The 108583-nt window shown below is 34.7% G+C and overlaps 5 protein-coding genes across 5 annotated transcripts; 4 read left to right on the top strand and 1 right to left on the bottom strand.

Moving 5' to 3' along the window:
* Positions 1-9711: 9711 nt before the first annotated feature.
* Positions 9712-38119, top strand: LOC136803797 (solute carrier family 53 member 1-like). Its single transcript, XM_067060522.1, is given in 19 exon segments — positions 9712-9799; positions 11008-11063; positions 13355-13457; positions 14061-14112; positions 14683-14784; positions 15132-15310; positions 15313-15372; positions 15586-15633; positions 15904-16005; positions 16353-16433; positions 16826-16910; positions 17399-17584; positions 18207-18508; positions 32536-32715; positions 33513-33651; positions 34366-34560; positions 34890-35041; positions 35738-35871; positions 37702-38119. Coding segments are annotated over 17 exon segments (2382 nt in total). The 5' UTR covers positions 9712-9799; positions 11008-11063; positions 13355-13388; the 3' UTR covers positions 38018-38119.
* Positions 38120-41370: 3251 nt separating this feature from the next.
* Positions 41371-43870, top strand: LOC136803781 (properdin-like). The gene is made up of 5 exons (XM_067060507.1): positions 41371-41417; positions 41590-41726; positions 42121-42420; positions 42682-42828; positions 43801-43870. Exons 1-5 carry the CDS (start codon positions 41371-41373, stop codon positions 43821-43823), a joined length of 654 nt encoding a protein of 217 aa, XP_066916608.1. The 3' UTR covers positions 43824-43870.
* A 3746-nt stretch (positions 43871-47616) lies between these two features.
* On the top strand, positions 47617-102687 carry LOC136803796 (ATP-dependent DNA/RNA helicase DHX36-like). Its single transcript, XM_067060521.1, has 31 exons — positions 47617-47766; positions 58689-58852; positions 59518-59599; positions 61723-61887; positions 62191-62369; positions 63685-63723; positions 63842-63916; positions 64244-64339; positions 64532-64605; positions 64797-64871; positions 65291-65392; positions 65525-65589; positions 65926-66007; positions 67141-67257; positions 67712-67814; positions 68402-68489; positions 70690-70745; positions 87504-87568; positions 88220-88274; positions 88738-88826; positions 89332-89449; positions 89924-90022; positions 90434-90607; positions 91730-91816; positions 92191-92268; positions 95894-95993; positions 96654-96747; positions 97112-97247; positions 97787-97939; positions 98413-98556; positions 102110-102687. The coding sequence occupies exons 1-31, from the start codon at positions 47754-47756 to the stop codon at positions 102134-102136; spliced, it is 2994 nt and encodes a 997-aa protein (XP_066916622.1). The 5' UTR covers positions 47617-47753; the 3' UTR covers positions 102137-102687.
* On the top strand, positions 76708-78452 carry LOC136803794 (beta-1,3-galactosyltransferase 1-like). The gene has a single exon (XM_067060519.1). It carries the CDS (start codon positions 77162-77164, stop codon positions 78191-78193), a length of 1032 nt encoding a protein of 343 aa, XP_066916620.1. The 5' UTR covers positions 76708-77161; the 3' UTR covers positions 78194-78452.
* LOC136803809 (beta-1,3-galactosyltransferase 5-like) lies at positions 84681-85786 on the bottom strand. Its single transcript, XM_067060535.1, has one exon. The coding sequence runs from the start codon at positions 85707-85709 to the stop codon at positions 84684-84686; it is 1026 nt and encodes a 341-aa protein (XP_066916636.1). The 5' UTR covers positions 85710-85786; the 3' UTR covers positions 84681-84683.
* Positions 102688-108583: the final 5896 nt, after the last annotated feature.

Raw genomic sequence — 108583 nt, 5'->3', positions numbered from 1 at the left:
TCACAAACAAAAGAAGATGACGAATCTTCTTATTCCATCCATGGTGTCCAACTTGAGAATGTTGACCAAGCAAAGTACCTCGGCGTAACCATAACGAAAAATCTAAATGGAAAAAAAACACATAGCAACATCATATCAAAAGCAACTAATGTTCGTCTTATCTCCAAAGAATCTTCACCACTTTGACAAAGAATCTAAACTCCTATGTTACAAAGTATTTTGTGCGACCAATCTTGGAATATGCTAGCTCTGTTTGGAGTCCAAAATAGTACACAGCTACTCATCAACAACTTAGAAATGGTACAAAGAAAGGCGGCTCGTTGGGTGGAAAAAGTGGCAATATTCTTCAGTCCAACCGAATGATCAAATCACTTAAACTGGAGTCATTGGAAACTAGAAGACAAATAGCATGTCTGACGTTACTATTTGAATCAACAAATTCAAAATTTGTGGCGATCATTAAACCAGACGTCAACGCTGTGTAAATATTAGATACAAGCGACAACATGCCCGACTGAAAGTTTATGAGAAACTCGTACTTTCCCTTCACCATTGACTTATGGAACAAATTACCATCAAAGATATCAATATATTAGATAGAAAAAAATTTATAGCAGAAGTAGAAAAATCATATGAAACCTAATTTATTATGACTAAGAACACCTATACTTCTAGATTCTTAAGTTCCCGCCTTTCTGTTATCCTTACCTTCAGGTTTGAGCATTTACACTCCTCAATACCCTCGTTTCTTTTTTCCCCATAAATTTTCTTTGTTAAGTTTTGGTATTTTGATGATCACCAACTTTCGAATTGCGCCTTTTTAATTTTTTTTAGAATTTTAAACTAATAAAACTATTTATTCAATATTTTTAAAATTTTTATTATTTTTACTGTCTTACTATTTATTACTATTCTATTTTACTATTATTATTGTATAATATCTTCTTCCTTTTTATACTTTTTTATTTTTATAAACAAGTTTTTGTTAAATATTTGCGATGTTAGCTTTTTTAGGCTTATGCAAATAAATGGATAGAAATAGAAATAGAAATAGACTCAATTGAAATACTAGCTCGTCGATAATGGATCAACGAAGGATCGATACTCGAGACTTTTTAATGGCTGAATCTTCCATCGATCTCCTATCCGGATCGTTAAGTAATCCATCGATCACATATCGATCCGTCATCGAGCCGTTCCGATGATCGATCCTATCGAGCGCGGACGTCTGGATACGTACCGTAAATTGGTCTAATGTCGACACCCCTCCTCTAATTCCGACACCCTTTTTATCAGCTGAAATTTATAGAAAGGTTGAAACTATTTTTCTTTGCTTAGTGGTCAGAGAGGAATAATCCTTTTTCAATCATTGATTCAAGCTTTCATATTATTCCTTTCTCTAAAGGAGGGTGTCGGAATTAGACGAGGGATGTCGATATTAGACCAACTTACGGTAGACGGTGTACATAAAATTTTCGGACTATAAAAAAGCTTGTCACAGGAGTCAGCAAAGATGAAAAAACGCGAAAAACACCCAAAAAATAAGGATCTTACATTTCATAAAAAACCTTATTTGAAACGTTAATGCAGATGTGCACGGGGCTTTATAAAGCCCGGTTCCTATGAAAATGTTTTGTTCGCGGAGAAACTAGGCTACGTCATATCTCCTTTGTTCCACTTGAGCTTCTCTTTGAAGAGAAGAAGTTTTACGTCCGGAGCGCATGAGATATGACCGTAGCCAGACAAAGATTCGAATGAATGTTTTTTTTTGAATTCGATCAGCTTGTCCTATCTGTCACCTCGAAACTTTGGGGTAGGCTGGAGTCTACAAAAATGGTCTAATTGTCGGCTGAAATTTTACTCGTATGTTCTTGTTCCTTGGGTGAATCCCTGGTGTGTTTCTTTTATTTAATGATTTATTATAGCTCAAAGGGCTAGATTTGCAGCTTTAACCTTTATTCAGCAAAAATAATGAAGCATGATTTTGTGACTTGATTGAATTTCGAGGTGATGGATAGGATCTAGCATTTTCATTGTTCTCGGAGTGCATTTTTCGTCTGGGATGAGGTATATAATTCTTATAAAAAACAACGGTATTTCGGTAAAAGCCCAACAAGGATGAGACAAACAAGAATGAGCTTCACTTTTTGATCCAGGCCGCAGATCTAGCCCTTCCTTCCTTCTGTGGTTTTTTTCATTTTTTCAAACTTTTGATTTCTTTGGGCGTGGTCACAAGTTTTAGCCTCAAAACGAGGCTAAACTTTGGGGCAGACTAGAAACTTCTAAAATTGTCTGATTAGGCTGAAATTTTGCAATCGAAACAAAATACAAAAATAGTGATCGACCTCATACACATCCTATTCCATTTTGCCAAATTTTTGACTTCTAGTCCTTAGAATTTTATGGGAAAAACAGCGGACCCGGTTTTTTCGAAAAATTTGGACGGGATAACGGTGATTTTCAAAAAAATGGTCGGGATGGCGGTAATTCAAAACCTTGTACGCCCCCACAGGAGAGGAGAACTCTGACACTTGTAAAAAAAACTCTCTAGTCTAGTTAAATAGTATAGCATATAGTGAAGTGGGTGGATGGTTGGGCCTTGTAAAAATTGACCCTGCCAACACCAGACTTACATGCCAACACCAGACTTACAAAAGCGCGGGATTTGAAATGTCTGGTGTTAAAATGGTTAGACAGGCAGCTGACGACATCTAAAATCTGGACGACCGTCCCATAAAGATTTTAAAACACGCCGAGTAAATTTTTCTGACTCTCTAAACTATAAAGATTTCAAAATAAGTACTCTATATTTGTCCCTCGATTTTTCACTTATTGACTTTTTTTGATGTCGTCAGCTGCCTGTCTAGGTATATGAGGAAACTTTTTTCCACCAGACAGTCCCAGAAGGTGTCAATTAAACAAATCGAACGCCGAATAACAATTGAACGAATCGAACGCCGAATAACAATTGAACGCTGAATATCAATTGAACGCAATTGAACACAATCGAATAATTGCAATTCGATTGTCGAACGCAATCGAATCGCAATGGAATATTCCAGTATGGATTCCACGAAATCTCGCGCCGAAGATATTTTTCCATACTACAGCAAGCCTCACGCCAAGCAAAATTTCTTTGTAAGTACCCTTACGCCAATGCGTCAAAAACGTTTCAGTTGTACGCCGAAGATCTTCGGCGTTAGTTACATGAGGATTTGCCGTTCGATTGTATTCCACGTGCGTTTGGTTCGGGAACGCGAAAAACGAACGCGAACTACCCATGTCTAAACTTTTCAATATATCTCCAGAATTAACAGATCTTTTGAAATTCTGTAAAATGGTAGATGTTCTGTGAAAAAATCATAACCATCAGTCAAATACTCGTTTCTATTTAAGTAGGGAGGTAGAGGCTCACGCCTACGACAGTAACAGAAGCAGGACTTTTGAAAAAAAATCTTCAAACTTACATAAATCCAGGAAGGAAAAGTTTTCTAGCACAAATTCTTTTTCCAACTTCAAGAGAATTTATGCAGCCTTCTTTTGCAAAAGAAATTATCAAGATATGTCTTTTGTTTCTTTCAAAATTTGAAAATGAGTACTCGCGGGTGCGCTTTTTCAAACTTCTTGTTCACGGCACAGGAAATTTTTTTACCAGGGGTTACTAAAATCAAAAGCGCTGCCCATCGGAGACAGCTATCGGCTTGAATTATTTTGCATTTTCCCCCGTAATAGTTTAGTTTAGCTTTTGAAACATACCACGTTGGCTGACTAGAGCATTTTACTTTTTTCAGAAAGTTAAAATAAGCACTTCAACTGCAAATATTTCCTTTAAATTTACAATATTAATTTTCAACCAACGTTATTATTTTAACAAGATAAATGTTTTTTCTTTCCAAATCTGAAAAAATCTTTAATGAAATAGATTTCGGATGGAAAGCGCTAAGGGAAAGTTAATGGTATGGTGACCCCGTCTGTAGCTTGCGCTACAGAAAAACCCACTCGCCTCAAACTTTTTTTTGTGAAACACTTTTGATTTCAGTGCCGTGAAGAGGTTACAAGATGGCGGGAAGTTTTTGCACACAAATCTTCAAAAAATGGAACTTCAAAATGAAATATCTGGAAAACTACTAAAGGTTTGAAGATGAGTGACCCCTCATTTTTTTTTCTGAGGATAAGGGCTTTTCATTAAACTTGGTTTGGCAGTTTGCATATGAGTTTGAAATTTCGACTGACCACCCTAATTTAAGGTTGAAGACAAAAATTTGCGAAGAAAAATAAACCTTGAGCACAAAAAATGCTTTTTTAAACACTTTTTTCCACCGAAAAACAAATAACTTTTATAGACTTCTTTTTATTAAGAAAACCAAACAAGTGAGAACGAGTCATTAAAACTGAAAGTCAGCACTCCGTACGTGGTTGTGACATAGGTTTTGTAATCGATTTTCACAGTTTCTTGTTTCTACGTCATTTTTTAAACCTCTTAGTCAGTATAGACCTTACTCTTTGTACCAAAATTACAGGAAATGCATATTTGGACTTTGTACCCTATGCTGCATGCAAGCACTTAAAAGCAGGACAAAAATCAGTTTTTTGCAATTTGCAAAAAAACGCCACATGGACAATCTTTCAAATTCAGTATGTGAATAGAGCAGTAGAAAATACAACTTTTCTATTTTTTCTTTTTTTTTGCAAAAGTTCTAGGAATGAAAATAAAAGGATAATGATAATTGAAATACTGTCCACTGATAATCTGCGGCATCATCGTAAAGCTAGAATTGACCGGTTAAATTTTTCACTTGCGCGGGTGTTCTGCAAGCATTCTCGGCTTAATCCTCGGACCGTGTTAAAAATAGTAGACTCAGTTCACAGTAGTTGTGACAGATCATTTCGATGGAAGTTGTTGGAATGTTTACAAGACTCTTGACACAAAATCCTTTGTTTTATTGTCAATGATGACAGTGCCCTTACTAATTTTGTTAGATCTGATATACTGTAACTTGGTCTAATTTTGACACTCCTCCTCTAATTCTGACACCCTTTTTATCAGCTGAAGTTTATAGAAAGGATCAAAATGTTTTTCTTTGTTTATTGGTCAGAGAGGAATAATCCTTTTTCAATCAGTGATTCAAGCTTTCATATTATTCCTTTCTCTAAAGAAGGGTGTCAGAATTAGACACAAGGGATGTCGATATTAGACCAACTTATGGTATTGATATTTGTAAGTGCACTTTATAGTTTTGATTCCCATTGAAGAATCATATTCTGGTTTTCATGTTATTAGATGCTGTTTTAGAGCTTTAGAGCTAGCCTGTTAGTAGGAGAACATGTCATTCAATAAGGAATTTATTTTAACACTTCTTGGCAGATTAAAAAGACAATTAGAAATCAAAAGTTTCTTCATTTTTCATTTTCGCATTTATCTGTAGGAAAGAATGAGATTTTCAGAAGATGCATTATTTGATATGAGGATTCCTATTTCATTCCGTAAAATTGCGTAGCTATGGTAGCTATGGGTAATTTCTTTGTTTTTTTGCTACCGGGTGCGTCAGAAAAAACTTTGGACGTTTGGTGAGCCACTGGGACCGAGCAAAGTCTTTTTGAAACTCAAAACCACTTTTATTAGAAAGAGGATAGTCTAACTTAAATTTTGAGGTATCATTCATTAAATTTGAAACAAAACTTTTTGAGATATTGCTATTTGAAGCTCAAAATTACTTATCAAAAAGAGCAAAAATGCATCAAAAACAGGTAATTAAATTTGTTTTCTTTTTTTCTATCTCTCTCTTTCTCTTTTGTTCTGATGTGCACGTTTTTAACGATGTCATTAATGTTTCCACTGGGTAATAAAACATACCAGAGCGGGAATTTGTAAAACAACAATTAAAAATTTTATTTTGGTGAATTTTTGAGAGAATCTATCTGTGAAGAGTGTGATGTATGGAAAAAAATCTCTCTTTCTCAAAATGCCGCGACAACACTGTCTATTGTCACAACATTTTAATTACCCATTTTTGACGTTTTTTTACACTTTTCGAAAAGTGAATTTTAACTTCAAAAGCTTATAACTTGAGAAATACTTTACCCAACTTAAAAACCTATACCTCAAAATTTAAGTTAGACTATCCTCTTTCTAATAAAAGTGGTTTTGAGTTTCAAAAAGACTTTGCTCGGTCCCAGTGGCTCACCAAACGTCCAAAGTTTTTTCTGACGCACCCGGTATTTTCTTTTGTTCTGTGTGACGTGAAGACGCTTCGCAAATCAAAGTACTTCCACTAGCTGACTGGACAGCTTGAATCAGTCTCATGGTGTGTGGTCCAGTGTGTGCTAAAATGCCAAAGAAATGAGTCTGGTGTTAGTCCGGTGTCAAGAATTTGTGTTATGTTTTGTCCAACGTAATATAATAATACTTTTGGGTACTGAACACCTGTAGCTGTTTTTAATAATGTTGCATTGTTGACTGGGTGGTTGGATGAAGTGTTCATGTATAGGAGTCTGTAGTTTGGTTTTTTGTATATGGTCGGAATTGCAGTGACATAAATAGATTTATATTCACTAATTATAAAGGACAAAGACTTAAACAATTTCCTAACTGTTTTCTTTTTGTATTATGCTACATGTCTTTTTTAACAAGGTGCTGACTCCTTCGTACAGGTGAAAGTAGACTTTTTGTTATTCGATCCGTATGGGTGAAAATTGTTTATATCAGTTAGGGTCAGGATCGGTTAGGGTCAGGATTGGAGTTCAAGAGTCAAAATAGGGTTGGGAGTAGCATTGGTAGGTAAATATAGAGCTGTAGGCCCTGGTAATGATACCCCTAGGGTTGGGGCTAACGCTGGTGATGTCAATATATAGGTCTGTAAAATACACACTATTAGTAGATTGTGAATTCGAATTTTATGCCGTGGTCTAGTGGTAGCGTATGGAGCTTCTGAATTGAAGGTACTTTTCATATGTGGGTTCGAATCCCACCCGGAACTCAATTTTGGCAAATTTCAAAATATCAAAGTTGAACTCTAAAATTGACTAATATTGTCCAACTTAGAAACATCCTAAAGGTTTAAAAACTTCAGAAAACTCCAGATCAAAGATAGAAAAATACAAAATCTACTTTCACCCGTATGAAGAAGCCACAACCTTTTTACAACATTCATATTCCCAGTTATTAATTATACCTAACTTTTCGTAATTTATATTTAAAAGGAATTTTGTTCATCTAGTCTTGTACGGGTACTGTGAAGCAAATTGTGTATTTTTTTCTGAAAATTGTACTATGCTCCTTCACTTTGTAGAGCACTCTTGAAGCATTGCTTAACCTTTTATCGATTATATATCGATTATTTATCAATTACTTTACCTATGGATTAGGAAGTATTGATTATCAAATTGTATCTGACAAATTCAGATTCCAAAAATCAACTAGTGGAACTTAGACCACGTTCACACGCTACATTCCGTTTTGCTCCAAAACGAATCGATTTTATTGATTACAACCCCCTGGTGGACACTGGCACTTGACTAGCTCAATCAGTCTAGACTCCTATACCAGGATTAGAAACTAGGTTAGTCTTACCTATTTCATCTTTCCCAAAAAAATTTAGGTCTATGTTTATTGGTTGCCTGAGAAATGACTCTTAGCAGGGATTCCATTTCCATAATGGCAGACATGGTTATCTGTTCAATTTTATCAATCCATCTTTGATCTGGCTACTTGATTTTTTTTGGGGGATTTTGCAAAGCAGCTGAAACTTCTATTCAGTGGGAGGTTTACTGTCAGTCTAAATGTTTATTCCTTTGACTAAAAGTAAAAAGATGGCTTTGACTCCAATTCAAAATGTAGAATGTATATAAAAAAATCAAGATAGAGATCCTTGTAGTCAAACTGACAAAACATCCAGTGATCGAAATAGCGGTGGATCATCATATAAAACCGACCAGAAATGAAAAATTAATGAATATTTGAGTGATCTATATTAATCCTATACTGTTTTGTTAATGTTGGTCCAGCTATCTTTTGGAACAATCATTTTGAGTGCCGCTAAACTGTATCTAGTTCAATAGGTCCAGGTCCATTGCTATTTTCGTGAAGTGAAATTTGAATTTGTAGAATTTTATCCGAAACAGGAGTATAGTGACTTTTTTTTAGAGTGCCCCGGCCAAAGCAGGTTTTAAAAAGGATAGCCACCTAACTTTTTCCAAATAAAATGTTTGCCCCTTCACTTTTTTCAAACAAAAGTGTTTTTAGGGGAGTCCATTTAATGAATGTTAATGACATTCAAATACAATTACTTGTCAATTGAATCCTAGTGGCACAGTGGGTACCTAGGCCCCTTTGGGAGAAGGCAAAGGTGATAACCATCATACAATACACCTTGGTAATTGATATTCCAACTTAGTTCCTGTGAAAAAGTGCCTGTATTGAATAATGCAATGTGATATATTTCCATACTGAGTATTTTTGAATCACAATTCATTTATCATTGAAATGCCTTTTATCAAAACATAGCTAGTTTGATTGTGAATTATTAAAATATTTTTATTGCACCTTGTATATGGCATGCCATCTGGAAATTCTCAAAAGAAGAAAGAAATAGAAGATTTTGAAATATCTCATTTTGAGCTTTTGATTTCAGATTATTGTATTGATATGAAATATATGATTTCATTTTTTAATCTTAGAATTACAAGAAGAAGAAAAAAATTAAAAACAGCATTGGTAACCAGAGAGTTGGAGAAGTTACCATATTATATAGAAAAATAGGATAAATTGAACTTTTTGTTGAAAATTGAAAAAAAATGGAGATTCTTTCCAGCCTGCTATATTTTGTTTTATTTACTATTGCTTTAATCGCTGATCCTGTAGAAGCTTTTGATGGCGGAGATGCAGCAGCCCTTATTATTGGTTTGATGATTGGAATCCTAGGTATCTGTGCCTGTATTGGTGCCTATGCTCGTAAAAGATCTGGACAATAAAATTCTGCGACCGTTGCTTGAAAAATTTCTTCTGGGTTCTTTTTTTTTTTTTTTTTTTTTTTTTTTTTTTCATTTTTTTCTACAGTTTAGACACCTTATACAGAATTGTATTTTTATAAAACATTTTTTTAGGATAATAAAAGAAAATATATTTAATTTTTTCATTATGGTATGATTGATTTTAAAGATTGTCATTGCTGGATTTGGAATCAGATAATAAAAAAGCTTTTGATGGGAAGAAACAGTGATTTCTTTACATGATTTCTTATGTTTCTTCAACAAATACTCAATTTTGATTATAATATTGGATTTTATGTACTTTCTATTTTTCTTTTTTCAAGTATTATAGATCTATGTTGATTAAATAATTTGGATTGGATTTTGTATAATTTGGCTAGTTGTCTATTTTGATTTTTTTCGTATTGGGTAAAGAATTTCATAGTATTTTAATTTTCAGATGCACTTTATAATTATTAGCAAGTCAATAAGTTAATTTAATGATACATGTATGGTATACAGCTAAATTTCTTTGTTTTGTTTTGTTTTGTTTTTGTCTGTATATTTCTTTACTTTCTCTTTGTTTTTGTCATCATTTTGTAATTTCTTGTTTTTTAATAATTTAGTTAAATTCTACCAAATACAATATCCAAGAAAAGTTTTCATAAATATTGGTTTTTAACCTAAATTGAGATTTTGAAACAGAGGTAAAAAATTGGTATATTTTTCTCTTACATTTTCAGCAAAAAATAAAAAGATATGTAGTGCTATTAAAAAGATTCCAATACCTTATCGAGTATGGCAGGTGGTGTTGATAACAACATTGTTGGAGGTAAGAAAACTACAGATTTTTATACGATTTCTTGTCCAAAATAACATTCTTAGAGAAATTTTTGTGTTTTGAAATTATCTGAGTCGTTATTGGCAAATGCTGGATGTTGGTGTAACGGGTCTCTGTAAAAAGGAATTGAAAACATTCTTGCTGAAGAAAATGATTGATACAATCTGTATTGCGAGATATTAGTTAACTTACAGGCCTGACAGACAAAATAAAAATGCAATTGATTTCGGAGGTCCTTTTTTTATTTTGATGTTTATCTCTGTTATAACTGATGCATGGTTATGTCCTTGGAGCGATTTTTCTTGAGAATGGGTTTTATAAGAACAGCTGAGACTCAAAGCAACAATAGTCTTATAAAAATTGAGCATTTTCCCTTTCGTAGAATACCAATAAAGTCCAATTATTAAATCTGGTGGTATCATAATCCACATTTAATCTTATTTCAAAATCGATTTCAGATGCTAATCAAAAATAGTGTGACATTGTAAAAAATGCTCAAAATCAACTTTTTGGAATAACTCTTCATATGTTTTGAGTCAGCCATAGAGATTTCACAGGGTAATAGACCTCAACGTGGAGATATGATTAAAAAAAAAAATTTTTGTTATTTGAGTCAAAATTGTGGCTGCTGTTTAAAAATTCTAGTTTTTTTTTAAGTGTAAGCCACACGATATTGAAAAGTGATCTCTGAATGAGACCTTCTAGACTTGAAAGAAGAAAGGCTGAATTTTCCAAAAAGTGTTAAATGTACATACTTTTGCGTTGTTAAATGTATTTTTTTGTGGCTTTTTTGTCAGCCACATATTTTACTCACACTTCATGCTTTAATATATTTAAGTAGAGGAAGCCACAAAATTTTGTAGGTAGATAAATTATTCAGCTTAACCATGGATGTATTTTGACATGTAAGCCACATGATGGCCTCATTCTATGAGCAAAATAGTGGAGGACATAAAAAATGTCACAAAACGGGGGTTAATTTTTGATTAGCATCTTCAACTTTCTTTTTAAATGCAATAATCCATCTATCAAAACTCTTAATCTTCTCACATTTTACAGATCATCAGTCAAAAGGATTTTCAAAACAAATGTTAACGATATCTTGTTAGTACATTATTACCCTTCCAACGGTCTGTTACACAATATTTGATATATTTTGTAGTAATGAAATTAATTTTCCATGCTTTTTATATTGAAAGGCACTGCAAGGTATTGGTGGAAGTTGACACACATGACTTGGAATTTGTAAAAGCAGGTAAGATTGTTTAAGCTTTTAGTGTTTTGGTGGATGTTCGACCGAAGTAGAAATTGTTTATCAGACTATCGAGTTTCGTCTACAGTTTGCGTCTCTTGGGAGTAGTGTGTAGTGACCCGAAAAAGTTTAAGTAATATATTTGATCGTTCCTTCATGTTACTTGGTCGTTAGATACCATAGATACCAGAATAAAACTTCAGACAGTTTCATGCACTTCATTTAATATGGATACTTTTTACTAGAGAGAAAGTAGAGCTTGAAGGAAAAACTACACGTTTTTTTTTATAAGAACGTCAAAAATTTTCGAAGCCTTCGGATGTTCTTAGTTTTTTGGATTTGAAGCCTAAAAATGTTCTTAAAATGTTCTTATTTTCAGCATTTTTTGAGCATTTTGATGTAATTTCTTAAGAAATTGCATGTTTTTAAGTCTCCAAAGCCTTAGTATGTTCTTAGAATGTTCTTAAATTTTTGGGCCTCGAAGCCTTATGTTCTTATATAGTTTGTTCTTATAAAAAAAAACGTGTACTGCAATATACTGTATCATTTTTTTAACACTTGCTGCTATTATTGTGTTGACATTTCCAATTAAGCTAAAAAATATAGTTTATAGATACTTTTCTGTAGTGATTGTATTTCTGTTATCAAATGTTGACGTCTTTTTGTTATTTTGATGGGTTTCTAGTTACAAGTGGCAAAAGTACTACTTCAATATTTTTATTTACACAACTCTTTTTGTTGATTTCGCTTTTTCCTCTTTCCAGCAGACGTGAATTATGACCACAAAAGTTTGACAAAGAAAACTTTGAAGGCCAGCAGCTAGCAATAGTTTGGTCTTTTTGTGTATTTTCTGATTGTTACCGGTTTTTAACAAGTTTCTTCATAATCTTCTCTTAAATTCTTCCGTGTGGCAATTATAAAATTAACGAAGCGCACTTTCAATAAAGCACACTATACTATCATATCAATTTCGTAACACATGTGTTTTATCATAAGTTTCATCAGTAAATGTCACACGTGTGTCTTTGAATATTTTGATTGTTGATTACAGTTTTAATTGTTGATTATTATATCAGATTTTTATAGATTCATATTCAGAGAAAGAACCTTGACTAACTAAGATTGATTGAGTTAGTAAAAAATTATTTTGATAGTCTAAATAAACTGTTACGTAGATTATCCTTGCGTTGGTAATCAATTAGCCAGAGACTGAAAGGCGTGATGCCTAACCTCCATTCAACAAGTTTCCACCGTACATTTATACAGACGTCTGATCGCAAACAAGTCTATATGCGGCTCGTTTTACCGCATTCAAATTAGATTTGAGTATTTTGCCTGTTAACGAAAGTGACAGTTTTTCGTTTCTGATTGTTTTGATAAAACAATACACTGCAAAAAAAGAAAAAAGTTTACCATTTTTTATTACTCTTGGGAATAACGTAGATGTGATTGTGTGGGCCTTCGATAGCAAAATAGTTTTATCTTGATAATATGAAAGATCTCTCGACAAAGACGAGCTTGTCTTTACCCTATAACGGCTAATATATGTAATATATAAAGCTAGTAATGTATAAAGCTAATAGTATGCATCTTTTTTAATTATACTTTTAGCTTAGAACATTGGCTAGTAATCAATAGCAGATAAAAAAAGAAATAAGTATAAGATATTATTAGAAAACATTCTCAGTGTGACTGAACCATTTTGAGATAGCATGGTTAATCCTTTTTCCTCTTTACATTTCCTTGTTTAAAAATGATAAGGATGTTACATCATTATAGTATGCAGGAAATTAATGATAATAACCAGTTATGGTTTGATGTGTTTATGAATATCATTATACTTGTTAGAGTTTTGTATTCTGTTGTAATAGCTAATTTGTACAGTAAATGGATTTTTCTTAAAAAATGTAATGTAGTTTTATGTCAATTTGTTTGGATAAAGGTAAAGAACCTTAACTGACTCTTTTCTTTGTTTATTGCCACCACAGAGCTATATATATTTCAATCAGCGAGTCGACCCATCAACCCTAGAAGAATTAGATAATTGAGCTTGGTTAGGGTCTGTGTATCTGAACATGACCATGCATGTCAGACACTCCTAAGTCTTAAATCCAATCATCAAGCAACTTAATGTTCAGCTTTCGATACCATGGTTTATAATCGTTTTCTATACAATTTTCATAAGTCACCTTCCATAATCAGCAAAAAATCGAAAAATGTTGGAGAATCGCTGTTCCAAATAGAGTTGAAATGAAAATTTCCCCTTTGACGAGTTTCTTAACATTCATTTATAGAGCAGTAAGAGGATCAAAGATCACCACTTGAAGTATGAAATTCGGTGAACATTTGGGTTCACAACTCACACCGGAATGGAAGTGTCAATATGTAAATTACGATGTAAGGATATCTTAAAAACATTTTACGACGAGAACACTTTTGAAATATCCTTTAAGGCCGACGCAAAATACACATCTAACATTTGGTCCAACATTTCAAAAGCATTGTTTGAAAACATGTTGAACGAAAAGTCACGTGAATGAATTTGAACAGTTCCATGTCAAGTCGTTCCCGCAAAAACTTTGTTGAATCCATTGTAGGATGCGTTTGCGCTCTTCTAAACGTTTTCTTATAAAAACAAGGTTCCCCTTCGGTTGTCTAATTATTCTTAGTGAAATTCGTGTTTATAAGCCTCAATCTTACGTTAATGCGCCGGTTAATAAAGAGACGTAATAAGTAATAAAAGCAAAGGTCTGATAACAGGTTTATCGGTGACCCAAAAAATGCACTTTTTGTGTTGGAAAAAAGCGCAGGGCACTTTTGTAGAAAAGTGACGTTAGATTGCTGCTACCGTTACAATGCAACAACATCTTTTCGTCAATTTATATTTTTACATGTAAAAACACAAGATATATTGTACTCTCTCTTTTTAACCAATCAGATTGCAGATATTTTTTGGATCGCCGATAATATTTTAGTATTATATTTCCACTTTCTTTAAAGGAGCTGAAAAAGTTTTTATATGAAGTTGAAGAAAATGCACCGTCCGCTGAAGGTATGAAGATAAATGGAATGAACAAATCAAAAAGAAAACTTTTGATTCTTTTTTCATTATGATATGCACCATTGCATTGTCTTCTGATATTATTTCACGGACGCCATAGCTGATGGGTTATGAGTGACGTAAAATCAGTCAATACGTCACTTGTAATCAGCTGTTGGGTCCGTAGAAGACATTGCAATGGTGCATATTATAAATAGAAGACTTCCATTGCAAAAACATGAAGAACAAGTTTTTGACATTTGAAACACCCAATCTTTTGGGAAAATAGTGCCAAAATACTCACAAAATAATGAAAATAAGAAAACTTAAAAAACTATTTAAGGGACCCTCCGGCCTTGTTTAAAGTCCCTCTCATTATCACTGCTAACATAAAAAACATCTACGAAAACATGTCTCTTAAAACTCAAAAAGTAAAGAACATCCGAAGGATTAAAAGATTTTGGACATTGTTATGAAAAAGTGAATGCTGAACTAACCACATCATGAATTATTGTTCAATGAAACTGTTCAAAATTCACTGCTATCTATCGCATAATTTTACTCATTTTCCTTCTCTCTCAGAATCAAACGAAGAAGTTCTACGAAGGCATTTCATGAAACACGATGAAGAATTTTTCGTATTTTGCGATAATGAACTTCGAAAGATCAACACGTTTTATGCAGGTAACTGAAAGTTTACGATGCTTATTATTTTTGACGAGAGCCGATCTTCTGTATTTCTCTCTCATTGGTACAATTAGTTCTGGAAATACCCTGGCAACATCCCAGAAAAGGCATGTATAAATTAAAGGGTTTGATTGATCGAGACCATTTTGAGAAAGTATTTACAATGAGTAGTTACACCTTGCCAAATGTTGGAAAAATCTTTGTACTCGATTTTAAAAGGTTCTTTTATGGGAGGGTTTTAAACGCCATATGATCTGACCTGACTGTCCATCTGAATAAATGGAAAAATATACGGATTTTTATGACCTCGAGAATGGAATTTTTTTCTTGGTTCATTATAACAGAAAAATTGGCAGAAGCTTTAAGACGCTTCGGAGAAATCGAACTTGAAGTTGCAAACGCAGGAGTTGAGCGTCTACAAAAAGTGGCGAGGTCAACTTCCCTTTTTCCTGACGAACAAGAGAATTACAAACAGAACGTCAAGCTGATTCAAAAGAGAATGAAAAAAGACAAAAAGAAATTGAGGAACTGAAAGCCGTCGTCGGAGAATATTATTTGAGCCTCGTTTTGATTCAGAACTACCAAGTAAGCCATTTTAATATCATGATTAAGTAATAGTTTTAATTTTAGATTGAAATAAAATCTACAATACACCTGCAATGCCTGAAGATTGCGCCAGCATGAACACCGTGTAGCAATTGTAAGCTAGTTCTCAACAACCTTTAAAAGACTTCTTTGAAAGATCTTTCATCGCTGGAAATGTTCTAGCGTTTATATTATAGTCTCTCTCTTTTACAGCAATTGAATTTCACTGGTTTTCGGAAGATCTTGAAGAAACATGATAAGGTAGGAAATATATTGATAACATAAAATTATTCTGTTGCATTTTCTAAAAGAGAAGTGACGATCTGACCTGGTTGTAAAGCCCAAAATATCAAACATGCGTTTGCTTTTGCTTGAAAACGAAAATGAAAGTGGCTGTGTTTTAATGTTTCCGCGTTTTCTTTTCGCTTTAGAACGATTTTGATGATGCGTGCACGTAGATGCTTCATTCTTTTGTCTTATTTCATAGTTTTGTATTATTTCATACTTTGTCTGATTTTGATTCTCCCATAGATGTGGAAAACAACCTCAGGTGTCGAGTATCGCCAAAAGAAAGTGGAAAATTCCGGATTTTATGTCAATAAACAAATTGATGATCTCATTAACGATACAGAGGTAAATAACTGAAGAAAATGGCTTATAAGTGCGCAACGTGTCAAAATTTCCACTCACATTAAATGATACCTTCAAGTTGGTGAAACTGTAAAATCTTTTGTCAATGTATACCAAATCTTCCCTCATAAATTCGATTCAATGAATTTTTGTGAAACCCTGGGGAGAAAAGAAATCTATAAGAAATCTTTTCACATTTAGTCAACCTCGTTCCCTGCGTATTACCAGCTTTTTGATGCTTACTGATAGCGCAAGATAATACTCTCTGGCGTCAATCAGTAACGTAAATAAAGCCTGAGATACACGGGGACGAAGGTTGATCATTGGTTTTTAAACTTTTTTTTTATTAGACGATAGCTATCGAAGACTTGGAGAATGGTGATCGAAGCAAAGCGATGGATCGATTGCGTGTCCCTCCTCTTCATGAACAGGTCCGTTACAAACTCGTTGCCAGTTCCCTTGACTCTCTTTTTGGTGACTTTGATTGTGGATTGAGAAGGTCGCTCAATATCACGAACTCGTTCACAGCTCATTTCACGATTTTGAATTAACTAACGATTTTTGTTCAAAAATGACAACCAAAAGCTGCATGTTTTCTAATCATCGGGAGATTTGTGTCCATCAATTAACTTTGATTAGTATAAACTTGATTGACCATCTCAACAGTTTTTTGGCTTACTTTGATATAAGTATGCATTTTGGTAGCGTGTTCTCTAACATCTATAGTGATTTTTTTACCGGGAAAACAATAGTTTTCAACAGAAAATATTGTGTTTTGATTATTCAGTCATCGCCATTGAATTTTCTACTCTATTTCTTATAGAAAAGAAGTGATACAAATTCATCATTCCTGTGGGGTTTCTTCTTCGGTCTATTGGTGGTTCTCATGTTTATTGTTGGCATATCAGGTAATGTTATTAAAAGGGATGAATTTATGATTTATTTTGTCATCGCAAGCGACTTCAAATAAAAATAAAATGTAACATTCCAGTAAAACAAACGTAAAACATTCTTGAACGTTCCCGATCATTATTAGTTCAGGTTAGGAGTTTCTTACAACATTTTACAACGTTCCTTAATGTTCCTACCGAGCTGTACTGAGCTTAATATTAACCTTTGAACACAATGGATCGTTCGCCAGCGCGCTGAAACGTTCCTAACATTCTGGAAGTTTCATTTCATTTGTATTTCGAATCACTTGTGATGACAATATTTGTACCCTGAACATTCACTAAATTTTTCACAGTTGTACCCATTGTTATGCTCAAGCTTTTCATTGGTATACGTGGAATGAAATAGACTGATTCAGCTCCTTCGATTGATCGTTATTGTTTATTGTGCTGTCATAAAAGATATTATAAAGATCAAGTCATCAAATTCCTACCTTTTCTCTTAGGCTATTACAAAGGTTATACACAGACTGCGTATTATCATCAAAACATAATGACGTCCACCATAACAACAACTACACCGACGACAACAGTAGCTACATTACCATGGCAACAACAGAAACATTTGATGACTAACTCAACGATACGAAAAGACGATGATGATAGCGATAATGACAATGACGATGACGATGGTAGGTCTAGGTCCAGTCCCCATCTATAAGATTCCTAATTTCTTTATGTGAAAAATTAAACCAACAATGAAAGTTCTTTTGAATCGGTTAATACATATGAAAAATAGAAATGAAAAAGTAATTTTATTTCAGTGTAGCAATCTTATCATCGTATATCTTAATTCTTATCCTACAACTCCATCAGACAATCTGAAGAACCTGCTAAAACCCTTTTGTTTTAACCCTGATAATAGGAAAACTATACACGGTATATATAACAAACACAGCTTGAAAACAAAGTGAGGGACTTTAATTTTTCAATTCCAATATCTCTCTCATCTTCAGTAGTTAAGACTCTTTTGCTTCTTCTAGGCTGAATTTTCTCTTTTACCACATACACTTTAGTCCTATAGTCTTTCTTAATCCTAATTTTTTCAAAACCATGTAGTCAAAAAGCTGTTTTTATTAAATTAAATAGTGTTTAAAATCGTTTATGGTGTTTAGAAGATGTAAAAAGAGAAAATAATTTCTTCGTCATCCAACCATGGTGGGCGACAATTTTTTACCAGAGTTTTGGTCCCTTACTTCAAACAGCTTGCCGGGGCCCATTCTCTGTTTCTTAGACGATATTTTCTCTATTAAGATGATTCAGATGGTGAGGATGACGACGATGATGACGAAAATGATAAAATACCATCCAATAAAAACAAGAACCCTTCGAAAAACAAACAATCAATGACCGGTAGCAACCCTCACCAAGACAAACAAACCTTTCACCTTCGTTGGCAACCAGCAGTGCGCATGTACCGTGGTATGTTTTTAATCATCCTGATGATTGGTTTGCTTGGTGTCAATGTTCATGGATGGGGAAACGCCGGTGTTAATCATGTCCTCATTTTCGAGTTGGATCCAAGACATCATTTGAATTATGTCGAACTACTTATGGTAAGACCTTTTTAAACATAATGAATGTCAATACATCTCTTTTCCATAAATCTTGGTAAAATTCATTGGTCCATTGAGTGATTAAGAAGTAAGAAACATAATTTACTATTTTGAGTTATACTAGTAGTCTACTGGGGTTCCTTTTATCAAGCTGAATCCTTCTCCACTGGAAAATGAGGAAGATAAACTTAAATTTTGGTTTATTGGATCAAAAGTCATGATATAATTGATCAATAACGTCAAATATCGACATATCGAATCTTTGTCTTAAAATGACAATACCAATTACACTGGCCTACACGTTTTTTTTTTATAAGAACGTCAAAAATTTTCGAAGCCTTCGGATGTTCTTAGTTTTTTGGATTTGAAGCCTAAAAATGTTCTTAAAATGTTCTTATTTTCAGCATTTTTTGAGCATTTTGATGTAATTTCTTAAGAAAATGCATGTTTTTAAGTCTCCAAAGCCTTAGAATGTTCTTAGAATGTTCTTAAATTTTTGGGCCTCGAAGCGTTATGTTCTTATATAGTTTGTTCTTATAAAAAAAAAAACGTGTAACTCAATATAACGCGGAATCTCAAAACCCGTCCTTGATTAGTCTAGCAAGCTAGACGACTAATTTATACATATTAGAAAGTAATGAATGGAACAATTTTAGTCGTCTAGAAACCTTTGTGCACTAACTCCAAACAAAAGAAAAGTGTCAATATTGTATGACGTGCCGTATGTTGCAAAAACAATTTTTCCGTTTGCTGGTAAAAACATGGATTTTATTACAAAAAAAAACACTGTTTAGCATTGTAAGAGTTCATTTTTTAGCATTCAAAAAGTTGACATTTTAGCATTGTAACTTTTTGCATGTAAACTTAATTTTAGTATTCAAAAAGTTCATTTTATTCAAAAAGTGACCTTTTAGCATTGTAAAAGTTCATTTTTTAGTATTGTAAAGTTTTTTTTTAGCATTCAAAATTTCTTTCCTTTTTAGCATTGAAAAAAAAAAAATTGCTTTTGATTCGAAAAATTGACATTTTAGCATTGTAAAAGTGAACTTTTTAGCACTGTAAAAGTGAACTTTTTAGCATTGTAAAAAGTTCATTTTTTAGTATTGTAGAAAGTTCACATTTTAGCATTCAAAAAGTTCACTTTTTAGCATTGAAAAATTTCTCTTTTTAGCATTGAAAAATCTCGCTTTTTAGCATTCGAAAAGTTGACATTTTAGCATTGTAAAAGTGAACTTTTTAGCATTGTAAAAGTGAACTTTTTAGCATTGTAAAAAGTTCAATTTTTAGCATTGTAAAAAGTTCATTTTTTAGTATTCAAAAAGTTGATTTTTTAGCATTCAAAAAGTTTACTTTTTAGCATTGTAGAAAGTTCACTTTTTAGCATTGAAAAACCTCGCTTTTTAGCATTCAGAAATCTCGATTTTTAGCATTCCAAATAAGTCACTTCACAAAAATGTCAGGCGGAATCGGAAAAAGGTACCCGATACGGTGGGCGAACTCACTAAACTTAATTTGCACTTTACACGCTCGTATAACCACGGACGATTTTGGTGGGTTTTCTTTGGATTACGTCATACATATTTGTGTCTTTAGCTTCACAATTTTGATTTTTTCTTTATTTTCTTATAAGCATTTACTTTTTAAGAATCGAATCAATAACTCTTGATAGACGGTAATATGACTTTCGGTAATTAGTTCTTGCAAAGTAACAAGGGATGGCGCACAATGTGAGCATATTTATTTTTCTTATAGGCATATACTTTATAAGAATTAAATTAATAACTCTTGATAGATGGTGATATACTCTTTGGAAATTAGCTTTTACAAAGTGAACAAGGCAAGGGATGGGCACAATGTGAGCTAATCTCCAAGCAGATCCTCCGCTCCACTCACGGGACGCTGCGCTGTTTATTTTTTCTAATAAGCTTATATTTTATAACAATCAAATTAATAGCTCTTGTTAGACGGTGATATACCCTTCGGTTATTAGTTCTTAAAAATTAAACAACCATTGTTCTTAAATTAGTTAAATTTTTAGCAATTTTGAGCCTCGTTCTTCTTATGAAATTCTTTCATCAAGGCTCGATGTAAAGTAGATTTCAGATTAGCTTCCATCTCTTACTTTTTGTTTTTCCCATGTAATTTAAACTTTAGGAGAAATTTTCGACTTCAAGTCGTCTTGTTTAGCATTACGAAAATGTTACTTTTTAGCATTGAAGAAAATGTACTTTTTTAACATTGAAGAAAATGTACTTTTCAACATTGGAAAAATATACTTTTAGCATTCATGGCAACCATAATATGGACCCATGATAATGAAACCATTAACCTATCCAAACATCAACACATCAACTTATTCATACATCAATGCGTTAAACTGATATCATTGAGGCCCCCAGTCGACCCTTAATTCACGTTCGATCGCTAATTTGGCTTTTAATTCTTTGGTTAAACTTTTGAGACCTTATATTGGGATTTGGGAAAGTGCGCAAAAATACCTGGGAAAGACTTTTTTCATAAAATCAGGCCAAAAATTAGCCCGGAAAGCTAGAGCGATGAAAACCCGCTTGCTGAATCCTATCTTTTTTATAAATTTGTTATTTGTTAATCATATATTGACCTGTGACGACAAGTAGCGATTCTATTTAGTGCGAATTCAACGCAAAGAAAAGTAACCATAGCGACGGTCTAAGATCCTAGACCAAGTCAAAGTTGATATTTTAATTCGCGTCGTTGAAAACACAACTCAAAAATGTCCACGACGCTTTTACAAAAGAGTCAGTTATAGAGAGCTATGTATAACAGAAAAATTTCTATAGCAAGATAGTTCTTGTGTGTATTTCACTAACTTTGTACGGTGGTTTGTTAGAGCCATGTACAAAACAGATATAATTAGCTAACTAACTGGGTTATCACTACCGTGAAAAGCACAGCTCAAAATCATATATTTACGCTGTGCCGACGAATCGAGATTCTATTCATCGCGCAATCAGCGAAGACAAAAGTAACCATGACGACCATCCAAGATCTTGGATGAGCGTCATAGTCGATATTTTTATTCCCGTCGTTGAAAACACAACTTACAAAAAGTCATCAATGCTTTGTAAAAAGAGTCAGTGATAGAGAATCATAACATAAAGTCTGTCTATTAATTCGATTCAATTAAAGTGACATTTCCATAATTAAAAGCTAAGTAATTACTGTTATACATTTGGGGATCATGTAAAAGATTTCTTTCGAAATAAACTCATTTCAACTATACTTGGAGGTTTCTGGGGAATTCGTAAATAGTAAACTACATACTGATACAGTCTGCTAGACATTAATATGGTTATATTTGCTCTTCATCTTTGATTTTTTCTACAGTGATTAGATTGACACATGCGCGATAAAATTTATATTATTTGTCTTCAGAGGTTACTATTTTCTTTGAAAACTTAACCTCTGATACTCAGGGTAGGTTATCACAGAAAATGTATTTGACGTACCCACATCCAGCGGGTACCACATTTTCTAAAAACCTTGGTCAAATACGGCGAGTATAACTCAGTCCAGGGTTTTAAATACAGGGGAGTGACTGAAACAGTATCACAATGACTTCAAAAAGAAAAGTGACGTCAATCTTCCCACGCGATTTTAGGTGGGACGAAAAGTAAAAAGTTACCGTCGGAACGGTGTAGAGAAAAGGCCATGTACGTCTGATACAGGCTACTTTCTATCTTGCCTTTGTTCGATGTGAGAGAGGATCGACGGAAAGTCGGCAGCTCAAATATTTGTTTGAATTAGATTGAAAGAAGTCATGGCATTGATGTCAAAAGAAGGCATCGCATGTATTGCATTCATTCAAGAATTTATTATAGACACTGGATAACCAACGAGCTATATTTTCATTGATTTCTCATGTTCTAGCCTTGTCCGCAGTAATGACATTACTGTCTGTTCACTCTCCTTCCTTCATTAAACGATTTTTCGTAAAATTTTAATCATTTTTTTCATCTTAACACAGTCATTTCAATTCCCAAATGAAAATTAAGTTTTCCTTAGAGAGGCAAACGCATCAAATTAATTGCTAATTACGTGTCGTTATGACGTTTCAAGTTGCAAGAAAGATACGAAAAACATGCTATGTATGAAAAATTGAATGTTGACACCAGAAATTTTCAAAAATTTAACCTCAATAAAACCACCGATCCACCACGAGCCTCCAAAATATTTTCATACCACGGTGAAGCCAAGACACTCAAGTCTCATATATGTCGATCTTAGCTCTTCTCAGAAAGATGTTAGAGAGATATTGCCAACTTAAAATTCTGTGTCATTTTAGGCCTTTTGTTTGATTTTTCTTGTCTGATGATATTTTTGTCACAACAGATTTAATACATGTATCCGTTAAGTATTTTAACCTTTATTTCCAAATTTTTGGCGAGTAAAAGTACAAAAAGATAAAGATAGAGGACTTTTTAGAAAATAGATTATTAATCATTTTTCAGAATCAGAGCCGCCATGACAGTTGTCCTTTGCGGACCAAGCTAGATCCTCGATTGTTTTCTTAAACAAAAGAAAGACAATGCTTCGCTCTCCACCATTTTATACGTTGGTTTTCCAGTGTCTATAATAAATTCATGATTCATTTAACCCTTTAGCTACCACGGCTTCCCAGAAATACACCACGCAAAATTTAGGTGATAAAGATTTTGGTTTGGTCATCTCAGGGCCCGTAAATTAAAAATAGGTCATTATTTTTCTAAGTTAAATTATGAATAACCACGCAGTATTTTATAGTTATACATACGAGTTTTAATTGGTAAGTATAGTTCCCATTGGAGTCAAAGGCCAAAATTCCTTTTGGTAATTATTCTATTTGGTATTTTCGCGATATTTCGGAAATGGTAAGTATATTTACGACATATTGTCAAAATTTTCAAAAACTAAAAAGTGACATTTAAAAAAAATAATATGCCAATACGTAGGGGACCTGGGATTTGGTGGCACTTCCCTGGAACTGAAACTCACGCTGACGTCAGCTTGGGTTTCGGTCGGTTGAAAAACATTCGAAGAAGATAGCGAAAGTTCTTTTGGCTTATGAAAACAATTTTCGAATGCTTTTGTAGCCAAATACAGAATCATTTTCTAAATACTTTTGGTCCCAGGCTGTCGTCACAGACGAGTTATCACTAATTCATTAGCTACAGGGCGATTAAAAATAAACCGCACCCCTAGAATTTTTGACGTAACTTTTTTTCTGTCTACCTTATCGCTATGAAATCTTCAACACTCATACCCTAGTAGATTTGGAGTCTGCATGTGAGATTTGAGGTTCAGATATATCTTAAAATATAACAGTTTGGAGAAAAAGTACAGTTTTCATAAACGAACAATCAAACCCTTTCTTTTCTGACGTCAAAAATGAAAATACTATTATTGCGATCAGAGCATAAGAGTGCGTTTATACAGTCCCCAGGGATGCCCTAAAAGAATCCACAATGACAGAGAGGTATTGTAAGCCTATATATTTAAATAAGTCCAGGAAGAATCAAAATTCTGGGTCAAAAAGACCAAATTTTGTACTCTAGCAGAGGTGGGTAGAAACACCTTAACGGCGATTTTTACTGACAATGTACCGATCTGGAAGGAGGCGATGTTCGAAGCCAATTTTTGGCTTCACATGACTTTTGTTAGCAAACCTAGACCCCAGATGAAAGTAAAAGAGGAATGGAATGAATTCCTTTATTTGATCTTGGATAATGCAATTGATTGGTTTAGAGAAAAGATTTACGTGACGTCGTGGAAAAATGAATGTCGATGCATTGCAGATGTTACAAGACGCTACATGTGAGAAAAACCGTTAAAAAAGACCAAATCTACTTTAGCTTTTTGATTTGATGTTATGGCTCACTTTGATTCATTTTCCTTTCACTTGTTGGTTTAAAAAAAACATGTTTAACGGTATTTGACATTCTCAATTGAAAAACTTGTACTTCTTCATTTTTGACGTCAAAATAAAATTCCTTGTTCACTTGTGAAACTGTTATCTGATATTCCGATGGCGGATTGGCGGCCGCCCACGCTAAAGCTCTAAAAGGAGCGGGCCAATTTCCCATCGGAGAGGAATGATAGTCGGCCTTTGATGTGCCGTATCCTCAGTCGGGTTGGGTTCAACAGCCTTTGCCCGTAAACCTAAAATATTTCGGTTGGACTCGTCAATCCTTAAAAACAAGGGCTGGGTTACCAGACCTCCCGCTTCAAAATTCAAAAAACCTTCCAGATGTTGAAAAATTTCCCGACCTTCAGAGCTTTAGCGTGTCGGATGAAAATTTCACCATCTGGGTGCCAGATAAGTGAGACTGGTACTTTTTCTTCAAACTTCTTATTCTTATTCATAAATATATAAGCTATAACATTCACATTTCACACATAAACTTTAAATTTACTAAGGAAAAGGGTGTGAAACTTCAAAGCGATAGGATAAAAAAAAAGAAAAAAGTTACGTCAAAAATTCTAGGGGTGCAGTTTTGTTTAATCACCCTGTACATCAAAGAGATAAAACTATATTTAAATAGATGAATAAAACGTAACTATATATTAAAAAAATTTAAGTTAAAAAAGATGACCTTGCAGTGCTAATTTTCACCACAGATAAATTTCCTCCACAAAGCTTCAAAATGAAAAAAGGATTCCTTATTGCATAGGCAGCCGTCGGAGAGATTTCTTAGAAATATGTCTTCTCTTTTATACAAATGATGTGTTCTGATTTCTAGGAAACCTTTATCACAATCTTTGTCTTCCTAAACTTATCTATTTAAACTGTATGTGCTCTAAAATCTTGCTAAAAAAAAGTTTGCTAAGTAAGATAAAGTTGTAAGATATTTCTTTTTCTCCACGAAAGATGTGTTCTGAAAATTTAAGTCTGCTAAAAATGACGTTCCCTACGTGCCCACGTGCCCTCCTTTTTTTGACGTGCCCTACGTGCTTACGTGCTCGCGTGCTTACGTGCCTTCCAAAATTTGACGTGCCCGACGTGCACGTGCACAGACACGTGCAAGGAGGGCACGTTAAATACGAAGGCACATCAAAATTTGAGGGCACGTCGTAATTTGAGGGCACGTCTAAATTCAAGGCACGTCTAAATTCGAGGGCATGTCGAAATTCGAGGGCACGTCGAAATTCGAGGGTGCGTCGAAATTCGAGGGCACGTTAAAATTTGAGGGCACGTTAAAATTTGAGGGCACGTCAAAATTTGAGGGCACGTCAAAATTTTGGGCACGTCAAATTTCGGAGTGCATGTAGGCACGTTACGTTAGCACGTTGGGCTCGTAAAGCACGTTGCGTTGCGTTACGTTAGCACTTAAGGCACGCAAGGACGAAGGCACGTCAAAAAATGTGGGGACGTGGGCACGTATGGTACGTCATTTAGCAGACTATCTGAAAATTTCTAGGGTCACTAAGCTAAGTGACAAGATTACATCATTACTCCTTACCCTGAGTATCAGAGGCCAAGTTTTCAAAGAGAAAATATTAATATATTCGAGCTGTGATACTCACGGTATACTTTAAGGGCAGAAACTTTCGCGGGCAGAAACTTTCGCGTTTTTCGCGTTTTTGGCATATTTTTGCAAAAGTTTCTGCCAGGAAATTAACCAAGAAATTCGCGAAAGTTAATTTCGAAAAAAAATGAAATTTTCCTAAAAATCGAGAAAGTTTTTTCCAAGTGTTAAAAGCCGAGGAGAGTCGACATTATCGATGTTATTGCAGTGACTAGGATTCAGAATGGGAGGAAGAAGTGCAAATAGTTTATTTTTCATTTATTAGCATATCACTCATTCGATCTAAGAAAAAAAATGAGATTTGAAGTAACTTTCCCAGCCACTCGCGAAAGTCATTGCTGCTAAAATTGAACATTCACAAAAAACCGCGAAAGTTTCCTCTGCAAATTTTCTTCAAAAAGTAAAAATCGCGAAACTTAAATCCGCGAAATTTCGCGACTTTTCGGTCTCGCGAAAGTTTCTGCCCTTAAAGTATACCCCTGTCTCCTTAAAAGTCATTAAAATATGTCTTCTGAAGCTTTTTAGGGTTACCTAGACAACAAGAACACGTTAAATGACCTTGATTATACCCCTGTCTCGTCAGAACACATCATTATTTCTAGCTGATTAATTTTCGAAGATCTGATCAGAACAGATCAAAACTTCTAGCTGGAAATATGCTCTCAGAACACATCGGAAAAAAAGATCGCCTCGCCGGCTGCTTTAAAGTGCTTTACAGTACGGCTGGAAAGTAGAGTTTTCGGTCTCGCGAAAGTTTCTGCCCGCGAAAGTTTCTGCCCTTAAAGTTTGTTTTTTTTTTTTGTTTTTTTTTTTTTTTTTTTTTTTTTTTTTTGTTTTTTTTTTTTTTTTTTTTTTTTTTTTTTTTTTTTTTGTTTTTTTTTTTTTTTTTTTTTTTTTTTTTTTTTTTTTTTTTTTTTTATACCCCTGTCTCCTTAAAAGTCATTAAAAGATGTCTTCTGAAGCTTTTTAGGGTTACCTAGACAACAAGAACACGTTAAATGACCTTGATTATACCCCTGTCTCGTCAGAACACATCATTATTTCTAGCTGATTAATTTTCGAAGATCTGATCAGAACAGATCAAAACTTCTAGCTGGAAATATGCTCTCAGAACACATCGGAAAAAAAGATCGCCTCGCCGGCTGCTTTAAAGTGCTTTACAGTACGGTTGGAAAGTAGAGTTTTAACTCTGAGTTTTAACATGAGACTTAAAATTTTGAGCCTTAGGATCTCAGGATCTAAAAGCTCAAAAATGTTCCAATAAGGTTGCGAATATAGTGTGGTAGTCACTTAACCCCTCCCAATTCAAAAAATCCAATGAAACAAAGTGGAAGTACTGAAACTGCAATTCTCGCCCGATCTTTGAATTTTGAAAAACGTTAAATATACCCAATATATTTCAGGGTCGATTGTACATACAAAGTTTTGGCGATATTTCAAACTTTATCAAAGTAATATTGGCTTTATTTGTTCAGGTTTAATTTTTTGATTGAATTGATCTCAAAATTTATGAACGTCGATAAGAACATTCGAGAATGAAACATGGAATTTGCTGAAAAGAAGCACATCCAGACTCAACCCAAATTTTGGTGCTCTAATAAACTAGTCATAGCTTTCACTAAATGCCCCCACATAAAGATCATGTCATGCACTTATAAAGCTTTAATGCTTTAAAGACATAAAGATTAAACATTAAAGAATGATCAGGAATAATTGATTGATTTAATTATTGATTGATTGGTTGATTGATTGATTGATTGATTGATTTATTTATTGATTGATTGAGGCGTTTGCTTGAAAAAAAAAATATATTCCATTATAAAAAAATACATACTTGAAAAATTCATGCAGCTTGATAACTTATAAAATTTTAAGGAAAGCTGGAAAGCCGCTCAAAAAATATTTAAAAGTTTAATGGTTACCATATCTTACTGATTTTACATCTCCTGTTTGTTTGGTTTTTTCTCCTAGTTTTCTTTCTTATAACGATATATGGTCATGATTACTATTCAACTAAATAGACCTTTTTCTCCTTTTCTAATAATGTCGCAGACATCTTAGATTGTAGGAAAAATATATGGACATACGCAGTGAATAAATCCACAGTAACCAATCAGAAATAGCTTGTTTTTTTCATTGGCTGCTATATTTCAACATTTGTCTGTTTGCTACTTTGCCTAATAAACATAGTCAAGAGGATACGGCGTAAAATTTTATCAAAAAGTTCTAACGGCCATCTTTAGTGGGTGAAATAAACTCACTTATCCTAGTTAAGGCCCGGGGTCCACTAGCGTACGCTGTGATTGCACTTCAAAAGCAAAATCGTCTATGTGTTTGGTCAAAAGAAAAGTAAAGGAATGCCATTGTGGTTTCATTCAGACGTACAGTCGAGAAAATTAAAATGCGCCTAAATTTCTTTTCAAGTGCATAGTCCTTTTCATGATGCAATCTTTTCTCCAAGCTGATCGCAGCGCAGACAATGAAGAGACGCGCCTTCAGGAAGCTAGACTTTTTGGTTTATAGCTAGCGATAACTTTCCCTTTATGGTTTTTCCTGTATGACGGTCTGGTACTAGTCTAACCAACCACTGTTAAATGCATTCGGGAAGGTCTCTCCTAACTTAGAAAGCCAGAATTTGGAGCTTATTATTCACCAAACCACTGGAGTGTAAGTTATTTAGGCTATCACAACTGCATGAAAAAGTTTAACGTGCGCATGTAAATATAACGAGTAAACAAACTTTTTTCAGGTTTGAAAAAGATTTACCACACTGAATGAATAAAAACACTCTAAGTGAGGTAATTATTTTTGAAGACCAAAAGAAAAATCAACCACGTTTGGATTCAACTTTACATCATATGCGTACATTCATCTTTTTTGTACTTTGCCGGTTGTTTTACTAAGTTTAAGAAGGACTTTCTCGAGTTACAACAATATGATGGTATTTAAAGCTCAAGAAGCCCTATAAACAATAAAGGTAGTTATCAATAAAAATGACGACAAAAAAAATTAGAGTTTGAACAAAAATATCAAATGTACAATTGAAAACTTAAGCAAATTCGTTAAAGATTCTGGAAAAATAATTGAAATCAATGCTGAAGTGAACTTTTGACTAAATTACAGTAGTTAGAATTCAGTTTCAAAGACAAGAAACTAGATTTGACATACAAAACACTTTTTCTAGTCAATGAATCAGCTCATCATCATCATAACCAGTCTGCCATTTTTTTTGTTTTGATTTGCACAAGTAATATTGTAATCCGTGTTATATCATACACTGTTTTGATTTGCATTTATAATACTCGCTTCAGCTTTTCAAAGCTAAATCAAAACTAAAATTGTAATATGTAATAATGATAATACCATATAACGTAATATGAAAACCGAGCTTTTACGGAAGAGACTAACTACGGGGATGCTTGGGCGACAAAACAAACAAATACAACAAAATTTCGAGATTCCAGTCCAATATCTATGCGTGAAACTATGAGTGCCTCCTCGTCGCTACGCTCCTGCGGGGGCAAAAAAAAGTGATACTTTTATGGACCTACCTGGTTATCAAACTAATCAATGAACATTGAAACAATGAAACACACAGGACATAACTGGTCAAAATATAAAAAAATAAAGAACAAGAACAACTCGAGAAATTAATTAAATCCGGCGATTCTCAGCTGTTCTGGCGATTTTTAGAAAGTTCCTGTACCAAAATCAGTTTTATTGAAAATTGAACCATGCTTAATCGTGGACATTCTTGTAAATGATGTTAGACATAAAACGAAAAAAATCCAACGAAAATCTGCAAAAACGGAAATTTCCGGCTCGGTCATTTTTTGAGCATTGCGAATACGCATCATCGAGATAGAAAATCATTCGAATTAGAGAGAGTGGTAGATGTAGAGGACAAATCGAATTAGAGAGAGTGATGAAAATAGAGAATCATTCGAAAATCAGAGAAAGTAATCGATAATGAGAATCAATCGAATTAGGTAGAGTGATCGGAATAGAGAATCATCCGAAAATCAGAGAAAGTAATCGATATAGTATCGTTCGAATTAGAGAGATTGATCAATACAGAGAATTATTCGAATTAGAGAAAGCAATCAATATAGAGAATCAATCGAATTAGAGAGAGTGGTAGATATAAAGGACAAATCGAATTAAAGAGAGTGATCAAAATAGAGAATCATCCAAAAATCAGAGAAAGTAATCGATATAGTATCGTTCTAATTAGAGAGATTGATCAATATAGAGAATTATTCGAATTAGAGAGAATTATCGAATTAGAGAAAGAAATCAATATAGAGAAACATTCGAATTAGAAAAAGCAATCAATATAGAGAAACATTCGAATTAGAGAGAGTTATCGAAATAGAGAATCATTCGAATTAGAGAAAGTGGAAGATATAGAGGAGCCGCCCCCCCGCTAATTAATTTTTCGAAAATTTTCCACCCAGGACATTCTTATTCCAAACCCCCCTCCCCCGCTTATCAATTTTTGGGAAAATGTTTTTGAAAGTTCCCTCTTTTGTCCTAATTCTGCTGTATTAACCTCCTTTTCAAAAATTTTCCACCCAGGACATTTTTATTCCAACGCCCCCCCCTCCGCTTATTAAGTTTTGAGATTTTTTCCAAACCCCCCCCCCCCCCGCTTATTCCAAACCCCCCGGCTATTAGGTACCCGAGAGTAATCGATATAGTATCGTTCGAATTAGAGAGATTGATCAATACAGAGAAATATTCGAATTAGAGAAAGCAATCGATATAGAGAATCATTCGAATTAGGGAGAGTGATCGAAATAGAGAATCATTCGAATTAGAGAGAGAGAGTGGTAGATATAGAGGACAAATCGAATTAGAGAGATTGATCGAAATAGAGAATCATCCGAAAATCAAAGAAAGTAATCGATCGATATAATATCGTTCGAATTAGAGAGATTGATCAATACAGAGAATTATTCGAATTAGAGAAAGCAATCAATATAGAGAATCAATCAAATTAGGGAGAGTGATCGAAATAGAGAATCATTCGAATTAAAGAGATTGATCAATACAGAGAATTATTTGAATTAGAGACTGTAGAGAGAACGATCGATATACAGAATCATTCGAATTAGAGAGAGTGATCAAAATAGAGAATCATTCGAATTAGAGAGAGAGGGATCGAAATAGAGAATCATTCAAATTAGGGAGAGAATGATCGATATCGATATAGAGGATAATTCGAATTAGAGAATAGAGATGCAGCTAAAAGTGACATTTTTAGATTGCTAAAAAGTGAAAATTTTCAATGCTAAAACGTGACTTTTTGAATGCTAAAAAGCGAGATTTTTCGATGCTAAAAAGTGACATTTTTAAATACTAAAAAGTGACATTTTTGAATACTAAAAAGTGATATTTATGAATGCTAAAAAGTGAACTTTTACAATGCTAAAAAGTGAATTTTTTTAATGCTAAAAAGTGAACTTTTTGAATGCTAAAAAGTAAACTTTTTGAATGCTAAAAAGTGAACTTTTTGAATGCTAAAAAGTAAACTTTTTGAATGCTAAAAATTTAACTTTTTGAATACTAAAAAATGAACTTTTTACAATGCTAAAAAGTTCACTTTTACAATGCTAAGATGTTAACTTTTTGAGTGCTAAAAAATGAACTCTTACAATGCTAAAAAGTGTATTTTTGTAATAAAATCCATGTTTTTACCAGCAAACGGAAAAATGATTTTTGCAACATACGGCACGTCATAATATTGCAATTATAATTTTTTCCTGCTCAAAATAATTCTTGAGAAAAAAAATATGTGTGGATTTGTGTATTGAAAGTTTTTCATTTGAGTTGATTTCGTTTTGAGAGTTTGTTGTTGCTTGATAAATTGTCTTCTCGCTACGCAAGTTTCTGCGTAGCTAGCCCCTGTATCTATAAGGCTGGAACACCGGATTCTTCCAGTCGTTTATACAAACTAAATCCCGTATTATTATTATTATTAGTATTGGTATTATTAGTATTACACGCATTAGAAACGACTCCAGTCTAGTCCTTGATGTATTTTCACGAAGTTCAAGCTATGTAATTGGGTTCGAGAAATTAAGTTCAAAGAGAGAAAATTGTTTTTAGCGCACCCCACTCTGTATCATTTATTTTTTATTAACTGGTTGTGACGTGTCGGTCCAAATACAGGTGAAATGGGTAACTCTAATTCGTAACTCTAATTGGTTCTCTAAGAGCAGTCTATATTTTCCCATAAAGAAGACTCACAAGCTCAGTCTGTACTCTGGCTGCGGTCAATTTTTCCCGTATTGACCTCCGAAACAGTTTGTTTAATATTATATAAATAATGGTACTCGTGGGCTACAGTATACTATATACTATATTCAATTATTAATATTTTGAAAACGAGGTGACAATTTAAAAGTAATGTAAATGCGTGTTACCTTTTTTATTACAAGTTCTCATGTTCCATATTCATCAATCATTTTTATTTTTCAGCTTTCATCTTTCTTGGGAGTTGTGTGGTGTATAAGCTGCATCGCGTTTCTGTTCAGCAATGATTTCAACATCCCTGTATTCTCCAACCCATTAGCCTGCGGTGTCTTTTATCTCATCTTTTTCCTGAATCCGACCAAGACATTTCATTATCGTGCTCGAAGATGGCTGCTCAGAATTTTAGTAAGTAAAATCCAAAAAATTGACTTTATATGCCCCGGTTTTTTTGGGTCTGGTGATATGCCCCCCCCCTACTAATTTTTCGCCAAAACGCCACAAGCACCACTTTTCTTGCTTTCAGATAAATGCTAATAACAATCTTCACCCGGCGAATTCATTTCATTTAAAAGTGTACACGCTTTTGTTTTTATAAGAATATCTTCTATAAGAACATCAGGGTGAAAATTGGCCAAATCGTAAGAATTCCCTAAGAAAACCCTCTAGGGTGGGTTTCACAGAATTTGATAAGAATACAGTCATTTTGTATTTGCTTCCTTTAATGGACTTGAATTAACTTTGAGTCAGAAATGTAATTTTAGCTCCAAATGTTCATTCAAAAGTCAAAAACTCTCAAATTGATCATTTCTCATGTTTGTAAAAAAAGTCAAGTCTAAAAAAGTAAGAATACGTTAAGAATATTTCACCCTCAATTTTGGCAATTTCCTAAGAATACTTCACCCTCATCCAAAGTACATTATTCCTATATAAAAAAAGCGTGTATTTTATTAAGTTAAGTATATCATTAACAATCACTAGTTCAATAATGTATTCTATTTGAAGCAAATTACATATTCATTTCCTGTGTCTGTCAAACATTCCAATGGGAAAATTGAAGGCCCAAATCCCTTAGGACTTTTCCGTCCCAGTTTTAAGCCGAATTTATTGAAATTTGTTGTCTTACTTTGGAATTTCTGTCCCGTGTTACCAAAAGTTGTTACAACACTGAAACAGTTACTTTGTTGTTTTTGTTTTCTTTACAGCTTCGTATATTGCGCGCTCCGTTTTGTGCTGTACGCTTCGCTGATTTCTGGCTGGCAGATCAACTGAACAGTTTGGTGGTGGCACTACGTGATTTCCAATATTTCTTTTGTTTCTATTGTTATGATTGGTATAATGAAGGTCAGTATTTAACCGAACGTGGATAGCCCAATAATCTAGGATTTGTTTTTAAAACAGTTTTCACAGTTTTTCCGTCTTACACGGATGTCCGTTTGAATGGAGTATAAAAAGAGTGCTTTCTGCCTTAGAATTTAGCTAAATTCAGCAAAATAATCAAACCCTTGGCTCTTATGTATCGTATTGAATCCATTTCCCGTCTAAGATAACCAACATTACTTTGACCACTGGTTTTTCACGGGGTTCGCTGCCAGACAATGACGTCGTTAACCATGAACTGGGCGGAACCTCTGTAGGAGCGGGGATTCGAAATTAGTTTGTGGTGTTGACGCCTTGGATCATTGGCTATTATCGTTAGTGATAGTTCATCTACAGACAGGAAGTCTCAACTTTTTGCACCAACATCGAAGTTAAAATGAACCACTTCATCTCTCAACTATTCTGTCATGAATGGCTTTAATGCATTTTATAGCTTCTACTATTTTCTCATACAAAATTTTAAAGAAGAAAAAAATAATTTCTGCCGTTTCGATGCCACACAAGCATAAATTTTGAGAAATTCTTTGTTTTTTTTTGCTTTGCCATCATATAGGCACGACTCTTTTCTATATCATAATCAAGAATGTTCTTTTAAACTCATTCTATAATAAGTTTTTGACCTAAAAACACATAAATTCATTCACTTTCATTCAATTACTGTTAATTTTCATTCTTCAGGTAACGAGATGTGCCGTGACCCGCGTAATATTGTCCGACCTTTTGTGGCTTTTCTCCCCGCCTGGTTCCGTTTTGCGCAATGCTTACGTCGTTATTACGACACACGTAAAGGATTTCCTCATCTCGTCAACGCCGGCAAATATTCGACGTCCATGACTATTACTTTGATATCCACCATCTATTCCGTTTACCCAGGTATGTTTTTATTTTACCTATTTCGGGGTTGGAACCATGAATTTCTTTATTCCTATGTGATTCTGAACTGAAATTTATGTTATAACTCTTGCTAAGAGCAAAATCTATTTTGTATAGTTTGATACGGGTCGATTTTATCAAGGGGCGCAAAAGCTTTGTTTTCAATTCAAAAACATAGGCAAAACGGCCCTTAAAATAGGCGTTGCTTCTATAGTCTTACTATAGGCATCAGAGAGTGCGTTAACCCAAGGGCGATAATGGACCCCCCTGCTACTATTCAATTGATGTGTAAAGCCAGGATTAATTAATTAGTTTTTCTTTTTTTTCAGAATCGGATGGTTTATTTACTGTTTGGGTGATTTCGTTGATCGTAGGGACGTGTTACACCTTATTCTGGGACCTCAAGATGGATTGGGGTCTGTTTTCACCAGAGGCTGGAGAAAATACCTTTCTAAGAGAACAAATCGTTTATGAATACAGGGTAACTGTTTTGCTATTATAGTTTCAAGTCGAACATCTTAAATAATGCAGTATTTGTGCTTATAAAGCTCGATCTAGAACTTATTTTAATCATTAATCATCAATCATCATTAATTATTATCCTCGTTTGAAATTTGTTTGTTTATTTCTGAAAACTACCTAAACATCAAGTAGGAATTATAATCAGCAATTAAGAGTGGTTTCATAATAAAGACCAAGAAGCTCGACATTTTTCATTTGAATTAGAAAGTCGTTTTTTTTTTAACCAGGCATAGTTTTATCTACATCTATAACACCCCTGTCTCACAGCCACACTGGAACTTTTTTCCTCAGTGGGGATAAAAATTCCTATATAAATTCTATTGATCCAAGATTAAAAAATCTGGTGGGGATGGTTTTGGAGTACAATTTTTAAACATTGAATTTCGAATGCGGATGAAATCAAAGTCACTTTCCTAGTGGGGCTGACATTCCAGGGTATTTTCCTACCAGGGACGAATTTTCAAGTGTGGCTATAGGGTCCCAGTGGGTCTGTGTCACAGGGGTGTTCTATAGCTATCTTAATCCTCCATACAGTTAATCGAACCAACTAAAGGAGAATTAGTCAAATTTTTTGTGAGGCGCAAACAACTTAGACTCCTGTGCTACTCTAACTAATAAAGTTATTGATTGGACTTTATTCATTTATTTGTTTCAGATCTACTATTACTTGGCGATACTTGCTGATTTGATTTTTCGTCTGATGTGGACTTTGACCTTATCCATTGGTAACTATGGCTGGGTTCATCATGAGTTTTTCACCTTTTTCATCGCGATCTGTGAAGTTGTAAGGTAAGATCACCATATGATTCAGCGTATACAGTGGAGTATTTTTTACAGAGGGGCTTTTTCTGTTCGGAGGTCAAACTATTGGTGATAGCTCCTGAAATAATAGAACTTTTGCTGTGAAATTTTCTGTAAATACCTAACTTTTATTTACCTTTAAAATAAAAAAATTTTTACACCTAATAGTAGAGAGCATTTTGTAAAATCGCTCGAATGTTTTGGTCAAAGCACTTGTTATACATTTTTGGAAAGCTAAGGGACAAGGGAATCGAAATTACGATGTTACAATTTTTTTTCGGACATTTTGGTGTGATTTTCAAAAAGCGCAAAAACTGGACAAAATAGCTGTTTCTGGCTGAAAAACACGGTTTTCAAGGGTTTATATCTCGAGTTAGGTACAGAAATCACCTATACTTGCAATATATCTCTAATCTTAATTTTTTGAGAGCTTTTAAAAAATATACAACAGGTCTCCGTTTTCTCGAGCTAAAATTTTCATTAATTTTTAACCCTATGATTTTTGCCTGAGACCGTCATATTTGTCCGAAAATCACACCAAAGTGTCCGAAAAAAAATTGGAAACATCGTAATTTCGATTCCCCTACCCCTTAGCTTTCCAAAAATGTATAACAAGTGCTTCTAACAAAACAATCGAGCGATTACAAAAAATCGAACAAAATTCCCCCTACTATAAAACTTTTCACACCTTGAGCATGATGACATTTCTGACAGTAAGGTGTCACAAAAATTGACACTTTTTCAATACAAATTTATTTTTAATGTCAAATATATCGTTATATTTATCGTTGTATTGAATATTTAGGATAAAATAAGCATTTTAAACTTGGGCAACTTTTTTCTAAAGCCTTTGTTAGAATACAATAGCTATTTATAAGAACAAAGGAAATTTTCGGTTTTTGCTCACTTTGGGCATGATGAGTGACGTCATCAAAAACATTTTCTGTCAAAAGTTAACTTACATGACAAGGATTTTGTGTGCCAAATTTCATTCAAAAAGACCCACTAGATCAAAAGTTAGGGGTGGTACAGGAAAAGCCCCCCCCCTAGTTCTGAACCGCCCCTAAAAGCCTAGGTTGAATAGGGTTAAGGAAATTTCGAGTTATGGAGTAAGGTTTACGAGTCATTGCTAACTGAAGGGACGAGAACACACTTGTTTGAGTTAATGAAACATTCGAGTTATAGAGGTTCGAGTTTCAAATCATGCTAAAGCTTACACAGTAGCGTAGACATGAGGGGCACAAAATATATATCCATAACAGAAAAAGATAATTACTGTGTCATAAAAATTTTCTCTCATGCACAAATTTTTGCGCCCCCCCCCCTTGTCTACGCTACTGTTTACACGAGAAAGGAATTTTTGTCATTTTCTTCAGGTAAAAACCAAACCATGTTTCCAGTAATCGTGTAACCGTAGTTCCCCTCGCGTCCGTCCGTCTACCTAGCTTATTGGGACAATCTAATGGCTAACATTAGGTGAGGCCCCTTAAAGGTAAGGGTTGATAGGAAAAGCAGCGGGAAAATGTTCTTATGGCAAGATACAGTAAAATCCGACCATTTTTCCTTATACTGGACTTCAGCAATGACAATGACGCAATTAGCCTTTAACCTGCGAAGATTTTTCCCTGTTTTTTAACAATAGGTGAAAATAAAATAAAACATTGCGATCAATTACTACAGAATTGACTCGAGTATGGTTCACTTATGGCTCTGACACTTTCGAATCAGGTCTAGGTCTCGCCCCCTTCCCAATTTGACGTGAATTTAAGTCACCTTGCAATACAATTTACATATTTTATATTTCCAAACAATTTTTAGGCGTTTCATATGGAACTATTTTCGGTTGGAAAACGAACATTTGAATAATGTTGGAGAGTTCCGTGCTGTGCGTGATATTTCCATCAAACCCATGGTCAGTAAAGATGAAATCAAAGATACACTGACCCTTGAACAAATCATGGATCTGGAAGAAGGTCCCATCCCTCGAAACAAGGCGGTGAAATATTTACTTGATTCCGCCCCTCCAGCGCCCCCATCGGTAGTGATGGGCGGAAGTGTGATGTCAGCTGCTTCTCGACTGACTAGTAGGAGAAGTGGATCAAGAAAATTGTCGTCAGTTTTGAAAATCATTTGAAAAGATTGTTTAAATGTTGTGGAGAATTTTTTAGACCGCTGTTATAGGGAGGGGTGAAATAGGGTGGCTGTATTTTAGAAAGCCCTAATATCTCTACTTTTTGATTTCAAAGCTTAACAAAACACCGGGTTTTCCGTCACATCCCTGTCCGTCACCTTAGATTATTTAGCTGGTTCGGAATGCCGATTTTCTATGTTGATCCATATGGGTCTAATAGACGGGAGGCACACTCTTAAAAATGAGCAGACAAAAACTACTGTTATTCCGAGAGGAGCAGGGAAAGTCGTTTTTGACTCGACATTTTGTTCATTTGAGAATGAGAGATTTAGGAATTTTTTAAACCAGTTGATACATATATTTTAGAAATATTTTAATCGAAACATTTTAAAACAACTTTATAATTATATCTATTATACAAATTGTTCATGTAGATTTTTTTGTACAAATGAAAAAGATTTAAAAAAATAATGACGATAGCTTTATCTTGACCTTATCCTTTTTGAAAATTTGTACTCGAAACTTCTTCAATTTCCTTTTCGTAAAGAAATAGAGAAATGGATTGATCATGGATGAAATTCAACAATACTGGCATGAAAAAGATCTATCAGTCGTTGGTCAACACTATATCCCCTTTGTTTCAATTGTACTGGTCCTAATGAACATATATGGTGGTTGAGACTGCCAAAGGTAAATAGCATAAAGAAAACAGCCACCACTTTAATAGCCATTGTAATAAACTTCGTTCCTTGCTTTTTTAAATTTCTTCTGAATATAGTAGGTCAATCACATCAGTTTTCACATGATATCAAACTTTGAATGGCCATATTATTTTTGTGTGTTGAGTAAAAGGCTTGCTGAAGTATACTGTTTTGCTACGGATGCTGAAGGTAGGCCACCTATTACAGCTCGTTTGAAGTCTCGATACAGTGTGTTTCAAAAAAAGCGGACAAACTTTTACATAAGGTAAAATCCATTTAACTTATGCCGAAGTTTATGACATGTATACTTAATATTTTGATCCCGAAAACATATTCATTCATCTTGGGAATTGGATATCTATTGATTGAACAATCTTTTTCCCAGGGTAGATTTTAATGAATTTTGAGGATTTTACTTTATATAAAGATTGTCCACTTTTTTGAGACACACTGTCTACAAAGACTGTTTTTGTGCAAACAATAATATTTACTCAATCTTTCTTTAAAATCAATAAATGAAGAGGGGTGGAAGAAAAATACAGCAAACACGTGAAAGCGGAAGGCATTTCTGAAAACTTCATTAAACTTGTACCCAGATCCTCTTTAAACCAATTCACTAGTTGACGTGGTACAATTGACTCAGGTTCGATAATCATTTCGAAAGATCTTTTTAACCTCGAGTATAGGTACTTAGAGCTCACATTTCAGAAGGTTTAAAAATGAAGAAGTTTTCAACTTTTTTCTTGATCAATATTCTGGTCGTGTACAAGACAGGTAAGAAAACTTTAACTAAGTAGAATATTCCGTTCCTTGTTTTTTTAAACCATGTTCAGGTATGATAAAAATGGATAGTAAAAACGTTTAGGTAAGGGCAAATCTTGTCTTTTTCTCTGAGATAATAAATTTGAAATGGCAGGACCCCCCCTTAATAGTTTACCTTAATATACTATACTGTCTGACTAGTTTGACAATAGATTCTGAAGCTTTATTTTCTCAATCATTTAAATCTGATTCAATTCATCTATCACCTTTAAAGGCATAAAAAATCGCAAAAATTTGTCCAGTTTACCATAAATGTCTGTACTTTGTAAGAAAATCAATGCAAAAACTTCATACAATTCATGATAATTCATTTTAAACTAGTTTTATAAAATTTGCCACTACTGGCAAAAACCGGGGTCTTTCCGTAGAAGACATTACGTCATGAATATCATGAATTGATTTCTTCTCTCCTGGTAAACTCTAGCCCAGTCAGGTTTCATTTTTACATAAGTGGTGTCCCCGTTTCATATCAGGCACATATTTCATATCAGGACAGTGTCTGCCTATCGTTATATTATGCTGATATATGCAAAAAATGTTTTTCTTTTCCGTTTTCTGACCAATCTTGCTCCACATCCGTGTCAATCCAATGTGAAAAAGCTTGTGAATTAAAATTGATGAGTATGCAAACGGTATCACTCTTATTTAAAAGCAAAACCTTTAAGTGTTGATAAGTATTTCTTGATCGTAGTAAACGCAGCCGAGGATTGTGAAGATTGGTCCGAGTGGAGCACATGTACAAAGAAATGTGATGGTAAAGATACAAAAAGCAGGACTAGAACGTGCGTAGACGTCACACAACGAGCAAGATGTTTCGATCCCATCTGTATTGAATGGGGTGATTGGTCTGAATGGGCGTCTTGTAATACAAACAGAAAAAGAATTTGCAAACTCAAAGGTTTGTACAGAGCAGGCCTTTAACGGAATTCCGCTGTAAATTTAGCCCAGGTTTTTAAGAGGGGTGTCGGTGACAATGGTTACTGTAACCATGAACATATAAACGACTGGACGTCCATCTCCTTTGTCTTTTTGAAGATAACACGGCTAGCTTCGTTGCCGCCTCGTTAAAAGCATAAAATGAAACAATAGATTTTGATGATATACCACTTGGGAATACCTTGTTAACAATGTCAAAACTTCGACAAAAGTCTCTGTTGTCCTACTCCTCTCAAGTCTTTTATCTATATCATAACAAAGATAACAGAGGCAAAATCATCGTCAGCAGCTTGTCAAAACTCCGACTAATATTTCAAAATTTTGACTTAAAAGTGTCTAATAATTTTAGAGAGTGTCACATTCTAATTTCGATATTCTTATGACACAGGCTCTCAACTTTGGCAAGCTATTTTTTTCAAGTCATAAAAAAAATTATTGGAGTGACAAAAGGGATTTAAAAGTATACACGCAGTTGAAATTCTGCATTTCAGAGTTGAAAAAATTGATAAAATGAATTACAAACTTGTAAAAAAATTCGAAAATAATTTTTTTGTGCATTAGGAGTAATGTTCAAGCTCTATCAATCTTTTTACCTAGATAATTCAAAGAAATAAAATTATGACGGAATTATTGTCGGATTTTTCATACCAACGGCAACGAAGCTCGCTTCAAAGAGACAATAAAAGATAGATGTCCAGTCGTTTATTCGTTCATGGTATTTGGAAACTCAGGACAATTGGAAACTACAAACTGAAATCAAAAAGTTGATACATCGATATACATTAACTGTATTTTAATTATTCTGATGATTTTAGGGTCGGATAAAGTTGCTCGTGGATGCACTGGTAAAAGCATTGAAGTCAAAGAATGCAATGATTGTACCCCCGTCTGGACAAAATGGTCTTCATGGTCAAGCTGTTCAGCATCGTGTGGGGACCGATCGAGTAGATTCAGAAAACGTATTTGTGTTTTGAAATACACGAAATATCCAAGCGATAATTGTAAAGGAGAAAGTTTTGAATCTAAAGATTGCAAAGTTCCAGCATGTCCATCTTGGGGTTTATGGGGAAAATGGGGATCGTGCTCAAAAACGTGCGGTCGTGATTCAATCCAAAGTCGATCACGAAACTGTCTTTTCAAAGGTGTAGCAACGTCTGCTAATAGTTGCCCTGGAAACCCTAACGAGCATCGAAAATGTGGAAAACAAGGATGCGCAGTGTGGAGCGAATGGAGCGAATGGGGTATTTGTTCAGGTTGGAAGATAAACTTGATTCATGCCATTACTCTCAAGTCAAAAAATTTAGTGGGGATGGAAAAAATGGGACAATATTTGCAGTGCGCAGATTTGCCTATCTGTTTTTTCCAGCGGGGACAAGAATTAGAGTATAATTTTCCAAGGAGAGGGGGTCCCATCGGGTTTGCGAGAAGGGGGTGTAATTCTAGAAAGATCTGAATATTAGAAGTTCGAAATAGGGAGGGTCTACTGCATTGTCATTAACGGCTGTGAAATAATTTTTACAATTTTTACACATTTCTTATCCATGTAACGCAACTGCAGAATATATAGCTTAGCGAACCATATTCTAGGCTTTGTTCTAGACCAATATCCACAGAGACATTCTAAATATTTCATTAACTTTTTTCCAGCAACTTGTAACAACGGACAACCCATCAATCGTCAAAGACATCGCACATGCGTGATTGATGGAACAAACACCCAAACAACCGGTTGCAATGGTCACAAAACGGAAACAGTGGACTGTCCACTGATCAAAGGATGTCCCGTCTGGACTTCATGGGGACCATGGGGCGAATGTTCAGCCACATGTGGGATGCTGGCTGTGACGAGAAACCGATATCGAAGATGTGTCCATATGGGAAGTAATACAAGTACCATTGGGTGTAATGGAGCCTCTATCGAAACCAAGAATTGCAGCCCTGTCCTATGTAAGTGTGATATTTTCTTTTTTCTGTTTCAAAGTTACGTATTGCTTTTTAAAAACATCAACAATTGCATCAACAAATGAAACCTCAAATGGTTAGGTAAGCGCTAATGGTTTTACTAAAATCCACCATTTGAGCGCTTATGATTAGGCAGAAGATCTGCTCTCACAGAGGTTGATCATCTCCTTGGTGTCTTGCTATTTGCTAATGGTTGCAAACTCAGCCAATTTAAAGTTTATTTCTTTTCCAATCTAAATATTTTAGGTCCATGTGACTGCTTACCTGAGCACAAAACTCCGAAACGCATTTGTGGTATTCTTTCGAATGGGCGACTACATTTTGGTTCAGTTTGCGAATATAGGCAATATGCTTGTGGCTACCAAGGACAAATCCGCCAAGGCTCCTGCACTGGTGAGTTCACTACTGAGTTTATGTATTTGCACTTTTGAGGACGGTAGAGTGACTGAAGTGATTTGGAAAAACCCGCAATTCCGCCCCGCAAAATCGAGGACGGTAAAAGTGCTGATTTACTGTCGTCCTCAGCTGGTCAGGATCTACTCATATTAAAACCTTACCGTCTCCGTCGCTGAAAAACACACATACATAAACTCGCTACTTTGTCATCTTAAACGGTGTCAACCTGTGTACTCCATCCTTGATTCGCATAATTACTTCATATATGGTAGGGGGGCAAGTCTCCGGTCCCGTGGCAACTTTTATAGGCCCGGGAAATTTTTTTGTGACCAAAATAGTGACGCCATAGGCAAAACTCCAAGGGAAAATGTTTTAGAACTTTGTGATGTGAGTTATTTTTTGTTTTTTCTAAGATTATGAGCTTGGATTCCCAGGCTAGCCCCCTACTAATAATAAATTCTTTATGTTAGAGGATTTTAGAGACAAACCAAGAATGTCGCGAGTTTGAAATGGCTTAAATAAGTTTCAATTACAATTTCATGCTAGTCCAATCCTCAGACAACTTTTGTACTTTACTTGAGACCTTCTTTCAGCCATTAAACATTAGGGGCTGCAAGTTAGTTCTTTATGTCTCTATATCAATCTCAGTCGAGATTTTCTTGAGAACTCTTGAATCTTTATCAATTTAATCTCCAAAATAGTAGGAACCTCGAATAACAATCGGTTGGATTCCAAAGATGACTTCTCTTCTTACAAGTCAACAAGTGCTCTACAGTGTTGCCTCGTATTCAAATAATTGCCATGGTGATTATGTCCCTTGAGAGATTAAAGGATTATTTTATGAATAGAAAGTAGTTTTATTAAAATCTGCTGGGAGATAATCACCATGGCAATATTTTCCAAACGAGGCAAGTGATGTTCGTGACGTAATTTATGAATAGATCTAATGTTTCTCTTGATTTTATTTAGATCCAAACATACCAGACCGTTGACAAACCAAGATCTGAAGAACAAAAGCTTTTTAAAATCAATCATCGTGATTAATATACTGAAAACTTCATTTAAATTTATTTTCATTTAAAAATCTATACTTTTTGCACATTCTGTACTTTTTCTATTGTTTTTGATCACGATTAGATTTCTACAAGATGCCCCGAAAAAAATACCGTTTTAAAACATGACTACAGTAGAAAAAGTAGAAAAGATTTGTGTATATGTCAAAACACTTCTTTTGAATGGGGGCCTTTTCTTCTTTTGAATGGGGGTCTTTTCTTATTTTGAATGGGGGTCTTTTGACGTATAAATGACCATGCTTAAGACCCCCAATTTTCTGCGGCCAACCTATGTCCGTTTTAGACATGCTATAAGTTACACGAGTCTGTTTAACTTGATAAGTCGATTTTCAACGTTTTCAAGAGTTTTCCGAAAGGAACTGTTTTTTCTTTCGATCATAACTTTTGATCTATTGAACCATGGCCTGATTGAACTAATAAATGACCTATCAAGATTTAACTTTGTCTTTTTTTCTTTCCAATGGAAACAAAATTACCTCAAGTAAGTTAGTCCCGCTGCTGAGATCGAAAAAAGTGGCTAGAAAACAAATTTTGTGACACACATCTTAGAACTAACTTTTTTTGGTGGAAACTCACGAATTAGTATATGTAGATTCCAAAATCAAAAAGTTTCCACGATATTATCGTGCAAGTAACGAGTAATTGGCGATTTTTTGCGTTTCCAGGCAAAATTGCAAGGCCTGGAAATTCATGATTTTTGGGGGGTCTTCAAATTAAAAAAAAACCTATATCACATGATAGAGCTCTTCAAACTGAGCAAAAAAGTGTATTACACCAAAGTCCCAACTTCTCTAGATCAAAAGTTATGGGCCTATTTGTGGTCAAAAAGGTGTTTAGATAACACGAGAAAATTTACTTGAAATTGAGAGTTTTTTTGTTGCGCGCCCAAAAGATAGTTCTTTAATTAAAAAACAAAGTAGAATCGAGTATGAAACAGGCCTGATCGATATAAACAAAAGACGGAATACATGTGGAGTAAGCTGTATTTCAAAGTCATCTTAAAAAACATTCCGAAAACAAAAGTAGTGATACACAAACAAACATAAACGGCCCCCCCAGCGGTTTGCGTGAATGCGTGAATGGGCATTTTCGGTTGCGTGAATGCGTGAAAATTGAAAAAAAATGCGTGAATGCGGGAATTTAAAAAACTTGCGTGAACGTGAAAATCCACTTTGACTTGATTTTCTGAAAAATCGGGTTATTGCGTTAAACTCGAGGAAAATTTGTGTGAATGCGTGAATTTCGAAAAAAAATTGCGTGATTGTGTGAATTGAGGGTCTGCTGGGGGCCTCATATACAAACCAGGGCTAAATAAAAATTACAAGTTTTAACGTGAATAGAAAATCAACGTAAAAAACGTGTAACAATCATTCAAAAAATTCAAATAATCACATCTTCACTTCGGAAAAGGGTTGAACTAAAAAGGTTGGGAAATTTTTAAGGGGGGGGGGGTACGGGGTTTGCAATTTCCGAAATACCGAATAATTTTGCCACAATTTCCGAAATTCCGCAAAAAAAAACTTGCAATTCCGATACCGAATTTTTGGGTATTTTTCCTCGTTTTGACTAATTTTTTATCAAATTTGATTTTTGATGTATGAATTCCGAAAAAGGGGGATAAAAACTTTATGATACCGAAATTTCGAAACAAAATTTCATGGATTTCCGATACCGAAACAATTTCAGAATTCCGAAATACCGGAGGAATTTTGCCCGATTTCCGAAATTCCTAAGAAAAAAGGGTCGATTTTCGCAATTCCGAAATACTGTACGCACCCACCTTTAATAGAACCTTGATTAGAAAAAAACGTTATGACAAAAAGGCATGTAGTTTAAACTGGATAATATCTAAGTAGCCTGTACAGTGTACAAAATTCATATTTAGTAAAAAGAATTAAAAAGTTAAAATTGCTGGTTGTCGTGCATGCTTAAACAGTATGTTTTATAATTTAAAGTTTAAAATATAACATAATATTGCTAAAATAGTCTGTTAAATTCATCGAAAACAACTCCATTCAAGTCAATATTTAACCTTGTAAAATATAGAACGGAATAAAAGTTACAATTTTTCATTTAAATTAAAAAGTGGCTTAAACTTGAGTTACATACAGTGTTCCCAATAATTTGAAAACTAAATAAATGAATAAAGGATCGAACGGATTCTGAGACTTCCTCTTCCTTAATATAAAAACTTTAAATAATTTTTTCAAAGAGACATCAACCACAAGTAATCATTCTGCTCTTAGGAATATAAGAACAATTATATGTGTTTCGCACATTAATACGCTTGGCAGGGTAAACGCGGAAATTGAATGCCAAAATTAGAGGTTGATACTTGTTCTAAAGGCTGTGGGGTGAATTTATAGGCCTAACCAAGCAAAATGACTCACCGCCTTTGGCTTGGCAGGGTAAACGCGGAAATTGAATGCCAAAATTAGGGGTTGATACTTGTTCTAAAGGCTGTGGGGTGGAATTATAGGCCTAACCAAGCAAAATGACTCACCGCCTTTGGCTTGGCAGGGTAAACGCAGAAATTGAAAGCCAAAATTAGGGGTTGATACTTGTTCTAAAGGCTGTGGGGTGGGTTTAAACCCGGGGGGGGGGGGGGGGTACTAGGGCAAGATGGGTTACGGGGATGCTCCGCTGGTCAGGGTACCTTTTTTAACCTCCACGAGTCCCAGGTAGGGTCGCAAAAACACCAAAATAGAAAAATCAGTCCCATTAGGGTGCCTTTTTTTGGAAAATTTGGGGAAAAAATAGAAAATTTGAGAAAATTTTGGAATTTCAGTCCCATTCAGGGTCACTTTTTTCGCAAATTTCGAGTGCCACGTAGGGTCCATATTTCGAACCTCAGCGGAGCACCCCCGTCGGTCGACAAGGGTAGTACCCCCCCCGGGGGTTTAAAGGCCTAACCAAGCAAAATGACTCACCGCGTTTGGCTTGGCAGGGTAAACGCCGAAATTGAAAGCCAAAATTAAGGGTTGATACTTGTTCTAAAGGCTGTGGGGTGGGTTTAAAGCACTAACCAAGCAAAATGACTCACTGCGTTTGACTTGGCAGGGTAAACGCGTAAATTGAAAGCCAATTTTAGGGGCTGATACTTGTTCTAAAGGCTGTGGGGTGGGTTTAAAGGCCTAACCAAGCATAATGACTAACTGCGTTTGACTTGGCAGGCTAAGCTATTTCATGGTAGTTTAATGAACAAATACAAAAAGACAGTCTTCCTTTCTATTTTCCATCCAACAACAGACCAAGAAAGTGCAAAGTCGTTCTTTTAGAAAGGGGCGGGGAAAGTGATTCTCTTTTGTTTGCAAAGGAATCTCCATCGGTCTCTGCCCCCTGCACTCCACGGCCAATTTTTGCTCCGCCTGCAAAATGGGGTCGCGAACTCCGAAATGGCGTGCCGAAAATCCGCGGAAAAAATTTAAATCAAAAGTGAAATCATTATTTGGCCAGTCGGGTTCAGCTTGATAGTTCAACTATTATAAAAAAATTATATTAGAAAAATTATATTAGATACCCTTAGATATCCTTTGATGATGCAAAAAACCAACATGTACTTACAATAGTAGACATGTAGCATTAAATGTGTGTAATATCTATTATTTTCAAAACTAGTATTGTTGATAATTTCTGACGATTAAGTTACAGTGATGTTATAAATATCCGTATTATGATGCTATACAAGTCTTTATTTCGTACATCTTATTGTAGTGTTATTAGCTGAATTCAGAGTATCATATAGTTGAAACCACCTGCTTTATCGCACCACCATCAAACAGCAGGCAACTGCACTTTCCAAAGAATTTAAAGTGTATATTTTTGAGGAAAGCACACTGATTCGAAAAAATGCATAGAGGAGGTAAGAAAATTCATATCATCTTCGGAAGTACTCTTTGATACCTAATAAGCATCCACTTGTTGTCATTTTAGAGCTCTTCGAAATATGCTCCAGAGGTTGTGATTTTTGCTTGTCCTTGTTTTTTTAGCCAACTTAGTTTATAGATCGATTTCCCACTGACCACTATGGACTATCTTACCCTTTTCAGAAGATGCCATTAAAATTTCCTGATACCTGGTACCGTGAGATCGGGTAACTTGCATCAGTGGAGGCAAACGTGCATAGCCCTCATTTAGCAACTCCAGAAGATTTTTCAAATTTTAATTTTTTTTCTCAAAACCTATCCTGTCTTGTAGAGCTTTGAAAAAGAAAGAAAATGAGGGGTCATAGGCCTCCAGAGGATATGTGGTTGTAAAGATATTCAAATTTTAGTGTCAAAAATTTGACTAAAAATGTCAAAAAAAAGGTTAGGAAAATAGCTTGGAAAAATTCGAAAAATGTGTCAAAAAAGAAAAAAAAGAAATTTTCCAGTCATGCTTCTTCAATTTTGCATATCTCTTTTTCTAGTGTAGCTAGAGACCTGAAATTTGGAGGGAGAATTCTTTGATGGTGTTAGAATATTATTATATAAAAATATTTGTAAAATATTTAGTATATTTATCAAAATAATGAAAGATATATCTTTTTTTGAAAAAAGAAGACATTGCATTGTTTTATTTTTGTTTTTGAAGAAAATTAGCTTGGAAAAGGTTGAAATGAGTCAAAAAAGGTGGTAGGACCCATTTTCAAGGGGCCTCTGGAAATGGAGGAACAAAAACTTATGAATAAAGAATAAGTTTTTCTGAAAGGAGAAACCCCAAATGAAAAGAAAATCCATTTCGGCAGAAATAAAAACTTTTTTTTGGGACATTCCCATGCAAAAGAAGCAAAAAAGTGAAAAAAACTACATGAAAATGAAAGAACTTAAATTAGCGAATGTGATTTTTGAATTCCTCACCCTTTTTCTGATAAACATACAAAGTTTCAGCCTTCAAATACATTTTCCTCCGTTTCCAGAAACATTTGTTCAGCGATAGTTGCACATTTTTTTTCTCCCGTCGGCAAACAATTTTCAAAATGTTGCAAAACGTTCGGGATTTTACCAATTTGCCGTCTAGCCCGTGTCCACAGTGTTATATACCGCTGGAAAGCTAAGATCACGGGCTTTCATTTAGTAAAAACCGGAACGCTTTAGCATACATAGAAAAAAATTTCGAAGGGTTCAAAGTTCACGGAAAAATGAAACATTTGGTTTGACGTCAACGAAAGTTGCATGACTTCTGGAGTCGCTACGGCATCAAACAGTTCCATCAATATGACCAAAACATTTTGTTCAGCCATCCTCACTCTAAGAGAGGCCATCACAGAATGAACTTCCTTATATAGGATGAACCATATTCGCATGTGTACACTCCATCACAGAGCCTATTTGAGATATTTTACTAACTAGCCCAGAGAAAAATTTTAAACCTTTATTATTTGAATGCATGCCTTTTTAATACTCAAATATAAAAAAATTAAAAAATTTTAACTTGGTCATTAGTCAAAAAAGTCATTAAAATTGATTAGCCTCTGCGATGGAGTGCAAGGCTGAAACCACATGAATATGGTTCATCCTATAAAGGGAAGTTCATTCTATGGTGGCCTATCTTGAAGTGAAGGTCAGTTAGGAACATTTGGCGAGTTCCTGTACGCAACCGCAATCAAAAAAATCATAACTGCACTCATAAAAAAATTATGTTTGTGTCTTTTTTAACCGTTTTTTGCCTAGACGATATAGCAAACACAGTAAGCATAAGCAAACTTTGCCTTTAATTGGCTGTAAAAAATATCTGCGTCGGTAGAAATTTCTCCAACTTTCAACAATGATAGAACACACCTATTTAAACAAAATTAACCAGCACATTTTTTATCTTTCTACTTCTTCATCTTCAATGAAGCTCTCAAAGTCAAATAGAATTAAGCACATAAGATATTCTTATAATTGTGAAATATCGTTCGGGCTTTCACTACGGTGGAGTGTATGACGTAACTCGCGCGGTAACAAACTCGCCTTCTGTTGGCTGATCATATTGGGCGTTTTGGCGTTACCACCCTCGAAGCGGCGAGCGCCTTTATCATTCCCCAACTCTGTCCACCATTTTAAATGAGTTAACAATAGACCTAAAAGGACGCCCTCATCAAGGAAGATCATTTGCTCTGGTCTCCGGCTTTGGGAAGTAGTAATGTTTTTGATTGTTTTCTATGGAAAATAGTAAGAAACTTAAGTTTACAAGTGTCATTTAGTTTTTGCTGGCTTATAGAATGGCAGGATTCTGGATGGTCTCCCTAACTGAAGGTGGTTGAACAAAATATTTTTGGCATATTGATGGAACTGTCAAATGAACGACCTGTCTGGTCATTAAAATACAAAGTTAAATCAAAACAAAAATGGTAGAGTAGATCCGCGAGCAGAGCCGCATACTTCATTTGTTTTGAAATTTTGCTGCTTTGATATGCCGGCCATTCTGTAGCAATATTCAATCTTTTGAATATTTAGTTCAATTCAATCTTTGATCCTGATATTTAGTTCAATCCAATCCCCCATATTTGGTTCAATCCCAATCAGTGTAGACCTAAAGCTCTAAAACAGCATCTAATAACATGAAAACCAGAATATGATTCTTCAATGGGGATCAAAACTATAAAGTGCACTTACAAACATCAATTTGTCAGATCTAACAAAATTAATAACCACACTGTCATCATTGACAATAAAACAAACGATTTTCTGTCAAGAGCCTTGTAAGCATTCCAACAACTTCCATCGAAATGATCTATCACAGCTCAGTCTACCATTTTTAGCGCGGTCCGAGGATTGAGCCGAGAACGCTCCGCGAACTCCTGCGCGGGTGAAAAACTTCAATCTGTCAATCATTTTCTCAAGCGAAGAGTACGCGAAGCGATTCTAGCTTTACGATAGTGCTGCGGGTCATCAATGGATAGTATTCAATTATCATTATCGCTTTATTTTCATTCCTAGAACTTTTGCAAAAAAAAAGAAAAATAGAAAAGTTGTATTTTTTACTGCTCTATTCACATACTGAATTTGAAAGATCTTCTATGTGGCGTTTTTTTGCAAACTTCAAAAAACTGATTTTTGTCCTGCCTTTGCGGGACTTTAGCTTAAGTGCTTGAGTGCAGCATAGGGTACAAAGTCCAAACATGCGTTTCCCGTAATTTTTGTGTGAAGAGTTAGGTCTACACTGCCAATATTTGGTTCAATCCAATCCTTCGTATTTTGTTCAATTCAATCTTTTTCATTCAAATTCAATCTTTTTCATTCAAATTCAATCTTTTTCATTCAAATTCAATCTTTTTCATTCAATTTCAATCTTTTTCCTTCAAATTCAATCTTTTTCATTTAAATTCAATCCTTTTCATTTCAATTCAATCTTTTTCATTCAAATTTAATCTTTTTCATTCAAATTCAATTTTTTTTTTTCACTTAATTTTTTTTGTTTAATCTTTAATCTTTTTTTATTCAATCTTTATTTTTCCATTCAAAGTTCTTTTTTCATTCAATCTTTGAACTTTTTTTCATTCAAATCTTTGATTTTTCTGGTAACCCTTCTCCGTTGATAGTTTCCCACCTCCATTGATCTTCTCCCACTTTCGAACATTAAAAAATGGTAGATTCATAATGGTGACTTGCAAAGATGGATGGATTAGGGGCATCTTTACAAACGAGTCTTCAAAGTGTCTTAACATCTCTAGAAAACATTTCTGATAACGACGAAGAAGAATTGTTATTTCAATGCCATCGTATTGATGAACTTTTGATAATACTACATAATCTTTCCACCAATATTGATTTGGAAATAGCGACCGAAGATGTTTCCACTTTATCAAACTTTATTGTTATATTCAATGATCTAAGAAAGCTACTAACCAGCACATACAGAAGAAAGAAAGTCAACTCTACGAAATGCTGTGTGACCTTTACGAACTTGACAAGCAATGGTAAACCTGGTCGACCAAAATTCACAATATAAAACTATTGGAAGAGCTAAGTCGTTTAGGTTTTAGTTGGACAAAAGTTGCTGAGATGCTTGGTGTCTCTAGGTGGGACAGTTACCAGGAGAGTCAATGAATTTGACCTTTCTGATCTGAAAAGGTTCAGTGACATTAGTGATGAAGAGGTGGATGTCATAATCAAAGACTACATTGACAGGCATGGAACAACATTGGGTCATCGATTCATTGCAGGGCTTTTCCACTCAAAAGGAATAAAAATACAACAAAGGCGAGTGCGAGAGAGTTTAAATCGCGTTGATCCAGACAACGTTATCTCCAGATGGGGTGCAGTAATCAGAAGACGAACTTATCACGTGTGCCTTGGCCAAACTCGCTGTGGCACATCGACGGGCATAATTGCATTCTTTAATTCGATGGAGGTTCGTGGTTCATGGATGCATCGATGGAAAGTCAAGAAAGGTTATGTTTCTGCATTGCAGTGCAAGAATAATCTTGCCAAAACTGTAAGGAACTTATTTTTGAATGCTATTGTAGAGCACAATAATTGGTGGCCTTCAAGAATAAGAGTTGATTTTGGCGTCGAAAAACGTTTCAGTATGCAATGAAATGGTTGCAAAAAGAGGGTCTGATAGAAATAGTTTCATTGCTGGCCCGTCTACAAGAAATCAGCGCATAGAGCGCTTATGGCGAGATGTTTTCCGATGTGTTACAGCAATATTCTATTATACCTTTTATGCAATGGAACAGAATGGATTGTTAGACACAGAAAACGAAACTCATCTTTTTCTGTTACACTTAACCACTGTATCTCGGAATTTAAAGCGATGTTTAACGACCACAAGCTTTCAAGTGAACACAACTGGACACCAAACCAAATCTGGGCTAACGGTATGAGAAATCCAGAAAATCCATTATCTGCAGATAGCCTTGAGGAAGATGAAACAAATGAATATTATGGCGAAGACCCTGGTGGTCCATTGCCTTTTTCAGAAGGGAATAATGTTGTTGTTGAGCCACCATCCCCTGACATCGAGGCTTTAGAAAACCTTTTTGCTACATATATCTATGATCGAATTGATGTAATTCGAAAATCTGAACATTTAGGGATAGATATTTATATAAAAGCAATGGATATTTTAAAAACTGTATTAGGTGAAGAACACGTAGAGTAGATTACGAAGAGTACGTCCGAGTTATTTCTTTTTCGTTATTTCTTATAGTGTTTCTCTGTCAGCCTTGTTTACTACTACTACTTAATTTCCATCCCAAATTTACTGTTTTCTTTCAGTCTTTCGGTACCTTAGATGGATCAAATTTCGCATGGATTAATTTTCGCGGTCTTTGCAAAATTTGGCCATTTTCGCGAAATTACAATTTTTGGCAAAACCCCTAGGGAAATGAAAGGTGAAATTGGTGAAAAAGAGGCAACTTCATACCCAGTGTATCATAGGCTTTCTGACATTTTCTGATAACGCCATATGATAAATGTTTATAATGCCATTCCCAATAACACTATCCCATATCAAATGATTCTGCTCTTGATCCTACTCATCAGAAAACTCATCATCGTTACACTTTATGAGAGCAATCTCGAAAACCTTCTCAGGTACTTTTTTGTTCTGGATTTGAGGCTGTTTACTCTTGTTTCTTCTTGTTGTTTTTGTTTTTATTAACTTATGGGTGATATCGAGAATGTTGGTTGGTAGCTCTCAATCGTTCATTACAATTAAGCCGGGCAAACGTGCCATTACTAGAACTTGCACTTAACATGCTACTTGCATTACTAGCTGCCCTTTGAATTTGTCCAATATTCGATGTTGGAGGCTCTATTGGGGCTCTATTGTTGATTCATCAGACACCAAAATTTCACTTGCTTGATCGATTTCACACTGGCCACCACGACTATTTGACCCTTTTCACAGGGTGCCAAATAATATTTCCTAATACTTGGCACAGTTCTTGATCATTTTGATAGATTTAAGATGGTTTACTTGTCTTGTTGCACTTTTAGAGCCCTCCATATTATGCTCCAGATTGCAATTTATTTGAAATTTGAAGTTTTGAGCTCTATTTGGCTACCATTTTGAAATCGAAAGAGGGGCTATAAAGGGTTATGCTTTGATTTTCCTAAACTTCTTAGGGTACTGAATATGAACCCAAAATTTCGTGATATCTAACCAAACAGAAAGAAAGTGACAGGTCCAGACAGGTCTCCAAATATTGACAAAAAGTCACTTTTCCTACCCCTACCCAAAAAGGCATTTTTGAGAGCTTTTTGACCTATTTTTTGTAAATATTGAGTTCTGTAAAAGACTGGAGGCCATTTTAGCAGTTAGTGTAAAAAACACAGGTCACAGGTCACAGATCCGGTACAGACCGGAAAATTGTAACGTACTCGTAACATGCAACTCATAACATACAACTCATAACATACAACTCATAACATAAGTTCCTGAAAATATCATGTACCATAATGGAAAAATCAAAATATGTTATTTAGAAGACTAAACAACAAATCATCAACCCCAAATATTGACAACAAATGACACTTAATTTATGTAAATTATGATGTTATCTCAAAGTATGAGGTTCTGTACACCAATTAACAATAAAATATTCTTCATGCATAATAGGATGCTGACGCTGCAAGTGGATATAGATTGACAGGTTTTGAAAACAACAAATACTGTACTCCAAGAGAGCTGTTTTAGAGATATGAAAATAGTGACGTTATTTTATAAAAATACAAAGCATGGGATAAAAATATTGAAACATTTATAAAATATAATCCCATTGACGCTTTTCTCATCAATTCTTGTTATCATACCCAAGGTGATCCAGGAGATAAAATGAGATATAATATAGTGATTGTGAAATAGCTATTTTCCTGTTTATAGGGGGCTGTTTAAAGCCAGAAGTCACGCAAATTTTGTTGATGTCAAACCAAGGGTGCATACCATTTAGCCAAAAACCCAAAAAAGTGAAACAAAGGGTTTAGCGAACGCATTGATTCATTTAAAAGTTTACCTAAACAGACAATCAAAGCCAACAGTCTTTTTTCTGTGTTTTCTTCGTTTGCTAAACCGAGGGTTTAGCAAACAAACTACACCATTTGATTTTTTGTTTTGCTAAACCATTATTCTAACCAAGCACTGCACCTTGTTTACGCTGGTTCACTAAGCACACGCATGCACGAGCCCTAAGCTTTAATGTTTTCTTCCGCTGGGCTACCATTTTGAAATTCGTTGCTGTGACTTCAGGCAAGATCCTAGAAATCGAATTAGCAATGTAACAGCTTCTTTGTTTAGGTAAACAAACCCAAACCATTTGCAGTTTAGTAAAACAGTTTCAGTTTTTTGGTTTTGAACAGGTTGCTACTATAACGAGGAACAAGAAGTAACGAGAAGTAACGAGAAGTAACGAGAAGTAACGAGTAGGTAACGAGAAGTAACGAGTAGGTAACGAGAAGTAACGAGTAGGTAACGAGAAGTAACGAGTAGGTAACGAGAAGTAACGAGTAGGTAACGAGAAGTAACAAGAAGTAACGAGTTCTCAAATGAAAGTAACGAGTACCAAACCTAAGTAACGAGTAATTGAAGGTGATGACGTCATCACAAAGTTTCACAATTATCGCTGACCAATAAAAATATCTTTAACATACTTTAAAATCATAGAAATTTTAGCGAGACTAATTTTAGCGTATATTAGCGAGTCGGAAAATCTTGATTTTTTTGGATTTATTTTAGTGAATCACGATTTCAAAAAATTTCGTGTGGATAAATTTTAGCGAATACCGGTATTACATTATTGACTGAATTCGTTTTCTAGCATTTCTTTGCACTAAAACCCTTCCTATTGATAAAAATGTATCAAGGCAATATAACCAGAAATTTCTCGCGGATAAATTTTAGCGATCTGTCGATTCGGCGTGTTTTAGCGAGATTTATTTTAGCGAAAATAGGGAAAACTTGCTAATACGCTAAAATTAGTCTCGCTAAAATTTCTACGATTAAAGTATTTGCCCGTTTTTAGCATTCTAATAAAATTGACGTTTAAAATCCATGCAGAAAATGAGTAAATTTTTTCAAAAAACAATGACGTCGTTTTTAGACGTCATCAGTTTTTGAATTTTTTTTAAATATTTTTTAAAATTTTTTGTTGATACCTAAAACCTGTCAAAATTTGGAGTCAGTTGGATGCCTAGATCGAAAGTTATGCTAAATTTAAGATTTTACAGGGTTTTAGCTGGATTTTATATGTGCCTGCACAAAAAAGTCATAAAACCTGATCTGGTTGGTGTATAACTGTAAAATTTGGTATACATGCTGCTAATAATATTATATTAAAAGTCAGAAACTTTCAGAGTGTTAAAAGAATTTTTCAGTGAGCTATTACCAAAAGAGTGCCAGCCTGGTGGAAAACACCCCTCTGATAAAAATAGGGTTAATCTGAATTTTGTTCGTTCTATTTCTCTTACAAAGTGCTTTTAGTCAAAACAGAACTCAAAACTAAGAGTTAATAGGAATATTTATGTAACATATATACTATTTTTATCTAGTCAATTTCAAGCTGTTTTAACCAGAATAAGCAAATTCTTTGACCAAAAGAAATTTTTGAACCCTTTGAACCCTTTGAACACGAGATATAGGTGTCCGGATTCCAGTACCAAAAAGGGTCCAAATGATGACGTCATCACCAAAATTGACAAAATCTAATAGCATACCGCAGTGAATCTAAAAATAGACATTGATTTTTCTGTTTGACCGAAATTCAATCCCATCACCCTTCGCGTTAACTACGCCTGCATGCAAATTACACTCAACTACAAAGAAAAAGTAATGACTTTCACGACTTTTTAATTAAGACGAAAAGGATTGTGGGATTGATTTTCGGTCAAGTGTTAAAAGTAATAATTATGACGTTTGCATAACGGTGTGCTATTAGGTTCATTTCAAGGCATTATTGTCAAGGTGTCACATGCCAAATTTGAAAGGAAACGGATGAGCCAATCACGAGATATAGGTGTCCGGATTCCAGTACCAAAAAGGCCCCAAATGATGACGTCATCACCAAAATTGACAAAATCTAATTAGGTTAATTTCAAGGCATTATTGTCAAGGTGTCACATGCCAAATTTGAAAGGAAACAGACAAGCCAATCACGAGATATAGGTGCCTGAAAAAAAATCTAGAAATTACGTCATCAATCTTAAAACAATTAACCAGTGACAAAAGCAAGACAATGGAGCGTCATTTTCTTGACTAAAGTACTCGTTACTTAGGTTTGGTACTCGTTACTTTCATTTGAGAACTCGTTACTTCTCGTTACTTCTCGTTACTTCTCGTTACCTACTCGTTACCTACTCGTTACTTCTTGTTACTTCTCGTTACTTCTTGTTACTTCCCGTTACTTCTTGTTACTTCTTGTTCCTCGTTATAGTAACAACCTTTTGAACATTAAAAGGTATGCAACCCAAATGTTTCATTTTTCGTGAACTTTGAGCCCTTCTAAACTTTTTTTCTAACAAATGAAAAAATTAAAATTTGCAATAGTTTTGACATATTTTCAGGCCTAAAAAGGCCACAAATGCCATTTTTTCTAATTTTTGCCTCTAGTGCGAATCAGTACCCCCAGGGGGGTTAGGCCAATTTTGGACTTAAAAATTGCGCAGAGTGCCTCACAATAGGTTAAATTTTCATAAAAAAACACTACATCTTAAATCTGACTTTGACATTTGATGCCCCACCCTATCCTTACTATTTTTCTGATAAATATAAATTTTCCAATTTGCAGTCTAGCGTATGTTCACAGGAAAGCTGAAATCACAGGCTTTCTTTAAGTAAAAACTCTTGGAAAAAAAGTTAGAAGGGTTCAAAGTTCACGAGAAAATGAAACATTTGGTTTGACATCAACAAAATTTGCGTGACTTCTGGAGTCGCTACCTAAGTAACATCGAAAACCAAAAGATTCTTTAATGGGAATCATAACTATAAAGCCTCGGGTAAGTTATGGCATGTCTCAAAAACCTGAAAATTACCATAATTTTTGAAGGCCATTAGCCGGCAGAAAATGGGGAAATCAATGATTTGCTACGAAGGGTACCATGATGAAGTTTCGCTGTAGGGGTGTTACCTAATTGTTTACGCCCTTATTTTTGCGAAAAACCGCAAAAACCAGAAAGTGCTGACGTCAGCAAAACTTGTTTTTTAAATATCTCCAGTCTGGCTAATGGTAGAAACATGAAATTTGGACCAACATTGAATATCATTAAAAAGGATCATTTTGCAAAAAAAAACTTTTCGAAATTTTGCTTTCGTCAGCAGAAATTAACAAAATACGAAATTTTGCAATAAAGTGCTGAAGTGCTGCAAAATTTCAAAATTTCTTTTTTGCAAAATGATCCTATTAATGATACGCAACTTCAATCCAAATTTCATGCTTCTATCTTTAGCCAAACTGGAGTTATTTAAAAAACAAGTTTTGCTGACGTCAGCATTTTTTAGTTTTTGCGGTTTTTCGCGAAAATAAGGGCGTAAACAATTAGGTAAACCCTCTACAGCGAAACTTCATCATGGTACCTTTCGTAGCAAATCATTGGTTTCCTCATTTTCTGCCGGCTAATGGGCTTCAAAAATTATGGTAATTTTCAGGTTTTTGAGACATGCCATAACTTACCTGAGGCGCACTCCCAAACATCAATTAGTTGTAGATGTAACAAATTTAATAATGGTGCTGTCGTCATTTGACAATCAAACAAAACATTATCTGTCAAGAACCTTGTAAACATTCCCACATATGATTGTTTTTGGCAACTTTTTCAGCTGTCATAGATATAAAACTATATGGTTAGTTATTTCCCATGAAAAAAAGTTTTTTCTTTCCCACAGGGACTTCTCCGGGAAGAGGACGAGGTGGAGGACCGAACAGGCGTGGTGGCCGTGGTGGAAGGGGCCGAGGAGGTGGCCATCCCTCTGGTCTGAGTGGAAAAGACATTGGACTGTATTATGCAAGGCGTGGTAAAGAACGAAAGAAAAAAGCTGAAGTAGAAAATGTAAGTCTCAACTTTCAGTATTGTTCGTATGGCTACGTTGTTAACGAGCAAGATGATTCAAAAACTTTTATCTGTCCATTCTGGTTGTGGTAAACCTCCAACCCTACCGGGCCTATATTTTGACTTCTGAGCTCTAATCTTAACACTGGCCCTTATATTACTGATTTAATGCTTGAACCCACATTGAAGGATCAGAAATTGAGAATTGGGTTAATAGTGAAGAAATAGTTTCAGTGAATTGGAAAGTTAATTCCCCTTGCAATGAAGTTATTATGGATCAGAATGAAGTCACAGAGCACTCGTTTTAAGTCTGTTAAGTTGTGATCTTAAATTTTTGGGTTTATAAATCCATAATTTTTACATAATTTACCCATTCAAAGTGCTTATGATGCGTTCAGCTTATCCCGTTTTGTTAGACAGACATGCGATGCCAGGTGACAGCTAGTTAAAGCTAAAAATGTCAAAGGGCATTCCAGGACAGATTGGAAATAATTTGAGAAAAACTGGTGTTAGATCAACAGGTGGTTCATCAAAGCCAAATGAATGTTTCCTTGTTATTTCTAAAGTTGATTTGAAAGCTCGTGTTGAGCAGTCTGTTAAACCTTACTACTTATAATCTTATGTTGATTTAAAAATATGATGTTGACATGATTAATTCCTTACAGAGATCAGTGGTTACCTTATCAAAGAAAGAAGAGTCTCATTTGACTTCCCTCCTTAGAGAGCAGGAATGCAAAATGGAAACGGGTTGGTGCCACTCTTTCTAAATGTATAATTGTGTCTCAATTATTTCAAAACTGTTTTTGTGTTGATGTGTTACATTAGGTCCTCTTGGTAATGGTTATGTAGCTCAAAAAATTAGCATTTTCCATAATCCAGCAACTCATAAAGTAAAAATTGATTATTTTGACAAGCTAAGACTTTGATGTTTGGTATAGTTGGACTTAGTTTCTTAAGGTCATATCTCTACGATGTAATGTTAGTAGACATTTGTAATGTCAGGACATTGCAATTATGTGTCCGAAAAAAGGTGAACTTTTAATGAATTATTTTTTCATTGTAAAAAGGAAAGGCAAACTTAAAATTTGGTATATGACTTTTTAAATTTGGTTCAGTGGTTCACTATTTTAATGACTTCTACTAGTTAATGACCTCAGATGATTTTTTATCAAATATCCTAACAAAAGTTAATGTTAATGTTAATGTGTATATTCTTTAAAGTCGAAAAAAGTGTACAAATATGTACTAGCTTTAAAGCTAATAGAGTTCGACTGCCTATTTACAAAATGATTCATTCATCATCATCTGTAGACGAATAGTCTACATCATCTGTTGATGCCCAATCGCTGACGATTTCTTCTGTAGTGTATTTTTGTTCATTATAATTTGAAGATATATTTGTTTGATTTTGTAATTTTTTAACGATTCGTAGTTTTGTTCTTGGGCTCCCTCTAACGCGCCAGTTGAAGTCTTTATTCTTATTGTCTTTGTTAAGTTTCTTTGCTTGTTCGTGCATCTCCTTTATCTTTTTCCGTTCGTTGATTGTGAAATCTTCCCGTGATACTTACCTGAAAGAAACAAGTTTCTTTCAGCATGTGTAAATTCTTCATGATAAGATCTTTGTCATGCTTACTTTGTAGGGTGACTTTAAGAGGACGGCCATTTTTTGTTTTTCTGTTTCCTAATCTGTGGTGAGTAACATTTATTTCTGGAACATTGATGTCCTCCAGGAGTTCTCGGAACCGAAATATGTCATATTTTTCCCCATTTTCTTCTTTTTCCTTATCTGGGCCTGAATATTCGAGAAACCCGTGAACGATGATATTCAGTTTTCTAGAGTCTATGTCTTTCTTTTCACTTTCTTCCTTCCGCTTTTGTTGTTCGGCAGATCTTAAGTCTTCTTTGTGCTTCTTAGTAATTTCGGCGTATGTTTTCTTTGATGTCTCTGTCATTATTTCTGTTGTGTGCTTGATTTCTTCCTTTATCATGGTTCTTGTCTTTTCTTCCATTTCTTGTAGCTTTCCTGCCAGAGAAAAATTTTGAGATCATTTTTGATGGAATCACGGGTTTTGGTGTTGGTGTTGACCTCGTTGTTCAGTTTTTGTATGACGTCGTCTTTCTTTTTAAGTTCATTTTGCATCATATGTTGAGTGTTTTTACCCACTTTATTTCTTAGGTTCTTCGTTATTCGGACGCAGTTTGAACATAAGTAATGATCGTTATAGGATGTCACGAATATTTGTAGTTGATACAAAGGTAGCTGTGTGCACTCATAATGAACTGATCTTTTACATTTTTTGCATTCCAAGCGATCCAGGTCCTCATCATTGGTACATCTTGACGGCGTGCAAGCTTGAGGTGGTGAGGCTGCTTCGAAAGGCTGATCTTTATCCATTTTGATGTTATTTTCATGAATTTTGATGTTTTTGTTTGTTTTCAGCCATTTTCCGAAGAGCGTTGCAAAAGCGTCTTATCTAATTGACGTCAAATAAAAAACTGTTATGGTGAAGAATAGGAAAACAGTAAGTCTGAGCGATTTTTCAAAAAGGTTTTAGGGAAAATCTTAAAAAATGCTTAATTTCATACCCTTTTTTGACGTGTTTTTGGACTTTTTCAAAAGTAAATTTTGAATTCAAAAGCTTATAACTTAAGAACCACTTTAAAAAGCTACATGCCAAATTTTAAGTTTGTCTTTTGTCTTGACAATTGAAAAAGAATATAGTAGAAATTCACATTATTTTGGACACAGTTAACCATCAAACCTTTATACTTTTTTTCTGGGTCACCCGGTATAAATCTTTATTAATTTCTGTCAAATTCTAGTGTCAACCGTGTTTTTATCATTGCTATTATTTTCTTCAACTATGTAGAATATGTTAGTGATCCATTTCAAGAGGGTGCTTCAAACACTTCAGCTGCACCAAACTCTTTCCAAGCAGCCTCCAGTGGGTCAAGCTCTTCGACAAGTGTAAAGAATGAACCTTTTAATGATGGTTATTGTGATGTCGATTATGATTCTCTTCTGCAGCAGTTTGGTAAGTGCCATATTACCTTCATTGCATGGAAGTTTGAATCCAATGACTAGCACCAGCACTCAATTCTAAGTCGTGTTTTAGGCCTATTCCTTTGAGACACTGGGTTGAGTTATAGCTTCAGGATTCGAATATCCGTGGTCCATTTTTGTTAAGATTCAAATTGGTCTAATGTATTTCACTACCATTCCTAGTGAGATAAGATTTTCTTTGATAAGTCTTCCATATCAATAAGTACCTCCTCATGAGTGTTAAATTATTATTTATGATCTTTTTTATTGAATAGGCCTAAAACTTACTTTACAGATGGTGTATTCAAGGATGAGGAAAAAGTGAAAGTGAAAGTAGAACACGCTTGGCAAAATTCCAAAACGAATCTGTCTGGAACACATTACTGCTCACTTGAAACAGATGATGAAATGGAACAATTTTTTAAAGATGATCTGAAAACTAAATTTCAAAGTCAAAAATTCAATCAAATGCTTGTAAGTTTATTTATGTAACAAATAATATTTGGATTTTATCTCGTTCTAGCAAGACCTAAACCAGCGTTTTCGACATGGCAAAGATGGGCTCTAAAATCAAAATAAAATAACTCGTTTAGTTTACTGTAGTTTCTTCTTCAGTGATGACCTGAAAATCAGTTGAAAAGAATTTTTTTAAATTTTGTTATTAATTTTTGGACCTACCCCGGTGGAGGTCCTATAAATTAACCTCTGTTCGTCCGTTCGTTCGTTTGTTCGTTCGTTACCAACTTTTCTCGAGATTGGCTCATTAGTTTTTTCTGATTTTTTGCACAAAGATGTGTAACTATAAACCCTCGAACGTGACGGAGCCCGATTTTCGAAAAAAAAAATTTTTGGGCAAATTTGGGCCAAAAAACGGCTAAAAAAATGGGTTTTTTGGACTTGGTGAAAAATTGGATCATTAATTTTTTCTGATTTTTTGCATGAAAGTAGGGTACCATCATAGGTAAAAGATAGCTCAAGCAGATTTTCGCAAAAAAATTTTGTTGGCTCAAAAAACGCATGTTTATCTATAATAATCACTATTAACAAGCATACATCAATGTTCTTAGTCAAATTAATCAATTTTTTTTATGAGATAGATGTTTTTTTGCTCATGAGGGCTTATTTTTGAAGAATATGTGTGTTTAGACATGAAATTTTGGTTGCTTGGCGTGTTTTTATAAAAAAAAACTGGCCAAATTCAATATTTTTTTATAAGCACATTATGAATTACTTAGGTATTAGCTTTTCTCGAGATTGGCTCTTTCATTCTTTATGATTTTTTGCACAAAGATGCATAACTATAAACCCTCGAATGTGACGGAGCTCGATTTTTGAAAAAAAAATTTGGGGGGTAAATTTCAGCTAAAAAACGATCAAAAAAAGAGTTTTTTGCGAAATATTGGATCGTGATTTTTTGCATGAAAGTAAGTAAAAGATGGCTCAAGCAGATTTTTGTAAAAATAGAATTTTTCAGCTCAAAAAACGCATCTTTATCTATAAGAATCACTATTAATAAGCATACATTAATGTTCTTAGCCAAATTACTAAATTTTTTGACGAGATGGATGTTTTTTTTGCTCACGAAGTCTTGAATATAAAAGAATATTTCAAGAGCATGAAATTTTGGTTTCTAAATTTTTTTTAATAAGAAACAAATGACTAATTTTAATAGATCGTCAATATTTGTGTTCTGAATGATTGTTTCATGGTCACGTCACATAGATATAAATTATAAATATGTTAAATGCACAACCGGGTAGGTCCATAAAAGTATCACTTGTTTTTTCAGGAATTCAGAAAGAAATTACCATCTTATCAGATGCGAAAAGTAAGTTCATTTTATGATGGTTTCAATTTCCGAAACCTTTATTATATGCATAATGTGCGTTGCATAAACGGCTAGCATAGGGCTATTATTTTTCAACCACCAATGTCTTTTATTTCAGGAAATCATGGACACCATAGCAGAAAATCAAGTTTGTGTGATTGATGGTCAAACTGGGTGTGGAAAAACTACACAGGTATCATAAAAATGTTAAGCAGAGTTTAAAAAGAACATTTCTAAAGTGTGAAATGTACTTTTCACAACCAGTTGATTTTATTAAATTTGTGATTTTATCAAATTTTAAGAAAATCAAAATCAGTGACACTGCATGTGTCTTTTTCTCTTCTCATTCTTTCATTGAGGTAAATATTTGAATCTAGATCATTTTATACTCACTTGAATTGTCATTCTTCTTGCAAAAAGTTGTATCATTTGCGAACCTGATAAAAACATGAAAAACAAGATATAATACTTTATGATGACAAATAGTTTGGCCATAACCGTTTGACTCTTTTGATTCTAGGTTGCACAATTTATCTTGGAAGATTGCATTGAAAAGGGTAGAGGCTCTGGTTGTCACATTATTTGTACGCAACCAAGACGTATCAGCGCTGTATCGGTATGTATGCGACTCAATGCAAAGTTCAAATTCAAGGGTACTGAGTTAAGAAACCAAAATTATAGATTCAAGAGTTTCATTCTATAAATCCTCTGACAATTTTTTGATTTCGACTTTTTAAATCTTTAAGCAATAATGCATAGATTCATATTTGTATTATCTTGTAACACATCTTCCAACATGTTTATCTAGGTTGCAGAAAGAGTAGCCTCAGAGAGGAACGAGGCTCTTGGGAAGAGTTGTGGTTATCAGATAAGACTTGATTGGTAAATATATTTTTTAATTTCTAGCCCATCTACCTGTTTATTGACTGTTGGAAAAACTACTATTATAACTTGTCTTAGTACAATTAAAGGCACATTTATACAATTATCATGCAAAGTTACTTTAAGACGTATAATCCTTCTTAACTTTCTTTGTGCAAATTTTTGATCGTTCTTCATTTTTTGTCTCGTAGCAAATTACCAAGAGATCGTGGCTCCATTCTGTACTGTACCACTGGTATCTTGCTGCAAAGGCTTGTTAGCGACCCGTGAGTATTTGTGTATTACATTGACCTGAATTATACCGGACTGCTATAAAAAGTGGGCCGAGAATTCAAATTCTGGCGTTGCTTCTTTTTACTCCGATTATACTCTTCAAACTATGCATATATATCAATACCTCTTGATACTTATGCAACTACTCAAGTATTTCAAATGCGGGTAAAAATAATGCGACATTTTGATTAACTTGAAAGGCAGTCTTTTTTGAAGATTAACATGGCTCAAAATTTCATTAGACAACTAAATATAATTAACACTACCTGGGTCAATTTGCGTCAATTTTCTAATCTCTAAGGGTATTTGAAGCATTTCTTAAAACGCCCAGTATTATTATTCTAAAACGATGCTTCTTCGTGATAACACTCGCTCTTTTGTGATAACACTCGCTCTTTTGTTTTTCTCTAAGATACATGTTGAACATCACCCATATCATTTTGGACGAAATTCACGAGAGAGATATTATGTCAGATTTTCTACTGATCATTATCAAAGATGTTATTCCCCACAGGTAGGACCTGTACTTACTTTGTTGACATTATCGACCGGTTAAACATCGAATAAGGATTGTATAAAGTCGGCGAGGAAAACCAATCCAACTCAGCTCTTTTGGGACGCACTGTATTATTTTTGTTTCCTTCAGGCCAGATTTGAAAGTCATTTTAATGAGTGCCACTTTGAATGCTGAAGAATTCTCACAATATTTTGGTGAGTAGGTTTTGATTGCGATCGTTGGTTGACATTCTAAGGAGAATTAGAATGATAACCAAAGTTTATCAATAAATAAGGAGGCTGTTTCTTAGTCTATTTTGTTTTATGCCATGTATTTCGAGCTTGTCCGAAGTATTTTCCGCAGTAAATCATTGCAACCTTGAAATCATGGCAACCTTCTTATGCGTATTTTGTATTTCTTTTCCATGTTGATTTTTGACGTTTTTTGATTGTTATCAATATGGCTACCCCATGGTATTAGGGTCGGTGTAATATCTTGTGAAGATATTATGACTTATTTTTGTTTTTGTTTTTTATTTTCGAATACAACAGGTAATTGTCCAATGTTACATATTCCTGGATTCACATTTCCAGTACAAGAACATTATCTGGAAGACACTCTTTCCATGATCAAGTAAGTGAATAATTGGTCCAGCGTGCAGCAGAATGAACCTTTAAAAAGTAACTGATCGAAAAGATTTTGTCTTTGTCGGGGCCTGTGTGCGCAATAAATTAACAACTCCAGGCTAAACCAACCGCCGATCTAGAATTTTTGCCCCGCCTACCCGCGCGGTGTTTGACCTATGTTTTGAATTGGTAGTAGAGTCAAATTTCCCGGTTAGATTAAAGGGTTGTTTCAGGTAGGGTCAGGTAGGGTTGGGGATGGGAGTTAACCCCTGGTTAGGGTTTTAGCCCCCGGGTAGAGTTTGGAGTAAATACCATGTTTATAAGCAACTTTGAACTCCTTAATGCAGTTGTGACTCGATGGCCGAATGGTTAAGGCGCTGGCGTTCTAATCATAGGTGCTTTGTATATAGTGGGTTCGAATCCCATCAGAAAGTGTCAAAGAATAGAAGCTCAAGAGTGAAGGATGGGAAGGAAATTTTTTTGCGTCACTTAAGGAACCCGGTACGAACGACATTCGGTTATTGCCACGTCAGCTGGACCTTTACGCCGCTCTGGCTTCTTGTTTCATATAATTTCGTATGGTGTTTCATAGTGATCTTTTTCAAAAAGCCATGACCGAGTGGTCTAAGGCGTCTGCGCCATAACTTAAAGACTCCCAGTTCGAAACCCCGCTCCTTTAAATTTTCTTTTCAGCTCAAAACTAGTTGAGAATTTGGACCCCGTGAAAATAATCAACAGACCGTCTAAAAGTCTTAAGTTACTTGTTTATCTACATAAGATATCGACTCGACTCTAAATACTCTGCCGTATAAAAACGTTTACGGCACATATAAGTTCATCCTCGAAAGCAAAACAACAACCAACGAAGAAGGCTCAAAGAATGACCACAAATGCTTTACAAAGAAATGCGTTTCTCAACAACCCTATACAAAATCATTCTGCAAACGTCCAGAATTTTGTTGTTTCCTTCCGAGAAGACTTGGAATATTAAACGACCTTAAATTTTAACTGAATCCATCGAAATCATCTGTTTGATAACTCTTGCCATAAGATGCTCGTTTCGCCAGCGTGTTGCTTAATCTTTTTTGGTTACCAAAAGATTCTCTCTGTACAATATTATGTGTTAATTTTTATTTCAAGTTATCGCGTACACATGAGAGCTCAACAACCACAGAAAATATTTCACGGTAAACAAAGATACGAACAACAAAGGGAACGCGACCAGCTTGTTGATTATCTGTATTCCATTGAAAACAAGTAAGTACCTTAACAGTAGTGGAAGTAAGTACAGTAAGCTAATTTGTTAACCAGTGATAAAGTACACGAAGACATCTTCGTAAGGGGTGCGTTGGTATAAAGATAAAAAAAATGGATAAAAAATGGACGAAATTTTAAGGTTGCATTTGACGGAAACGATTGATACCAACTGGTAGAATCTGGTGAAATTCTCAATAACAGCCACTGATCTATGTTTGAAACTCTGAACTACTATATCCCGTCTTTTTCAATTGGAGATATCAGAATGTGGCACTCTAATGGAAATTCTATAAATCGATGTGACAATTTATGATAATACAGTGGTATTCTCCCCTAAAATTTATGACCTACATCGAATATAGAAAATTAATGTTATCACTTTTAGAAAAACTTTTCATTTAAACTCGAAAAATGTTGCTGAAATTATTTATTTGCTCCTTTTGTATTTATTTAGGTATGCACCTGACGTTCTCGAAACAATAGAAAATATGGATTTCAAACAAATTGATGTGAACTTGGTTGCTCAACTTATTCAGCATATTTGTTCTAATTTTGACGTAAGTAATATTTAGATTTTCCTTTTCGTTTGAGACGTAGTCTTAAAGTCTCACCCCCAAAGAATGATTCATATTATTATCCATTTATTTACTAATAACTTACAACTATCGGTCATTACGAGGAAACGTCAACTGTGAATGTTAAGTTATGCCACATTGAACCGCCTCTAATGGGTGCTATCAAATGATGTATTTGTTGTAGCGGCCCGCCCTTGGTCCCTATTTGTGGTAACGTACCCCTTTTAAAAGGCTTCCTACTCGTCAACATCCATCCAATTTCATTGTTTTTAGTATATGTATCAGAGGGCTACTAAATGGAAGTTAAATCATAGTCATTATAATAAGCCCTAGTCATATTCCCTTTGCTGTAATTCAAAAGCAAGTTGAGATTTGGTTACGCGTTTTTTGATCGCGTTACCATTTTGACTCTGTGATTGGTTTATTTTCTTCTCACAAGATCAAAAAGTTCAAGCAAACAAATCCATTTACGTACGAAAGCTCTATTAACAAAAGAAAGAAACTAAAGCCTGCAGAGTTTTTTTATAATGACCATTGTTCACTAATAAATTCCATATTCTCTTTTGAAGGATGGGGCTATATTGGTATTTCTTCCTGGATGGGGTGACATCACAAAGCTACACGATCTACTAATGAAGAATCCTGTCTTTCGTTCAGGTATTTAGAGAAGTTATATGAATTTATATACGCTGAGTGAATGAATACACCTGTCTATATATGCTATACAATACTCTCTTTTTTTATAAAAACAATGAGGTTCTAAATGAAGAAAGAGAAGAAAAATGCTTATTTTGGAATGGTTGAATTTTAGGGCAACGATTTCCAAGAATTTTTAAGGCAAAGACAAACTTTCAACATCAGTGATAAGGGCTACATACACTACACAATATATTGATGAACAATATCTGACAATATGGTTTGCGGACCGTAATATACTAAGTAAATAGCAGGTATTTTATTATAAGAAGGAATTTTCTTTTTGTAAACAATCCCCCTTTATTGTTGGAATATTGCAAATAGAGCTGACAATATATTGCGGACACCTTTTCAATATATTGCCGGCATTCAGCAATATATTATCAATATATTGGCTGACAATATATTGTGTAGTGTATGTAGTCCTATAGACCAGCGGCCGAGGTAGTGACCTTAGGCATCCCTTAGATAAGGGCCAATTTTTTATATTATACTCCTGATGGGGTGTAGAATTGACAAAAAAATTTGCCCTTCGAATCTCCTGCAGGTTTTGAGTGAATCGATTCTTAGTTAATCGATAGAACTTATCACTTACTAACGGTTTTTTTCGAGGTCTGAAAATCAAAAATCTGATGCTACCAACGGATTCAGCGTGAAAAGTAGATAAGGAAAATGAGGTTATTTGTTAAGTTTCGACCAGTGTTTTCCGATGACGTCAGCATTTTCCTAGGAGTTTTTTGAGAAAGAATCATATCACAGCTGGATAGCCCTGAGTTTGTAGTATCCAAAAATGGTATGGTTTGTTAAGTTTCAGCGTCTAGATCTCGAGATAATTCATTTTTATAAGGTGGGTAAATATCCTGAAAAACTGCTGACTCAGCAGGGGGCAACAGCTAATACACGACACCTATGACACTTAGTACCGTGGTTGGTCCTTTTCTGAAATTTGCAAAGGGGGTTGTATTAAGACAATTTTAGAACTCAAAAAGTGTATTACCTGCAACTAACTGTAAAACTAAAATTTGCTAGCTCTTTCTCTAGAACTCAAGCCAGATCAAACCCAAGTTTTTATATCTTATCTCAGCATCACATTTTGTAAACATTTGATTCCTTTCAATCAAACATTCTATTTAATTCAAATGTTCGATTAAATTAAAAACGTTTGAAAATGATGTTCTAATCTAATCTCGACCGGGCGAAAAAAAGCAAAACAAAAAAGCAAGATGGTAGAAAGAAAAAATTTGACATGTTTGAGGTCAATTCTGATCGCATCTGATTGCATGAAGAGTTCTTTAAAATTATTACTTGGCACTTTCTATAAATTTAAAACTAAGCAACCATGCAACTGGAAAACCTCGAAATCTAAAACTTTTAACTGTTGCATTGCTTAGATAACTGTCTTGCAAGGGATTTGCACCCGACTTACAAAAACTTAATTTAAATTTTCTAATGACATAAATCTGTGACATAAGTAGTCTCAAAAAAGTTAAAACCCCTTGTATTGCATCAAATTAACGGAAAAATACACGGTGGACCTGCGTGGGACGGTTTGTCGGCCGCTGCAGACTCACTTTGGGGGTGGTGTATATATTTAATGGGTCAAAAACAGTTAATACACAGTGTACCCCCCCCCCCCCCCGGACTCAGCAAAAAATATTCTGAAAAACTGCTGACTTAAGGGCTACATACACTACACAATATATTGATGAACAATATCTGACAATATGGTTTGCGGACCGTAATGTACTAAGTAAATAGCAGGTATTTTATTATAAGAAGGAATTTTCTTTTTGTAAACAATCCCCCTTTATTGTTGGAATATTGCAAATAGAGCTGACAATATATTGCGGACACCTTTTCAATATATTGCCGGCATTCAGCAATATATTATCAATATATTGGCTGACAATATATTGTGTAGTGTATGTAGTCCTTTAGAAAAATATCGATAATTTTCAATTTTGGATACTGGAAACCCAGGGCTATCCTGTTATCCTGCTGCGGCAATGATTTTTCTTTTTTCGGAAAATGCTCCAAGCTAAATTCTGAAAATTGCTTCCGAAACCTGTTTTGCTTACAACTGTTCTCTGTCTATCTTTTAATGAAATATTTTTCATTAATTACTTGCTATAATTTTTTTCTTGGGCTTTCCCTTTTTTAGATCGTTTTGTTGTAATCCCTTTGCATTCAATGCTGCCAACAGCTAGTCAAAAACAGGTAAGTCAAATTTAGTTCTTAATTTGTCGTTGCATTTCATTCTGTTCTTTTGGGTTGCGATGTACTTTGTAATTAACGATGATTAACGATAAGTAATAGTTATCACACGGTACAGAGTACAATATGGGATATATTTTCCGAGCTCAGAATTTTCGTCATATTTTCCAAGATTAAAGTGAGGAAAATATAGGAAACTCTGAACGAGAAAAATATATCCCATATTGCACTCTGTACCGTGTGATAACTGGTTTACTTATCGTTAACTTGAAAAAATATCAACAAACGGGCACCAAACTTTCTCTCTCCATTTGTCTTTCTCTTTTTTTTTCTTTTTTTTTCACTTCCTGTATTTTGGTGAAATCAACATCAAAACTTTTTAACTTTTTTGGGAAAATCATCCTAAAATATTCTTACAGCATATTCTTAGGTTAGGGTCCTAATTCAGACTAGATTTAACCTTTAGTACATACGTCTCAAGCATAAGATGGCATTTTTTGTGAAAGGAGTGAGCCTTACTTGGGGGTAAATTGACAATTTATAATTGAAAATGCTCTAAAAATGGCATTTTTAGCTTGAGTAGGGACCATTCAAAAAGTACGTACGCTCTGAGGGGGAGGGGGAGGGTACCACCAAAAGCGTACGAAAGCATAACGAGGGGGAGGGGGGAGGTCAAATAGAAAGGGACGCACGCTTTGACATTTTTCAATACAACGAAATTTCAGTCAAAGTTTGGTTAGATCTTCTGATTATATCATCAACAAAGACAAACAGAAGTTGAACTTGTTTTAATTTTTCTCAAAATCCCCTAATTTACTTTTGTATAGACTTTTTAATATGACCTCATTTTTTTTTCGAGGTAATGCCAAAGCGTACGAGAGCGTATAAGGGGGGAGGGGTGGTCAATTTTGAGCGTACGTACTTTTTGAATGGTCCCGTAGCAAAATTCCATGATGGTGATATTCTTAGCATATTCTTAATTCTTTGGCCATTTTCATCATGGACATTCTTATAAAGTGTGTCTATTTTCTAATCACATGAACAAAAAGTTTGCAAAATAAATCGATTTTGGTATGAAAGACAAAAGCCTTCCAGACCATTGTTTTTATAATGACTAGGGTTGTATATATATATATAGCACTTGTCAATCTTTTACTTGTCAAAATTTTGAGAGGGACTTCGAACCACCCACACAAATAGATAGGAAGACGCGTGGAGGGTGAAGGTAGGGAGACCCTAAGAATATCGTTTTCATGATAGCCGTAGGCTCTTTATATAGCAACCATTTAGGAATACAGATGCCCTTTTTCTTAAAAGAAAACATTAGAGTTTCACTAATATTATTTTGTACGGTTCAATCTATCAAATCCTTCTTACATATTCATTAGGTGAATGTTAGATGTTCTTTTTGTACAAAAGTCATATCGTGAAGTCGGGTAACTTGTATCAGTGGAAGGAAACTTGCATAGCCATCAAATGACTGACCAATCAAAGCAGCAAAATTTCAAAATAAATGAACTACGCAGCTCCGCTCGCAGCTCTACTCTACCATTTTTGTTTCGATTCAACTTTGTATTTTAATGACCAGCCTGGTCATTCATTTGAGGGCTATTTATGTCAGCCTCCACTGATGCAAATTACCCGATCTCACGATACGTGATCTTGTAACTACTACAACGGCTAGGTTGCCATATGTAGCGAGTGATCTTGGTTGGGACATATTGTTATCACAGATCTTGATTGACTGATTGAGGGATTGAAACTTATTAAACAAAAACCTTTACTTCTTCTTTCTTGTGGAAACACCAACATCATATATCTTCCAAATCTTTACCTCAGTAGTCATTAAAAAAGAAGTTTCATTTCCAACAGCATACCGAAATGTGGTAGTTTGAATGGAACAATGTCAATAGAGAACCACAAATTTAAATTTTGAAGAATCAGTGTTGCTTGATATTCAATGTACTGTGCAGGCTCACTTTCAACGAGGCTTCCAATTATTTCAGTTATTTAGAACTTTTAAAAAAGTGCGCTAACTACCACGGAGCTGACAAAAAATGTAAGGCAAAATGCTGCCTGATAAGATGTTACATGGCGTAATATAAAGGAGATAAAAATGGCTAATGCAAGAACAGAATTTACGCGGGAAATAATTTCCCGATTCCCCGAACATTAGATTCCGAATCGGGCGTCCAAACTTGAACTTGTTTGGTCTTATGAAGAAAACACCGAGATTAAAGGTCTCCTCCACTTATCGTGGGGTGATAGGTACAAAATAGATTGATACCTTATCGGGGAAAACTTCGTCGGGGAAAATTTATGTCACTTGCTGGTAGTTGGTAAACGCAATTTTCGTCAGGGAAAAATATTCATCACTTGGCCAAAATTTCGTCACTTTTCCCCGACGAAGTTTTCTCTGATAAGGTATAAAAAATTTATGCTATAGTGAATTGACGTGCTGCATAATGCATAATAGCCATTTGAAATACAATCATGGTATATTTTATGTATTAAAACAATGAGATGAATATCAATCAAAGAGTATAAAACTCGTCAGTATACATGGCTCAATTTTGATTCAATAAGCGAATACAAGAAACTCAAAAGATAAATTGGTTCTTTTAGAAGAGAAACCATTGCATATTACATATATGCATGTTACAAGTACAAGTACAAGAATTAAACGTAGAAGGCGTACTTCTCGCGATATTCGGCACTTTATATCAAAAATTTAAATCACAGGCGAAAATAGTATTTGTTTGCTTTTGGAAAGCTGGCGTGGAGAGGATGATTAATTTTTAAAAGCTGACAAATTATTTTTAATTATCTTTCACCAGCATTCCGAAAACAAACTGTTTCTATATTTTTGCAATATTGTGGGTAAGTGGAAATGACAAGAAATCAATTAAAAGATACAGCAGAGTTGCTTACTTCTAGTGGAGCTTCATTTTACCTCTTTTATTGTAGCAGGATGCCACGAATGTCAAAGATGCAACTTGTGTTGTTTTTTATGTATTTTCTCTTGGTTTTGCTGCTTGCGATTATCATCTATACACAGAGAAGCCGTTCAGAAACATTAGCAACCAAACTTGATGTTTTTCAATCAAAATTCGATGAATTACAAACGGACTTTATGAAAGTGCACCAAATCGTTAAACCCAACCCAAACAGGAAACCAAATATTAGATTATTGAACCCTAAAGATATTGAGCCTTTCCATGGTGATATTTTGATACTGGTAACATCACATATTGAGCATGGAGATCGAAGAAATGCGATTCGTTTTACATGGGGCGATACCACTAAATTCAACAACCATAGCCGAAAATATGACTATACAACGTACAAATCATACTTTGTGACTGGATACAAAGAAAATATCCTAAGTAAAGCTAAACTTGAATCTTCTATTTATCGAGATTTGTTAATAACAAACCGTACTGAAAATTATTGGGATCTCAGTAGGAGATTAATATTTGGATTTTTATGGTCGCTGGAAAGTTGCAGTTATAATTATCTTTTGAAAACAGATGATGATGTGTTTGTCAACATACCAAATTTATTTGCCTTCATTAACAAAGACCCGTTTGTATTGAAACATAAAGATCGGATCTTTGCTGGGTTTATTTGGGCGAAAAATGGCCCAATTCGAGATCCGTTTTCGAAATGGTATGTTTCAAAAGAGGAATGGGGTCCAGAATATTATCCCTTTTTTGCAACTGGAATGGCGAATATTCTATCTCGACTTGTCGTGGAGAAAATTCGCCCTTATTTTGAATGGGAAAACCCATTCCGATTGGATGACGTTTATATAGGAATGCTAATAAGTTGGGCGAAAATTCCTGGTATAGGAATCCGAATTTCCGAAAAGAAAACAGAATTTTCGGGTTTTAATCCGGGAAAAGAATGTAACTTTATAAACAGTGCTATAACTTATCATAAAGTGATCTTGAAGTCGTGTATGGAGAAGTTCACAAGGAAAAGTATGCAACAATCGAATTGATACAAATTTTTATAATAATAGTTCACACGATAACATTTCGGATGTATAATTATTACTAATAATGGCGTGTCATACTGAGGGCTGTAATAACAATTACAGCATACTGACTCGTTTAGAACTGTATTCATTATTATTATTCATGAAATCTATATATTAACAGCCTTAGTCTGTATGTCTGTTTTCTGTTTTCTGTGTGTCACTCTGTCTGTTAATGAGGCCAATACCTTTATTGGCCTTTTTTATTTTTTCGTCTAAATGGTGACTGAATGAGAGTTTGGAATCCAAAGAAAGACCTAGATGCTTCTGACATTCACTAGTTCTTATGTCAGTATTATTGAAAGATAAAACAGGAGCATTAGCAGGTAAGAGCCTTTTGGAAAAGTAAACTTTCACAGCTTGTTTTGTTGGATCAGGATTAAAAGACATCTTCCATTGTCGAGCCCACTCACTTATTCTTGCAAGATCTTTGTTTAGTTCCTCACTGCTCAAAAGTTGGTCAATCACTAACGAAAATAAAGATGTTTCATCAGCGAAGATCTTAGGCTTGGTCTCGAAATTGTTGGAAAGGTCGTTGATGTAGATTAGAAAAAACAGAGGACCAAGTATTGAGTCTTTAGGAACCCCTGCCTTGATTTGTTTCTACTCAGTCTTTCCATTCAAAACAACCCTATGATACCTACCTGACAGAAAATTCTACTCAGAGGTCTTTCCATTCAAAACAACCCTCTGATACCTACCTGACAGAAAATTTCTCAAAAGGGAAAGCAAGGGACCAGATACCCCATAGGACTGGAGTTTATGAATCAAACCCTCATGCCTCGATCAAATGCCTTTAAGATATCAAGAAACACCCCCCTCGTGTCGAAAAGTGGATTAGTGTCAAACCCTGTAAAAATGTTATGCGTTTTATGGACAACAACTAAGAGACACAAGAATCAACCTCCCGAAAAGCTGACTGGCACGAAGTAAAAAGATTGTTGCTTGCAAAATACTTGTAAAGTACATCATAAATGCACTTTTCAAATAATTTGCTAAACACTGGAAGAAAAGACACTGGTCTGTAGTTTTTAGCAATGCTTTTGTCCCCCTTTTTATAAACAGGAACAACATTACCTTTCTTCCACTGGGAAGGGAAGATACCTGAGTGTAGTGAAAGATTGAAAATGCCACGCAAAGTTTTAACTAGAGATTTGCCGCAAATCCTAACCGCGTGTGTAGAAATATCGTCCCATCCACGAGCCTTGTTTATGTTTATGTTTATCTTATCTTCATCAAATTCTAAGTTTTCCAACCTCAAGTCGGTAAGGAATTGTTCAGCTGACAGAACACTACCAGTTTCAATGAGAGAGCATGTTTGGTGAAAAAAGAATTAAGAATGCCGGCTTTCTCAGCAACATCAAATCCCGGGGCAAACGGAGGGTACGGTATGTGCCGCCCTTAAGGGTACCTTTTTTGGACTTCCAAAGTCCCGCTAAGGGTCGGAAAAATCAGAAAATCAAATTTCAGTCCCAGTAAGGGTCGGAAAAAAAGGAAAATTTCAACTTTTTACCCCCTGAAAGATCGAAATTTGGTCAAAATTGGTCAAATTAGTCCCGCTAAGGGTCGCAAAATTCCCAAAATTTTCCTTTGTTTTCTCCTTTTTAGTCCCGGTAAGGGTCCAAAGTTCGAAAGTCGGGCGGTACCCCCCCCCCCCTTGTCAGCGCGCAATCCTAGTACCCCCCCCGGGCATCAAATACGATGATGTCTCTGTATGGGTGGGATTTTTGGTGTTTTGCGCATGCCCAAGAATTGTTTAAGGGTAGACCAGTATTTCTTACTTTCAATGTTAGGATCGTTCAGTGAATTGACAAGACGAGTAAAATAGTTCTCTTTGGCTTCTTTGATAGCCTGTCTAGATCTTCTGGAGATGTGTAATACAAATGTACATTTAGGTACACAAAAGATTAATATTCAAAATTCATAATTTGTTGTAATGCATTTGAGATACAACAGTGGTCTATAGTGGTCTATTATAAATAATTAAAACAGAAGGGAATGAGATGAATATTAATCAAAAAAGGATAAAACTCGTCAGTATACATGGCTTAGTTTTAATTCAAGAAACTCAAAAGATGAATTGGTTTTACATAAGTAGAAGAGAAGCCATTGCATGTTACAAGTACAAGTACAAGAATTAAACGTAGAAGGCGTACTTCTCGCGATATTCGATACTTGACATTAAAAATTTAAATCACAGCCGAAAATAGTATTTGTTCGATTTTAGAAATCTGGCGTGGAGAGGATGACTAATTTTTAAAAGCTGACACGGTCGCAAAATAAACATAGCAAATTATAAGATTTATTTATTTAAAAGATTTATACAGTAGAGATACTTACTTCTAGTGAAGCTTCTTTTTACCACTTTTATTGTAGCAGGATGCCACGAATGTTAAAGATGCAACTTGTATTGTTTTTTATGTATTTTTTCTTGGTTTTGCTGCTTGCGATTATCATCTATACAGAGAGATGCCGTTCAGAAACATTATCTACCAAGTTTGATGCTTTTCAATCAAAATTCGATGAATTACAAACGGATTTTATGAAAGTGCACCGAATTGTTAAACCCAACCCGAACAGGAAACCAAATATTAGATTATTGAACCCTAAAGATATTGAGCCTTTCCATGGTGATATTTTGATACTGGTAACATCACATATTGAGCATGGAGATCGAAGAAATGCGATTCGTTTTACATGGGGCGATACCACTAAATTCAACAACCATAGCCGAAAATATGACTATACAACGTACAAGTCATACTTTGTGACTGGATACAAAGAAAATATCCTAATTAAAGCTAAACTTGAATCTTCTATTTATCGTGATTTGTTAATAACAAACCGTACTGAAAATTATTGGGACCTGTCTAGGAGATTAATATTTGGATTTTTATGGTCGCTGGAAAGTTGCAGTTATAATTATCTTTTGAAAACAGATGATGATGTGTTTGTCAACATACCAAATTTATTGGCCTTCGTTAACAAAGACCCGTTTGTATTGAAACATAAAGATCGGATCTTTGCTGGATTTATTTGGGCGAAAAATGGCCCAATTCGAGATCCGTCTTCGAAATGGTATGTTTCAAAAGAGGAATGGGGTCCAGACTATTACCCTTTTTTTGCAACTGGAATGGCGAATATTCTATCTCGACTTGTCGTGGAGAAAATTCGCCCTTATTTTGAATGGGAAAACCCATTCCGATTGGATGACGTTTATATAGGAATGCTAATAAGTTGGGCGAAAATTCCTGGTATAGGAATCCGAATTTCCGAAAAGAAAACAGAATTTTCGGGTTTTAATCCGGGAAAAGAATGTAACTTTATAAACAGTGCTATAACTTATCATAAAGTGATCTCGAAGTCGTGTATGGAGAAGTTCACAAGGAAAAGTATGCAACAATCGAATTGATACAAATTTTTATAATAATAGTTCACACGATAACATTTCGGATGTATAATTATTACTAATAATGGCGTGTCATACTGAGGGCTGTAATAACAATTACAGCATACTGACTCGTTTAGAACTGTATTCATTATTATTATTCATGAAATCTATATATTAACAGCCTTAGTCTGTATGTCTGTTTTCTGTTTTCTGTGTGTCACTTTCGTTTTCGCAAGCAATGTTTTTGTTCTCGATAAGTTTGTTTTGATTGATAGATCAGATATAGCCTGGGCTTAGACTTTATTCAGCCTTTGTTTTGAAATTTAAGGCCCCTCTACATTTAGTAATTTTAATTTCTGCCTTGGCTTGCCCGTCTCTTTGTTTTTCTTCTTTCTTTTGTTTTAATTATTTTCGAATGTAATTAACGATGATCGTATTTATTAATAACATTCGAATTATTTTCAAAACAAAACAAACTTTTTTTATAGAAAAGAACATTTCAAATGTCCTTCAAAACATAAAAATCAAGAAAAATAAATCACATAAAAACATTCAAGTCGTCGTTACTGTTAAAAAAGTGTGTACCTCATTTTAAAGTTTAATTTCGAAAAGTTATGGCAAGGGTTTATAAAAGGCAAGCTTGCAATGTATGAGATGCTGAAATCGTCGGATTTTTCAGTCGGAAAATGAAACCGTCGGATTTTTTAGTCATGTATTATTTTAGTTGAAATGATTCTTAGAGCTAATATAATAATTCTTTAGTTCCATAGTTCCATAGTTCTATAGTTCTATAGTTTGTTAGTTCCATAGTTCTCTAGTTCTATAGTTCTACAGTTCTCTGGTGTCTTAGTTCTATAGTTCTCTAGTTCTATAGTTCTATAGTTCTTTGGTTTCTTAGTTCTGTAGTTCTGTAGTTCTATAGTTCTCTGGTGTCTTAGTTCTATAGTTCTGTAGTTCCATAGTTCTATAGTTCTTTGGTTTCTTAGTTCTGTAGTTCTGTAGTTCTATAGTTCTTTGGTTTCTTAGTTCTGTAGTTCTGTAGTTCTATAGTTCTCTGGTGTCTTAGTTCTATAGTTCTCTAGTTCCATAGTTCTATAGTTCTTTGGTTTCTTAGTTCTGTAGTTCTGTAGTTCTATAGTTCTTTGGTTTCTTAGTTCTGTAGTTCTGTAGTTCTATAGTTCTCTGGTGTCTTAGTTCTATAGTTCTCTAGTTCCATAGTTCTATAGTTCTTTGGTTTCTTAGTTCTGTAGTTCTATAGTTCTATAGTTCTTTGGTTTCTTAGTTCTGTAGTTCTCTAGTTCTCTAGTTCTCTGGTGTCTTAGTTCTATAGTTCTCTAGTTCCATAGTTCTATAGTTCTTTGGTTTCTTAGTTCTGTAGTTCTATAGTTCTATAGTTCTTTGGTTTCTTAGTTCTGTAGTTCTCTAGTTCTCTAGTTCTCTGGTGTCTTAGTTCTATAGTTCTCTAGTTCCATAGTTCTATAGTTCTTTGGTTTCTTAGTTCTATAGTTCTGTAGTTCTATAGTTCTTTGGTTTCTTAGTTCTGTAGTTCTGTAGTTCTGTAGTTCTATAGTTCTCTAGTTCTATAGTTCTATAGTTCTCTAGTTCTATAGTTCTATAGTTCTTTGGTTTCTTAGTTCTGTAGTTCTGTAGTTCTATAGTTCTCTGGTTTCTTAGCTCACTGGTTCTTTGGTTCTCTGGTTCATGGTTCACTGGTTCATGGTTCACTGGTTCATGGTTCTTTGGTTCATGGTTCACTGGTTTTTTTGGTTCGTGGTTCTTTGGTTCACTGGTTCGTGGTTCTTTGGTTCACTGGTTCATGGTTCTTTGGTTCATGGTTCACTGGTTCACTGGTTCTTTGGTTCGTGGTTCTTTAGTTCTTTGGTTCACTGGTTCTTTGGTTCACTGGTTCATGGTTCTCTGGTTCGTGGTTCTCTGGTTCATGGTTCACTGGTTCTTTGGTTCGTGGTTCTTTGGTTCTTTGGTACGTGGTTCTTTGGTTCACTGGTTCTTTGGTTCACTGGTTCTCTGGTTCACTGGTTCTCTGGTTCATGGTTCTCTGGTTCATTGGTTCACTGGTTCACTGTTTTTTTTGGTTCGTGGTTCTCTGGTTCATTGGTTCGTGGTTCACTGGTTTTTTTGGTTCGTGGTTCTTTGGTTCACTAGTTCATGGTTCTCTGGTTCATTGGTTCGTGGTTCACTGGTTCACTGGTTCATCGGTTCTTTGGTTCACTGGTTCTTTATAGGAAACTAACTTTTGCGAAAAAATATTACTTACGAAAATGGAAAAAAAGTGATGGGAAATTATTTCTTGCCAGGATTAATATTTATGGTCTTTAAAGTCGAAACTACCTTAAGGGAAGAAATTTTCGCAGAATTTAATTTAATTTCAGACTCGAAACTATATAATCCAATTTCCCAGCGATTCGAGATCCAACGATCCAACGATCTAGCGATCAAAACATCCAACGATCCAAGGACTCGGCGATCCAATGATCCAACGATCCAATGACATAATAATCCAACGATCCAATGATCCAACCAGTGAACCATGAACCAGAGAACCATGAACCAGAGAACCAGTGAACCAAAGAACCAGTGAACCATGAACCAGAGAACCAGAGAACCATGAACCAGAGAACCATGAACCAGAGAACCAGAGAACCATGAACCAGAGAAACCAGAGAAGAACCATGAACCAGAGAAACCAGTGAACCAGAACCAGTGAACCAGAACCATGAACCAGAGAACCAGAGAACCAACCAGTGAACCAGAGAACCAGTGAACCAGTGAACCAGAGAACCATGAACCAGAGAACCATGAACCAGAGAACCATGAACCAAAGAACCAGAGAACCATGAACCAAAGAACCAGAGAACCAGTGAACCAGTGAACCAGAGAACCATGAACCAGTGAACCAAAGAACCAGTGAACCAAAGAACCAGTGAACCAGTGAACCATGAACCAGAGAACCATGAACCACGAACCAGTGAACCATGAACCAGAGAACCAGTGAACCATGAACCACGAACCAGAGAACCATGAACCAGAGAACCAGTGAACCAGAGAACCAGAGAACCATGAACCAGTGAACCAGAGAACCATGAACCACGAACCATGAACCAGTGAACCAGTGAACCATGAACCAGAGAACCATGAACCAATGAACTAAGAAACCAGAGAACTATAGAACTAGAGAACTATAGAACTAACAAACCAGCGAACTATAGAACTATGGAACTATGGAACTAACAAACTATAGAACCATGAACCAATGAACTAAGAAACCAGAGAACTATAGAACTATAGAACTAACAAACCAGCGAACTATAGAACTATGGAACTATGGAACTAACAAACTATAGAACTATAGAACTATGGAACTATGGAACTAACAAACTATAGAACTATGGAACTATGGAACTAACAAACCAAAGAACTATAGAACTATGGAACTATGGAACTAACAAACTATAGAACTATAGAACTATGGAACTAACAAACTATAGAACTATAGAACTATAGAATCTGCCTAGGATACGTCTTGTTTTTCCGACAAAAATATCCGACGATTTCAGTATTTCATATATTGCAACATTACCTTATAAAAAGTAATTTGGTCAGAAAGAAAAGACACTTTTTTATTCTGCTACTGGCAGTTTCATGCAACTTTTGTAACAATCTTCAGGTAAAAAGTAATTTAGAATTGTCTTATTACTATTACTTTTTATGAATTAACCCATGTCCGTTCGTTCGTTCGTCTGTCTGTTACCAGCTTTTCTCAATGTTGACTCATTAGTTTTTTCTGATTTTTTGCACAATGATGCAAAATAGCAATGCCTAAAATGTGATGGAGCCCGATTTTTGAGAAAAAATTTATTTGGGCAAATTTGGGCCAAAAACTACCTAAAAATTGTTTTTTTTGGACTTTGTGCAAAATCCTGTCATTACTTTTTTCTGATTTTTTGTACAAAGATGGAGGGCAAGATTCTCTAAAGAATTGATGAAGTGGTTTTTCCCGGAAAATTCTCATTCGCCTTAAAAAACGGATTTTCGTATTTTGGAGAAATTCCCTTTAACCAGATAAGAAAATATAGCTTTTTTCAATGTTGACTCAATTATATTTTTTTCTGATTTTTTGCACAATGATGCAAAATGGCAATGCCTAAGATGTGACGTAGCCCGATTTTCGAAAAACATTTTTTTCCGGCCGAAAATGCCGGAAATCGCCGTTTTTCTGTTTTTTCACATAGCGTCAGCCTGGGTTTAGGTCCCAGGCAAAAATTATGTCCCCCCTGAATTTTAAGTCCCCCCAAAGATTTATGAATTTTTCGTTAGCCCCCAGGACTTTTGACCATAGACACTTTCAAAAAATTGATCCAGTAAAAAAGTTTTTCAAATGTAAATTGCATTCAGTTCTAAGTTTAAGATAAATAATTGCACACTTTCCACAAAAATATTGCGCGGCAGGCGAAAATTTTTCATATTCATGAGCTTCAATTTGAATAATTGAAGCCAACTATTAAGCAGAATTATTTTAGCCCCCACTTTAAGTGATGAGATTTTAGCTCCCCCCAAGTACATAGGTCCCCCCCAAAAAAGTGGTGTAATTCCAGCCCCCTCCTCTTTTGGGAAAAATTTAAGGTGTACAGTGCATCTCTAGTTTTTCCGACCCTTACAGTGCATTTTAAACATATTGGAAAAGGTACCCTTAGGACCCGCACATACCCGTCGGTCCTTTTGCCCAGCTGCCCCCCCCCCCCGGGTGTGTCCACCACGATGTGAAAAATAAATTCTAAAATAATAAAGCTGAATCTTGTGTTCTCTGTGTTCTTGTGTCCATCGCAATGGGAACAAAGGCACAAAGGGCACGACCAAATATCTTTTAATTTTTCTGGACACAAGAACACAGAACACAAGATTGGATTTGGGAACTCTATAATTGATAAAATCGGACACAAGAACACAGAGAACACAAGATTGGATTTGGGAACTCTATAATTGATAAAATCGGACACAAGAACACAGAGAACACAACATTGGATTTTGGAATTCTGTAATTGATAAAATCGGACACAAGAACACAGAGAACACAACATTGGATTTGGGAATTCTGCAATTGATAAAATCGGACACAAGAACACAGAGAACACAAGATTTGGATTTGGGAACTCTGTAATTGATAAAATCGGACACAAGAACACAGAGAACACAAGATTTGGATTTGAAATTCTGTAATTGATAAAATCGGACACAAGAACACGGAGAACACAAGATTCAGTACCATTTTATTTAGAATTTATTTTTGCCATCGCGGACACAAGAACACGGAGAACACAAGATTCGGATTTGAATTCTGAAATTTATCAACTTTGAATTAGAATACGGAATTAAATAGCCTGAATCTTCGATAATAAATAGCCTGGATTTTTGAAAAAATGGATAGCCAATGAGATTTGAGCTTTACTTCTTCACCACTACTGCGCAAAACGCTTTATCATCTGACTGATTGTTTTCATTTTTCTCCTTATTGCCTTATTATCTAGCTTTCATCATCAGGTAGGTCCATTCAGCATATTGCTTGTTTTAATCTGATAAAATACAAAGAGTTAAATTATTCTTTATTTTTCCTGAAGGATTGTAGTTTCAACTGGACAGTATATTTAACGCGAGCGAAGCGAGAAAAATATCTACATGCATTGTCGTTTCGGACGACACTGGTATGGTATTATTTTGATAACGATGCTCTTTCTGATAACTTTTGACTTAAACAAAAAATTACGTCACATGGACACTACACAATCCAAATATGGTAAGACACCCAGGGGAGGGCTAGAGTCAAATGTTAAAGAGGTTTCTTTCTTTTTTCGTGCTTTTAAGCCAGCTTCAGCATCCAAAGGACTTTTAGTGCGTTCAGCTACATCTTAAGGGTACCAGCTAGTAATGTTTTAAAATACGGAAGCACCAAAAATAGCCCCGGGTGTTTTCCATTAGTTTTATTATTTAGTTACAGAATGAGTAGCAAACACCCACTCTTTTTTGGGTTTTTCCGTATGAAACATTACGTCACGAATATCACGAATAGAAAAGATTAAAACTTGGATTCCATTATGAAGGTTTTATTGATAGATGTTGTTCCACTGTGTGACCGGTCCTTATTTTTGTAAAAAGGAATTCATGATATTCATGATGTAATGTTTTCAACGGAAAGACCCCGTTTTTAGCCACTAGTGGCAAATTTAAACTAGACAAAAGTTGGATAAAATCTCATCTCTATAGTCGAGGGTTAAAGCAAAAACGTTGAGTGAAATATATTCCGGCTAACCGCTCTATATAAGTTTTCAGAACTGGAACCGCAACCGAAGGTGTAATTTTGACTAATTTCATCCCAGGAAATTTATTGCAGAATTCTAAAAAGATTCTTTCGGGGAAATTTCATTGGTGATTCCGATCAATAAGTAATAAATAAAATAATAATTTCATTTAGTTAAAAACAAATACAAAGTCGGCCAATTCAAGTTTGTCGGATGCTTTGATCGGTTAAATTTTCCATGCACCAGCTCGAACTCACTTTGTGGTACACTATCGCTCCTTTCTCATAATTACATTCTCCTTGATAGTTATAACCTGAAAATTCTTTCTTGTTGTCCGAAACTCGTATCCCGATTCCCGGGATTTTTGCCCGATTTATCAGTATTCCTATGTATACGTCATCGAGGCGAAATGGGTTTTGCCAATCAAAATAAGGACGAATTTTCTCTACGACAAGTCGAGATAGAATATTCGCCATTCCACTTGCAAAGAAGGGATAATAGTCTGGACTCCATTCATCTTTTGAAACATACCATTTCGAAGATGGATCTCGAATCGGGCCATTTTTCGGATAAATGAATCCGGCAAAAATCCGATCTTTATGCTTTAAGACAAACGGGTCTTTGTAGATCAATGCAAATAAATTTGGTATATTGACAAAAACATCATCATCTGTTTTCAAAAGATAATTATAACTGCAACTTTCCAGCGACCATAAAAATCCAAATATTAATCTCCTACTGAGATCCCAATAATTTTCAGTACGGTTTGTTATTAGTAAATCTCGATAAATAGAAGATTCAAATTTAGCTTCTGTGATGACATTTTCTTGGTACCCAGTCACAAAGTATGTCTTGTACGTTGTATAATTATATTTTCGACGATGATCCGTAAACTTGGTCGTATTTCCCCATGATAAACGAATGGACTCTCTTTTTTCTCTATGCTCAATGTGAGAATTTACTAGAATCAAAATATCACCATAAAATGTATCAATATCTTCAGAGTTTATAAATTTTATGTTTGGTTTCCTCTTAAAGTTGGCTTTAACGATTCCGTGTACTTTCATAAAGTCAGTTTGTAATTCATTGAGTTGTGACTGAAAAGCTTTGAGTTGGGTAGACAAAGTGACTGAATTGCTTTTCTCTACTAAAGTGAAAAACCCAAGAAGTAAAACAATCAAAAAACTCATTAAAAATAAAAGTTGTATCTTTAAGTTTCGTACCATCTTGATGTCGTGCTGTAGAAAGTAAATTATTCCCTTTAGTAAATGCAATGGAAGTCTTTAAAAGTAAGCAATGCTTAAGTTCTACTAGTTGTTGTGTAGGTGAAAAATTTTCTAATCCGTAAAGCTTATCTATTAGATTTCTCATGATAAAGCATCTTTTCTTTACTAATTACTTATGACATATTAACACAATTTTATCTTTTAACAGGATTTGTATGTTTTAATTAAATAATCTGTACTTTTACTAATTTGCTTGTCTAATGTGATGCCTTAATGCGATCTATCGAATTAGGTGCCATGTTATTTTTTTTTCTTTTTATAACATTTGTTTTATTTAATTCACGAAATAGATTGAATAAACCAGCTGCGCTGAAGGTCAACCCGAAATCCGAAATGCTAAGAAAGATAAGAAGATTAATTAAATGATATTAAATTTGCTAGATGGAGTGATAGGTGTTTTCTCAAGATGAGGAATTTCGGTAGAGAAATGGAGTTACATGTTTTTCTCTAATGATTTTTAACTCCTTGAAACCTAAACATACCAGAAGTTAACTGAAAATGTGAAAAGATAGTCCGTAATTTGCTAGACATTGTACCAAATTCTCTGGTGAGATAAAGACAGAAGAACGTTACAAGTTTGTTGTAAAAGTTGCGAAAGAGCTTATCCAAGCTGTTTAATTGCTTGTGGTGAAATCCCGGGGGGGGGGTGGTACTTAGGCAAAAATGGATGATGGGTATGTGTGGACGATAAGGGTCGGTTTTTTTTACCTTTCAAAGTCTCTCTAAGGGTCGGAAAAATCAGAAAGTTTTAAATTAGTCTCTCTAAGGGTCGGAAAATTCAGGATTTTCAGGAAATTTTTAGATTTCCAGAGAAAAAGTTGTAATAAAGTCTCTCTAAAGGGTCGTTTTTCGGAGGTCCTGTCTGCACATACCCCTCATTCGCCAACCCTAGTACCCCCCCCCGCAGGGGTGAAATATAAACAATTCAAAAAAGACTCTGTTGTGGAGCAATACGAAATTTTGCAAGAAAAGGAATGTGATTAATTTTGTCATGTTTTTAGCTCTCAAATGTTTTTCTAAGCCCTACAAAGATAGATGACGATTAAATAGTGACAATTCAATTTAAAAAATCAACAAGTTTCAAGATATTTGAACTGAAACTGTTTTCTAATCCAATGAATCAACCGCGGCATTGTATATGTAGATTGTTGGCCCTGATATACATCGTAAATTGCTTAAAAAAGAATAAATTAATCAAAAATGATAAAACAAAGTTCACTATAAAAATATCACTAAATATTAACTTGTCCCTCTTTTATACCTTTTTTAACTTCGCGTGAGTTTATTCTTTCAAAAACAAAGCACAAAATTGAAATTCTTCATAATGCGGGGATGAAAAAAATGTCTATTCGGTGCACTCTTGGGAGCGTTTTCCTTCCAAATAATAATCTTGAAAGTGTTGCCTTTGAAGTTGGAGTAACTTTATTCGACCCAGTCTTCTGAATGGAGAAACTTTGAATGGAGTAGCGAGTTCATATAATATATGTGTATTTTTGTGCGACGGAGACGGAAACTACTTATTAGTCTAGATCCTGATCAACTGAGGACGGACGGTGAAGAAGCACTTTTACTGTCCTCGATTTTTCGGTTCAAAACTGTGGGTTTTTCAAATCGCTTCAGTCACTCCGCCGTCCTTAAAAGTACAAATACCTGAACTGGCTATTATCGTGGATAATAAAATAATTATAATCCCCCACACTGGATAAACAACAATTTTCTCTTTGTGTTTTTCAGATCTTTGAAACGCCACCAGTAGGCGTCAGGAAAATAGTTATCGCAACCAACATCGCTGAAACAAGGTATGGGGTAAAATCATCGTTTACATTTTGGCAGGCTTCATTCTTGGTAGATACTTAAGTTCGCTTTGACTTTAAATGTACACTTTTTCCTACCATTTGCGATGGGGAAACCACTTTCAAGGGAATCCACTCTCAAGGGAATCCACTCTCAAGGGAAACCACTCTCAAGGGAATTGATATAATTTACGCTGACATGGTTTCCACATTGTAGCAAAAAAGAGTCCGCTAAAAGCAAACGGGCTTTATGTAGTTTATGAGAATATTTTGTACGTAGGATGTATACTGCAAGCACTTGGTCTATTTCGAGGAGAAATGATAACTCTTCAACTGATCTCCCAAAGCTTATCGAGCTAAATAATGTTCCCGATTATTCAAAATTTCGAAGGGCTAGATGGCGTGCGTTGGCTGAAAAGTGTGCTATGGTTCGGCAGAAAATCCTAACGCAATCACGTGACATCACAACAGAATTTCGGCGCTTGACCAATTAGAAGCTTCGCGGATTTTCGAAAACAATGGCAACAATATTTTTGCAAAAATTCACTTTCTTTTTGCTTGGAAAAACTTAAAACACTCCATCTAGCCCTTCGGGCTTTACAAAAATCTATGGTTCATATATCGATTTTAATACTTTTACTTTGTTGTATTTTTTAGTATCACTATACCAGACGTGGTTTATGTTATCAATGGTGGGAAAACGAAAGTACAGGTAATTACCACGCCCTTCCTCCCAAAGTAATCTTACTAATCTTTCGAGGTTAAATTGTCAAGCTTTTTGTTTATTCTCAAAATTTCGAGTAAGGCATTTCTCATTTTTACGTCTTTTACAAAAAAACCATTCCTTAATTTCTTGGTTACACGTTTTTTTATGAGAACAAACTATACAAGAACATAAGGCTTCGGTAGCCAAAATATTAAGAACAAAATAAAAACATTTTAAATTGAAACTCAGAGTCTTGAGACAAAAAGATTTGTCTTTTCTTGATTGTAGAACATTTGAAATACGTTTTTAGGCTTGAAACTAAAAAAGTTCAGAACATCAGAAGGCTTGAAAATTTTGGATGTTCCTATAAAAGACGTATATCTATAAAAAAATCTCCGGGGTTTCTTTGTAACTAATAGTAGACATTCATCCCTTCAACCAAAATTCAATACGATAATCTATTTTACAGGCTTACGATGTTGATGTCAACGTTTCCAGTCTGTTGCCACAGTGGGGAAGCAAGGCGTCTGCTAGGCAAAGGCGTGGTCGTGCGGGAAGGTATGTTCAACGTTGCTTATCATCAGTAGCTCTTTTTGGCATACAAAATTCAACTTTTTCGTGATTTCACGCTTAGTTCTTCCACTCTACTTTGGTGTTAAGAAAATTTTTCCAAGCGTTTTTGCTAATTTTGCCAATTTCCAGGAGGTATCCACACATTTTCATGAATTTTTTTGACTGAAAAGATTTACCAATCCTACTGGTTAACATGGATATCAGATGGAACAGCCATTATGGCTGAAGCAAATTAGCCGCCAAATTAGCAAAAACTTGATAACCTAGCATAGAACAATTTGAGGCTCAAAATACCAAGAAGATAAGAACAGCAAAGCCTCGAAACAACTTTACTAGTAAGGTTATTATAAAGAAGGGTATATATAAGCCAAGGCTTTTCAACGTTAACGATCCTAAAATCTTGACGCTTAATGTTTTCATATGTTATTTCTAAAATCGAGCTTCGTGTCCCAACAAAATCTTTCCTATAAGACAATATTTTGTTTTCCAGGGTGAAAGCAGGTGTTTGTTTCCATCTATTTACACAATATCATTGGGACAATTTCGCTGATTATACACTTCCAGAAATTCTAAGAACACCGTTGGAATCACTTTGCTTACAAATCAAGGTCAGCTGTTAGCATTTACACAATAGTTGTACGTAATACAGTATATGAGCGTCTTCGTGTAAACCATTTAGCCTTCTTCTTTTTACATTTGTAATTTTATGTTCACCACCCGTTCGATTTTTTTAGGCTCCACTGAAAATAAATTTAGGGTGGGAAGAATTAAATAATACTAGCCGTTCTTTTTTCAAACATAACAAATTCAGGGTGAAAAATTTAAGTTTGAAAACATTGCGAGACAATTATACTTGTTTTAAATCTAAATTTGTTAAAAAGATTTAGCCGTGTCGATTTGAAAATGTTATTCGTTGCTTTGAGAAATTTTATTTGCGCCCAATCATCCTTTATGAGATTTTCTACGTATTGTAAGTTTATAGAATTATAGAAAAAACTACACACAAATAAAATGTTAAGTATGTCCATATATACGAACAACTCATAAATGTTATGGGTTTGACCTAATATTTTCATTTACAGCAATTACGTCTTGGAAGAGTTGAAGAATTCCTTTCGAAAGCAATGCAATCTCCCGAGCAAAAAGCCATCGAAAACGCCATCAAAAGTCTCAAGCAAATGGTAAATACAACTTTCTTTCCAAATTTCTTTTTGTCGGATTTTTCTTACCTCAGTGGAGACAAAAAGTTGAATTCGTCTCCGTTATTTTTTAAAGTTCGTCATTTATTCAGAACGATACAAGGCGTTAAAAGTTATCGTAATCTATATGGGTGCGGTTTTTTAAACACCCTATTAATGACCGTTCAACCCTTTTTGGGTGGATTCATATCCAAGTGTTTGTATCGTCATTTATCTTGAAACAGAATTATCTCAGTTTTACGTGAATCGAAAATAAAATTTTATATAATTAAAAGGATATTAGTGGATTAATAATTCCTTTAAAAATTTGTAAAAATGGCAAAAAATAAAGAGTTCTTTTTTAATAGGGCGAATGGTTTTCTAAAATCTCTTTCTATTATTCTTGATATTCAGGGTGCGTTTGATGATCACGAAGAGCTAACAGCGCTAGGTTATCATCTAGCCCGTCTACCCGTCGTACCCAGAGTCGGGCGTATGATCCTCTTTGGCGCCATTTTCTCGTGTCTCGATCCAGTACTTACAATTGCTGGCAGTTTAGATTTCAAAGAACCTTTCTACATACCTTTGGTAACAACTATGGTTTATTTTTAGTTTGGCTAGCTAAGAATGCGAATATGCATAGCAGGTTCACGATAGGCTTGTTATTTAGCAAATTCTCTGCTTATCTGTACCATATTATTCACACACTCACATGCAATTCATGCTTTTATCAAAATCTTACCGCGGTATCTTTACTCAAAGAAGTGTTTGGTACAGGCTAATTCTTTGCCTTTTGATCCTTTTTATTTTTAATCTTTGTAACAAAATGTTTACGTAAATTCCAAAAATTCGGTAAAATTCTGAAAATTCCATTGAATTTCGGCATTTTTCTCTAAGAAATCTTTTATACAGTGGAGTCGCCATGAATAATTTCTAATAATTGCCCATGCTAAATATCACCGCCACGTATACTTAAAGTCTATTCACGATAAGTGTGCACTCTTTTTTCTTTTACTTATAACTTTTGAAGGAATTCTTCAATCTTTTTAAATTTGGTATCATTGGAAAGATATTTGTGAGTGGAACAATTTGAAATAAAAAAAACCTTAAAAAGATCATAAAAATGAAGATGAAAATGAAGAAGAAAAAAATGAAGATCTTGTAGAAAAGTGCTATAACTTTCATTTTCACTGGAGAGATTCCTTGATCTTAGGAGATCATCACTGTGAAGAAATTTCATTAAAATATTTATTCAATATAAAGTTATAATACAAAGTTAATAAGTGATTGACCCCAAAAAACAGGAAAAAACTGCAGAAAACAGCGTTTTTAGACGTCAATCAGCTTATAACTTTGTTTGATATCTTTTGACTGAATGATTATTTTTGAGAATTTTTTTCACAGTAATGACGTTCGATGATTAAGAATTCACTTCAGTGAAAATGATAGCTATAGCACTTTTCTACAAGATCTTCATTTTTTTCTTCTTCATTTTCATCTTCATTTTTATGATCTTTTTAAGGTTTTTTTTATTTCAAATTGTTCCACTCACAAATATCTTTCCAATGATACCAAATTTAAAAAGATTGAAGAATTCCTTCAAAAGTTATAAGTAGAAGAAAAAAGAGTGCACACTTATCGTGAATAGACTTTAATTGTATATTGGTCCTTTAAGAAAATTAAAATATTTCTTCTGTTTTTCTTTTTTAGCATAAAGAACGTGAGGCTGACGAGAAGAGGCGTGAACTAGCCAAGAGATCGCAAAGTGATTATATTATGCTTGTAAACGCTTTCAAGGTAGAATTTGAGTATTTTATTTTTTGAAATTACTGTAACTACACCTGTTTTACAATCGCAATCTGAAGTACTTTTTGGGTGATTCAATTCACATTTATAATAATAATAATATCGAGATTTGACGAATCGGATTAATTTAGAAGTTTAGCAAAATCTCTCCAGTAGTTTCAAAATGTTTATTATGAAAGTTAATTTTGAAGTTCGCATAATATTTTCTTTCAAAAAGGACGCTTTGTCTTCGGTGTTGACAACAGACACTAGAAGAATGACCTTTTTTTGAGATAATTATTATGAGTTTGAGCCTAGCACGTTACCGCAATTTCAGCTTGTGACAAACTGTTTGAAAAATTCACTTTTTTTCACTATATTATTAGGGTTGGGAAGATGCAAAACGTCATCAGAATGCTCGAGAATATTGTTGGAGATATTTCCTCTCTGAGAGCACATTACGGGTATGTATGTTCAAAACCTTTCTGAGACATTTCTTATATAACCAGTATCGTGGACACCTTAAACAGTATCCAATTAACAGAAAGTGGACAAAGTCCCAACTTTGAAAAATACATTTTGAAATCTCGAACACTTTAATTATTGTAATTGGATTAATTTTCGAGAATTTTTGCCAATTTTGCGAAGATAAATTGTGTGAGTTCGTTGACTCGATCAATTAAATCCATGTGCAATTCTTAATACAATATTTTAAAAGTAATTGAATATGCTATTCTAGTTCAAATCAGCCAGTTCCAGAATGAGTGAATAATGAATGAACGAAAGAATGCATCTGCTAATTTTGGGCTACTTTTAATAAATTTGGGATGATTCGCGAAATTTTTCAAAAAGCTTATTCTCGAAAACAGATTCAGAAAATTTTTTGGGTCGCGAACTTAAATTTCGCAAGAATTAACCCGATTAAGGTAACAGACAAACCCGTTATCTCTCATGCAGAGTGACATGTAAAACTTAATTTCGACTTTTTGGACCTATCCCGGTGGCTTTGGACCTACCTTGGTGGAGGTCCTATAAATTAACCTCTCTCCGTTCGTTCGTCCGTCCGTTCGTTACCAACTTTTCTCGAGATTGGCTCATTAGTTTTTGGACCTACCCCGGTGGGGTGGAGGTCCTATAAATTAACCCGTGTTCGTTAGTTAGTTAGTTAGTTCGTTCGTTCGTTAGTTACCAACTTTTCTCGAGATTGGCTCATTCAATTTTTCTGATTTTTTGCACAAAGGTGCATTACTATAAACCCTCGAATGTGACGGAGCCCGATTTTCGAAAAAAAAAAATTTTCCGGCCGGTAGAACCGGAAATGTCCCGAAAAAAGCGGTTTTTTGAGATTTTCTCGAGATTTTATCATTAGTTTTTTTTGCGATTTTTTGCACATAGATGCACATTAGTACTGCCGAAAAGGTGTCGAAAACCGTTTGCCGAAAAAAAATTTTTTCCGGTCTGTAGAACCGGAAATGTGCCGGAAATCGTCGTTTTTTTCACATTTCCGTCACATTTTTTCAACTTATTTAATTGTTTCTTTACAGAAAAATGTTCTTTATGATGATGTCCAAAACTTAGCATTGTTTTTTGATTTCCAAAAAAATCATCCTTTGAATCCGGAACTCCTTAAAAATCGCCGGAACAGCCGAAAAACCGGCATAAAAACGGTTTTCCTTCATTTTTTCAACTTATACTCGACAGATTTTCATGATTTTTTGCACAATGATGTAAAATGGCAATGCCCAAAATGTGACAGAGCCCAATTTTCGAAAAAGAAATTTTTCCGGCCGCTAGAACCGGAAATGTCCCGAAAAAAGCGGTTTTTTGAGATTTTCTCGAGATTTTCTCATTAGTTTTTTGCGATTTTTTGCACATAGATGCACATTAGTACTGCCGAAAAGGTGTCGAAAACCGTTTGCCGAAAAAAATTTTTTTCCGGTCTGTAGAACCGGAAATGTGCCGGAAATCTTCGTTTTTTCACATTTCCGTCACATTTTTTCAACTTATTTAATTGTTTCTTTACAGAAAAATGTTCTTTATGATGATGCCCAAAACTTAGCATCGTTTGATTTCCAAAAAAATCATCCTTTGAATCCGGAACTCCTTAAAATCGCCGGAACAGCCGAAAACCGGCGTAAAACGGTTTTCCCTTCATTTTTTCAACTTATACTCGACAGATTTTTCATGATTTTTTGCACAATGATGTAAAATGGCAATGCCCAAAATGTGACAGAGCCCAATTTTCGAAAAAGAAATTTTTCCGGCCGCTAGAACCGGAAATGTCCCGAAAAAAGCGGTTTTTTGAGATTTTCTCGAGATGAATGATTGATTAAAGTGTCGATATTATTTTTCTTTCACCGTTAAACATCGATGCGTTTCTTAATTGCTTTCTCCGTTCCAATAGATATATAAATCGAAATTTAAAATTATACATTACTTCCATTAAATTCTAATTATTCGTTTTATAAATAGGTAGGTCCATTAAAGTATTACTTGTTTCATTGATTTTTTGCACAAAGATGTGTAACTATAAACCTTCGAATGTGCCCGATTTTCGAAAAAAAAATTTTGGGGCAAATTTGGGCCAAAAATCGGCTTAAAAACGGGTTTTTTGGACTTTGTGAAAAATTGGATCATTAATTTTTTCAGATTTTTTGCATGAAAGTAGGGTACCATCCATCATAGGTAAAAGATGGCTCAAGCAGATTTTGGCAAAAAAATTTGTTGGCTCAAAAAACGCATGTTTATCTATAAGCAGTGCCGTAGCAACTGGGGGGCAGGGGGGGGGGGGGGATAGCCCCCCCACCCCCCCCCCCCCAATAATTTTGTCAAAAATGGTTTTTTTGCAAAATGCAAAGTTTTTCTTTTTTAATTTGTTATAATTGTCACAATTGAGTGCTCATGAGGGTTTACTTTTGAAGAATATGTGTGTTTAGACATGAAATTTTGGTTGCTTGGCGTGTTTTTATTGAAAAACTGGCCAAATTTGATATTTTTTTGTAAGTACATTATCAATTAATTAGGTATTAGATTTTCTCGAGATTGGCTCTTTCATTTCTTATGATTTTTTGCACAAAGATGAATAGCTATAAACCCTTGAATGTGACGGAGCTCGATTTTTGGAGGAAAAAAATTGGGTAAATTTCAGCTAAAAACAGCTAAAAAAGGGTTTTTTGGACTTATTGAAATATTGGATCATTGTTTTTTTCTGATTTTTTGCATGAAAGTAGGTAAAAGATGGCTCAAGCAGATTTATATCTATAATCTCTCAACGCATCTTTATATCTATAAGAATCACTATTGAGAGCCTGAATCTTTCATGTCAAAAAAGTTCCGAAAACCCTGAAAACACTTTGTCTGAACCTTTCATGCTTTTTGGGGTGTTTTTGGCAAAAATCATTTCCCAGAAACACCTTACCTCTCGAGGTGGTGTGTTTCAGCATTTCCTGTGTTCCTGGGATTTCCATAAATCAACTCTCAATTTTCTCCATAAAATCCAAGCCAAAATGTATTACCTGAAACACTGGCAAGTTTCTGAACCTTTCAGTCTTTGCTCTGGTGTTCGAGGTGTTTTTAAGACGATTTTGAAGCTCTTGCAGTGCAGGGCATTTTTATCTAAAAATCCGATTGAAAATCGGGAAATTTAACCAGTCGGGACTTTTTTTAACAGTCGGCTTCAACAGGACATTCGGTGTTTCTAAAAACTTTGAAAATTGAACCATTCGTGTTCAAAAGTGTTTTCTGCAAACCAGGTAAGCAATGTGTTTTTAAAGACATGAATGGTTCAGGCTCTAATAAGCATACATTAATGTTCTTAGCCAAATTACTCAAATTTTTTGATGAGATAGATGTTTTTTTGTGCTCACGAAGTCTTGAATATGAAAGAATATTTCAAGAGTATGAAATTTTGGTTTCTAAACGTTTTTTTATAAGAAACAAAAGACTAATTTTAATAGATCGTCACTATTTGTGTTCTAAATGATTGTTTAACGGTCATGCTCACGTAGATATCAATTATATATGTGTTAAATGCATAACCAGGTAGGTCCATAAAAGTATCACTTGTTTTTATGTTTTTTACAAACACAGATGATTGAAAACATGAAGAAACAGTTCGCACAACTTCTTTATGACATCGGCTTTCTTTCATCACCACAAGTAAAAGATCCCAAAGCAAACTGCTTCTCCAGTAAGTATCATTGATGCACTGGCTGTGGTACTAGTCAATACGATTCTATCATAAATAGCTTTCAATCGATGAATTAACTCTTGTTGGAAAATACACAATGATTTAGTAAATGGATTTACCTTTTTCTAAAAATGACCATGTACGTACTACACAACTCTTTCGATAAAGTTACTGTTAAATTCAGATAGTTAGCCTTAGACCACTTCTACCACAATAACTACCATGTGTGTTTAGAGTAACTGATAGACTCTTCCTGCTCCAGTTTCTGAAATTGACTTTTCATTATTCACCTTGATTACATTAAAGGAAGAAATTTTGACGGGAAGAAAATTTGGCGGATCATATTAAGTTCCCGCTAAATTTAATTTTTCCTTCATCCGCCAAATTAAATTCTCACCAAATTTAATTTGCTCTATTTATTTCCCCAAATGTGTGCTATTTCAGGCTTAAAAACAGGTTTTTCCTTTTTTGATGGCGTTTTTTGGACAAAAATGTTCTTCGTCCGTCAACTTAAATTCCCGTCAAAATTTCTTCCTTTAATGTAGTAAAATTGTTATTCCAGCTCTAAGAGATTAGCCATTAAATTCCTTAATTTTCATACTTCCCAAGCACCAAAAGGGGTTTAGGATTTTTTCAATTGCTTTCGTTTTGATTTTTCAGACAATACAAAACTAGTGAAAGCAGTGATGTGTGCTGGTTTGTACCCCCACGTGATCAAGGTCGTCCCTCCTCATAACCAATACAAAAAACCAAAGTAAGTTATTGGCAGTTATCCTTGTAAATCCAATCAAGGACACTTGTTACATATATGAAGATTTATCGCTTTTTCAATGTACACTGGTTACTCAGAGAGGTTCCAAAGATTTTGATAAATCAAATTTACATTAAAACGACGAACACATAACTTTTTGGCCAACGCGCATGGATTTCTCAGAAATATTTGCATTAACCAATCTTACTTATTAAATCTTTCCTAGGCAAATAAGGGTTAAGTTTTTTTTTGATTGGAATGAACTTCAAGGTATTCAACTCACTAGGACAATTTTTTGTCAGTTAATTTCCTTCATTAAACCCAGCTGGTTAAGAGACTGGGTTTTTATACACTAATTTATTTACAGTCAACCATCAAGGCCACCAAAACTTTACACCGAACAATACGGCCGTGTGAAAATTCATCCAAAATCTGTTAACGAAAAAGAAACGAATTATGAATCATTGTGGATGGTCTATCATAAAATCATGAAATCAACTTCGGTACGAGAAAACAATATTTCAAATAATCCTATTCATTTTATTTGTTTGTGATTAATCTGGGGGAGGGCACTTAGGCACAATGGGTACCGAGTCTATTTATTATGTACGATCGATAATGATAACACTTTCTTACCTCAAAAATCCCCAAGAGTGAAAAGCAAATCCACTCTCTCAAAAGGTTCAAAATCACGAAGATCAATCCCTGAAGGGTCCTCTTTCGGTAAATCGGCAAAGATGTTTGTCAGGGTCCCAAAAACGTCAAATATAGTTGACTCTCTCTCTAATTCGATCTTCAAGGGACCAAAATTCATTCGAATTAGAGAAATATTCGAAACAGAGAGTAAGTTACTTCAAATATATTCAAGTTGTGGGATCAATTTCTTAGTTCGAATTACAGAAAGACCCAAATAATAGATATTCGAATTAGAGAAGAGATTACTGTATACGTTATACCTAACCGTTATCTCGCAAAAATTACCACCAATTCACACATCGCTCTTATTCAGTGGTTGATTGAATAGTGATTCTTTTCATTTTAGTTATTCGTTCATGATTGTTCAGTAGTGACACCTTTCGCATTGTTATTCTTTGGTGGTACGATCACTTTCAAACAAGAAGAAGGCATGGATACCATATGTGTTGATGACATCATTAAGTTCCATTCACCACTTAAAATCGCCAATCTAGTTAAGGTAAAGAACATGATAGGGCGATTTGCTAAAAGGAGTTTGGATTTATGGTTTATCTGCATAAGACACGCCTGATAAATGACTTTAAATCAGCAAATATTTCATTGCAGTGATCGAGTTGCTAGAGTGGTTGACTTCTGATCGGAAAGTTGTACAACGGGTTTGAGTCCAACGCAAATCTACCATCTTTGCTAGGTAGTTCATCTCTCAGATCGCTAATTACCTTGAGGTTGCGGTCTGGTTCACAGATCAAATCAACTTATGCGTTGGATTTGAATTTAGACCCTCAACTAAAATCGTCTTAACAGGGTTCCATGTGAAAATTTGCGTCGGTGTACAATTTGACGGCATTTAGAGCAAAACTCGTGCCTCAGAAGCCTCTAAATGTCAAAATTCGTTGAAATTCCAAGAAGTCGAATTTCTGAAAAGGGTTCGGTGGTTAACGTGTTAAAGTAAAAAAGAAAATTTTTTTTCAGAGACTTCGCGTCGAGCTAGACGGTTTATTGAGCAAGAAGATCACTACACCTTCAGTCGAGCTTTTTGCTGGTGGCCGAGATAAATCACGTGATCATCACATCTTGACCGCCATTATTGATTTGATCACCACGGAAACTGTAAAGGTATGATGTTAAATTTTCTGCGTGCATTCGGATCGATTTACTATGTATTTTTAATAATTATTTAACTTTAAAAGTGTTGGTAAAACTTTAAGAATAAATTTATACCCAAATTCCAATGAAACTCGGATGATTAATACAAATTATCCCTTGAAACCATTGCAATAGCCAATTTCATTCTAATTGCAGCTAAATTGAACTATACTACACTCCAGCCATTATTTGCGTGCAAAACAGGAAAATGAACTCTGAAAAAGAAAATATTTTGGTTGACAAAGTGCCAACAATCTGCCATATGCATTTTGAAAAGCATCTGTCATCATCTGTCAAGCTGTATCCAAGGAAATTGATTAATGAAATCTCATTTTATGTAAACCGTTTTGACCATAAAGCCGAATACGAGCTAGACAAAGCAAAATGGAAAGTTATATGGACGTGTTTTTTTTTTAATTCATATTTTGCACCGCCTTCTGTTCTTGTGGGATTGTTTTAAACCTTTTAAAAAAAGGAAGATGAATTTTTATAAGTAGTCTAATTTAAATTACTCTTTTTATTTTCGAAATTTTGAAGTCTCTAAAATGAGTAGCCTTTAAGCAATGTTTGTCTAAAGTCAGGAGTAGTTAATGATACGATTTGGTCCCTCGCTTCAAAGATTAAAGAAGTCATCTCGATTTTTAGACTTTGCCAATGAAATCTCGACTTCAAACTTTTGGTTTAGGTCATGTCACCCCTAAGGTTTGACTTCCGCGAGAAAAAAAATTTTGAATTTACGAGTACTTGATGATGTAAGTGGTAATTTTCGATTTTTTTGGAAAATTCCATTTCTGCTGCTATCTTTATCTACTCCTAAATTTTTGGGAGTTTTTCTAACGAGTTCTCTTTTAAATGGACATTTTTTAAGATAGAGTAGCTAATGATCAATACTGGTCCTTCTATATTATTGTATGGAAATTTCGCTAAAAGTAAGGTTTTGGACCAATCCTTCCAAGTTTCGAATCTCAAAAAAACAATTCCTTAGGCAAATTTGAAGTGTTCGAAGAGAAAGGACCAAATCACTCATATCTTACTCATTCCTTTTCCTAATCTACTCCTGAAAAGTTTTTTTAACTTCTTGATGTTAAAAATAGCTAATAAAGTCTATTTATTAGAAATTTTAAGATTTGATGTTTCACAGAAAAGTGCTAGCAAGGAGTATTTCGGGTCCCATATCTTCAGAAAGATTTTTCCGTTTGCCTTAGAAATTTGACAACCTTCTTAACCTAAGGTTGAACTACCACTGGTGTATAAATGAACGTTGTAGCATAAGTAGAAAAAAGGTTAATTTTTGCAATCGCAAATTTAACCGCTAAAAATCGCGAATTTTTCAACCAAAAATACATTCAAATAATATAGCGCTTTTGATTCTATAAAACAAGCAAAAAAAATTTACGAAATTATATTGGACTATCAAGAGTTACAGGCATTCTTGTTTCCACTGCCAATTATATCTGGATACTTTAAGTCGGAATATTTACAAATAACAAGAAATTGAGAAACACAGGAGCAAATAGTCAAAATGACCAAAATAATCATATTGTACTCATAATTCTAAAATCTGATCTTGCAGGACCATTTGAATCATTATCAACTCCAATCCTGCAAAATTTCCCAATTAGGTCTTCATTCCCTCCAAAGTTTAAGATTTTTATAAATTGTTTTCGTATATGTTAAGGCAATCGAGTCCTTTCCTCCTTGCTTATACTGGCTTGTAAGGAGCAATCCATTTTTGTTGAGACTTGGTAGATCTCAATTTTTTCGTGTACTTTGGGTCTCAAAATTACATTCTATATTTTTGAAAATTTTGAGCTTTATATGCCTATAAAACAAAAACAGCTAATAAATCTTACAGATATCTTCAAGGCTTCTGTCTTTTCAAGCCCACTTTATCTCTGTCTCGTGTCTGTAACCAAATATAGTTCAATGGCATTTCTTGGTGCACTGTAGCAATATCTTTGCTTATATTTCTTACTAGTAACTTTTTTGAAGTGACTTAAGTCGACAGGTAAGTAGGAACTTGACGATTTTTATCTGTTTTTAACAATATTCACAACGGAAGTGTGGTATTAGAATCTCAACATACCGATAGGGACGTTCTAAAAAACGTTCGAAGTATGTCCCAAAAATAAGAATTCACTCTCAAAATAAAGACCCTGTCTAGTGAAGGTTTTTACACATTTTAGAATAAAAACAAAGCTCTTCTAAACCACTCATCTCAAGTGAGTAAATTTCAATTTCTTGACATGCACTTAACATTTAACTCTTGAGTACTACTTGTCTTGTACATGTCAACACGTGCAGAAGGTAGCTCCTCTCGTCTTAATAACTAAAACACGGGTACCAAATCATAAGTTATTTGCAAATTTGCAAAAGTTAATTCAAAGCTCTAAGGAGGATCAATATAACTTCATTTCGTTATTTGCTTTCAAACCCACCAGAATGGTACTTCAAAACTCATCAATTAATTTTTCATGTTGTCAAACTAAATTAATTTCCATTCATTACTTTGTTTATAAATATTACCAATGCACTCAATGACTTTGTAAAATATGGGTATGCGAAAGGTATAATTGAGGTAGTTACTCAAAAATGTTCATGCAAGAAAAAAACAGATTTTCGATTACTTTCTAATAACCCGCAAAATTGCCTATTATAATTGGGCGCTAATATTGCCTTTACAAATGAATATCCACCAATTTTCTTACTTTCGCCTAAATGTGTCTTGTATTATTATTTAAAAAAATTCCTCACAATTTTCAAAAGGTTGGTTCTCCAACGCCTTTTTGCAGAAAATTTAAAAACATAACTTCTAATCTACATGTTGAGACCCTTTTGCTTTTTACACCCTAAGAATAGTAGTTTTTAGCCAAGAAGGAACAATTATCCTAAAAATTTCGTGCTGGCTTCGCTCGCATCATTTTTCCTCATATCTTTATTTAATAGGGAGCATCTAAATACAAAAATACCAAATATATCAAACACCCCCCCCCCTCGTTTTGCCCAAATTTTCTCTCGATTGATGTACAAAGGACATATTCAAGTTTTACATAATTTCTGCAAATATTGAACTGACACTCAGCCCTGAGAAAGGAACGAAAGTTTCCCGGTATGGGAATATTAAAGTCATATTTTCCTTGCAAAAGGATTTGAAATACATTTTGATACATTTTGAATGAAATCTTTTTATTACATCGTCAAGAGGGAAATTTCTATATAAACTGTTGTATTTAAAACACCCCCTTCTCAGACCTGGTAGGAATTTTTCAACCCGTGGAGGTAAAATTAACGGACTGAAACACGATGGGGATTGATATTCCCACATTTTTTATAACTGGGGATTAAAATTCTTTTGTTAAAAATTCAGTGAGGATTAATTTGTTAATTATTTTCAGTGGGGACAAAAATTGGAGGATAATTTTCCACCGAGGACGATATTTTCGCCAATTTTTCTAGTGGGAAGGGGTCCCAGTGGGTCTGTGAGAAAGGGGTGTTTTAAAAGACCCTTTTTTGCATCTTTCAGGCAAAGTCAGCATCTGGTTACAAATGATACCTCCAAGCTTCAGGAGAAAGACAGCTGGAGATTGGTACAGTTGAAGGTGGAAAGACCAATGTTTGGCGAGGGTTTGGATTCAAGGGAAAGGTATGATTGTTAAATCTTTCATACGTTTTGGTTGATTATGGTTTCATTATTTTCAAATTAATTTGGAAAGTTGCGAGAGTTTAATTGTTACCCAACTATTTTGGGTAAACTATTGGTAAAATATTGTTATGCTATTTCTTGGAAATTGCAAATGAGATATGGGTATATTTCCATATCTCTTGCGAAAATGTTGGCGTTAGATGAATCCGAATCGAATATTTTTTGTTTGATCTTGTTGTTGTTGTGCACTAGATGATTCTTGGAGATTTTTCAGCTATAATTTATGGTATGGCTTGGTAAATGGAACTAAATCAGAAATCGTTGTCAAAGAAATTGGTAGGTCTAGGTTCGCTGAAAAAACGTTGATACTTTACGAATTTTTGGAATGTAAAACCAGATGAAAGCAGATATTTTATTGTATCATAACTTGTTGTTTAGAATGAATATTATTTATTTTACTCAGAAAATCTATTATTCTATTCGAAATGAAAAACAAAGAAACTTTTTCTATGCGTTCAACCCTTGCTAGCGGCCCAAAGGTATGCCTTCCTCCGTCAATAATCCATAGCTCGGAACAACCTTTTCAGCTCATATGTTGTTGATGTTTTAAAAAGCTGAAACCAAAAGTTTTAAACGGTGTTAAATGTTTTCTCGGCTCAGGAACAAAGTTTGAAATTTCAAGTTTGTAAGGGATCTAAGCAAAAGGATGTTAGCCTAATATGACCATTTTCTTTGCTTTGAAAAGGACTGACTTATTCAGTTGTAATTTACATTCACTCTTAGGCATCTCGTATCGTATTATTAATCCTTTGAATATCTCCCCCGTCAGCTCCAAAGATCAGGCATATCGAAAAGGGGATACACTACTTTATCATAAACTCAATTGAGGATTATCCTAAATCATTTATCACTGCACAGACACTGATTGAAAGTTTAGCCTAACAACCAAGTTATGTCTTTCTTTATTGTGTTTTGTCATTTGTCAATTGCATTTCTTTCAATTCTTTGAATCCACATCCACTTCCTGCTCTTGAGCAAACAAACTCCTTATTTTCTCGTTTTCACTTGCTTTATTTTGTTTTTTATTTTCCTCCTTGTTGTTTACTGACCACTTCAGTGTGATTTGCACTGCCAAAGGATTTGGTGCTTGACCTGTCATTGGCCACTTCCACATGTCAAATAAAACTCATCTCTTGGCTATTTTGAACTCACACTACTATGTTGAACGGTGAAAAAGAATGTAACTATAATATTTTTATTTTTCCCGTACGTACAATGGTATTAAGTTGTTCATCTTCATTAGTTGTTTACTGAGTATATGAATCTCACTGCACTCTGTTTTTCTACTACTGTAAAGCCAGTAAACTTTTGTCGAGGCTTGCTCTTATTCCTCTACCACTTTGAGCCTTATAGACCAGCGTCCGAGATTCAAAAAAGGCCTTAAAAATGGTTTTCGTAGGGCACCCCTTAGATCAGGGCAAATTTTTGATATTATGCTTCTAATAGGGTGTAGAATCGACAAAAAAAATTTGCCCTTCGAATCTCCTGCAGTTTTCGAGTGAATCGATTTTTAGTTAATCGATAGAACTTATCAAGGGTCCCCCCTTTACTAACGGTTTTTTCGAAGTCTGGAAATCAAATATCTGAGACTACCAACGGATTCAGCGTGAAAAGTAGATAAAGAAAATGGGGTTATTTGTTAAGTTTCGACCACCTGGTGCCGAGAAATGGCATTTTTAAGGCGAAAAATCGACGTTTTTGGCGTTTTCCGATGACGTCAGCATTTTCCTATGAGCATTTTTAGAAAAAGTCATTCCCACAGCTGGATAGCCCGGAATTAGTAGTATCCAAAAATGGTATGGTTTGTCAACTTTCAATGTACAGATCTCGAGATAATTCATTTTTAAGGTGGATAATTATGCTGAAAAACTGCTGACTCAGCAAAAAAAATATCGATAATTTTCAATATTTAAACCAAAATATCTCGAGATCTAGACATCGAAAGTTAACAAACCATACCATTTTTGGATACTACTAATTCAGGGCTATCCAGCTGTGGGAATGACTTTTTCTGAAAATGCTCATAGGAAAATGCTGACGTCATCGGAAAACGCCAAAAACGTCGATTTTTCGCCTTAAAAATGCCATTTCTCGGCACCAGGTGGTCGAAACTTAACAAATAACCCCATTTTCTTTATCTACTTTTCACGCTGAATCCGTTGGTAGCCTCAGATATTTGATTTTCAGACTTCGAAAAAACCGTTAGTAAAGGGGGGACCCTTGATAAGTTCTATCGATTAACTAAAAATCGATTCACTCGAAAACTGCAGGAGATTCGAAGGGCAAATTTTTTTTGTCAATTCTACACCCTATTAGGAGCATAATATCAAAAATTTGCCCTGATCTAAGGGGTGCCCTACGAAGTGACACAATCCACTGCCTCGGCCGCTGGTCTATTACAGTGTTTTGACATTTTATTGTACAATCTAAAGATTTATCATAAAAATGATTGAACTATGACTTTATCCGAGTCAGGTTCTAGAAATAGAATCAATTTGAAATCTCCCCAAATATGGATTTCGTCATAATATTGTAAAGTGCCCATAAGCAAAACACAACTTGTTATTCAAGGGACTGAACATTTTTACTATCTTTGATGATAAGCTAAAACTCTAAAGAGCGATATAATCTCATCCATATTCTAGACAGTTTTTACTCCAAACAAACAAAATCGATTTGTGTTTTAATTCTTGTTCACTTTGCTAGTTTTACAAACAACGAAGAATTAATGTAATTCATTCAGGAGTTCCTTAGCTACAGGACTTTATTTACTATACTACGAAATGACCCACCTTCCTTTACTTGTGCTCGCTATTAAACCTATATAGCTATATACCTCATTTTCATTAAATCTTGTTTCATAACACAATTTCATTTAAATTTTCAATTACTATCTCTGCCTGCTGGTAATCTGTCAGACATTCCTGTAATCGCATTTCTGGGTCTTTGCCAAACCAAATGTTACCCCTTTCAATATCATTACATGTAACTTATGCAGTTTATCTGCAATTTTTTTGTTTTACTGCCAGTGACCAGAAGTATGTTAATTCCTTTACACATTGATGCCAATATCAACTTGATACTTCCATCGGTCATTCGGGAAATTCCATCGCACTAATCTTTCAAACTAGACAGCTGTTTTTTGTGTATCATTACCAGTTCCTGCTCAGCTTGTTAATAGCCTTATTGACTACTTTCAGGTTAATTGCGCTATAATTATAATGTACAAGCAAAGAATTTTTACTGTGATTAATTATTTCTGTAAACAACTTTTTTTTCCTCAAGTGATTTGTATCTAAAGCAATCTGAATTCATGTTTATTTGTGATATTCAATGAAAACTGAAAAAATTATTCATTCTTTGTTTTTCTTCCAAAATACTGTATCTTATTGACCATCTGCTGCTATACCAGAGGCTCCCCCAGCCCGCAGTAACTCTGATCACGATCACGATAACGTAAAACAGCAAAAAAAAAAAATGGATAATCACGCATCCCTTTGCAAAAAGTCCAAATCATGTATCACGTTTTGAACTCTGATCACGCAATCACGAAGAAAATTTCCAAATCACGTAATTACGCTGGATAAAAGTCCCTATCACGACATCATGCAAACGGCTTGGGGAGGGTCATATCACAGTTTCGTCCTTGGTTTGAAATAAGACCAGTCCTTTTAAAAGACGATCTTTATAAAAAAAAATGTACCAGTTCTTTCCAAAAAGAGAGCTTGTCAAAGTCGATATTAATAAGATAGCATGTTGTAATATATCAAGCCATCAAGTAGGACCTTTCTCTTGTTGCTAGGAGGGTGACCATTTGTAATCAAACGTCCTGTCCAAGACGTCCTGATTACTTTTAGAAGTTTTAATCGTCTCTGGGATGAGGTTGTTATTATAAGTAAACGGAAGGATATGAATTTGAAGTTGATATTGTTTCTTTTTGCAACGAAATTAGCGACATCCAGCTCTCATGGATGTTCAAAGTCCCATTGATGTTCAAAGTCCGAACACAAAATCATGATGCTTTATATTTTTCTATTAATTCGAAAACGATTGCTTAGGGAAAGTATATGTATGTACAAATTTTGTAAGAAACTGAAGAAGAGCATTTATGTTAACACCCCTGTGTCACAGACCTGGCAAAAATTTCGTCCCCGGTAGGAAAATACCCTTGAATTTTTAGCACCACTGGGAAATTTACTTATATTTCATCCCCACTCGAAATTAAATTTTTAAAAATTACACTCCAAAACCATCCCCATTGGATTTTTCAACCTTTGAACAACAGAATAATTCAATAGGAATTTTTATCCCCACTGAGGAAAAAAAAAAATCCACCGGGGCTGTGAGACATGGTTGTATGTTGGGGAAAAGAGTTGTCAAAGGGTTGGCTGTCATAATTTTCATGTCTTAAGATTTTACTAGCTCGTCATACTGATTTCTGCAACTGTTGACCTTAAACTATATCACAAGTTAAGCTGTAATCCATAATGGGGATCTCTGTTGACATATGTATGTATATTGCAAAATGTTTTCAAATATTTATAAGTTATATTTGATCAACAGATCAGACATTCGAGCATGTGGTCAACTTTGACCTCTCATCATGCCTTTGGTATGGTTTTCATGGAAAGGCCTTTTCTTAGAATTCATGTGATTGACTCGTAAATCAATACTTCTTATGTGTCACATGAAATTGTTTTACTTAATATCGAAAACCTAAATATCACACTACGATATTTCGATGAATTCAAATTTAGTGAGACCAAATGAGTATAAAATTATCGCACATAATTGATATTGATATTTTTAACTTTTTCCTTGTTATATTTCGCTTCAAAAAATTTTGAAAAATTACAAAAACTGTATTCATATTTAAAACATGGAAAGAATAACAAAAAAATATTTGTATATGGAATATCGTATATTTACAACTGTTTGATATACAAATTTTAATTTCTGAACATTTTAGTCGCTTTAGACTTGAAGTTTACTTTGGCTTTTCTACAAATGCATTGTAAAAAATCTTGAAGCGTTGGTTATTTGTTAAGTTTCGACCACCTGGTGCCGAGAAATGGCATTTTTAAGGCGAAAATCGACGTTTTTGGCGTTTTCCGATGACGTCAGCATTTTCCTATGAGCATTTTTAGAAAAAGTCATTCCCACAGCTGGATAGCCCGGAATTAGTAGTATCCAAAAATGGTATGGTTTGTCAACTTTCAATGTACAGATCTCGAGATAATTCATTTTTAAGGTGGATAATTATGCTGAAAAACTGCTGACTCAGCAAAAAATATCGATAATTTTCAATATTTAAACCAAAATATCTCGAGATCTAGACATCGAAAGTTAACAAACCATACCATTTTTGGATACTACTAATTCAGGGCTATCCAGCTGTGGGAATGACTTTTTCTGAAAATGCTCATAGGAAAATGCTGACGTCATCGGAAAACGCCAAAAACGTCGATTTTTCGCCTTAAAAATGCCATTTCTCGGCACCAGGTGGTCGAAACTTAACAAATAACCCCATTTTCTTTATCTACTTTTCACGCTGAATCCGTTGGTAGCCTCAGATATTTGATTTTCAGACTTCGAAAAAACCGTTAGTAAAGGGGGGACCCTTGATAAGTTCTATCGATTAACTAAAAATCGATTCACTCGAAAACTGCAGGAGATTCGAAGGGCAAATTTTTTTTGTCAATTCTACACCCTATTAGGAGCATAATATCAAAAATTTGCCCTGGTCTAAGGGGTGCCCTACGAAGTGACACAATCCACTGCCTCGGCCGCTGGTCTATTACAGTGTTTTGACATTTTATTGTACAATCTAAAGATTTATCATAAAAATGATTGAACTATGACTTTATCCGAGTCAGGTTCTAGAAATAGAATCAATTTGAAATCTCCCCAAATATGGATTTCGTCATAATATTGTAAAGTGCCCATAAGCAAAACACAACTTGTTATTCAAGGGACTGAACATTTTTACTATCTTTGATGATAAGCTAAAACTCTAAAGAGCGATATAATCTCATCCATATTCTAGACAGTTTTTACTCCAAACAAACAAAATCGATCTGTGTTTTAATTCTTGTTCACTTTGCTAGTTTTACAAACAACGAAGAATTAATGTAATTCATTCAGGAGTTCCTTAGCTACAGGACTTTATTTACTATACTACGAAAATGACCCACCTTCCTTTACTTGTGCTCGCTATTAAACCTATATAGCTATATACCTCATTTTCATTAAATCTTGTTTCATAACACAATTTCATTTAAATTTTCAATTACT

Source organism: Clytia hemisphaerica, unplaced genomic scaffold (assembly GCF_902728285.1).
Source record: "Clytia hemisphaerica strain Z4C2 unplaced genomic scaffold, Clytia hemisphaerica genome assembly, whole genome shotgun sequence".
Lineage (NCBI taxonomy): Eukaryota > Metazoa > Cnidaria > Hydrozoa > Leptothecata > Clytiidae > Clytia > Clytia hemisphaerica.
Note: the sequence above shows the minus strand (reverse complement) of the source record. Positions and strands in the feature narration are given on the sequence as shown.

Coding starts and splice junctions, on each gene's coding strand:
- LOC136803781 (XM_067060507.1), top strand. CDS start 41,371: ATGGTCTTCATGGTCAAGCTGTTCAGCATCGTGTGGGGACCGATCGA. Junction 42,421..42,681: donor GAATTGCAGCCCTGTCCTAT/GTAAGTGTGATA, acceptor TAAATATTTTAG/GTCCATGTGACTGCTTACCT. Junction 42,829..43,800: donor CCGCCAAGGCTCCTGCACTG/GTGAGTTCACTA, acceptor GATTTTATTTAG/ATCCAAACATACCAGACCGT.
- LOC136803796 (XM_067060521.1), top strand. Junction 63,724..63,841: donor CATCTTATCAGATGCGAAAA/GTAAGTTCATTT, acceptor CTTTTATTTCAG/GAAATCATGGACACCATAGC. Junction 95,994..96,653: donor CAAAGCAAACTGCTTCTCCA/GTAAGTATCATT, acceptor TTGATTTTTCAG/ACAATACAAAACTAGTGAAA.
- LOC136803794 (XM_067060519.1), top strand. CDS start 77,162: ATGCCACGAATGTTAAAGATGCAACTTGTATTGTTTTTTATGTATTTT.
- LOC136803809 (XM_067060535.1), bottom strand. CDS start 85,709: ATGGTACGAAACTTAAAGATACAACTTTTATTTTTAATGAGTTTTTTG.